Raw genomic sequence first — 138,997 nt, 5'->3', positions numbered from 1 at the left:
TTCAAGGTGCACTGCGCAGTGGGCTTGAGTGTAAGCTGGGCGGGAGAGCAGCTGGAAGTGCTTGGAGAGGTCAGAGGTCAGGGCCTGCGACCCATCCACACCTCCCAGGAAGACTCAGTGGGCAGGGAGGGAGCCTCCTGGACCCTGACGGGGGCTTATCCTGAGGGCTAAGGGCTGGCTGGGCCAGGGCTGTGCTCCAAGCCACAAGGTGGGCCCCCAGGCTCGGCTCCTTCCCCCCCTCCCCCAGGAGGAAGGCATGGCCACGTCCATTCGTTGGAAGGTGCAGGGCTGCGGGCAGGGTTGCTGGACCCTCACTCGTGGACGTCCCAGATCTCCGACAGCAGAGGCGGCAGCTTCTTGTCCTGGAGCCGCAGGGCGAAGACCTGCTCCGAGTGCACGGAGCTGAGCGTGCGCAGGCTCACCAGCTTCATCAGCATGCGGGGGAAGCGCAGCTGGTCCTGCCGGCGACAGGAGGACAGTGGGTGCCGGCCAGGCCCTGCGCTGTGAGGCTCTGGCCAGCCCGCCAGAGGGCCCCCTCCCCAGGCTGAGCCAGGAGAGCAAGCCAGTGTGGGCAGAGGCCAAGGAGAGCATGGGGACCCCGCCCCTGTGCTTGCACGAGGCGAGCTCCTGGGTGAGGGGACGGGGCCTGGGCACAGGCTCTGCTGAGAGGACATGGGCCAGAGCTCAGGGTGCTGCCGGGGGAGGCCGGACGCCGGCCCCAGCTGACCCCACGCGGGGCTGGACTTGCTGGGCCTCCCAGACCCCGGGAGCTGGTACCTGCGGCCTCTTGATGCGCGTGTAGGAGAGCAGCGCCTCCACGTAGGGCTGCTGCAGGGCCTCCACGCGGCTGGGCTCCTGCACGTTGGGGCGGTCGGCGGAGAAGATGTTGATGGCAATGAGGAGGGCGTACTCGGCGTCGTCCAGGCCCAGCCGCCGCATGGCCCGGGAGAACTCGAAGATGGGGTTGATGAACTCCACCTGCAGGCCTGCGGGGCGGGAGGCGGAGGCCCCCCCATAAACACGCCGCCCGAAACCGGCCCCCACGCCCGGCCTGACACTGCCCAGCGGGATGAGGAAGACGGCGGCCATGCTCGTGCTCCCGTCACCTCCGCTGGCCCGTGTCCCCGCTGCCTGGAGAGTGCCTGGCACGGAGAAGCTGTGCCATAAACCTGCCCCGAGTGAGGGAACGGGGTCTGAGAGCGGCCGTTTGGGCAGCAATTGCTACGCCATCACCACCTGCGCTTCTTCGGGCTTCCGGGGACCTCTCGGCAGGAAAAGGAGAGTCTGAAGCCCGGGTCACAGTGTGTCGCCCCCTGCGTGGGTTCCCCTGCCCTCAGTGGAACTCATCCCCAAGAGGGACTCATTCATTCATTCATTCATTCATTCGTTCATTCATTCGTTCGTTCATTCGTTCATTCATTCGTTCGTTCATTCATTTGTTCGTTCATTCATTCGTTCATTCGTTCATTCATTCGTTCGTTCATTCGTTCATTCATTCATTGATTCGTCAAACTTCCCTGGGCACCTACTACATGCCACTGGAGAGAGCCATTTACAAGCCAAAGTCCGTGCTCGGTGGAACTCACTTGGGAACGATGGATGTGTCTCTCTCCCTGCCTCTCCCTCTCAAATCAATTAGAACATATCCTCGGGTGAGGATTAAAAAAAAAAAAATGGGGGCCCTAGCTGGTTTTGCTCAATGGATAGAGCACCGGCCTGTGGACTGAAGGGTCCCAGGTTGGACTCCAGTCAAGGGCATGTACCTTGGTTGTGGGCTTGATCCCCAGTAGGGGGCATGCAGGAGGCAGCTGATCAATGATTCTCTCTCATCGCTGATGATTCTCTCTCTCTTTCCCTCTCCTTTCCTCTTTGAAATCAATAAAAATATATTTTTAAAAAATTGGGGGGAAAAAAAGAGAAACACACACACACACACAAAACAGGGGGGAAACATTGGGAAGGAAGTCAGGATAAGCTGGTACCCTAGTTCTGGGCAAAGGGACCAGCAAGTACAAAAGCTCTGAGGCAGGAGTACCTTTGATTATTCAAATAAGAAAGAGGAGACAGGAGGACAGGAGGAGAGTGAGTGAGGAGAAGGGCAGGAGATGAGGAAGGGGAAGGCATGGAGCCAGACCCTGCAGGCCCGTGGTAGCTTTCCTCCCAGGGGATGGGAGCCAGGGAGGGTTCTGATCAGAGGGACATGAGCCGATAGGGTGTTAATACTGGGCAGGGGTGGAGGCGGGAGACCAGTGAGGGACCCTGCCGTGGGCTAGGGAGACAATAGAGGCCTGGACTGTGGCAGTGGCAGAGGATGGGGGGGTGGGGGGAGCGGTGGGACCCCAACCTTTTCTCCAGCCTTATCTCTGCGCTCCAGCCGTCAAGGCTTCCTTGTAGTTCCTTAAAACTGCCCAGCTCTTCTCCACCTCAGGGCCTTTGCACATGCTGACACCCCGCCCGCTGTGCCCTGCTGACAACCTCCTACTTAAAGGGTGACTGACTGTCCTGGGTGATGGGAGGGCCGCGCGTTAAAGGGAAGAGGGGGTGAGAAGCAGACACCGGGGAGTACAGACAGGTGCCCCCGGGAGAGCAGGACTTCCTGAGAAAGACCAGAGGCCGAGAGAGAGGGGCCTCTGCACATGGGGTTCCCCCTGGGCAATGCTACTCCCCACCCCCCTTTTCCTTGGCGAGGCCTCTCAGCCCTCAGCTCGCCTGCACTTCCTCCACACGCCCACGCCCCCAAGTTAAGTGCTCTGAGAGAGGGCAGGGACTGGGGTTGCCCTACATAGCTGCGTAGGCTGCACACTTCACAATGGACTGCGAGCCAGCCGCCCTCGGGTGGGACCGGGCTGTGGGTGGACGGAGTGTCTTTCAAGCCCCACCAAGATGCCTTCTGGGATAGCAGGGCCCTCTGTCTCCTGCTGCACTGCGTCCCAGTGGGCAGCGTCAACCACCAATACACGTGCTCTTACCGCACTGCGGGGGGGCACTCAACCCTCACCCCACTTTTTTTTCTTTTTACGATTTTTTTTACTGAGAGAAGAAGGAAGAGGGAGAAAGAGAGAAACATCCATGTGATGTTTCTGTATGCCTCCTACGACCGGGGATCAAGGCTGCAACCTGGGCATGTGCCCGGACTGGGAACCGAACTGGCAACCTTTCGGTGCACGGGACGATGCCCGGCCAATTGAGCCACAGGCTCACCCCGCTTTAGAGATGGAAAAACGGAGGCTCGGCCAGGGACGAGGCAGCTGAGGCCTCCCAGGCAGGTCTCCCCACCCTGCCCCGACCCCCGCTGCTCTCAGCCGTACCTGCGCGATGGAAGTCGTCCTTGCTGTAGGTGAAGTCCTTCAGGAAAGTGATGCACTCCGTCTCGTGGTTGTAGCGTCTGGCCGTCTCCAGCAGCATGATCTGAGGGGGCAGCAGGGAGGGGGCAGGCAGGGGCGTGAGGAGCCCCTGGGACCCCTTTGGCCACCAGTCCCTCCTCTCCTGGCCTGGAAGGGGGCCCGATCTCACCAGGATCATCCCTGGTCCCTCTGCCACCCCCAACCCCCCCGTTCTCAGCCACAGCAGCCTGCAGTCAGCACGCTGGACGCCCCAAGCTCTCTCCCTCCTCGTTCAGCACCGTCCGCTCAGGACACGCTCCCCAGTGGTCAGCAGGCGCAGGGGAGGGCTGTGTGTGTTCTGTCCACTGACAGGTGCCCAGCACGTGGAAGGGAGCCTGGCACACACTAGGCACTCAGTCCTTATTTGTCACCGTTGCTTTGGCTCAAATGTCATCAACTCCGAACAGGCTTTGTGGCAAGTTCTCTCAAGTGTGTCCCTCCAGCCTCAGCCCATTTCCTTCCTCCCCTTGGCCCGTGGGAACCTCTGATGACCTTGTTTAGTATTTTGACATTCCTCCATAAGAGACAGGCCCACAGCCCCAGCTGGTTTGGCTCAGTGGATAGAGCATCAGCTTGCGGACTGAAGGGTCCCGGGTTCGATTCCAGTCAAGGGCACATGCCTGGGTGGTGGGCTCGATCCCCAGTAGGGAGCGTGCAGGAGGCAGCCAATCAATGGTTCTCTCTCATCATTGATGTTTCTCTCTCTCCCTCTCCCTTCCTCTCTGAAATCAATAAAAATATATTTAAAAAAACAAAAAAAAGATATAGGCCCACAATGGCAAGGACTAGGGGGGAATTGTGATTGTTCTAGGGCTTATCTCGCAGGCAGGAGGGAAGGGAGGGCCGGCTGTTACCTCAATGGTAGACGCCTTCAGGAGGGCGATCTGGTCCTCACGGCCCAGCTGCAGGAAGCCGGGCACCTGCTTGGCAAAGTCCACGATCTCCTGGACTGAGATGATGGCCAGCTCCGTGAAGTGGGCGAAACGCTGCTGGCGGGCATCGCGGGACTGGGGGTCTGCGCCCAGAGGCCAGGGCTGGGGCATGGGAGTGGGGTGGGGGTGGGGGGGAGGGGAGTTATTCTCTGGACTCTTCCCAAGAACCCAAGGCCCGGGGGGCACCTTGAGGCAAAGCCTGCACCCCGGGAGCTCGTCCTCTCCAAGCCCCTGCCCGCCGGAGCCTCATTCCCTTCCCATGCCAGGCCCACGGCCTCTCAAGGCTGCGCCAGGGGCAGTACCGTGACTTTGGGCTGGTCGGAGAAGGAGCGCTTGTTGCACTGCAGCTGGGCCGCCACCAACTGCTGGATCATCAGTTCCTGAGCGGCCGTTAACTGGACACCCTCGCCTTCCCCGGAGCCCTGGCCACCCCCATCGGACCCTCCAGGGGAGGCCCCAGGCCCAGAGGCTGAGCCGCTGCTGACTCCGGGCGCCGAGGGTGACTGCTGCTGCTGCTGCTGCTGCTTCCGAATCTTCTTCTTCCGGATCTGCTCCTCGGAGAGGACGCCTGTGGGGAGAGGCAGGCCTCAGCGGGAGGCCCCAGGGCTGGGCAGCGGCCAGGCTGGCACTGCTCCCTCGCGGGCACTCACACTGCTCCCTCATCCCGGCCTCCTTGCACTTGCGCAGGCGGCACTGCTGGCACTTGCGGCGCATGAAGGCGTCCATCTGGCAGGTCCCGCCGCCCCGGCAGGCGTAGCGCCCGGCGCCGCCTCGGACCACGCTGCGCCGGAAGAAGCCCTTGCAGCCTTCGCAACTGAGCACGTTGTAGTGGAAGCCGGAGGCCTTGTCCCCGCACACGCGGCACAGCTCGTGGCCCAGCATCTTTGGAGCCGGGCCCTTCTTGCGCTTGCGCTCTGGCTCCTCTGCGGGGTCTGGGATGACTGGGGTGGGTGGACGGAAGCCGGGAGAGAGTCACAAAAGCAAACCAGCCAGAGAGACAGGCCCGTGAGCGAGCAGAGGGGGTACAGAGGGGGGCCCAGGGAGATGGCGCTTCAGAGGGACAGATGTGTATGTCAGTGAACCCCAAGAATGAATCACATGGAGAGGTGTCCAGGAGGAGAAGAAAAAATATCAACAAGAAATCAGAGCCTCCTTGTCCTCATTTCCGACCTTTCTCTCTCCCTGGATCCCTCCCCCAGCCTCCCGTACCAAGTTCCAACCGGTTCCTGGACCCCGTTCTCACCCACGCTGCAGGCTGAGCCGACCCCATCACTGCCTGGGACATCGGGGTCCGGGCCCCCAGGCCACGGCTCAGGACGCTCCTCCTTTACCAAGGGTTTCGAAGAGGGGGCGCTGGGCTGAGGGGGGACATTTCCTGAGAGAGGGAAGCATAGTGAGTTTCTCCGGACAAGTGTGTGATGGAGCAGTGTGGGCTGGGCTGGGAAGGGGCTCACTCACCAGGCAAGGGGGTGTTCTGGGAACTCGAGGTCGGGGTGGACATGGTGGGGTCACGGAGCAGCCTGCAAAACACAGGGGGACGGAGAGGCTTGTGGGCCAGGGAAGTTCAGCCACAGGTCTTAAGGGGACACACCTTCCTTCCAAGGTTCCCAGATTCCTCCCTTAGGGCATACAGAGCCCAACCCCAGCCCCCCAATTCTAAGAGGGCCGCCCCTTCTACTTCAGGACAGCCCCCGGCTTGGCCTCAAGCCACGTCCTCAGCTAGATCCCGCCCCCTGCAGGCCCCCCCCTGCAGGCCCCCCCCTGCAGGCCCCCCCCAACTCCAGGCTCTGCCCACCCGCTCTGTCCAGGTCCTGTCCCTTCTTACCACTAAGTTTTTTTCTTTTTTTTAAATGTGTTGCTTATATTTTATTGACTTTTACAGAGAGAAAGGGAGAGGGATAGAGAGTTAAGAAACATCGATGAGAGAGAAACATCGATGAGCTGCCTCCTGCACACTCCCCACTGAGTATGTGCCCCCAACCAAGGTACATGCCCTTGACGGGAATCGAACCTGGGACCCTTCAGCTCGCAGGCCGACACTCTATCCACTGAGCCAAACCGGTTAGAGCTCATCCCACCTACTCTTACTCCATCCCACTCAGCCGAGGAAGAAAACCCATCTCTCCTTCTACCCCCGCCTCCTCCCATTATGCTCCGCCCCCATCCTTTCCACCGCCCAGGTTGCACCCTCACTCCTCCCATCAAGTGCCTGCCGATCACTTTGCCCCGCTCCATCGGTGCCCTTCCCCCCAGACCCCGACCCCTCCCCTCCCATGAAGCCCCGCCCCGCCCCGCCCATCAGGCCCCGCCCCCACACCTCTCTCCAGGTCCCGCCCCTCTCCAAACACCAGTGGGGGGCGGGGCTCATGGCTGCGCGCGAGGGTCTCGTGGGCGGTCTCTCGCGGGGTCTCCTGCTCCCGTTGCCCTGGAAACAGCCGGGGAGCGACGCGAGCTACGGAAAGGAGGGCGAGAAGGAGAGAAGGGCTGAGCAGAGAAGTGCGGGGAACTCCGGGAAGCCCCGGGCTTGGGGCGCTCCCCGCATCTCCCCACACTCGGATGCACCTGCGCCTGTCCCCTTACTCTGCTGCTCTTTCTCCTCTTCTGTGTCCCCTGTACGCCACCGCCGCTCCGGTCTTCTCAAAAGTAACTTCGCCACTTCTTCCGGCAACCCCACTGTGCATCACTTCCGGCAAGGGGAGGGGAGTCGGGGATGACGGACTTCCGGTCCGCCTAGAACTAGCCAAGTCAGTTGCCCCGCAGTGGAGTCGTGCAACCTTTGGAAGTTTACCCTCCCGGCAGGTGCACTAGAGGCAAAAGCGTTCCGGACTCATTCTGTCAGACGTGGCCAGTGCCAAACCTCCCCGGCCAGGCGCCGAGTGTCTCTCTGGGCTCCCGGGAAAAGACTTACTCGGCATATATCTCCCCAACCAGCGCTCCTTTTCGCACAGGACTGAGTTCAAGAACGTTTGTCCCTTTTTGGTTGTTTTAAGTTTTCCCAATTTGGAGATGCTCTGATTATTAGTTTTAAATAAGTTAAATTACAAACCTTGACCCAGAACAAAAACATTTTTTAAATAACAGTGATAGGAAGAATTAAAATACCATAGCCTTCTCCTAGTAAAAAAGATACAACTAATAGCTTTTAAAGAAAACTCAGAATACTTGACCAGGTAAAAGATGGAAGTTGTTCCAAAGTCTTTCCCCGCCCCCACCCCATGACAATCAGCTCTATATTGAGCATATATACATTTTGTAAAAAGGGAGTGTCTGACCCATGATTTTTGTAGCTTGTTTAGTCCATCTGGCATGGCCTTGAAGCTGTGACGTTTTTCATCTGAGGATGTTACCATTAAAACGAGTGGTTAAACCCAGCTGGTGTGGCTCCGTGGTTGAACATGGACCTATGAACCAGGAGGTCAGGGTTCGAGTCCGGTCAGGCCACATGCCCAGATTGCTTAATGGATCCCTTGTGGGGGCTGCGCAGGAGGCAGCCAATCAATGATTCTCTCTGGTCGATGTTTCTATCTCTCTCTCCCTCTCCCTTCCTCTCTAAAATTAATAATAAAATATATATATATTTTTTAAAAATACACACAAAAAAAGTGGTTAAGGTGGGCATCAGGGGGGCCGGCTGAACCCATGTCTGCTTTCTCGCTGTGTCATGTTAAGCCAAGCTGATTACCCTCCTTGTGCCTCTGTTTCTTCATCTGTAAATTGGGAACAAGACCTCACTGCACGGTCATTAGGGTTACGTGAAGTAAAAAGCACGAACCGGGCCAGGCTCCAATCAGGAGCCCAGGGTGTTGAGCTATGTTTATTCTTGCGGATGTTAAAGTTGTGTTTAGCTTTTCACCAGCAGAACAGTGCCAAGGGCTGAAATAGAATGCAGGTGAATTGCAACAGTTTTGGAGCAAGTCGCGTTCCTCTCGGTCTCGGGGAAAATTCTTTGTATTTCTCTTTGAGGCAGGGTAGCAAGAAGCTAGGAACATTCCTTGGCAAGTGGAATGAGGAGACTGAGGCAGATAGCGGAACACTTTACAGCCAGATTCAGCAGGTCGCCAGGGCCAAAAGCCTTGGGTGCCTACAAAGGGCAAAACTGGTGCCAAACCTGGCCCCCAGGGTGGCCTTTCCTCCCCTGACATGTCCTTGGCCGTGCGGTTTTGACGCCCTGAGCTTTCCTCCACGGAGATACCAGCTCCAAGCCCCTGCAAAGCAAAAAGCGGCAAAACCAGGCCAGCAACACCAGGACCAGCTAGATGACTCATCACCCCTGACACTGACCAATCAGTAGAGACCATGACTCTGAAACAATACACCTAGAGCCCTAGCTAGGTTGGCTCAGTGGATAGAGCATCGGCCTGCAGACTGAAGGGCCCTGGGTTCGATCCCGGTCAGGGGATGACTGGGTTGTGGGCTCAATCCCCAGTGGGGGGCATGCGGAGGCAGTTGATCAATGATCCTCTCATCATTGATGTTTTTATATCTTTCTCCCTCTCCATTCCTCTCTGAAATCAATAAAAAATAAAAAATAAACATATATTTTAAAAACACACACAACACACCTGGAAAATCTGATAATATTCTGTTGCAACCCTTCCCTAAGCCCTCTCCTAACTCCCAGCCTTTAAAACCCGCAAACCTAAGAACCCAGCCTGCACTTCCCCTCCAGGGAGCACGCCCAAGCCTTTCCCTTGCCCTCTTTCCCCACCACGGGTGTGCATCTCCTAAATTTTAAAGGACCGCCCCCCCCCATGTGACTTGCGACCAGAGGAGCGATGGGCAGCGGCAGCCTGCACACCCCCCACTGGGGATCGAGCCTGCAACACAGGCATGTGCCCTGACAGGGAATCGAACTGCCACCTCCTGGTTCACAGGTCAACGCTCAACCACTGAGCCATGCCAGCCAGGCCCAAGTGCTTCTTGGAGGACGTTTATGGAAGCTGCGGACAGTGAAACGAGGAAGGGCCTAAGGGTAGAAGAAGCAAGAGGGAGACGAGGCGGGGCTGCCGTCAGCTCCCTGGAGAGTCAGAGGAAAGGGTTCAGGGATTAGCTCAGGACAAGCTGCCGCTGCCCATTGCTCCTCTGGTGGCAAGTCTCATGGGTGGGTGGGGGGGGGGTCTCTTCCTCTTTGAATTTAATAAAAATATATTTAAAAAATAAAAAATAGCCCTGACTGGTTTGGCTCAGGGGATAGAGCGTCAGCCTGCGGACTGAAGGGTCCTGGGTTCGATTCCAGTCGGGGGCATGTGCCTTGGTTGCGGGCATATCCCTGGTGGGGGGTGTGCAGGAGGCAGCTGATCGATGTTCCTCTCTCATCGATGTTTCTGACTCTCTGTCCCTCTCCCTTCCTCGCTGTAAAAAATCAATAAAATATATTTAAAAAAATAAATAAATAAAGTGTTCAATTTTCCTGGCCAGCATGGCTCAGTGGTTGAGCGTCAACCCATGAACCAGGAGGTCACGGTTCGATTCCCGGTCAGGGCACAGGCCTGGGTTGTGGGCTCAATCCCCATTGCGGGGTGTGCAGGAAGCAACTGATCCCATGATTCTCTGTCATCATTGATGTTTCTAGCTCTCTCTTCCTCTCCTCTCTTCTCTAAAATCAATGAAAACATATTTTTTTTTAAATTAAGTGTACAATTTGGTGGTTTTTAGTATATACATGGACTTATTGCAACCATCACCACTATTTTTTTTAATATATTTTATTGATATTTTACAGAGAGGAAGGGAGAGGGATAGAGAGTTAGAAACACCAATGAGAGCCGAAACCAGTTTGGCTCAGTGGATAGAGCGTCAGCCTGCAGACTGAAAGGTCCCAGGTTCGATTCCGGTCAAGGGCATGTACCTGGGTTGCGGGCACATCCCCAGTAGGAGATGTGCAGGAGGCAGCTGATCAATGTTTCTCTCTCATCGATGTTTTTAACTCTCTATCTCTCTCCCTTCCTCTCTGTAAAAAATCAATAAAATATATTAAAAAAAAGAAAAAAAGAAACACCAATGAGAGAGAAACATCGATTAGCTGCCTCCTGCACACCCCCCACTGGGGATGTGCCCGCAACCAAGGTACATGCCCTTGACCGGAATCGAACCTGGGACCCTTCAGTCCACAGGACAAAGCTCTATCCACTGACCCACACCGGTTAGGGCCATCACCACTATTTATAACACATTTGTCACCACTGGAAAAGGAACCCCATACCCACTAAATCAGCTGTCGCCAATCAGTGGCCCGGGGACCACTGGTGGTCCGTGAGGTCCAAAGGGTTGGCTACCGCTGCACTAAATCACCCTCAATTATCCCATCCCAAGCCCTAGGCAAACATTAATCTACTTTCTGTCTCTATGGATTTGTTTATCCTGGCAAATTCCATTTCCTATAGATCAGCGGTTCTCAACCTGTGGGTCGAGACCCCTTTGGGGGTCGAACAGCCCTTTCACAGGGGTCGCCTAAGACCATCGGAAAACACACATATAATGACATATTGTTTTTGTGATGAATCACTAGGCTTTCATTATGTTCAATTTGTAACAATGAAAGTGGGGGTCACCACAGCATGAGGAGCTGTATTAAAGGGTCGGGGCATTAGGAAGGTTGAGAACCGCTGCTATAGATGGAACCTTAGCCTATATGCCCTTCAGTGCCTGGCTTCTTTCATTTAGCATAAAGTTTTCAAGGTTCACCCATGTTGTACCATGTACTCGTTTCTGTTGTGTCTGAATACTAACTCCCTGGACCACATTTTATTTACCCATTCATCTGCGGATGGGCATTTGGTTGTTTCCATTCTTGCATATAGTACTGCTATGAACATTCAAATGCAAGTGTTTGTGTAGATACGTTTCCATTTCTCTTGGGTACATACCTAGGAGTGGAATTGCTGGGTCATATTTACGGGGATTGTATAAATGTTCAACCTTTTGAGGGCTGCCACACCGCATGCACCATGTTATATTCCCACCAGTAACATGCGAGGATTTCAACTTCTCTACATCCCTACCAACACTTACCTATCTATCTTTTTTTATGATAGCCATTCTAGTGGGTGCCAAGTGATATTTCATTGTGGTTTTAATTTGCACTTCTCTGAGAGCCAATTCGATTTCTTTTATCACCAATAATTTGTAACGTGTAATTCTGCTTTTACTAGTGAAACCCAGGGATAGTATAGCGGATCTATGTCCCCAACAACAAAATATCATTTTACCTCACCAACTGCAATACAAAAGAGAAGTCATCAGAGCTGGTAATAAAGTGATTTGCACTTCACCAGAGGCACACGAGAGAGGTACGATGTGGTAGTCAGGTCTTACTTCGAAACCTAGAGTTACTGTGAATTTGAAAGCTGCAGTGCAGTCTGACCCAGGAGTGTTGTGTCGCCGACTCACATGCCTCAAATAGCACTGCCTGCGTGATGCGATTCTTCCAAAATTGTGGCCAAGTCTTTTTTTTTTTTTTTTAAATATATTTTTTATTGATTAAGATATTACATATGTGTCCTTGTCCCCACGTTACCCTCTACCCCCCACCCCCCCCACCCCCGCTCATGCCCTCACCCCCCCGTTGTCCATGTCCATTGATTAGGCCTATATGCTTGCATATAAGTCCTTTGGTTGATCTTTCCCCCTTACTCCCACCCTCCCCTACCTTCCCTCCAAGTCCCGAAAGTCCAATCAATGCCTCTCCGTCTCTGGATCAGTCCTTGTTCATCAGCTTATGTTGTTCATTATATTCCACAAATGAGTGAGATCATGTGGTATTTATCCGCTCTCCAGTTCCATCCATGCTGTGGCAAATGGTAAGAGTTCCTTTTTCTTCTTCCTCTTCTTAAAGAATACCTTTCAGCATTTCATATAATGCTGGTTTGGTGGTGATGAACTCCTTTAGCTTTTTCTTATCCGTGAAGCTCTTTATCTGACCTTCTATTCTGAATGATAGCTTTGCTGGATAAAGTAATCTTGGTTGCAGGTTCTTGCTATTCATCACTTTGAATATTTCTTGCCACTCTCTTCTGGCCTGCATGGTTTCTGTTGAGAAATCAGCTGACAGTCGTATGGGTACTCCCTTGTAGGTAACTGACTGTCTTTCTCTTGCTGCTTTTAAGATTCTCTCTTTATCTTTTGCTCTTGGCATTTTAATTATGATGTGTCTTGGTGTGGTCCTCCTTGGATTCCTTTTGTTTGGGGTTCTCTGCGCTTCCTGGACTTGTAAGTCCATTTCTTTCACCAGGTAGGGGAAGTTTTCTGTCATTATTTCTTCAAAAAGGTTTTCAATATCTTGCCCTCTCTCTCCTTCTGGTACCCCTATAATTCTGATGTTGGTACGCTTGAAGTTGTCCCAGAGGTTCCTTACACTATCTTCATATTTTTGGAATCTCTTTTCTTTTTTCTTTTTCGGTTGGGTATTTTTTGTTTCTTTGTATTTCAAATCTTTGACTTGATTCTTGAGATCCTCTTGTCTGCTGCTGGATCTCTGTAAATTATTCTTTATTTCAGTCAGTGTATGCTTAATTTCTAGTTGGTCCTTTTTCATGTCCTCCATGGTCTCACTATACTTATTGAGGGATTCATTAAATTTATCGGCGGTTTCCATAAAATTCTTGAAAAACCTTATAAACGTGGCCTTGAACTCTATATCCAATCGTTTGCTTTCCTCCATTTCTGCCATTTGTGACCTGTTTCTTTGTCTCCGCATTTTGGCAGCTTCCCTGTGTTGATAGAGTGGCCCTGTGCGCCAGGTGTCCTGTAGGGCCCAGTAGCTCAGCCTCCCCAGTTACCTGGGGTGGACACTCTTGGTGCACTCTTGGTGCCTTGGTTGTTGTAGAATCACTGGGAGGAATTGACCTCCAGGCCAATTGGCTGTGAGAATCAGCTGTGTCTAAAGTGGGAGAACTTCTGTGCTGAAGACACCCTTCTGGGGCAAGACTTGCTTCAGTGGGGCTTTGGTGCTCACTGAGTCTGCTCCCTGAGTGTGTCCCTTATGGATCTGAGGAGTTGCAGTCTGGATGGACCCCCTCTGACCACTGGTTACAGTGGCTCCTGGATCTAAGGAGGTGCTAATTCAGCCTCTGCCTGAGGCCACACAGCAGGAGCCACGAAGAGGCTCAGCTGTGAAGCAATGCAAGCCGCTGCGGGGCCTTGGGCCTTCTCTTGGAAGTTCCAGGTCTGCCTGGCTCGGCTGCAGTTAGGTACATTCACATGCAAAAGCCTCTGCCGCAGCCTGGGTGGGGCGGGGTCTCAGGGAGTCAAAGGGCGGAGAAAGCAGCTATGGCCGATTCTCCGCCCGGAGTCGCGTGTCTCAGTGTCCCCGTAACGGCTGCAAGCACCTCTGAGGGAAAGCCTCCCTCAAGTTCGCCCGCTGCCGGACAGACCAGCCTCTCCCCGTATGAGACCTGGGTCCCCAGAGACTTCCCAGAACCGGAGTTCAGAGCAGTCAGGAGCCTGTGATTCAAAAAGACAGCCGCGTCCTCAGGTGCTACCCCCTTTCCTCGCGCGCGCGCGCCGCCGTACCTCTGCACTTCACCTCCGCAGCGCCTCTGGCTCTCAGCGTGCTTTTCTTTCCTTCTAGTTGTAGAATTTACACTCAGCCAGCCTTCCTGTTGTTCTGGATGATGTTTGCTCAGTCCTTTGCGGTAATTTTCAATTGTTGTGTGAGGCGACAATTTCCCGGTGTTTACCTATGCCGCCATCTTAGTTGCTTCGTGGCCAAGTCTTAATGAAGTCATCAGTAAGACCAGGCAGGAACAATTCTGGCATATTTATTTTTATGTATATTTTAATATATTTTTATTGATTTCAGAGAGAAGGGAGAGGGAGAGAGAGATAGAAACATCAATGATGAGAGAGAAACATTGATCGGCTGCCTCCCGCACGCCCCCATCTGGGGATCAAGCCCCGGGAACCAGCGCATGTGCCCTGACCGGGAATGGAACTGTGACCTCCTGGTTCATAGGTCAATGCTCAACCGCTGAGCCACACCCACCTGTGTAAATTGGCATATTTATTTATTTATTTAATATTTTTTTATTGATTTCAGAGAGGAAGGGAGAGGGAGAGAGAGAGATAGAAACATCAATGATGAGAGAGAATCATCGATCGGCTGCCTCCTGCATGCCCCCCCACCGGGAACTGAGCCCGCCACCCAGGCATGTGCCCTTGACCAGAATGGAACCTGGGACTCTTCAGTCCACAGGCCAAGGCTCTATCCACTGAGCCAAACCTGCCAGGGCAATTTGGCATATTTAAAAAGGAAGCCAGGGTGGCTAGAGTTGAGTGGTCTGAGGAGGAGGGTGCAAGGTAAGACCCAAGTGGGATGGAGGTCCGATCATGAGGCCCTCTGGGCCGGACCTGTCCAACACGGGCTGAGCATTCACAGGAAAACAAAACAACAACAACAACAAAGAACTTTTTTGCCTTCCATGTCTACAAGTGGACTACACTTCCCAGACTCCCTTGCAGCTAGGTGAGTCCACGTGACTGTGTTCCAGCCAAGGGAACCTGGAGCGAAAGAGGCCTCTGCGAGGTTGAAAGCAAGGCTCTGGGCTGACTCAAAGGTGCCTGGAGCCTCAAGATCTGGGTTCAAATCCCCAGAGCACAGGCGGACTGTCCCCTCCCCCTTCCCTTCTAGGAAATGTGCACAATCATCCCTCTTTTACAAGGTTTCTGGGCCATTAAATAAAATGGTGGATTGAAAAATCTAGTAATTCCTTATCCAAGTTTGGGATCGTGCTGAGCAAGTCTGACGACTCAGAAAGGAGTCAGGTCTGAGCCTTACCTCATGGGTCACCCGGTCTGGTGGTGGAGGTCAACCTGGTCACAAACCATTATGTGACAAAATGGGGTAACCCAGGTCTCCTTTGCTGAGTGTGTTCAGAAGACATCTCCCAGTTTCCTTTGGCAGGGGCGGTGGGGGCCCCTTTTCCCACAGAGCAGGCAGTGGGAAGGGCAGGGGCAAAAGCAGGAAAGCTTTAAAAAGCCAGATATGTTCCAGGATTGCAGCTCAGGAACCTGGGGAGGTAACATTTTTAAAAAATTTTTTAATATTTTTAAATTGATTTCAGCAAGGAAGGGAGAGAGAGAGAGAAACATAAATGATGAGAGAGAATCATGGATCGGCTGCCTCCTGCACGCCCCCTAGTGGGGATCGAGCCCATAGCATTGGCATGTGCCCTTGACCAGGAATCGAACCTGTGACCTCTTGGTTCATAGGTCGATGCTCAACCACTGAGCCACACCAGCCAGCTGGGGAATTAACATTTAAAAATTAATTATTAAAAGGAAAAGTTACTACCTTGGGGAAGATGCTTAAAAAATACTTGGGCCCTGGCTGGTTTGGCTCAGTGGATAGAGCATCAGCCTGCGGACTGAAGGGTTCTAGGTTCGATTCTGGTCAGGGGCATATGCCCGGGTTGTGGGCTTGATCCCCATTAGCGGGGTGTGCAGGAGGCCGGCCAATCGGCGATTCTCTCTCATCATTGATGTTTCTGTCTCTCCCTCTCCCTTCCTCTCTGAAATCAATAAAAACATATTTTAAAAAAATGCTTGTTGGATGGCAGAGAATTAAGTTGAATTAAGAGACTGGTTCTTCATTGTTCCAGGAAAGCTCATCAGATACAAATGCCAATGTAAAAACATTGTGTGCAGAGTCAACCAGTTTTAGAGCGGGCATACTAATTTTTAACGGACTTTCAAAAGATGTGTGTTGAAATGTACGTGAAAAATACATGTAACCGTGTTACCGGAATCCATGTAAAAATAGTCTATCAGAAAACACTTTCCTTGTACTGATTAGGGAATAATCACAAATCTTTACATTTCTAGCTGTTAGGAATATGGCTCATAACGTTTGAAGAAGTCATAAACTAGGACCCTTAAAAGAAAAAAAACACACAAAAAACTCGTGTGTGTGTGTGTGTGTGTGTGTGTGTGTGTGTGTGTGTATGTGTGTAACTAGGACCACACCGCCACCATGTGGCCATCTGGGGAAATGCAGGCTGGGACTGGGCTAGTGCAGAGATCCTGAAGGATCAAGATAAAATATTCTGCCCTGGCCGGTGTGGCTCAATGGGCAGAGCGCTGGCCTATGGACTGAAGGGTCTCGGGTTCAATTCCGGTCAAGAGCATGTACCCTGGTTGCAGGCTTGATCCCCAGCCCTGGTCTGGTTGGGGCCGTGTGGGAGGCAACCCATTGATGTTTCTCTCTCTCTCTCTCTCTCTCTCTCTCTCTCTCTCTCTCTCTCTCTCTCTCTCTCTCTCTGTTTCTCCTCCTCCCTTTCACTCTCTCTCTCTTAAAAAAAAAAGGGGGGGGGAAACAGGCATTAAAGGTAATAAGTAAATTACCAACATAGACACTATCACTGATTCTAACATGCACATGGCTCACAATCTTAGAGTCAGTGACTTGTTAGAAAGCCTTGAGGCTATGAAAAATGGAGATCAGGGTACATGGTGGGGGAGATTGGCTGCCATGTTCCATAGGGTGGTCAGGGTTGACTTCCCTAAGAAGGTGACATTTAAGCAAAAATTTGAAGGAGGAGAGGGAGCAAGGCTTTCTGGAGGGAAAACTCTCAGGCAGATCAGCCTGTGCAAAGGTCCTGAGGCAGGAGCATGTCTCGGGTGTCTGAGGAATAGCAAGGAGGCCACTGTGGCTGAACTGGGGTGAGTGAGGCAGAGAGGGACGAGCTGACAGCAGGGAGGGAGTGGGACCAAATCAGGTAGGGCCTTTCCGTTCTGTAATGCCACTGGTACCTCTGCTCCTTTGACCCCACCCTTCTGTTTTCTGTTTCCTTCACCTCCACTTCCTTCTTCAAACGCATAGCTTCTACGGTGAGCCACCGTGATCGAGTCCTTGCGCACATAAGGCGAACCCCCTTGCTCTTTCTCCCCGGTTCGTCCTTGCCTGGTGAGCAGGAACTCCCTGCCTTCTCTGTGCCCGTTCGCTCCCAGCTGAGCTTGCGAGAGGAGAGGAGCACTTCAGACGGGCGACGGCAGAAATCAAGGGGACACTCAGAAGCAACCCACCGTTCTCTTCTCCCGTCGCCAAGAAATCATCTTTTCACTTTCTCTTTCTCAGCCTCCAGTGCCCCTTCCTCTCTTCATTCTCACTTCTTCTTTTGCTGCAAGAACAAAATAGAAGCGACCCCAGGGACATCCCCAGCCCATGCACAGAGGGCCTCACGCGGCTGCCCCTCCCATGGCCGTGTTGGGACAAGCGGTAAGAGGCCAACCCTCCACTCAGGCACCCACTCCCTCCCCCTGTCCCTACTCAAAGCATTCCCTCTTGCGGTATTTCCTCCTCTCTCTTGCATCATTATTTGCACAACCCTCGAGCCTTTGTTCCTTTAGGATCCCCCTGGATGTCCCCCCTTCCTCATGGTGCTGCTGAGGAAGCTTTCTGAAACTTGGGGGGATCTTAGACCCACCTCTTTGCCTGGGACACCCCCACCTTTGTAACTCCATCCTTAAGATCCCTTTCCTCCAGGGTCCACCTAAGGGACTTTCCTGCTACACCAACCTAAACACACACACACACACACACACACACACACACACACACACACAGAAAAACCCAAGTTCAAGAGTTGGGGTCCCCACCATCCCAAAAGCAGATCCTCCAGCCGTCAGATGACGGCAGCCTCGGCTGACATCTGTCTGCGACCCCGCGGCCAAGCTGCTTTCAAATTTCTAACTCAGGGAGGTCACAGAAGAGAACGTGGTTATTTCTGTCTTAAACCACTCCGTTTTGAGGTGATTTGTTACACAGCATTAGCTGACTAGTACACCCGCCCCAGTCTGCTTTTCTTTAGGGTTTTCCAAGTCTTGTAAATGAAAAGAGCATTTACAGGGTTGTAATAATGTAAACATTCTATTGTTTTTCTGGCAATCACCTCTGTATTTTTTTTTCCTTTTTTCAAAATATATTTTATTGATTTTTTACAGAGAGGAAGGGAGAGAGATAGAGAGTTAGAAACATCGATGAGAGAGAAACATCGACCAGCCGCCTCCTGCACACCCCCTACTGGGGATGTGCCGGCAACCCAGGTACATGCCCTTGACCGGAATCGAACCTGGGGCCCTTCAGTCCGCAGGCCGACGCTCTATCCACTGAGCCACACCGGTTTCGGCACCTCTGTATTTTTTTAAGCTCTTTTTCTGGCCCTGGTCAGGGTGGCTCAGTGGTTGGAGCATCAACCTGTAAACTGAAGGGTCTTGAGTTTGATTTCTGGTCAAGGGCACGTACCTGGGTTGCAGGTTTGATCCCCAGCCCCAGTTGGGGTCCATGCGGGAGGCAACCAATCGATGTGTCTCTCTCACATCAATGTTTCTCTCTCTCTCTCTCTCTCTCTCCCTCTCTCCTTCTCTCCCTTGCACTCACCCTAAAAATCAATGAAAATTAATAACAACAAAAAGGCAAAGACATAATATTGAGTGATAAAAATTGGACACCAAGGAAGCATTCATGTGATTCATTTTATGTGACATTCAAGAACCGGTGAAACTAATCTGTGGCCTTAGCCATCAGGGTACTCGTTGGGGGGGGACACTGACCGGGAGACAGGGACAGAGAGCTTTCTGGGGAGCAGGAAATGTGTTACATCTTGAGCCGGTATATACATAAAACCCCAGTAAGCTGATCACGTAAATGCTCCAACGTTAAAGGGTGAAGTATGTGAGGCTGGCAACTTTCTTGAAATATAGAAGGAGAGCAGACAGGTTGCTGGATGGATAGAGGGACGTCCGGATGGACATATAACGAAGGAAGTCAGGCATAGTACGTTAATCGCAGCAGCTAGGTGGTGAGTAAGGGGGTTCGCTGTGTGATTCTTTCAACTTTGCTTCAAAATCTTCATAACAGTATGTCAGGGAAAAGAAATAAAGCCATTGCCCTAGCCGGTCTGGCTCAGTGGATAGAGCGTCGACCTGCAGACTCAAGGGTCCCAGGTTCGATTCCGGTCAAGGGCACATGCCCAGGCTGTGGGCTCGACCCCCAGTGGGAAGCATGCAGGAGGCAGCCAATCAATGATTTTCTCTCACCATTGATGGTTCTATCTCTCTCCCTTTCCTTCCTCCCTGAAATTAATAAAAATGTATTTAAAAATAAAAAGAAATAAAGCCATAGTGCTGTGTACTTAAGATTTGTGCAGCCCTAACCGGTGTAGCTCAGTGGATAGAGCGTCGGTCTGCGGACTGAAGGGTCCCAGGTTCGATTCCGGTCGGGGGCATGTACCTCGGTTGCAGGCATATCCCCGGTGGGGGGTGTGCAGGAGGCAGCTGATCGATGTTTCTCTCTCATCGATGTTTCTAACTCTATCCCTCTCCCTTCCTCCCTGTAAAAAAAATCAATAAAAAATATATTTTAAAAAATCAATGGAAAAAATATGCTTGGGTGAGGATTAAAAAAAAAAAAAAAGTTTTGTGCATTTTAGCCCTGGCTGGGTAGCTCAGTTGGTTAGAGCGTCGCGGTGACTGATACACCAAGGTTGCAGGATGCTCTAACCAATGAGCTACCCGGCCAGGACTGTGCTTTGTCGGCTGGTGGTGGGGCTGTGGGCGACTTTTATTTGTGTTTCCGTTATTTTCCCAATAAAACAGAGGGGGGGGGGCGGTCCTGACCCTCTGGAGGGCCCACCTGGCAGGGGAAGGAGGATGTCTGGTCTGGTCCCCCCTCCCTTCCCCCGGCCCTTCCACCAACTCCTCACCCGCCGCTTCGCTTGCCCAAGAAAACCCTTGTGGTTAATGAGTCTCAGAAAAGGGAAGTGGAAGTGACACGCTAAAGCCGGAGGCGCTCACAGACGGGGGCTGGGGGTGCAGGAGACGACCCCCCCGCCCCCGCCCCGCCATCGCCGCCACCGAAGTTGGGAGTGGGGCACGACAGTGACACTGGATGATGCTTCTGCAAACCCCAAAAATACTCCGCACATCCGTCCAAAACACCCCCCGCCCGCTGCTTCCTCCTGTGCCACCCCCCCCCCGCCCCCCAGGGACTCAGGCCACTTTCACCTCCAAAACCCGAGGTGGGCGGTGAGCAGGGCGGAGTCTCGGGAGAGAGAAAAGGGAGCTGGGAGGTCGGGGGCCAGCACCCGTCCCCAGAGATGTCCCTGCCGCCACCGCCCCCGGTGCTGCTGCTGCTGCTGCCACTGCTGACGGCGGGGCCCGCCGGCGCCGCGCTGATCCGGTACTGGGGACCCCCACCCACACCCCCACCCCCAAACCTGGGGCGGACTCTCCCCTCCTTCCCCTTCAAGGGACTCTCCACCCTGGCGCCCCGACTCCTGCCTGCTTCCAGGGGCTCCACCCTGCCGTGTCCTAAGACCCCACTGATTATTTTATTTTTAGAGAGACTGGAAGGGAGGGAGGGGAGGGAGAGAGAGAGAAACATCGATGTGAGAGAGACACATCCACTGGTTGCCTCCTGCAGGCGCCCTGACTGGGGCCGGGATGAACCTGCAGAACCCAGGTACCTGCCCTTGACCGGGAATGGAACCCCCGACCCCACAGTGCACAGGCCACGCCCTAACCACTGAGCAACTCTCACCAGGGCAGACTCCAGCCCTTTATTTTATTTTTTTTAATATATTTTATTGACTTTTTACAGAGAGGAAGGGAGAGGGATAGAGAGTTAGAAACATCGATGAGAGAGAAACATGGATCAGCTGCCTCCTGCACACCCCCCACTGGGGATGTGCCCGCAACCCAGGTACATGCCCTTGACAGGAATCGAACCTGGGACCCTTCAGTCCGCAGGCCGACGCTCCATCCGCTGAGCCACACCGGTTAGGACAGACACAGCCCTTTTAGTCCACGATCCTCCAGCCCCGAAACCCTTGACTGGGGACCCTCCCCTCTTCTCCCTTCATGGTCTGGGGAGCTCTGATGAGCTGGTACTGGGGTCTCCAGGCGGTGAAACACCTCCCTGCAGGGACAGGGACCCAGGTCTGGGACCTATAGACGGACACTCCCTCTGATTCGCATCTTCCAAACTGTTCGGGTCTCAGTAAGCCCAGTTTTGGGGGACCCCGACGATCCCCCGCATCCGGCCAGTGCCACCTCAATCTCGCCCTTCCTCTCCCCACCCCCGGAAACTCCGGATGGGGGGGGAGGGGTGCACTGCTCCGGGAGCCCTTCTCCCCACTTCACATTCCTGAACCTCTCAAGGACCAGGGCAGGGAGTCACCGGGATGGGGGTGGGGTGGAGGGGAGCACGGCAGTGAGGGGGGGCAGGGCTCCGGGAGTGACTGCAGGCAGGCACAAGAGCTAGCACCGCACCGAGGCTGGCTAACCTGCATGTGTTGCCTAATAGGTCACGGCCCTGATTCCCCAAGTCCGGCCGTCGGTAGAGAGTGATTCTCTGAGTGTTGTCCAGCCAACAGCACCCCGAGCCGGGGGACTGGTTAGAAACGCCACTTCGCAGCCCCCTCCCAGATCTACTCCACCAGCAGCTAAGCGCTGGGAACTTTTAAAAGTGCTTGGACTGACTTTAGAGAGAGAGGACGGGAACGGAGAGAGGAAGAGAGAGAAACATCGATGTGAGAGCAGAACAGCAATCTGCTGCCTCCTGCACCCCCCCCCCCCAACCCCCTTCCCGCGCCAGGGATCAAGCCTGCAGCCCGGGCATGTGCCCCGACCGGGAATCGAACTGGCAACGTTCTGGCGCATGGGACGATGCTCAACCAATTGAGCCACACCGGCCGGGCTCTTTAAACATCTCGCTTCTTTCTAGTGCTCTGGCCATTTTACGTTTCACACCAGGTTGTTGATATGTCTGGAATGTGTCTATAATAATAATTGATAATGCGCTAACCGGTTTGGCTCAGTGGATAGAGCGTCGGCCTGCGGACTGAAAGGTCCCGGGTTCGATTCCGGTCAAGGGCATGTACCTTGGTTGCGGGCACATCCCCAGTGGGGGGTGTGCAAGAGGCAGCTGATCGATGTTTCTCTCTCATCGATGTTTCTACCTCTCTATCTCTCTCCCTTCCTCTCTGTAAAAAATCAATAAAATATATTAAAAATAATAATAATTGATAATAATAAAAATGTAATATGCTAATTAGACTGGACGACCTTCCGATGAAGCCCGGGTCCCGGTGCCAGAGGGAAGCCGGTGCCGGCAGCCGGGGGAAGGAAGGCCTGCTCTGGCACGAATTTCGTGCACCGGGCCTCTAGTTTTAGTATAAAGAGTGAAACTGGGATTTGGTGGTTATATCCCCCCCCCCCCCCCCCCCCCCGCCAATGGTGGGAAAACAGTCTCCAATGCCATCAACTAAAGCATGTGAGGATTTTTTTAATAAAGACTGGTTTTATGGAGGGTCTTTGGAAACCTTTGTGAGTGTTATTCTATGTTCATTGGAATGGGTCTCTTACGGAAAGCTTTTGGGGTTGGCCTGTCTCGGCTGGTTCGCTCTTGTGAAGTCTCGGGGAAATGTGCCATCATGGTCTGGTCGGTGTTTGGTAGCGTTTCTGGTAATGACTGTTCCTGCCCGTAGGGCCACGGAGATGTTTGCTTTGCATCATATTCTACGAGAGGCCTGGTGCATTCATGCACCAGTGGGTTCCCTCGGCCTGGCCTGCAGGATCGGGCCGAAATCAGCTCTCTGACATCCCCCAAGGGGCTCCAGATTGCAAGAGGGCGCAGGTCAGGCCAAGGGACCCCACCAGTGCACGATCCGGCCGAGGAGGGACGCAGGAGGGCTCCAGGGCATGTCCAGCCCATCTCACTCAGTCCCAATGGGCCGGACCCCAGCAGCAAGCTAACCTACCGGTGGGACTGTCTGCCCCTGGTGGTCAGTGCACATCATAGCAAGCAGTTGAGTGGCCTTAGCATATCATTAGCATATTACGCTTTGATTGGTTAACGGGCGACCAGACAACTGTCCACTTAGCATATTAGGCTTTTATTATAGAGGATCTGGGAGAGACTGTGATAGAAGGTCTATGGCAGCGGTTCTCAACCTGTGGGTCGCGAACCCTTTGGGGGTCGAACAACCCTTTCACAGGGGTCGCCTAAGACCATCGGAAAACACACACAGTGGGTCCTTGACTTACAAGTTTAATTCGTTCCTTGACGGAGCTCGTAACTCAAATTACTCATATGTCAAATCAAAAGTGAACGAGTGAGACATGTGATGCTGGGCTGATGCTGTGGCGTTCACTGTGACGTTTGCTGCGCCAGCTAGCGGTGGGGTATCTGAAGCTGGCTCGTAACCCGAACTTTAGCTCGCAACTCAAAGCAAAAAATCGGCCGAGAGACGGCTCATGTCTCGAAAAACTCGTTAGTCGGGACACTCTTAAGTCAAGGCCCCACTGTATATAATAACGTATTGTCTTTGTGATTAATCACTAGGCTTTCATTATGTTCAATTTGTAACAGTGAAATTGGGGGTCACCACAACATGAGGAACTGTATGAAAGGGTCGCGGCATTAGGAAGGTTGAGAACCGCTGGTCTATGGGAAGGGTACCTTCCTAGCTGTCCCTATCCTCCTCCCCACAGGATCCCTCTTCGCCGAGTCTACGCCGGGAGCAGGACCCCGAACCCACTGAGGGGATGGGGGAGCCCAGAAGAGCCCCTCGGGCTGGGGGCCCCACCCCCGGGGGGCAAGTCCGCCTTTGTGCCTCTCTCCAATTACATGAACGTGAGTGTCAGCCCCCCACAGCCCCGCTCTCTGGCCCTCAAGTCAGGTTCTTCACTCACCCTCCTCCTTTTCCTTGTTTTGCCCTCAGGCCCAGTACTATGGGAAGATCGGGCTGGGGACGCCCCCCCAGAACTTCTCTGTCGTCTTTGACACTGGCTCCTCCAACCTCTGGGTCCCGTCCAGGAGATGCAGCTTCTTCAGTCTGCCCTGCTGTGAGCTTCCGTGGGGGCGGAGAATAAGGATGAGTGGGGTTCCAGGGAGAAGGGGGCTAGGCCTCAGCTTCCCAAGGGATTTGGGGGCACCCTTCTCTTCTGACACGCCATTGCAAGGGAGACTCTGCTCCCCCAGTGACAGACCCCTGCCCTCCTGACCTAGGGTTCCACCACCGCTTCGACCCCAAAGCCTCCAGCACCTTCAAGCCCAACGGGACCAAGTTCGCCATTCAGTATGGATCCGGGCAGCTAAGCGGCATCCTGAGTGAGGACAAGCTGACCGTAAGCGACCTTGACCCCAGGAAGGCTTGAAGCTGGGAGAACCCCGATGTCTAAGATGGTCTGGCTTAGGGAGGGGCTTGAGGAGGCGGAGCTTCCTGGGGAGATGGGCAGGGCTTCCCGGGTAAAGGGGTGGGGATCCTTAGGGTGGGGGGCGGGGGAGTGAAGCTCCCCAGGCTGCTGGAGTTGTTTCCCGACATTCCCCAGATTCAGGCCTTCGTTGAGGACCCCTCGGGAATATAAGGGACATGTCCTCGCAGAAATAACTCCCCCCATTTGACTCTTCCCCCTAGATTGGGGGGATCATGAATGCATCCGTGGTTTTCGGGGAGGCGCTGTGGGAGCCGAGCCTGGTCTTCGTGTTTGCCCACTTTGATGGGATATTGGGCCTCGGTTTTCCCGTTCTGGCCGTGGGAGGGGTTCGGCCGCCACTGGACACAATGGTGGACCAAGGTCTGCTGGACAAGCCTGTGTTCTCCTTCTACCTCAACAGGTAATGTGGGCGGGCCTACCTTCCCAGCGTGGCTCTTCCGCAAAATACCGACTTCTGCGCACGGGCCACGAAGTTTCAATCGCACTGTACTGCGCGCCCGCAGGTGGTATTTTGTGGAAGAGCCACACTCAAGGGGCCAAAGAGCCGCATGTGGCTCGCGAGCCGCGGCTTGCCGACCACAGGTCTAGGATGTCGTCCACCCAGCACAGCAAGTTCACATACCCCATAAGAAACACCTGACCCCATAGATAAGTCCCACTCACTACGCAACACCCAAAAATATACTCAAGAAACTCACCATCAGTTAAAAAGCTCCGTGTTTCCAACTCAGACCGGGGAAGTCCACGCCCGACCCAGTCAAATACTCAAGTTAAGAGTCCTTCTTCACCATAAAGAAAGCCCGCCCTCCATTGGAGAACACTCCAGAAGTCAGGAACTGCCCATATTTTAAAAATACATTTTTCTTGATCTCAAAGAAGGAAGAAGGAGACAGAAACATCAATGATGAGAGAGAATCATTGACTGGCTGCCTCCTGCAGGCCCCCCACTGGGGATGGAGCCTGCAACCTGGGCATGTGCCCTTGGCGGGAATTGAACCCGGGACCCTTCAGTCCGCAGGCCAACGCTCTATCCACTGAGCCACACCAGCCAGGGCAGGAAGTGCCCGTTTTAATCCAGGAAGACCCACTCACCTCTTAGGAAGCTCAGCTTTATGCTCAGACAGCCCAGGGGGTCTCCACCTTCCTGCCCAGGCCCATCTCTCACAGACAGAAAATCCTACGCCCATTCAGTGATTCTGACCTTAGCCTACTCAGCAGTCACCCACCTCTTAGTGCCAGTGGTTCTCAACCTTCTGGCCCTTTAAATACAGTTCCTCATGCTGTGACCCCCAACCATAAAATTATTTTCGTTGCTACTTCATCACTGTCATGTTGCTGCTGTGATGAATCGTCATGTAAGTATCTGATATGCAGGATGGTCTTAGGCGACCCCTGTGAAAGGGTAGTTCGACCGCCAAAGGGGTCGCGACCCACAGGTTGAGAACCGCTGCCTTAGTCGATCCTGCCCTCCCACACCTCCAGGAAGACCCGCCCCCACCCCCATCACTCTCAGCCAACTCAGGAAAGCTGTGGCCTCTGAATTGCAAGACATGGGATTCGAATAGTCTCCCCACCCACTAGGAAGCCACGCCACTCTACCACAATCACATACACCTTCAGAGTCAGGCCGGAAACCCCAATGCTCCACTTAAATCCACGCCCCCCGCCCCCCCCCCCCCAAGAACATTTGAGATCTTGCTCCCTGGCCTATGGTGTCAGTTTTAGCTCAAATAAACTCATTAAAATTTACCCCCAAAGGTTCTACCTCCCCCAGCCAAATCAGGAAGTCCCACTTCCACCTCAGGCAGCCTGCAAGACCATAAAATCCTCAACACGCCCTGGTCGGTTTGCTCAGTGGATAGAGCATCGGCCTGCAGACCAAAGGGTCGTGCGTTCTATCCCCACTAGGGGGCGTGCCGGAGGGAGGCGGCTGATCCATGATTCTCTCTCATGGATGATGTTTCTATTTCTCTATCCCTCTCCCTTCCTCTCTGAAATCAATAACAATGTATTTTTTTTTAAATCCTCGTACCAAGATATGCTACACTTCTCACTTCCAGTTCCAACACGGAGGCCCTGCCTGCACCTCACTGCACAGCTAGAGCCCAGAAACCACCCCATTATCAGAAAGTCCCTCCCTTGGCCACTCGGGGGGTGGGGGGAGGGGGGGCTGGGGGCTGGCAGGGCAAACTGTGGTGACACTGCAGCACTCTTGTCTCTGCAGGGACCCTGAAGCAGCAGAAGGAGGAGAGCTGATTCTGGGTGGTTCGGACCCAGCACACTACATCCCACCCCTCACCTACGTGCCAGTCACGGTCCCTGCCTACTGGCAGGTCCACATGGAGCGGTGAGGGACCTGCCTGCTAGGTTGGCAGGGGTGGGTGTTGGGGGTGGTGGTGCTGAGATTGCTCTCCAGTGTCCTGGCAGGAAAGGAGCTGGTGGCTGGACTCCTGGGTCTGAGGGAGGAGGGGCTGGGGGCCTGGGCCCCTGGGTCCGAGGGAGGAGGGCTGGGGGCCTGGGCTCCTGGGTCCGAGGGAGGAGGGGCTGGGGGCCTGGACCCCTGGGTCCGAGGGAGGAGGGGCTGGGGGCCTGGACCCCTGGGTCCGAGGGAGGAGGGGCTGGGGGCCTGGGCCCCTGGGTCCGAGGGAGGAGGGGCTGGGGGCCTGGGCCCCTGGGTCCGAGGGAGGAGGGGCTGGGGGCCTGGGCTCCTGGGTCCGAGGGAGGAGGGGCTGGGGGCCTGGACTCCTGGGTCTGAGGGAGGAGGGGCTGGGGGCCTGGACTCCTGGGTCTGAGGGAGGAGGGGCTGGGGCCTGGACTCCTGGGTCTGAGGGAGGAGGGCTGGGGGCCTGGACTCCTGGGTCTGAGGGAGGAGGGGCTGGGGCCTGGACTCCTGGGTCTGAGGGAGGAGGGGCTGGGGCCTGGACTCCTGGGTCTGAGGGAGGAGGGGCTGGGGCCTGGACTCCTGGGTCCGAGGGAGGAGGGCTGGGGGCCTGGGCCCCTGGGTCTGAGGGAGGAGGGGCTGGGGCCTGGACTCCTGGGTCCGAGGGAGGAGGGGCTGGGGGCCTGGGCCCCTGGGTCTGAGGGAGGAGGGCTGGGGCCTGGACTCCTCGGACACTGGCTCTAATGACTGCCCCTTCTACATCACAGTGTGACGGTGGGCACAGGGCTGACCCTTTGTGCCCAGGGCTGCCCTGCCATTCTGGACACAGGCACATCTCTCATCACGGGACCCACTGAGGAGATCCGGGCCCTGCACAGAGCTATCGGGGGATTCCCCCTGTTGGGGAAGGTGAGGACCCGGTGTCTGCTGGGGGCGGTCTGGGGAGGCTGATAGGGGTTTAATGGCAGAACCTGAGCAGGATGCTGGGGCCCACAGGTGACAACTGGGTGGCGAGGAGGCATCCCAGGGCAGAAGGCACCGGGCAGTGAGACGGGCTGGGGGAAGTGGGAGGAAGCAGGACACCGCCCACCCGTCTGCACTGACTCAGTGGAAGGGAGGAGATGATGACAGGTCTGTGCAGGACTGGATGGGAGTGAGAAGGCTAGGGGTCCCAGTGATGTCGGGGAGACATGTGGAAGAAGCTCAGGCACCACATTTAGGGGCCACCAGCCCTCAGACAGTAATCACAGCCATGGAAAGGTGAGACAGAAGGGGTCCCAGGAACATCCTGGGGGAACAACCCCCTAGAGTGAAAGTGGGGACAGGACAGGTGCAGCCAGAGGCAGGAAGGAGCGCCTGGAGGGGATAGGCTCCTGGAAGCCACACAAAGGGTGTTTCCCGCATGGAGTGGGGCTCCGTGCAACCTAAGAGCTGCCCCCACCTCCACCTCCGGCCCTGCTGTGCCCGGGTCCTTCCAGGTCTGAATTTCTGTGACTCCATCCCTGTGCTCTTTGGCGCTTCTGAGGGTGGAGAAAACTCGGTTGCTGAGTTTCAAGTGAAACGCCTAGGACGTCTGTAGGCCTGTAATGAGCTAAAGCAGGGGTCCTCAAACTTTTTAAACAGGGGGCCAGTTCACTGTCCCTCAGACCGTTGGAGGGCCGGACTATAGTTTAAAAAAAAACTATGAACAAATTCCTATGCACACTGCATATATCTTATTTTGAAGTAAAGAAACAAAACGGGAACAAATACAATATTTGTATTTGCATGTGGCCCGCGGGCCGTAGTTTGAGGACCCCTGAGCTAAAGGAACCAAGAGGTGACAGGGGTTGTGGCTGTGCGTGGCCCCGGGTGGCTGTGTGATCTTGGACAGGCCACTTAACATTCCTTGGCCTCAGTTTCCCAATCTGTAAAATGGGGTTACTAATGCCCACTTCTCTGGTGTGCTGTGAGGACTGAATCGATACATCCACGTAAGGTGCTTGGAACAATGCCTGGATGCCTGTCTGTTGATGTTATCATCAGCCCTGTTCCCATCATTTCCTGTCTTCCCAACAAGGTCATTCCCATTGGTTTTTCAGGAAGATAAACGTCTAGGGTTGTTAATAATAGTCTAATACTGTATTATTCGGACCTTGGGAGTGGCGGAAATCGAGGTACACTGGAGGGGGCACATACCCCATCAATCTAAAAGGGTAGCTTTCAGCTACGCAGCTCCAGCCAAGTGTTGCTATCCGGGGAAAGCCAGATCGCTGGTTTTTTGAAAGCCCCTGGCTTGTAAATAATAATAGCACTCACTATGTGTCAGGCATTTTCCCAAGCTAACTCACTTCTTTGTCACACAAGGTGAGTGTTATCACCGTCTCCACGTTCAGATTGGGAACTGAGCAGAGAGAGGTTCAGGAACTTGTGTAAGGTTGCACAGCAGCAGGCTCCCCAGGATACAAACTGTACTGTGCTGGCATACAGGTGGTAATGAATTTTTAAATCATTTTAGCCTGGCCCATGTGGCTCAGTGGTTGAGCAAAGACCACAGTTCCATTCCTGGTCCCAGCTAGGGCTGGATCCTCAGTAGGGGGTGTGCAGGAGGCAGCCAATCAATGATTATCTCTCCTCATTGATGTTTCTATCTCTCTCTCCCTGTCCCTCTCCTTTCCTCTCTGAATCAATACAAATATTCCTTAAAAAAGTCTTTCAAAAAACATTTTAGACCCAGTGTAAGACAAATTAAATACACCTGGGCACTCCAAAACGGGCTACCAGGGGTGTTTTTTGTTTGTTTAATGTCTTTGTTTTTTTTAATTATTGACTTTAGAGCAGCGGTTCTCAACCTGTGGGTCGCGACCGCTTTGGGGGTCGAACGACCCTTTCACAGGGGTCACCTAAGACCATCGGAATACACATATATAATTACATATTGTTTTTGTGATGAATCACTATGCTTTCATTATGTCCAATTTGTAACAATGAAATTGGGGGTCACCACAACATGAGGAACTGTATTAAAGGGTCTCGGCTTTAGGAAGGTTGAGAACCGCTGCTTTAGAGCGTGGAAGGTTGAAGGAGAGAGAGAAACATCCATGAGGGCAACATCAACTGCCTCCCGCACACCCCCTACTGGGGAATGAGCGCGCACCCCAGGCATGTGCCCTGATGGGGAATAGAACTGGTGACCTCTCGATGAATGGGCTGACGCTCAACCACTGAGCCACACCGGCTGGGTAAGGGCTGCCCGGTCACCCACGGCCCTGGGGCGCCACGGGAGGACCTGGCGCGGAGCAGGAAGCCCGCACCTCCACTCGTTCCTCTCCCCCGCAGTACATCATCGAGTGCTCGGTCATCCCCGCGCTCCCTCCCGTGTCCTTCGGCCTCGCGGGTGTCTGGTTTAACCTCACCTCCCAGGACTACGTCATCCAGGTAGGCAGCGGTCAGAACGACGTCAGGGGGACGCGGTAAGTGGGGGGCGGGGGGGGTGTCTCAGAGGGTGGAGCTGGGAGTGAGACCTCACACTCACAAGGACTGAGTAGGGGCCAGAGGGACCTGGACCGAGCCCCGGGGTAGCGGGCGGGGCGGAGCTCTGGCTCCCAGGGCAGCAGCAGGCTCGGTGGGCGTGACGCCCAGTGGCCCGGCGTGTCACCTTGCAGATCGCTCGGGGTGGCGCCCGCGTCTGCCTGCTAGGCTTCCAGGCCCTGGACGTGCCCCCGCCGAGCGGGCCCCTCTGGATCCTCGGCGATGTCTTCCTGCGCAGCTACGTGGCGGTCTTCGACCGCGGGGACGTGAAGAAAGGCGCCCGAGTCGGGCTGGCGCGCGCTCGCCCTCGCCGCGCCGGACCGCTCGGCAGTGGGTTCACGCAGGCGCAGTTCTCCCGACGACGCCCCGGTTAGACGCATGCGCACTGGGTGACAGCCGAGGTCCCGCTACTCAATAAAAAATTTGCTATTTCCATTGAACCTACCCGAGTAGCTTTTATTTAAGTGCGTAATTTTGGGGGAGAAAAACTAGTGTCTGGCTCTCTGTAGTCGAGGAAAGGAAGGATAAAGGTATCGCTCTTCTTCAGGGCTCGCACTGGTGCGGGTGTCTTATACTACGAGTCCCATGAAGCCCTGCGCCTACACTGCCTCTCGTCAAAGGCTCCCGGCATCGCGGAGCATCACGGACGTTGTAGTTCGGGCGGTGTTCACGGCCTTGGGGGCGGGCGCAGACACAACATGCGTGGGAGGCGACAGGTCGCGGCGGCAGCGACAGGTGGCAATGGGGGTCGGATGAGATCGTAAAGAGTTTCCCGATTCTTATTCTAAGGGGAGGGGATATCGTTCCCGCAGACTTCATCTCCTGTTCCTCCTCTTCCCCTCTTGGGTTCTCGGACCCCATAAAGGCGGGACATGAAGCCCCTGGGTTGGGGGCGCTGTGCTGCCCCTCCTCCGGCGATGATGTCACTCCCCCTACGCAGCCTTTTGCTGCCCAGAGCTGGGTCACCCCTCCCCCATCGCCAGCCCCGGATTCCCCCATCCCCGCCCCGCCTCGACTTGGGGTGAGTACCGAGACGGGTAGAAGGCTCAGGAAACAGGGGCGGTGAGACAGTCCAAATCCTAGTTGTGGAAGCGGGGGACTCGGGAGACGGGGACTCAGAAATTACAGCGGAGAGATTCCCCCTCAGTAGCGATCTATTTTTGGGGGGGGCGGGGGCAAGGTATTTGGAGGGTCTCGGGGACCAAGGATCGTGGGCAGAGTCCCCACATTTTCAGCTTAGTATCCGGGAGACCTTCCTTCCTGGATTTCGAACCGACAGGAATGGGGAGAAGGAACAATATCCTAGAAGTCCCCCAATTCCAGGGCTTTGGGGAACGGGGAAGGGAGAGTTAGGAAGGGACGCAGAGGATGACAGGTGGGAGTTGGGAGCGTTCCGGAATTTTGTGCCTTGAGGACCTGGGAAAGGATGGTTTGGGAAGGAGAAGGGGATGGGAAACGATCTAAAGACGCGGACAAACATGGGCCTGCCCCAACCTGATGCCAGGGGCCAAAAATCAAGTCCACTTGCACTGATCTCCTAACCGAGCCCTCATTATACCTCCAGAAGTCTCCCACTCACTCCGGCCCTGCGTGGGTGGAGAATCCGAGCTCACAAATCCCCCACATACTCCGGTGGGGCCTGCGGACAGCCATGAGGGAGTGACGGCATCCAATTTCCCAGAGCCTGATGGAGCCTGGACCACCCGGTTACTCCTGGCCCAGGCCGCCTCCCGCCTCTCATGGTCTCTATTCCAGGGTCTCCTGCCATACTCTCCCCTCTCCAGCCCCCCACCCCCACCCCAGCCCGCACCTTCTCACACACCTGACCTTTGCAAAAAACGCTGATTTGGTAACTTGATCCCCTGCCTAGCTGCTGTCAAAAGCAGAAAATAAAAGTAGCATTGGGGGGTGGGGGGAGAAGGGAAGGATAAGGGTGGATAGCTGACTAAGGTCCTTACACTGGCCCCTACCCCCAGCTCCTAGTGCCTACCAAACCCCCTGACTCGCCCAGAGCCTCATTCAACTCAAGCCCAATCCCTCACGTCAGGATTCACTGCTTTTGCCCGGGGATACACCAGAATTCGGGGCAGAGAGGAGTCGGAAGCCCCGATGGTGTCTTTTCTCTGCCCTCCTGGGTCCTGGCGGGGTCTTCAAGACTCAAGGGTATGGAATCAGGGGCAGTGGGGAGCCCAGGGTCTGCGTGGTGAGGGGAACTACCTCTCTGGTCTGCAGGACAAGCCCCACTTCTGCAACTCCCTGCAGTGACTCAGCCCGGTGTCCTGGCCAGGATGGGGGTTAGAGGGGGTGATGGGGTGGGGGTGGGGGAGCCTGAAAGAAATGCCCAGAGGTCCAGAGACAGGGGCAGAGACTGAAGGACAGCGGGACTGAGTCCCAAAGAAATGCGGGCAAAGAGAGGGGGACAGAGACTGGGGGGGGGGGGTGGTGGTGGTGAAAAGACCTGGGAGGGGGGCAATAGAGACCAGTGGATGGGGACAGCCAGGAAGAGAAAGGGCGGAAAGAGAAAAGGCAGTGGGGGAGTGCGGAGACAGAGGAGGGGGAAAAGACACGGGGAGGGAGGCCAGATAGCAAGGGTGATGGGGACAGACCCAGATGAATGGGCAGAGATCCAGAGAGTGGGAGAAGAAAGCCTGGGGTGGGGGGCAGTGTAGGACAGAGAAACACAGAGGAGGGACAGAGGCCCGGGAGGGGGGGGGGGGGGGGCGGGACAGGGGCCCAGAGAGAAAGGCAAGTCCCGGAGGAAAAGGTATAAAGACCAAGAGAAAGAGACCGGGGTTGGGAATACCGAGACACGGCGGCGGGAGAGGACACTGAGGCTTAGAAGAGGGGCAAAGACTCAGAAGGAGGGGGACACATTCAAAAAGCAATGGGGCAGCAACCCAGAGGGAGGGAGACTTAGAAGTGTGAGTGCAAAAAAAAAAAAAAAAAAGAAGTAGGAGTGCAGAGACGGGAGGCAAATATTTAAAGAAAGGGGCTCAAAAGACACGCAGAAACGGGAGCGGGGGTAGGTGGCGGGGGAGGGGGTGGGGGCGATACGAACCAGCCGCCGCACCTGCAGAAGGAGGCGGCAGGCCAGGGACCCAGCAGCGGGAGGAACCCCGCAGCCCCTGACCCGCCCCCTCCGCTCCCACAGGCACCGCCTCCTCGCGCCGCAGCCCCGCCGCAGCCGCTGGCCCCGCCCCAGCCCTGCGCCTGCGCCCTGCCACCCGCCCCCCGCTAGGACCGCCTGGGGAGCCGATTGGCCCGCTCCGGGACAGTAGCCCTAGTTCTGGCCCCGCCCTCCACTAGCCACGCCCACTCCCCATCTCTCTCCTCCCACCAGGACTCACACCTCGCCCCGCCCATTGCTCGGCCACTGTGCTTCCTTGCGCTTGGGTTTCTCCCGTCTTCCTTCCTCGGGGCTCCTTCTTCACCAGTCCTTATCCAGCCTTTAGGCCTCTTCTCTGCAGTCGGCCCGTATCTAGACCTTGTCTTCTTTCCCTCACCAGTTGGAAGTTTTCGCCCCGCCCTCTAAGTCCCTGTTGACCCTTAGGACTCTCTCCCTGTTCCAGGTCCTCGCACCCCCTTGCAGCCTGGTAGCTTTGTACTCTTTTTTAAAAAATATATATTTTTATTGATTTCAGAGAGGAAGGGAGAAGGAGAGAGAATCATTGATCAGCTGCCTTCTGCACACCCCACACTGGGGATTGAGCCTGCAACCCAGGCATGTGCCCTTGACCAGAATCGAACCTGGAACCCTTCAGTCTGCAGACCGAAGGCTCTTTGCACTGAGCCAAACTGGCTAGGGCAGCTTTGTACTCTTTACAGGTTCCTTAGCATCCCCATCTCCCGTTCTTCCCCCCATCTCCCGTTCTTTACCCTCTCTTACCCTTGCCTCGCCCCAGACTAGCCTAGTTGCTTTCAAGCCCCTTAAAGCCTCGCTCCTCCCTTAGTCTCGTCTTCCCTCAGCTCATTCAAGAGGTTATCTGCCATTCTTAGACCCCGTCCACCTTCCTCAGTCCTGACACTAATTATCCCGGTCCAGCCCCATCTAATTAGGCCAAGTTTGCAGCCCCGGCCCCGACGGGTATTCCTAGCCAGACGCTCTCGGGTTTGCAGGGCTGCTCGCTCAGCTCCTCCCCTTCTCACTGGGTTTCAGTTCCTGTAACCCCTGCCCTGTCCCCTTTCAGTCCAGCAGCCTAGCGCCATTTCTCGAGACTGTACTCTCCACTCTCCATTTCCAGCTCCCGCCTTCGTTTAGTCCCGTCCTACCCTCACTCTCCAGACCAATCAAGAAGTTTCTACTACATTTTTCCCCCCCGACCCCGCCTCTTTTTAAGATCCGCCCTTTCCAGTCCAAGCAATGTTAGGAGCCCAACCCCACAGTCTCCATCTGTCTTTCCCCACCAGATTCTGCTTATCTACTCTTTAGGTTCGGGCCCCCTGCTCTGTCCAATCAGAATGGTCTCTCCGATTGTGGCCCCGCCCCCTAGCCCCGTCTGTCACGGCCAGTCCAGCCTCTTTAAATAGCTTGGACTTGTCCCTTTTCTCTGCTCCGCCCCATCCTTTTTTTCAGTTATATCTAGCCCCGCCCCCTTCGTGCTCGGTGCTGCCAAGCCCGCCCACATTAGCGGTGCGTTCCGCCTTCTTAGCACCTCGGCCCGCCCCTGTTTTCAGAAAGACCCAATCGGTGTGTTTCATTTGCCGCCCCGCCCCATTCAGCTGGGCCGGGTTAGTGTCTCAGCCCTTCTCTCTCTCTGCTTCAACTCCGCCCCATCCCCCTCCAGGCCAATCACTTTCGTTGCTACTCTATTTAGGCCCCGCCCCTCATTTATAGTTTTCCCCCACCCAATCACGTCTGTCGTCCCCCTGAGTCCCCGCCCACCAAGGACCCGCCCCTCCAGCCCCGCCCCCCGTCCAATGCTGAGCTCAGTCTGCGTCTCGTCCTTCCGCGGGCGCCAGGGGGCCGGCAAGCAGCAGACCGCACAACCGCCGCAGCCTCCCGACTCCCCTCCGCCGCCGCTGCCGCCGCCGCCGCTGCAGCAGCAGCAGCAGCTGCCTGCGCAGCCCGGCCCCGCCGCGTCCCCGGCGGGCGCCCCGGCATCCCGCGGGCCCGGGGACCGGCGCGCCGAGCCATGCCCCGGGCTGCCGGCGGCGGCCATGGGGCGGCACAGCGGCGGCGGTGGCGACAGCGGCAAGATCGTGATCAACGTGGGCGGCGTGCGCCATGAGACGTACCGCTCGACGCTGCGCACCCTCCCGGGGACGCGGCTGGCCTGCCTGACGGAGCCCGAGGCGGCGGCGCGCTTCGACTACGACCCCGGCACCGACGAGTTCTTCTTCGATCGGCACCCGGGCGTCTTCGCCTACGTGCTCAACTACTACCGCACCGGCAAGCTGCACTGCCCGTCCGACGTGTGCGGGCCGCTGTTCGAGGAGGAGCTCGGCTTCTGGGGCATCGACGAGACCGACGTGGAGGCCTGCTGCTGGATGACCTACCGGCAGCACCGCGATGCCGAGGAGGCGCTCGACTCCTTCGAGGCGCCCGACTCCGCGGGCGGCGCCAATGCTGCCAACGCCGCGGGCGCCCACGACGCGGGCCTGGACGACGAGGCGGGCGTGGGCGGCGGCGGCCTGGACGGCGCGGGCGGCGAACTCAAGCGCCTCTGCTTCCAGGAAGCGGGCGGCGGCGCCGGGGGACCGCCAGGGGGCGCGGGCGGCGCAGGCGGCACGTGGTGGCGCCGCTGGCAACCTCGCGTGTGGGCGCTCTTCGAGGACCCCTACTCGTCGCGGGCAGCCAGGGTGAGCAGCGCTGTCGGAGCCCCCGTCCCTCTCCCCTCCCCACGCGCTCCCAGGCCCTCAGGGGCGCCCCATCCAACCCTCAGACTCCCACGGGCCCTCCAGCCCCTCCTGGGTCTCCCGCACCCCTTGGAACACACCCCCTGTCCCGGCATCCTCAGATGCTCAGGGGACGTTTCTCCAACCTTCTGAACCCCCCAGATCCCTCCGACCCTCAGCCCGCTTCTCTAGGTCACCCTGCCTAGGCCCTTAGGAACTTCCTCCTGGGCTCCTCTGAACAGCCTCACCCCCACCTTTCCTGGACCCCCCCCCCCCCCAGACCTTCAGAAGACCTTTCCCAGCCCTCGGTCACCGGAACCCCTCTAAGCTCCTTCTCACTTTCCTTGGGCACCCTCAGACCCTCAGAAGACCCTTCCCCAGCGCCCAGTTTCTTGGACCTTCTCCAGACCCTCAGAAGACATCCTCTGCTACTCCTCCAAGTGTTCCAAGCGCTGTGAAAACTGCCTCCCTTCCTTTGCCCCCTGCAGATCCCCTCCTGCCCCCTCTACCCCCCAGCCTCCTCTCCAGCCTTCACTTCCTCAGGCTCTCCCAACAGCTCCCTGCTGCCTTTTCCCTTTGCCCCTCTCCCTGGCTCCCTCCAAGTTAGAGTCTCCTGGCTATTTTTGAAATCTCCTGCTTCTTCTGCCCTCAAAGTCTCAAAAGGCGCCCGCACCCCAGTTTCAGAGCCTCCTGGACTCCTCTGAACCTCCAAACCACTTGCTCTGGCTAGGACACCTCCCCCTCCCGGCAACAATCAATCTTAGGACATTTTTACTCCTGGGACCTTCGGGACCCCTCTGTTCAAGTCCCTTCCTGCATCCTCCACGCCAACTCCCATCCCAAGGGCTTTCCCATAAATTAGCTCAAGACTTCCCCAGAGCCTTCCCTACCCCTCAGTTTCTCCTGACCCCCCCCCCCAATAATATGCTGATCCCCTCCAGAATGCCTCCTCTTCACCCCCAGATCCTCCCAGCTTCTCCCTTCCATCATTTACTGCACAGCCCACTCCCTCTCTCTGGGACAACCCCCTTGCCCCCCACCCTCCCAGCCACTTTCCTAGTAGATAAATCACTTCTGCTGCTGCTGCAGAAATTTAAGCTTAATCCTCGGACCTCCCTCAAGTTATCAGCCCCAAAACTTTCTTCTCAAAATAGTTCCTACTTCTTTCTTCCCTGTCGTGGCATCTTTCCTCCTGACCCCAGCCCTGCTTGCTCCCCCTTTCCCAAGTCTCCCCCCTGAGTGAGATACCCTCAGTCCAAAGCCCTCAGCTTCTCCCCCATCCCCAAGGTGAACAGAGAGCGCACCCCTCCAGTCTTATCTCCCTTGAAATTCCAGATTTTACCCCCTCCAGCTCCCTTTACTTCCCCCCAAAACTTTCATAACTTTAAACATTCCCAACTTCCTAGGCTAAATAGCTACCCTTCCCCCTAGTTCTCCCTTTCTCGTCCTAACTTCCTCCCCGTGTTGGAAGAGAGGAGAGCAGTTCAAAATGGGGGGAATTAGAGGGAAAGAGTAGCGACTTCAGGGACCCCTCCTAGCCTCCTGGGGACCCAGACACCCCGAGGAGCCGGTTCGGCCCCCTCCCCCCACCGTGCCGCGTCCTGAGCTGGGAAGGACACGGAGCCGCAGTGCCGCATTCACGCTGGGGAGGGAACGAGGGGGAGGGGGGCCCGGAGGCACCGCATAAAGTTTGGTCCCCAGGAAGCGCTGAGTTGGCGAGATTTGGGGTTGGGTGGGGATAGGTGCGGAGGACGAGGTACAGGAGGGACATGGCCCTAGATGCCCCCTCGGGCTTCTGAGGGCTCCTTCCCCCCCATGGCCTGGGGTGCCCTTCCTTCTTACTACCCCATTGAAGGGTCCTGAGGTGAGGCTAGATGTCCGGGACAGCTATGGGGGGAGAGGGGGTCACTCATTTACTCTGCAAGTATTTTTTGAGTGCCACAGCGTGCCCCATTCCAGGCTCCAAGTAGATAGCTTGGTAGAGGTAGGAGCTGAGACCAATGAGAAGTGGAGGGTGTCTACTATCCCCTTCCCCCGCCCCCCATCACACACTACACTCCCTTCTTCGTCATCTCTCCCTTCCTTGCAGGGACTTCATGGCCCTCTCTGCTTTTGAACCATCTGGGGGCAGAGGGTTAAACCAGTGCCGACGCTGTGCAGCCTCTACAGCTGTGCACTGCGGGGCCCATCTTCCTTTCTGTGTCCCGGGAGGGAAGGAGTTAATCTAGCTCCGGGCCCGCGGCCTCCCGCGACGAAGCGGCCTCCCGCGACGAAGCGGCGGCACTGCGGCTGCGCACCGCCGGCTCGGTCGTGGCGCCGAAGGGGTTAAGGCGGCTCCCAGCGGCTGCGGCTGCGCACTGCGGCGGGGGAGCTGTCCGCGGTGCTGGCCGCCGCGCCCCGCCCCCCGGCCAGGCCGGCCCGCCCCCACTGCGGGTGCCGCAGCCTGCGCCGCGCCGGGCTCGGGGCGGGCGGGGGAGCGCCAGGCATGCGCTCTGCGGCGGCCTGTGGCCTCTTAAACCACTGCGGAGAAACGGAGGGGGGCGGGGCGGAGGGTCTCCGCAGCCTGACCCTGGCCCCCCTCTTTTCTCTGCACCCCAGGTCCTTCCGCCTCCTCTTCCTCGTCTGCTTAGAGCCTCCTCTTTGCCCCAACGCTCATCCCCTTCCCTCGCCGAGGACTAGCCTCCGTCCCCTCTACGCATTTGATGCAGCCCACTGTCACCTGCAGGGGCCTCATCCACCCCCTTCTCCCCTCCGCAGGGCTTTCATCAGATCCCACAGCACTGTCTGGCAGGGCTCTAGTCATCCCCCGCACGGAAGGGACCAGGCTCGCCTCCACTCGCAACTCTGCACCTCTGAACAGCCCCTCACCTTTCTTTGGCCCTAGTCCTGCCCTTTCCCCAAGGTCCAGGCCCCTGACCCTCCCTTCCTTTGGGAGCTTTAAACCCCACCTCTCCTCATCGGTACCGCCTCCCCTTTTGCAGACTTGACACTTCACTTCCTTCCACCTTCAGGGCCCTAACACCTCCCTCCACTTTGTGGTTCCGCCCCTGCCCTGTCCTCTTGGGTCAGGGCCTCACCCAGCCTTCTCGCTTTTCTGGGGCACAGACATTGGCACCCAGGTCCTTAAACCCTGGCTCCTTGCCCCCCTCGCTAACTGATGCCCGCATCCCCTCCTAAGAGCTCAGACCTGACGGAGTTCCAGACACTGGGCCAAGCACTGTTTTTTGCGGCTAGGCTTTCTGTCTACTCATCTAATGTAATCCTCACAATAATCCTGGAAAAACTTGAGGTTTGGGAAGCTTAATTGCTTTGCCCAAGTCAGGCAGAGGGAAAGCTGGATTCACACCCAAGACTTTACTGTTAGCCGCCTCATGATTCCGCCTCCCCACCCACCTTCCCCCCATCCCCTTCCCTCAGCTCCAGGCCCACCTGCAAACCCTCTGAGATACAGAGCGTGAGTGATCTCAGTTTCTCCTCTCCCACCTGAGGCCAGAGATTGACATGGGGAGCAGGAGGGGGGGTGGTTTAGACCCATGGTCGGCAAACCGCAGCTCGCGAGCCACATGCGGCTCTTTGGCCCCTTGAGTGTGGCTCTTCCACAAAATACCGACTTCTGTGCATGGGCCATGAAGTTTCAATCGCACTGTACCCGCGCGCCCACAGGTGGTATTTTGTGGAAGAGCCACACTCAAGGGGCCAAAGAGCCGCATGTGGCTTGCGGGCCGCGGTTTGCCAACCACTGGTCTAGGCGACAGCCTGAGGCCAGCAATTGCTGTTTCCAGGACAGAAGTTGCTCATGTGCTGCGGCTACTGGGGCCAGCTCCTCCTGCGAGCCGGGGGACAGCTGCCCCATCTTCTGCCTTCCCTTTTGCCGCGTTAGTGGGGAGAGGGAAGCATTTGGGCTGGGAAAGGAGCCACTGGGAGGGTCCTATGGAGGTGGCTGGCTGACCAGATGCCCGGGTCACCTTTTGCCTTCTCTCTCCCACCTGCCCCGCAGTATGTGGCCTTCGCCTCCCTCTTCTTCATCCTCATCTCCATCACCACCTTTTGCCTGGAGACCCACGAGGGCTTCATCCACATCATCAACAAGACGGTGACGCAGGCCTCCCCGATCCCTGGGGCGCCCCCGGAGAACATCACCAACATCGAGGTGGAGACGGAGCCCTTCCTGACCTACGTGGAGGGCGTGTGCGTGGTCTGGTTCACCTTCGAGTTCCTCATGCGCATCACCTTCTGCCCGGACAAGGTGGAATTTCTCAAGAGCAGCCTCAACATCATCGACTGCGTGGCCATCCTGCCCTTCTATCTCGAGGTGGGCCTGTCGGGCCTCAGCTCCAAGGCCGCCAAGGACGTGCTGGGCTTCCTGCGGGTCGTCCGCTTCGTGCGCATCCTGCGCATCTTCAAGCTCACGCGGCACTTCGTGGGGCTGCGCGTGCTGGGCCACACGCTGCGCGCCAGCACCAACGAGTTCCTGCTGCTCATCATCTTCCTGGCGCTGGGCGTGCTCATCTTCGCCACCATGATCTACTACGCGGAGCGCATTGGCGCCGACCCGGATGACATCCTGGGCTCCAACCACACCTACTTCAAGAACATCCCCATCGGCTTCTGGTGGGCCGTGGTTACCATGACAACCCTGGGCTACGGAGACATGTACCCCAAGACGTGGTCGGGGATGCTGGTCGGGGCGCTGTGTGCCCTGGCGGGGGTGCTCACCATCGCCATGCCCGTGCCCGTCATTGTCAACAACTTTGGCATGTACTACTCGCTGGCCATGGCCAAGCAGAAGCTGCCCAAGAAGAAGAATAAACATATCCCCCGGCCCCCGCTGCCCGGCTCACCCAATTACTGCAAGCCCGACCCGCCATTGCCGCCCCTGCCTCCCCCTCACCATGGCAGTGGTGGTATCAGCCCCCCGCCTCCCATCACCCCGCCCTCCATGGGGATGACGATGGCCGGGGCCTACCCTCCGGGGCCCCACTCGCACCCCGGGCTGCTCAGGGGGGGAGCGGGTGGGCTCGGGATCATGGGGCTGCCCCCTCTGCCAGCCCCTGGGGAGCCCTGCCCGTTGGCTCAGGAGGAAGTGATTGAGATCAACCGGGCAGGTGAGGAGCGGGCATGAGGGGCTGTGGGGGCACAGGCGGAGATGCGTGGGAGGAGGTGGGGAGGTTTTGAGGGGGGGCAGGAGGCGGGTGCCCGAGGTTCAGAGAGACGGGATGGTCAGCAGCAGAGAGGGGAGAGAAAAGCGAATAGCAATTGCTGGGGCCAGAGAAGTGGCACAGAGGTAGACAACGACAGAGAGAGAGATTTCCCGTGAAAGCCAGTTTTGGGGGGGAACAGACTTGCAGCCTAATATTCAGGGGGGCCCAGGGGAGAGGGTCTCGTACGTGAACCATGGGCTGGCCAGAGAGGAGACCAAGAGACGGTTTCAGCGTCTGAGCTTCCCGGAGGAGAGCCTGAGAAAATGGTCCCAAAGCCACGGAGTCTGAAACTAAGAGACTGTCCCTGAGAAGGGATGGGGGGCGGAGACGGAGGGAGCGGTGAGCGGTCGGCAGCAGGGAGTTCAGGCTGGAATAACAGCGAGACCAAGAGAGGAAGTAAGACTTAAAACTAAACACGAAGAGTCAGAGGGTGTCTAGGGGGGACCGGCCGGAGGGTGGAAAGGCCACGTGACAGGACAATGACTTGGGACCCAAGGCCCAGACTCGGGCTCTGCAGAAAGGGTCTGGGAGAGTCAGATGCTGCCAAGAGGAAGAGGTGAGACCAGGGCGCTAGCGGAGTGGACTGTGCCTGTGCCTGTGCCTGTCCCTCCCCCAGGGGAGCTGCCTCCGAGGCAGTGACTGGGGTGTCAGTCTGGGAGGAGGGAGAGGCCGGGGGGCCCCACCCCCATGTCTTAAGTAGGCCAAGAAAGGGAGCTGGGCCGCCCGGCCCCCATCTTGCTCCCTCAGCCACTGACCCAGTTTCACACCAATTAAAAATAGCCCGAGTCAGAGCCTGGGGACCCCCACTCCCCCCTCCCTCATCTGTCACCTCCTTAACCCTTCCCCACTGTGTCCTTTCCAGCGCCCAGCCATCTACCCCAACCCACACCCTACCCCAGTCCTGCCCGACCCAGTTCACCTGACCCAACGATCCCCCCAACACTCTGTCCCAGCCCCCTTCCCAGCCTCCTCTTACCCATGTCCTCCTCCACCCATCCCTCCAAATGCCCAGCATCCAACCCCAGCCTGCCCTTCCCAGCCCTGGCACCTGGCCTGGCTAGCACTTCCTAGCACTCAGCACCCTCCTCCACTCACCTTCATCCAACCCTGTCCCCTAACCACCTCTGCCTACCCTGTTGTCCTCAAAACGCAACACCCTTCCGCCCTGGCTGGTGTTTCCCAGTGGTTAGAGCGCCAGCCTGTGCTCGGGTTCGGGGTGTCGGGTTCAATTCTCAGTCAAGGGCAGGTACCTGGGTTGCAGCTTGATCCCCTGTGTGCGGGAGGCAAGCAGTTGGTATGTCTTTCTCACGTCGATGTTTCTCTCTCTGTCTCTCCCGCTCCCCTTTTCCCTTCCTCTCTCTCTAAAAATCAATGGAAAAATATCCTCAGGTGAGGGTTAACAAAAAGAAACTCAACATCCTTCCCCAGTGACCTGCTCCCCAAATCCACCAGCCATGCCCCCTAACACCCTGCTTCCAACTGAGCCCCTCCTGTCATCTCCTGGCACCTTGCCCTTGAGTCATCTTCCTGCACCTGAGTCCACCCGCACCCCATCCCTGTTGGTCTCACTCTGCCCTGCGTTTCCACACTCACCCCTTCCTTTGTGTCTCTGTCTGACCCTGGGACACAGATCCCCGCCCCAACGGGGACCCAGCAGCAGCTGCGCTCGCCCATGAGGACTGCCCAGCCATCGACCAGCCCGCCATGTCCCCGGAAGACAAGAGCCCCATCACCCCTGGGAGCCGGGGCCGCTACAGCCGGGACCGAGCCTGCTTCCTGCTCACGGACTACTCCCCTTCCCCTGATGGCTCCATCCGGAAAGGTGAGGTGCCCTCCACTGGCCCCCGGGACCCTCCCTCTCTCGCCTCCCCTAGGGGAGGGGGGAGAGGGGGAGAGGGGGGAGGTGATGGACTTCCCTTTCCCCATTCCATGGCCCCAAATCTCCTTCCCAGAAGCGCCCCCCCTGCCCCCGCTCCCCAAGTTTCCTCACCACTGATCCTTCACCTGTCTTTATTGCATCTCCATTTCCCCCGCCCCGACCCTCTGGCCTCTTCCCCCACCCCCAGCCACCGGTGCTCCCCCACTGCCCCCCCCAGACTGGCGTAAGCCAGGCCCCCCAAGCTTCTTGCCCGACCTCAACGCCAACGCTGCGGCCTGGATATCCCCCTAGTGGACGAACCCCCTCCCCCCGGGGTAAGTAGCTCCTGTCCTCTGAACCCCCCCTCTTGACTAACCCCCCTGAGAACATGCAGCCCCCACTGACCAAGACTCCCGCCCCTCACCATGAAGAGCTCCATCTAATTAACCTTCGGCCCTGACGCTGACCCCACACCCGCCCGCCCGGACTTGCCCGCCCCTCACTAACCCCCTGGAACTGACCCCAACCTTCCCACCATGTGCCTGACCTCCCAGCCCTCCTGACTGACCCATCCTCACTCCCATCAACGCCTCTCTCCCTGCCTCTCCTTCTGGGTTTTAAAAACTCCACCAAGAAAACGGGGTACATGCCCAGGATATTCTTGGGGTGCAAGATGGGATGAGAAAGACTCAGCCACCCAGTCAGTCACTTGTGAATTGGCCAGCTCACAAAGCACCCACAGGTCCCGCACAGACGTCAGTGAGCAAAGGGGCCTCCCCTCCCCGGGAGCCCCATGTGGGAGAGGCAGACGCAGTCGGAGAAAGTCGCTGTTGAGGTGACATGTGGAGGTGGCGGTGGCACAGGTCGCACGTACAGTCAGAGGGACAGGCAAAGCCCCGGGTGGGGGAGCCACAGGAAAGGCTTTCTGAAGGAATTGGTACTCGATGGGGACGTGGTCCCGTTAGACCCATGGTTCTCAACCTCTGTCCCTTTAAATACAGTTCCTCATGCTGTGACCCATTATTTTCGTTGCTACTTCATAACTGTAACGTTGCTACTGTGATGAATCGTCATGTAAATATCTGATATGCAGGATGGTTTTAGGCGACCCTGTGAAAGGGTCATTTGACCGTCAAAGGGGTCGCGACCCACAGGTTGAGAACCGCTGCGTTAGACTGTTGTGACCGGAGAGCACAGCAAAGCCAGGGACCGACCAGGCTAGGAGGTGGCCATGAGGCAGGAAGGCAGGGCTGGCTGAGGGCCGGGACCTTGTTCAGGGACCCAGGAGAGCAGCGCAGCTCTGGGCCCTTGGGGATTGGCGGTCAGGGCCGGGGAGGAGACCAGGACAAGGGTCCGCGGGGACAGGACACGTCCTGAACCTGGTCAGGGCTGTGGGGATAGAAGGGAAGGGAGGCAGAGAGAGGGAACGGGAGGAGAAGGGCTGGGGACTGGCCTGGGACCTCAGGGGACACAGTGAAGAGAGTTGTTCGTCAGTGAATCATTCAGCAAACACAGCCCAGCACTTACCACACGCCCAGAATTTAACATACCTTCTGTAACCCTCACACCACCCTCGAGAACCCCTAGCTCCACTCACCCACCCATTCATTCATGTCACAACTGACTCCTAGGACACCGTAACCTAGTACTGCACAAGGCAAGAACCTGCCCTCAGAGTTGATACTCTAGAGCCCAGGTTGGCACACTCCAGCCCAGGGGCCAGCTCTGTCAGCCAGCTGCTTTGTAAATAAAACTTTATTGGAACATAGCCACTGTTCTGCTCCAAGAGTGGACTAGAATAGTTAGGACGGAGACCGTGTGGCTCACAGAGCCGAAATGTTTACTACCTGGCCCTTTAAGGAAAAGCCTGATGCCCCCTGATTGGAGGAAGCAGAAATTAAACCCAGTAAAAAAAAAAAAAAGTCTCTGGTTTGTGGAAGGGCTTTTGGAGGCGACATGAAACCTAAAGGTGAAAAGGGCCGGCCAGGCAGAAGGAACAGCGAGTGCAAAGGTCCTGAGGTCCCCAGTGGGCGAGCTTGGTGCTGAAAGGGAAGTGAGGCCGGAGCTGAGCAGCTGAAGGGAGGGGGTGCGGACCGCCTGTGCAGAAGGAGCAGGAGGGTGTTGGCCAGGGTGAGGGGCTGGCCTGGCCTTAAGAGTGAGGAGGAGCCACCTGAAGGAATTTGACCCATCACTTCCTCGTTCCACAAACACCTGCAGACGCTTCCTTAGAAATAGAGACACATTCCAAATCCCCGCAGGCAGCCTAAGGAGAGGCTGGAGTGGGACTTGGGGAGCCTCCAGGACGGCCTTGGCTAAGCCCCCTTGTGTCACAGAAGTTCAGGGAGGGCCATGACCGACCCAGGCCACACAGCAGAGGGAGGGCAGCCCAGGCTTCTGGGTCAGACAGAACCGCGAGGGGGCTGTCTGCTCTTGTTCCGTCCCTCCACCTCCTTGTTGCACCCCCCGCCAATCTTCATTGTCATCTCATCACCAGCCCCTCCCGCTCCCATCTCACCCCTCTCCCTGCTTGCACCCAGTCCCCTTCCCACTCTTTGTCCCCCTCCTTCAGGTCTGGATGGGCCCCTTGGAACTGAGGGGGGGGGGGTAGGGGTGGGGGTGGGAATGTGGGTGAGGGAGGGCTGGGGTGGGCTGGGGGTGGGAGGTCTCTGCTTCTCTTGCCTCTGATGCCGAAATCCATTCATTGAACTCAAATAATGGCTGGAGCTGATGGGGCTGACTGGACCCTGGACCCCCCTTCCTCACCCTCCCCCCCCATGGCCCGCCCTCCACTGTGTCTCCCCTCCCCCGGAGACCCTTCCTCCTGGCCTGTCCCCCACCTGCCCCAGGATCGCCCCCTTCCTCATCTTCCCTCCCCAGCCACCGGAGTATAACCCTGGACACGTGCTCCCCTTCCTCCCCAGCCTTCTTCCCCCCCCCCCCCCCCCCCCCCGCCACCCCGGAAGCTCCTCCCATATTTGATGTCTCTGGCCGCCCCATTTCACTGCTCCCCTCCCCCCGGAAAACACTAGAGAGGAGGAAGAGATCCGGCTTTTCTCCAACCCCCAACAGTGAGACCATGTTGGGGGGGTTCCCGCGACCGCCCTCCCCCGCCATGACTCTGTGTATTTCTGTCCCCAGCTCTTGTCACCGCCTGAGGCCTCGAGAGACCCTCGGCCCCCCCTGCCCCTTCCCCCCAGGTTAGCAATGGGCAATGGCTGGGAAGGGGTGTCCCTGAGGCAGTGGGCTCCCGACCCCTCAGGCTCTGTCTCCTGTGGTCTAGACACGGCGCTCTGCCTGGAAAAGCCCCGGGCGCTGGCAGGCGCCCCCCAGCTCCGAGGACCCCCCACCCGCTCCCTGACCTTAGCACCCATCTCAGGTCCCGGCTGTCGGGACAGTTAGGACCTTCCAGGCAGAAGGTTCCCATTGAAACTCCCTGAGCCCCTACCGTCCCTGCCACGCCTCCAGGTGAGCCAGCCTCTGCCCCTCCGGCTGCTCTGCAGCGACTGCTCTGCAGCTGCGGGGCCCCAGGGGCGCTGCGGCCAGGTCCCCCCACTCAGCCCCTCACTCTCTGCAGTAGGTCAGCTCCCCCTGCAGCCCTGCCCGCTCCCTCCCCGGCTGCTCCCCTGTGGCTTCCACCGAGCTCCCGCCCATGCCCCTGCTGCCACCATCCGCCTTGCTGCCCCCCCTTTATGCCTCAGATGAGGGGGCCTACGGGGGGCGGGTTTTGGGGGGGCGGGCTGCGTGGGGAAGGGATGGGTGGGGGAGGCTCGGCGGGCGCCACCTGCCTCCTAACCCTGAGTCTCTCCCCCCTCCCCATGTCTGAACCTTTCTCCTCGATGCGACTGACTGTGCGATTTGTTCACTTCTCTCTCTCTCCATCTCCTTGGCCCGCCTCTGTCCGTCTCTGCCTCGCCCTGTCTCCTGTGTCCTGGTGCCTGCCGGCCTCTCTCTCTCCCATGTCTCTGCTCTCGCCTTCTCTGTCTCTTGCTTTCCCTGCCGCTGTCTCTCTCTCCATCTGGTATCCTCTCTATCTGATTCTCTCCTGCCTCCCTCCCTCTGTCTTGGGGTCTCTCTGTCTGTGGGACCCTCCCCCTGCACCCTTACTCCCTGCTTCCTCCCCGTGTTTCCGCCCCTCCCCCCAGGTTACGAGAAATCCCGCAGCCTGAGCAGCATCGCGGGCCTGAGCGGGGTGTCCCTGCGCCTCGCGCCCCTAGCCACTCCCCCCGGCTCTCCCAGGGCCGCCCGCCGCGCTCCCCCAACCTTGCCCTCCATCCTCTAGCGCTCCCCTCCCCCCTGTGGGGGGACTCGGGGGTGACAGGGAAGAAGGTCAAAGGAGCTGGGGGTGGGGGAAAGGGTTTTTTAAAAAAATCAAAAGTCATTATAATATGCAACGGAGACGACCACGCCAGCAGACACCCCCGGGCCCCTCACCCCGACCTGGGCCCCAGGATGGAGGGGGAGGGGCCAAAGCCCACGCCCTCCAACTCTCCCCCCACCCAAATAAAGCCTTCTCAGGTCTCCATGAGCCATAGGACACCCTCTCCCATCCACTCGTGTAAATACGTCCAAATTATGCCAATCACATTGGGGGCACCTCCCCCTACTGTGCATGCTCCAACCTGGACCCCTCCCCCGACTCCACCTCAGCAATAAGCGCCAGGGGCTGCATGCCACGCGGTTGAGGGCAGGGGCATTCTGGGAGGGGGCGGACCTCGAGGGGGTCGGGTGGGGCTGCAGGAGGGTCTCCTAGCCTCTTACCCTTCCCCGCTGGAGGGCAGCCCATCATCATGCATTGATTTAAAAAAAAAAAATTAGCGACAATATGGGGGAAGGAGGAACAGTCACCCAGCCCCAAACCCCAGCTGAGCTCAGATAGTAGAAGCGGGGCGCTGCGGCCAGCTGCTCCCTCTGCCTTTAGGAGGATCCCTCTGGTGAATTGCACCCTGTCATCCCCACCCCCACCCCCACCCCCACGGGATCTGCTCGCCTCTGATCTTGCTGCATGGACTCAGACCTCCCGCCCCAGACTCCTGGGATGTCTGGCCCTAGCACACGAAATTCCCCGGCGCCCCTCCGGGTCCCCGGGACATGAGCCCTGCACCCAGAATTCCTGGCACCCCGCATCCTCCAAACGCCCACGCACCCCTGGAACTTAACCCCTGCACACAGATGCTGCCCCAACCAAGCCCCGCCGCCAGCCACTCCCTGGAGTGCATCCCGGCGCCCCAGGCCTCCAAGGGGCGCCCCAGCCTGCAGCTCACTCTCAGCCTTTGGGATGCTCCAGAACCTCCTCCGACACCCCAAATCCTCAGGCCTCACTCCACCAGACACCCCCAGATCTCTGCCACCAGACATCCACCTCAGGTTCCCCTGCCGCTAGGATTTCCAAGACGGGCCCGGCCTGTCTGCAATTCCAGGGAACCTGATCTTTGCAGGGCACCCCGTTTCTTAGGCCCAACCCCGCCCCCCAACATGTCTTCCCTTGAATGGTACCCCCTTCACGGACACCAGTGCTTCCCAGAGGGTCGTGTTCGTGCCCTTGACGTGCTGAGGTCCAGGCAGTGCGAGGACAGACACCCGGGAGCTGTGTCTTCCCCGAGAGGGTCTGCCCTTTGGGGCGCTTGGCTCACAGGCCAGTAAGTCCAGGTTGTGCTGCGCGGCCGGCCCGGACGCCGTTTGTTTAGGTTGAGTGTCTCCATCCAGAGGCTGTGCCGGACGGACGGACACTGGGACATCGAAGCTTAGGAAACAGCCTACCCACCTGGGCGGGGACCCCAGCCCGCCGATCCCCGCGATCCCCGCCCCGCCCGCGGGTGGAAAAATCACTCCTCACACCCCATCCTGGCTCAAGGATGCGCTACCTCCCCCACGCCTGGAGGCCACACCGGTCCCAGAATCCTTAGAGAAACCCCCTTTCGGAGCTGGGGGCCCGCAGAATTAGCAACCTTCCTCCCTGTGCTCCCACAGCCTCAGGAACCCCACCCGAGGGTTGGGGGGGTGTCACTGAGCACGATTCTTGATGCAACGATTCCTATGCAAGGGGCACTTTGAGTCCCCCCCATCCTTCCCTCGGACCCTAAACCCTGGCGAATCTGGGGTGAGGGGTGGGGCAGGTTCTGCGGGGAGCGGGGCGGGGCAAAGGGCTAGGGGCCCCAGACACCAGGGTACGGGGGTGGGGACTGATTATATTGCCAAAGGGTTTAACTTCTTTAAAAAAAAAAAGTCCCCCCCCTCCCATTCCCCAGACCCTCACGGAAGACGAACGGTGCGGGGGGAGGGGGCGAGGGTCTTTTCCGAAGGGTACAGACCTCTTCCCTCCGTCTCCCCCCTGCTCGCCAACCTGCCACACGTACCCAGCTTTTTAGTTCAGCTTTTAAAAATAACTACGATCATGACAAGCCTCTACAAACACGTGATTCTCATCCCCCAAGTCAATAAACAGCGTGGGACTCGGGGAGGGAGGGCGAGCTAAAGGGACGACTTCCATGTCCCGCTCCCTCCTCCCCCTCCCCCCCACCTCCGCCCGGCCGCCAGGGTGCCCGCAACTGCACGCATGCGCTGCATGACGCTCCCCACTCGCATGAGGCGCCCTCCTGCGCTCGGGACGCACGGGCACGGGGCGGGGGGCGGGGCGGGGGGAGAGGATCGGATGGCGGGGGTCCCCCCGAGCTCAGCGGCTCCCCTCCCCAACACACACAGCAATAAGTTTCTCTCACTCCAACGTGGGCGGGGCGAGCCTGGCCTGTCCAGGTGGAGGGGGGGTGGCCAGGGGGCGCTCTCAGGGATGGGGGCGGGTGTCCGGAGTCAGTGTGGGGAGGGGAGGTCTGCAAATCGTCCAACTCTGGTGCTAATGGCGGGTCTTCTCAGCCCACCCCCAGGGCAGGGAGGGAGGGGTCGGCAGGCCCCTCCCCCAAGCCTCCCCCACGCCCACCCTGGGTGCATGAACCGCCCGATGCAGAAGCTGCCGCATGTGTCACCCCCCAAAAGAAAAAGTGTCATGCCCCCTTCCGCCCGCCCTCTCATTCCCCACCAAGATTAAAGTTTCCTTTTCATTTAAAAGCTGCGTCCTGTGTGTGTGTCCCGGGGAGGGTTGGGGAGCTTTTGGGGGTCCACAGAGGGATTGGGTCTTCAAGACATGGGGTCGGATGCAGCGGTTCTCAACCTGTGGGTCCCGACCCCTCTGGGGGGTCCAATGACCCTTTCACAGGCGTCGCCTAAGACCATCCTGCCTATCAGATATTTACATGACGATTCATAACAGTAGCAACATTACAGTTATGAAGTAGCAATGAAAATAATGTTATGGTTGGGGGTCACAGCATGAGGAACTGTATTTAAAGAGCCAGAAGGCTGAGAACCACTGGAAAGCAGCATGCATGGGTGTGCATTCTGGGGGCCCAGAAATCCCCTTGAACACAAAGCTCTCACTTTGTGGTTTGGGGGTGAGTGCCTGCCTACACCCTTAACTGGGAAGTCTGAGGGCCCCTGGATGATGGGAGCTCCTGAGTGAGGGCGACTAGTCCCCAGGAGAGGAGTGACCTGGGTCCCCAGTGTGTGCTCAGGGCGAAGGGCAGCATGCTCCGAATTGCTGACTATGAAGACAGTCTGTGTGGGTTCGACTTCGTAGCTGTGTGTCCTTGGGCAAGTCTCGACCTCTCTGGGCTTTTGCCACTCTAAAAGGACAAGAAGGGCCGTGGCCACTTTGGCTCAGTGGATAGAGCGGTGGCCTGGGGACTGAAGGGTCCCAGGTTCCATTCCGGTGGCACATGCCTGGGTTGTGGGCTTGATCCCCAGTAGGGGGCATGCAGGAGGCAGCCGATCAATGAGTCTCTCGTCATTGATGTTTCTATCTTTTCCTTCCTCTCTGAGATCGGTAAAAATATGTTTTAAAACAATAAAAGGCCAGGACGGCGTGATCTAGTCATTCAGCAACTATATTATGAAAGCCAACTAGGAGCCAGGCACTGTCCTAGGTGCTGGAAAGCAAGGCGATCCTCGCCTCTAGAGGTTGTGCTGAGAACTGAGACAAATGTCTGGTGTGTGTTCAGCACCGCTAAATAGCCGGTCAGGATCATGGTCACGGACTCAACAGTCATCAATGTCATTGTTTTGCAAAGACTGGAAGGTCAGCCAGAGACCAGAGTACAGCAAGCACCCCTCCTGCCTCTCCTGGTGTAGAGTGAGGGGCAGCGCAGCTCTGAGCCTCGGCCTCCTCCTCTGTATAATGGAGGCAATGCTTTGAAGGGAGGCTGGGGTGTGGGGCAATGTCCAGTACCAGGAGGTCCCCCACCACTGGCCAGCTGTGATCAGAGCCAGCAGGTGGAAGAAGTCAGTGCCCCTCTGGACCCACCAGAGACCCCCCCTGCAGGAACACACACCACCCGGGCGGGGTCCAGTTGGGGCTGGAGTTTATTTCTGCCACAGCTGGAGGCTGCAAAGTCAGGGAGACCCCTCCAGCCCCCACAGGGACTCTAACCAGAGCAGACTGTGATCACACAATAGCAACAGAAGGGAGGGCAGAGCACGGAAAGAGTGGGATGAGACAGGCCCCCTTATCCTGCTCCTCTGCAGGAATCAAAGGCTGGGAGTCCTGGGAGACGGGGCGGGGTGGGGGGGGGATGGGGGGAGGCCATGGCCCACCCTGGCTGAGGAGGGCAGGGGGGCCATGCTCCTTTCCTAATAAAGACCATTAACATCTGAAGTAAGTATGGGAGCTGTATGGGTCCACAGCGTGCAAACTACACCCGAATTTCCACTCCAGCGAGAGAGCCCCAGTCCTTTCCTCCTGCTCCCCACCTGGGCTCTCCAGTGTTCTGTGTTTACGGAGGTCTCAGGGGGCCCTCTGGGGTGCGGTTGATAAGTGGGTAGTGCCAGCAGGTGGCACCATTTCCAAAGTGCAAGAAGCCACAGGGTGGGTTCATGGGACCTGCACCCTCCAGGGCCAGGGAGGGAGGGGCTGATGGCTCGGAACAGGGAGGGGTCACTGGGGCTGCACTTCCTGGGGCCCATCAGACTCCGGGGGCTGCGGTCCAGAACCTGGCTCTGCCTCCTCAGCCTCCTCATCTGATGCCACACCCTCCTCCAGTCGGAACACCTGGCGCACTGTGCGGGTGGTGAAGGTGAGGGGCCCGCGTCTGTGGGCAAAAGGAGAGATAGGGAGAGGTGGAGAGAGATATCATAAAACGAGAGGGGAGAGATGAGATGGGAGGAATGGAGAGAGATGGGCAGAGGGCAAGGGTGGGGGCAGAGAGAAATGGGGGAACACAGGGACAGAGAGAGATGAGGACAGAGGGACTGAGAATGATGGGGACAGAAGACCAAAGAGATATAAAGGGACAGAGAGTGAGGGGAGGTCTGAGAAATGGGGGACAGGAGTTTATGGAGTGAGGGGAGGTCTGAGAAATGGGGGACAGGAGTTTATGGAGTGAGGGTGTATATGTGCAGGGCGGCCATACCGGAGCCGGTTCCTCAACGTGGTCACCTCGCGGTTCATGGACTCAGCAGACTCTGTGACATCCTCCAGCTCACGCTGCAGCCTCCGACGACCTGCCTGAGCCCTGGATGCCTCTTCCTCAGCCTCCTCCAGCTGCCGCTTCAGCTGCTTCACTCGAAGGTTCCCCTTCTCCAGCTTGGTGGGAGCAAGGAGGCCAGGTCATGCCTCTGGGTGTCGTCCTCGTCCTCAGGCATTGTTCTTATCACTCAATCTGCCCCACCACCCAGTTCTTCTCCGTAGCCACACTGGTAATCTTTTTGCCCCAAACTCACCAAGCTTATTTCCATACCCCAAGGCCTTTTCACCTGGCGTTCCCTCTGCCTGTCTCTTCCTCAGGCTCCAGGTATCAATTCACATGTCCCCTCCTAAGAGAGGATTCCCCAGTCCTCTGTGTCTCCCTTGCTCTTCGTTCTCTTTTTTCCTTCATAGCCTTTGTCACAATCTGTAATTATCTCTGCTTGTTTATTGATTCCTTGTGCCTTTCTTTTTCTATGCTGACAATGTGAGCTCTGTGAGGGCAGGGACCTTCTCTGTGTCATTCACAGCCATATTTCCAATGCCTAGCACAGTGCCCAACATGTAGTGGGTACTGTGGAATGAATGGTGAATACAGCTGAGCTTTTAAGGGCACAGTGATACTATATAGAGCAGTGGTCGCAACCTTTTGGACCTCATGGATCACCAGTGGTCTGTGGACCACCGGTTGGCAACTGCTGTATAGAGTCTGACACACCTGGAATCTGACCCAGGCTCTGCCTTTACTGACTGTGACTTTGATGAAAATTATATCCCCTTTAAAAGTTTGTTTCTTCACCTGGGAAATCAGGCTAGTGAGAGAACGCAAGCATGTATTTTTTAAAAAGCGGTATTTAAGTAGTGGTAGTGAAAACCTGGTGCGGGGAGGGTAGGGATTGGGAAGAGGGGGAAAAGGAGAAACGGCAGATATGTGTAATACTATCAACAATAAAAAATACACTAAAAATAAAGCAAGTGGCTCAGTGGTTGAACGTCAACTCATGAACCTTTTGGTCACTGGTTCGATTACCAGTCAGGGTTGTGGGCTGGATCCCCAGTGGAGGGTGTGCAGGAGGCAGCCGATCAATGATTCTCTCTCATCAATGTTTCTATCTCTCTATCTCTCCCCCTTCCTCCTTCTAAAACCAATAAAAACATCTTTTAAAAAAAGAACTTAAGCCCTGGCCAGTTTGGCTCAGTGGATAGAGTGTTGGCCTGCGGACTCAAGGGTCCCAGGTTCGATTACGGTCAGGGGCATATGCCTTGGTTGCAGGCACATCCCCGGTGGGGAGTGTGCAGGAGGCAGCTGGTCGATATTTCTCTCTGTCCCTCTCCCTTCCTCTCTGTAATGAATCAATAAGATATATTTTAAAAAAAAAGAACTTAAAAAGGAAAAGCAGGTAGCACAGAGCTTGGGACTCAGTAACTGCTCAGTATTTAAGAGCATGGGCTCTGCAGCCACTGTGCTGGGATCTGAACCCTCACTCAAGATCTTTCTAGCAAAATACTTCTGAGCAAAATACCTCTGAGCAAGTTGCTTCACCTTTCTGTGCCTCAGTTTCCTCATCTGGACACGAGGGGAAAAATAACAGTATACTACCACAGTGTTCTGATAAGAAATAAATGGACAACCTAGTACGTGTTTAGCAGAGTGCCTGGCTCATCGAAAGCACTCAATAAACAGTATGTGTTATTTTAGCCCTGGCCTACCCTCTCCTTGGCTGTCTCAGCTCCCAGAAATCTCAGCTTTCCTAGATTCAATATTTATGGATCACAAAGCCATGGACTCCAACCCTCTGCGATGGCTCCATGCCCCGGATGGTATCTGCATTAGTTCCAGTCCAGCAGCACCTGCACGCTGCCTCCTGTGATGGGAACTCGCTGCCTCCTGAGGTAGCGTGTGCTATTTCTCTGTCAGTGGTCCCCACCCCGACTGCTCCCGAGTGGGGTTAGCCGCTCACCTGGTCCCTGAGCTGGTCGGCCACCCTCCGTTCCTCCTCCACCTGCAGCACCACCTCTTTAAGCCGCTTCTCAGCTCTGCGCACCAGTTTGCCGGAGAGGATGCGCTCCCTGGAGAGAGGCGTGAGGGGAGAGTCAGGAGAGCCACACCCTGAGTTCTGTCCCCTGGCCTCATCCAGTGGCTGCTGTCTTGTTCTCCAACTGGCCTCTTCCTGCTTTCCCACCCCCAACCGACTCCCACAGTTCACTCAGCCATTAGCACCCAGGCTCCCCACATCCTTGGCTTCTACTAGGGTGCCTGGTGTTTTCTTTATTTACTAGAGGCCTGGTGCACAAATTCATGCACCAGTGGGATTCCCTCAGCCTGGCCTGTGGGACCAGGCCGAAACCAGCTCTCTGACATCCCCTGAGGGGTCCCAGATTGCGGGAGGGCGCAGGCCAGGCCGAGGGACCCCACTGGTGCATGATTGGGGCCTAAAAGGGACACAGGAGGTTGGCCAGCCGGGGAGGGACCGAGGGAGGACTCCAGGGCATGTCCAGCCCATCTCGCTCAGTCCCAATTGGCTGGAACCCAGCAGCAAGCTAACCTACCGGTTGGAGCATCTGCCCCCTGGTGGTCAGTGCACATCACAGTGAGCGGTTGAGCGGCCTTAGCATATCATTAGCATATTATGCTTTGATTGGTTGGACGGACAACCAGATGACTGGACATTTAGCATATTAGGCTTTTATTATATAGGATTTTTAATATATTTTTAAAATTAATTTCAGAGAGGAAAGGAGAGGAAGAGAGAGATAGAAACATCAACAATGAGAGAAAATCATTGATCAGCTGCCTCCTGCACATCCCCCACTGGGGATCGAGCCCCAAACCTGGGCATGTACCCTGATTGGGAATCGAACTCTGACCTCCTGGTTCATAGGTCGATGCTCAACCACTGAGCCAAGGCGGCTGGGTGCCTGATGTTCTTTAAAGCGTCTCCATCAGTTTTCTATAACCCACTAGGCCACCCCCCCTCAACTGTATGTCCCCTAATCCTCCACTCAGAAGCTGACCCACTGACCACTGTTCCCTGGTCAAACCATGGGCACTGTCCTGGCTCCTTGTGTCTCCTTTGCCTCGTGCCCCCCAGCCCCCAGCTTTTCAGTACCCAAACCCTGTCCCACTGCCCCCTGCACTCTGTCCTGACCCCTCCTCTCTGTCCTCACAGCCTTAACCCCCAGCTTAGACCTCATCCCACCCACCTGACCTTCCCTCCTGGGCCGGGAATTTTCTTTCTCCCTCTGTCTTTTCTTTCTCAATGTTCTTCTCTGACTAGGGCCCTGAGCGCCTTTAACACTTTCCCTCCCTCTTGGAGCTTTGACTCTGCCATGTGAGCAATCCTGGGCCAGCCTGGAGCAGAGACAAGTTAGCCTCGTTGTCCCAGGTGAGACCTTCAACATGGGAGAGCCAGCCAAGATCAGCAAACCAATCTAGCTGACCCTCAGGTGAGCAAAGGCGCATGAGTGAGACCCTGTAGGCTCAGAACAGCTGACCCAGCAGCCAGTCCAAAGACTCCTGAGCAATAATAAATGGTGGTGGTGGTTGTTGTTTAATGGGCAAAAGACTTAAACAGGCAGTCATTTCACAAAAGAGGTGATCCAAAATGCCAGTAAGCAAATGAAAACGTGTTCAATCTTATTACGCATGTGGCAAATGCTAATTTTTAATTGGATTTCATGGGGTGACATCTATACTAATAAAAGAGTAATATGCTAATTAGACCAGACATCTTCCGGACATCCTTCCGGACAAAGCCACGGTGGCAGGAGCCGAGGCAGAGGTGGTTAGGGGCGGTCAGGCCAGCAGGGGAGGGCAGTTAAGAGTGTCCAGGCTGGCAGGGGAGGGCAGTTAGGGGCGATCAGGCAGGCATGCAGAGGCGGTTAGGGGTGATTGGGCCAGCAGGGGAGCAGTTAGGGGAGATCAGGCAGGCATGCAGAGGCGGTTAGGGGTGATTGGGCCAGCAGGGGAGCAGATAGGGGAGATCAGGCAGGCAGGCAGAGGTGGTTAGGGGCATCAGGCAGGCAAGCAGGTGAGCGGTTAGGAGCCAGTGGTCCCGGATTGCGAGAGGGATGTCCGACTACTGGTTTAGGCTCAATCCTGCAGGGATCAGGCCTAAACCTGCAGATGGACATCCCCCGGGGGCCCCAATTTGGAGAGGGTGCAGGCTGGGCTGAGGGACCCCACCCACGCACGAATTTCGTGCACTGGGCCTCTACTTGGTTAATAAAATTATTTGGTTTTCAGGGGAAATGGTTGTTGTTTTAAGCCACTAAGTTTTAGGATATTTGTTATGCAGCTTTAGCTACCTGCTACATTACTGTTTAAATCATACTTGTAGTGGAAGTACAGGTTCTTGCAGCTCAAAGCCTCTTAAATGATACAGAAAGTCAGCAACCATTAATATTATGATGCCTTTGCAATGTTTCAGACCAGATGTTTGTAAAACAACTCCCCTTCATCTCATTGACCAGAATGTGAGGGTTGCACCCCCCACCCCCCCAGCCACACACCCCTCTCCCACCTACCTGCTTTCCTGCTCCAGCTGCTCCTCTGCCTGGGCCAGCTTCGACTCGAGGGCAGCGATGGTCATCTTCTGGCGGGCCCGGGCACCCGCGTCCTCCTCGCCCAGGCGTTCCCGGAGCTCCTGGATCTGCCGCTCCAGCTGCTGCCGTCCGCTCTCGGCCTTGGCTGAGAAGCTGCGCTCAGCGGACAGCTCTGTGGTCAGCGATTCCACCTGGAGCAGCGGGAGAGGCAGGGTGTCTCAGAGGAGAGGCGGTGGGTGAGCCCAGGCACCTCCCACAACTGAGTACGCGGATGACTGCCAAGTACAGAGCACAAAGCTGATACACACTAAACACTCAACACACACGAACGTGTGTTTTTTCCAGATCCACCTATCAGCAGACAGCATTACCTTTTGGATAGATTTGTGCTATTTTAGAAAAAGAAAGTTATTGATTGATTTTAGAGAGAGAGGGGAAGGGAGAGAGAGAAACATCAATTTGTTGTTCCACTCATTTATGCAGTCATTGGTTGCTTCTTGTAGGTGCCCTGACCGGGGATCGAATCCACAACCTTGGTGTATCGGGACGATGCTCTAACCAAAACCAGAACAGGTTGGTTTTTGCTATTTTAAAAAGCCCACAAGACTATCACAAACTTGCTTAAATGCTATAAATTCTACCTCTGACTGTGAATGAGTCTATTCCAAGGGTTATCACACTTTTTTTTTTTTTTTTGCAACAGGATCATCTGGGAAACTTATAAAAAAAAAAATGCGGACTGCATGGTCTCACCCTCCAGAGACTGTGATACAGCAGGTCTGAGTGGCCTCCATGAATGCGCTTTTTTTTAAAAAAGGGAAGTGACTACTTTAAAAAAAAGTTTTAATTGATTTTAGAGAGAGAAGAAGGGAGAGGGCGAGAGGTAGAAACATCAATGATGAGAGAATCATTGATCAGCTGCCTCCTGCACGCCCCACACTGCTCCACACCGGGGATCCAGCCTGCCACCCAAGCATGTGCCCTGACTGGAATAGAACCCGGAACCCTTCAGTCCGCATGGCCGACACTCTACCCATGAGCCAAGCCAGCCAGGGCTAGACCACAATTTAGAATGTAGGGGTGCTCAGTGCTACTAGATTGATGATTGTTTCTAGGCCTTTTGGACAAGGGTGAACACATCCAAGTCAAATTCAGGATTACGGGTTCCTTCCTTCCTTCCTTCCTTCCTTCCTTCCTTCCTTCCTTCCTTCCTTCCTTCCTTCCTTCCTTCCTTCCTTCCTTCCTTCCTTCCTTCCGACACTGGTGATACCCAGTCAGGGCAACCAATGAATGCATAAATAACTAGAGCAACAAATCCATGTTCTCTTGTGTTCTCTCTCTCTCTCTCTCTCTCTCTCTCTCTCTCTCTCTCTCTCTCTCTCTCTCTCTTTCTCTCTTCTTGTGACTCTTGCAGAGACCAATTCCCGCTATCTCCCCGCTGGGCCCAGGACACTCCTATTGCCGCACATGCCACCTGTAATGTGACAGTGTAGTTCATCTCTGGGCTCAGCCCTCAAGAAGCCTCAGAAATACAAGCGAATGAAGGCATCACTACCTCCCTTCCTGAGAACTCCTATTCAACCTTCAAAACCCAACCCAGGCGCTCCTTTTGTTATGTCTGTTGAATAAGAGGCCTGAGGTTCTGGTGGGTCGGTGGGGCCGGCGCGGGGCTGGGCGGCTCACCTGCAGCAGCAGCTTGCGGTAGCGGTCACCGAGCAGCTCCGCGTTGCTCTGCTCCTCCTCCAGCTCCTCTTCCATCTGCCCCAGGCGCCCCTCCAGCTGCCGCTTCTCGTCCAGAATGGCTGCCCTAGGAGAACGCGGCCAGGCGGGTGAGAGGGCAGGACGGCCGGAGGGGGGGCCCTCGCCCCGCGTGACCGTGGGCCACTCACTTGCTAAGGCTGCCGTTGGCCAGCTCGTCTGCCATCTCGTCCCGTTCCTGCTGGGCCTGCCGCCGGGCGCGGTCGGAAGCGGCCAGTTCCTGCGATGACCAGGGAGGGGTGGTCAGCGGGGTTGCGGGGGGCGGGCACCTGGGTACCAGCCTCGCTGCCTCTCACGCCTCAAGTCCTGTGGCCTTTTTCTCATTGCACACGAACATGGGGGATTTTGGTGTGAGCTTCAATCCACACACAGAATTCTCCGGGGCCCTGACCACTATCCACCTCTTGCTGTCCGTCCCCAGGCCCCTCACCCTCATCACCTCCTCACTGAGCTCAAGCGTCTCCTTTCAAACCTGCCCTCCTTTCAGGTTCCCCCAGTCTCCGGGCCAGACCCCCACCTCTCTTCTCACGTCCTCTGACCCCTTACCACCCATAGCCACGCCCATCCTGCCCCTTTGCTCTCTGCCTGGTTCCTCCCTCCGTGTCCCCAGAGCCCGGACTCAGGACTCATCCTCCCCCACCTCCCGCCTCCAGCCCCTCTCCTCCTGCTCATCCTCCCTCAGGCCCCAGACCAGGCCGCCCTCATGCTCAGAACCCTCCCCAGGGCTCCCCAATACCCCCAGGCCCAGTGTAGTTGGTATCACTCCCCACTTCCCAGCTTGGCCCACCCTCACCCCCCCTTCCCACCCCAGACCCCGTCCGTCTGTCCATCCATCCATCCATCCATCCGTCCATCCAGGCTTTACCTCCTGCAGCCGCAGCACCTCCGCCTCCAGCCCTTTCAGGCGCTTGTCACTCTCCCGGTTCTGGGCAAAGATCTCCTCCCGGGAGGTGCGTGTCTCCTCCACCTCCCGCCACAGCTCCTTCATCTGGGCCTGCGCAGAACAGAGGGGAGGTTTATGAGTGGCCAGGGTGTAAGTGGCGGGGCGGGACTCGAACCCAGGCCGTCTGGTTTCAGGGCTTACACTTCTAGCTGCTTTGCTACCTGGTTAATACGGCTTTGAGTGTGTAAGGGTTTTCTCTTCAAGGATGCTTAAAACAAAGGAAAATTAAACACAGCCCAGCCGGCGTGGCTCAGTGTTGGGTCGACTATGAACCAGGAGGTCACGGTTCAATTCCCAGTCAAGGGCACATGCCCGGGTTGCAGGCTCAATCCCCAGTAGGAGGCGTGCAGGAGGCAGCCAGTCGACGAGTCTCTCTCATCATTGATGTTTCTATCCCTCTCTCCCTCTCCCTTCTTCTCTCTGAAATCAATAATTTAAAAAAAAAATTAAAATTAAACACAAGCCACCATGAAAACCCTCACTCTATTTTTACAACAGAATAGTGCATAGCTGTTAGTAACTATAGTGAGGGCAGCAGCGGGCTTGAAGGTAGAAAACCATTGTCAATGTTATGAATATTATTTGCTTGGCCCTGGCTGGTTTGGCTCAGTGGATAGAGCATTGGCCTGTGGACTGAAGGGTCCCGGGTTTGATTCCAGTCAAGGGCACATGCCTGAGTTGCAGGCTCGGTCGCCAGTGGGGGGCGTGCAGGAGGCAGCCGATTAATGATTCTCTCTCATCATCAAAGTATCTCTCTCTCTCTCTCTCTCTCTACCTCTACCTTCCTCTCTGATATCAATGAACATGTTTTTAAAAAATATCATTTGCTTGATAATAATAGCTTCTCAGTGTAGGCGTTTTCTTTCGGGGACCACACTGTGGCAATTCTTACTTCTGGGGGGATCTTTCTGTCCCAGGGCTGCCCAGTGGAAACGCATGAGGACAGTGATGGCGAACCTTTTGAGCTCGGCGTGTCAGCATTTTGAAAAACCCTAACTTAACTCTGGTGCCGTGTCACATATAGACATTTTTTGATATTTGCAACCATAGTAAAACAAAGACTTATGTTGTTGATATTTATTTTATATATTTAAATGCCATTTAACAAAGAAAAATCAACCAAAAAAATGAGTTCGCATGTCACCTCTGACACGCATGTCATAGGTTCGCCATCACTGTATTAGGGGGATGTAAGCAGTTTCATGAGAGGTGAAATGAGTGTGAAGGGTAATAGCCTAATACACCCAAAAGGTTATTTCTGCTTCTAATAATGTAAAAATTATTGAGGCATTTCACCTTTTTTCTCTTTTTTTGTACTAAGTCTTCCGAATCCAGTAGGTAATCATAATTTTGGACCCACCACATTATATAGATGCCCAATAGCCACACGGGGCTGGTACCCACTGTGGATAGCCCAGTTCTATATGTAAGAAAAAAAGAGGCCGAAACCGGTTTGGCTCAGTGGATAGAGCGTCGGCCTGCGGACTGAAGGGTCCCAGGTTCGATTCCGGTCGGGGGCATGTACCTGGGTTGCGGGCACGTCCCCAGTAGGGGATGTGCAGGAGGCGGCTGGTCGATGTTTCTCTCTCATCGATGTTTCTAACTCTCTATCTCTCTCCCTTCCTCTCTGTGGAAAATCAATAAAATATATAAAAAAAAAAGAAAAAAAAAAAGAAAAAAAGAGACCTGGTGCCCTGGCCACCGGGCTCAGTTGGTTGGCGTGGTGTCCCGTGCACCAAAAGATTGTGGGTTCGAATCCCGGTCAGGGCACATACCTAGGTTTCGGGTTCGATCCCCAGTCAGGGCGCATACAGGAGGCAAGCGATCGATGTTTCTTTCTCATACTGATGTTTCTCTCTCTCCCTTCCTCTCTCTAAAAACCAATAAAGACATATCCTTGGGCAAGGATTAAAAACTTTTTAAAGAATAAAATAGACTTGGCTTTTTAGAGCAGTTTTAGGTTCACGGCAATATTGGGCAGAAGGCACAGAGGTTTCCATAGAGCCCTGTCCCCAGGCACCGCCTCCCCACCATGGACATCCCCCCCAGAGCGGGAATTGTTACAAATGATGAACCCACCTTGATACATCATTATAAAAAAAAAATCTTTTTTCCTAAACAACCAAATATAACGTTCACAATGTTATTTCCATTTCAAAAATTAAATAAAATGGGTGAATTGGCCTTAAAAATTAAGCATTTTAAATAAAGGCAATAAAAATATTAAAAGAACCAAGTGAGCCTTTGGGGCATGGATGTTATAAGGCCGGTGGGAAATCTGGGTGCTGCTGGGGGGGGGGAGGGGAGGGAGGGGCCCAAGCTGGCCTCGCAGGAGCGGAGGTGGGGCCACCCATCCCCGGGCGTTAGCCCCGCCCCTCCGGTTTAGGCCCCGCCCCTCACCTGCATCTTGCGCAGCTGCTTCACCGCCTCCTCCTTGCCCTGCCCGGCGGCCGAGGTCTGGGCCTTCAGCTCCTCCAGCTCCGCCTCCAGCTTCTTGCGCGCGGCCACCGCCAGGGCGCGCTGCTTGCGTTCCTCGTCCCGCTCCACCTCTGCATCCCGCAGCTGCGGGGGACGGGAGGGATGGCCTCAGGGCACAGGGGGCCCAGGCTCCCTCTACATGCCAGTGACAGAGACGTTCAACCCCTGCCCGGACCTGCAGCCCTGTTCCTCCTGCCCCGGCCTCCCCACCCAAGTCCTCCCCTCTGCGCCCATCCCCCCCCCCCTCCCCGCCGGTCCTGCGGGGCTCCAGAGGGTCTCTCTACACTCGGAGTTGACCCTGCCCCTTCCCTGCTCCTGGCCCTCGTGGGCTCCCCAGCGCCCTGGGGAACAAGTCTTGGGCCTTCACCCATGGCTGGATCAGGGGAGATAAAAAAAATACCCAGAGAGCCCAGCCCGCATGGCTCAGCGGTTGAGCATGACCCAGGAACCAAGCGGTCACTGGTTTATTCCCAGCCATTGCAGCTCAATCCCCAGTAGGGGGCGTGCAGGAGGCAGCTGATCTGTGATTCTCTCTCATCATTGATGTTTCTCTCTCTTTCTCCCTCTCCTTTCCCCTCTGAAATTAATAAAAATATATTTTTAAAAAATACTCAGATGCCGAAACTGGTTTGGCTCAGTGGATAGAGCGTCGGCCTGCGGACTGAAGGGTCCCAGGTTCGGTTCCGGTCAAGGGCATGTGCCTGGGTTGCGGGCACATCCCCAGTGGGAGATGTGCAGGAGGCAGCTGATCGATGTTTCTCTCTCATCGATGTTTCTAACTCTCTATCTCTCTCCCTTCCTCTCTGTAAAAAATCAATAAAATATATTTAAAAAAAAAAATACTCAGAGACCCCCCAGCCTGGGTCACGGTCTCCATTTCTTTCCAGGCCTCCCAGCTCCAGTTTCTCCCCCTCCAGTCTGCTGCCCACCAGCTCCTAGGGGTCATTCTGACACTCAGAGCTGCCCGCCCCCCATGCTCAGCACCCATCACATGGTACAGGCCCCGCCCAACACAGACCACAGGACTGAAGAGCAATGAATGAATGGTGCGGGGTGAATGGATGTGACACAGGAGGAAGCAGGTGGAAGAGGAAGTGAAGGAGGGAGTGAGGTTGTGGGTGAAGAGGGTGTGGACAAGCTGGTCAGTGAGCACGTGATGAGTGCGTGGGGGGGGGGAGGGGGGTGCTGCGGGCTAGGGCCGTGGTGGGGAATGAGTTGGGGAAGAGGAGGCTGGTGGGCTAGCAGATGGGACTTGGAGAGCAGGTGGGTAGGTGGGAGGGTGGGACTTCCGGCCTCTCGCCCTCTGGAAGCCCCAAGGCACAGCCAGCTGGACGCCACCCTGCAGCTCCCACGGGTACCTGCTTGGCCAGCTGCCGCCGCCTCTCCTCGCCAGCCTCGTCTCGGCCCTGCAGGTCTCGCTCATGCTGGGCCTTGAGCGCCTGCACGGTCACTTCCAGGCGCAGCTTGGCGTCCTCGGCGGCCGTCAGCTCGTCCTCCAGCTCCGTCACCTGCGTTCGCAGGTCACTGGCCGCCTGTTCGGCCGCCCGGCGGGCTCGCTCCAGCTCATGTACCTGGTGGGGGGAGAGGGAGTGAGCACGGGGCACCGGGGTCACTAGGAGGGGGCAGGCCAGGGCCCTGGGGGAGTGAGGGGACCCCAAACCATGTGCCCATCCTAGTTCGTTCACTCATTCACGCCTCCAGCATTTCCTGTACACAGACTTACTATGTCTCATTCTGAGCCATTCAAAAGCCTTTTATGAAGAGCCTGAGTATGATAATCCTATTATCTGAAAGCTCCTGAGTCCATTCAAGTGTCTGTTGGGTCAGCTGACTCACTCAGGGTGGGCTATTTTCTCACGGGTTTTGTGATTTTGGATTGTGAGTTCATTTCACTGGGACTTCATCTTTGGGAATCTCGTGTGGAAATGGGTTGAAGGTATGTATCTTCAGGCTCCCCAGGACAGTGGTCGGCAAACTGCGGCTCGGGAGCCACATGCGGCTCTTTGGCCCCTTGAGTGTGGCTCTTCCACAAAATACCACGTGCGGGCGCGCACGTGCAGTGCGATTGAAACTTCGTGGCCCATGCGCAGAAGTCGGTTGTCGGCCTGGGCGAGTCTATTTTGAAGAAGTGGTGTTAGAAGAAGTGGGGGGTGTCGGTAGGTCGGTCGGGACTGGGAGACAGGGCGCAGGTGGGGCCGCGGGATACGCAGCGCGAGGGAGGCACGCGCGATTCATGCACGAGTTGAGTGAGCCGTCAGTCAGCAGTCTCATTGTGCAGTGGTTAGCGCTAGTCGCGTCCGCAAATCGCGCGGGTGACAAAAGTACCTACTTGAAGCATAAAGTTACCTGTATTTTTCCAATCAGCTGCAAATCCTACAGGTATTTTTGTCATCAATTTAAGAATTGTAATTATTTTGTGTTGGTGGCTTTATTATTATAAAAGGAAACATTTTTAGCAAAGGCCAGCTTAGGAGTACCCTAATTAAGTTAATAACAATGTACCTACCTATATAGTTTAAGTTTAAAGAATTTGGCTCTCAAAAGAAATTTCAATCGTTGTGCTGTTGATATTTGGCTCTGTTGACTAATGAGTTTGCTGACCACTGCCCCAGGATATCTCAGCTTGGGGGGGGGGCCTCCCAAGACCTTTCAGAGAAGCGTAAATTATTTAAAAAACACACACACACAAATACACTGTGAAACAGATCTGGGCTTATGGATTCTTAGAGAGAAACCCTTCCCCCCTCTCTCTTTGTCGCGTCCTCAGAGAAGTGTCCTTTGACCCGTCAGGGCCTCCCTGTTACCCACACTCCTGGCCCTGAGCCCCTCTCTGACTCACCCCTCATCACATGGTCATTTAACACGTGCCTAACGGTCCTTTCGCAACACCCGCCTCCCACACTGCACTGCGGTTCCACGGGGCAGGGACTGTGCCTGGTGTGACCACGGCTCAGTGACCCCCATGGGAATGTGTCCGTGACAGTGTCTACTTTTAGCCCTTGGAGGGGGGCACGGGTCTCCCCTCCTATTTGGCACCTGCCAATCAACTTGGCTTACATGAAGGAGTCCAACTTTGTCACATCAATACCCTCTCTCCCAGAAAAGGCCCTTGGACTCACTCCACATAACCTGACAGTGTCCCCCAAGGATAGGCTTTAGTAGCTTGAGAATGAGTTGGATTTTGGCTCCAATCATGGGGGGTGCAGGCCAAAGGTCCATTTCAAGTTTGGGGGTTCTCTCCAGGCCTGGCTAAAAGCTCCATTGTATCGACGCCAAAGCCCAGGGACTCAACAAAACACGCATTCAGGCCCTAGCCGGTTTGGCTCACTGGGTAGAGCGTCGGCCTGCGGAAGGGTCCCAGGTTCGATTCCGGTCAAGGGCATGTGCCTTGGTTGCGGGCACGTCCCCAGTAGGGGGTGTGCAGGAGGCAGCTGATCAATGCTTCTCTCTCATCGATGTTTCTAACACTCTATCCCTCTCCCTCCCTCTCTGTAAAAAATCAATAAAACATATTTAACAATAATAATAAACACGCATTCAGTCAGTGCCTCCGTCATCAAGCAGGTGGCTCTGCCCCGGGCCTGGCATGGCTGGTGCCTCACAAACGTATGTATTGGGTGAAGGAAGGATGAAGGGGGGGGGTGGGCCTTTCAGAGGGCTGGGCACTGGCTGGGTGAGGGGCCTGGGAAAAGGCCTGGGGTGCCCCTCACAGGCCCTGGAGGGATGTATGAGTCGGGGGAAGACAGAGGCCTGAGGGGGAAGGCCTGTGTGGGCTTCGGGGTGACGAGGTGGGGACTCCTCACACTGTGGGTCTGTGTGTGTGTGTGCGCGCGCACATACTCATGTCTAGGGAGTGATTCTCAGCCTGTGTGTGTTGTAGTAAATTCTCTCCATGTTTTCTGTCTCAGAATATTCACACACACGTGTGACGAGTGATGGTCATGCTCTATGTGTACATGTGAATGTCTGTGCTTCATGGAAGATTCTCCTCACATGCCATGGACACACACACGGACAGGTATACCTTTGTGGGCAGCGCTCACGTGTTGTGTGTGAATATGTGTGTTCGACGGAAGATTCTCCACATGGTCTGTGTGTCTGTGAACACGTGGGTTTGGTCAGCAGCTCTGCTCCTGTTGTGTGCGTGTGTATGAACATGTGACATGTGATAGCACACGTGTGCATGCAGTTGTCCCAGGGGTGTCTGGGGAGAGGGCCCCACTCACGCTCTTGCCCACGTCATCCTTGCTGCTCAGCAGTGCCTCCAGCTCCGCCCGGAGGGCCCGGTTCTGCCGCTCCAGCTCCTCACGCGCTTCCTGCTCCTCCTCCAGCGCCCGGGTCAGCGACAGGGTCCGGGCCTCACGCTCCCGGCCCTCGGCCTCCACCCGCTCGCGCTCCTCCACCGCCCGCAGCACAGCGGCCTTCTCCTCTGCCAGGAGCTTGGGGGTTGCGGGAGACAGGGTGGGGGAAATAGATTAGCTGAAAGGAGTGTACAAGGGGGTGGGGAATAGGGAGCAGCCAGGGATAGAGACAGACAGACAGACAGGCAGACGGGCAGAGGCAGAGACACAAGAGGGAGGTAGAGGGATTAAGATTGCAAACTAGCTCCGCTCTTCAATGGGTCAAACTCATCAGCTGCTCACTGTGGACACTGAACAGAGGAAAGGGTTGCTTCCTTTTGGGGAAGTGATAGAAGAAAACATATACCTATATTTCAAAAATGTACTTGAACCTTTACTGTTTTCTTTGCAGGCACAGTGATTTAAAACAATAACATTTACAATAGAGGCAAAGCAAGGAAGAGGGTGGACTCAGTCAAGAGAAAAATCAGTCCATGAAAATAGATCCACAGATGACCTTGATATCATCACACAAGGGCTATGATAAGTAAGTTTCAGGACAAGACGGATACAATGGATGAAGAGATGGTTATTTCAGGAGGGATTAGAAATGGTGAAACAGAACCAATCAGAACTAAAAACTATAATTTCCAAACTCAAAATGTCCATGGAAGAGACTGAGGGCAGATTAGACACAGAAGAATTAGTGCACTAGAAAACAGGTCAACAGAAATGATCCAAATAGAGTGAAGAAAAAAAAAAAGTGTAAAAAAATTAACAGTCCTAGGTGGTTTGGCTCAGTGGATAGAGCATCAGCTTGCGGACTGAAGGGTCCTGGGTTCAATTCCGGTCAAGGGCACATGCCAGGGTTGTGGGCTCGATCCCCAGGAGGGGGCCTCCAGGAGGCAGCCAATCAATGATTCTTTCTCATCATTGATGTTTCCATCTCTCTCTCCTTCTCCCTTCCTCTCTGAAATCAATAAAAATATATTTTAAAAAAATTAACAGAGGTTTAATAACCCACAAGCCAGCACCAGGCAGTCAAACATACATGTGTTTGGAACTGGAAGAAGCCCAATGGGATCTAGAAAAAAAAAAATCTACCAGCACTAATGAGCGACTATAGCTAGATTGTAGGAAACAATATCAAAATATACAAAAATTGCTTGTATTTCTATACACTAGCAGTCAGAAACTGAAACAAAAACAATACCATTAAAATAGCATCAAAAATATAAAATGCTTAGAAATAAATCTGAAAAAAGATGTGAAAGATATACACTGAAAATTACAAAATATTCCGGAGCTAAATTAAAAGTCTAAGCCCCCATTCCACTCTCCCCCAAAAAGATCTAAGCCGGCTAGCGTAGCTCCGTGGTTGAGCATTGACCAGGGAATCAGGAGATCATGGTTCCATTCCGGGTTGGGGCCCCGCTAGGGCACATGCCCTGGTTGTAGGCTTGATCCCCAGCAGGGGGTGTGCAGGAGGCAGCTGGTCAATGATTCTCTCTTATCATTGATGTTTCTATCCCTCTCCTTCTCCCTTCCTCTCTGAAATCAATAAAAAATATATTTACAAAAAATAAAGATCTAAATAAATGGACCATGTTCCTGGGCCGGAAAACTCAATATTATTAAGATGTCAGTTCCTTCCAAATTGACCTAGAGATTCAACGCAATCTCAAATCAGGAGGATTTTTGTGGTGCAGAAACTGACAAACTGATTCCGAAATACATATGAAAATGTGTAGGACCTAGAAGAGGTACATATTGTCAAATACCAACGATAAAGAGAACAAACTGAAACCAGCTAGAAAAAACATATCACGTGACCCTCAGGGAAACCATGATTTCAATGTCTGCTAACTTTTCACTTGAGACGATGGAAGCCAGAGATCATGGGATGATCTCTCCCAAGTGCTGAAAGAACAAAACTGTTTACCTAGAATTCTCTATCCAGCGAAAATAGCTTTCAAAAGTGAAGGCACAATAGTGATGCCTCCATTTTCTAGATGAAAAAAAACACCAGGCTCAGAGAGGGTGGAGCAGTTTGCCCAGCCACACAGCCTGGAAGGGACTGAGCTGAGATCCAAAACTCCAGGCTGGCTGATCTTAATGCGCTGGGGTTGTGTGATATTTATTTCATCTTCAGATCGCCCCATGCTTGTTATTATCCCCATTTCCTAGATGGGCACACTGAGGCTGAAATGGGGAAAGCCGCTTCCCCAAGGCACACGGAGAGCCGGCAGGAGCAGTGAGATGTATTTCATTTAATCCTCGCCAGCACCCTTTGGTGCACCTTCAGGACATGTTTGGGAGGAAAAGGAAGGGCTGCCAATGGGTGTCTTATTTTATAGACTCAGAGGGAAGAAGCATCTTGCCCTAGGATCCCCGCCCCCCCAAGTTCACAGTGGAGCTGTGACATCACACATTCCTCACTGCCCACAGTGACCCTGGGAGGCAGGATTAGCATCCTGCCGGCCCAGCAGAGTAACGGGGTACGGGGTACCGAGGGGGCCCACCTGGTCGAATTTGCGCTGCTTCTTCTCCAGCGTGCTCACGAGCTGCCGCTGTTGCTCCAGGTCCATGGTGGCGTCGTCCAGCTCCTGCTGCAGCCGCCGGCGGCCCCGCTCCAGCCGCTCCACCGCCTCCGTCTTTTCTGTCAGGCGCTGCATCAGGGCCTCGGCCTCGCGGGCAGCCCGGCGCCGAGCCTCCTCGCCTGCCTCCAGTGCCCCTGCCTCCTCCTCCTGGCGCCGCCGCCACTCTGAGAGCTGGGGGGTGGGGGGTGGGGGGGGAGAGAGAGGGTGGTGGCAGTCATGGCTGTGACCAAGGTGTGAGCTGGTAGCGCCCCAGTTCCCAGATGAGGAGACTGAGGCCTGAAGAGGGAAATGGCTCACTGCACTGGAGAAGGGTTGAGGCTGTGAGTTCTACGACCCTCAGCTTTCCCAGGAGATTAAAACTATTCCCTCTGGGACCAAGACGGTGAGTCAGACCTGGGCTCTGGGGAACCCCCAGTCTGATGGAGAGAACTGAGTGTCGCAGCCAGGGTGACGGCGGCTAAGGTATGGGAGCCAGGGGAGTCCTCAGGAGGGGCTTAGCATCTGTTTAGAACATTTAAGGGAGACTTCCTGGAGGAGGGGGCATTTGCAATGGATCTTAAAGTATACACAGGGGTTTGCCAGTTGAAGGAGGACATTTGCAGGCATGCACTCCATGCTCATTCATTCAGCAGGCATTGCTCAAGGCCTCCCATAAACCAGGCTCTCTGTTGGCCCATGTTGGGGACCAGATCTAACTCAGGGTCCCCCTTTAAAGGAGCTCCCCATTTGGTGGTGGGGGGACTCATGGGCAGAGAGTGTTCCAGCCCAGGGTGATTGGCGTGGGAATGGGGAGAAAGAGGGTTGTGGGAGCTCAGAGGAGGGTGGCCAGGGACTTCCCACGATAGGGGGTGCTGACGCTGAGTCCTGAAGAATGAAACGGGTTTCCCAAGCGAAGTGGGGAAGGAGAGGAGAGAGGAATGCAGCCGAAGACAAAGGGGAGGACCAGAGAATGCAAGGCCTCCGACGCCTGGCGGAGAGGCATGCGCTTGGCCAGGGGAGCCGGGAGCCATGGCCGGGCTGTCAGCAAGGGGAGGGCAGGGCCAGCTCTGGGGCAGGAAGACCGCGCGGAGAATGAGCCGGAAGAGAGAGGAGAGACTGGAGGCAGGGGGGCGTGAAGGGAGGCTGAGAGGAGGATCCGGGGGCCTCAGCGGGGCTGGGCGGTGTAGACGGAAAGTGGGCGATAAAACAGAAAGTCCGGGCTCTGCACCGACGGGTTGTGGGGCTGAGTGACAGTCAGAGGCGGGATGGGCACCCAGAAGTCTGGGCTCTGACTGGTCGGATAATGGGGCCGTCTCTGAGCCAGGGAACCAGCAGGAGCAGGTTGGGGGACTAAGTGTCCCCTGGTCTCCCCCCAGGACTTCTCACCTGGACCTGGGCGGTCTGCAGCTCACGGCCGGCCCGCTCCCTGGCGGCCGCCTCCTCCTCCAGCTGCTCCCGTAGCCCGGACACGTCAGCCTCCAAGGCTCGCACCCGGGACCCCAAGGCCAGCTTTGCCCTGGTCTCCTCCTGCAGAAGCTCCTGTAGGTGGGGGGGAGAATGGAGGTCAGGTGTGGGCAGAAAGGTGGGAGGGGCTGGGCACAGGGGCGGGGCCGGGGGGGGGGGAGGTCACCTGGGCATCGTGCAGCTGGGCCTCTGTGCTGCTCAGCTCCTTGCTCAGCCTGATGGCTCTGGACTCGGCCTCACTCAGTGCCCCAGACACGTTCTCGAGTTCAGCCTGTGGGAAAGGGGCACCTTCCAATGGCGGCTTCCACCCAGCCGACCCCAGCGGCTCCTCCACCTCCAATCCCTACCACACGGCTGGTGGGAATGTGACTGGCACAGCCACTGTGGAAAACAGTCTGGCAGTTCCTCCAACGGTTAAACATAGAGTCTGCCTATTGCCTAGCAATTCCGCTCTGAGGTGTGAACCCAAGAGAAATGAAAACATATGTCCAAGCAAACACATGTACAGGGACGTTCATAGCAGCATTAGTCACAACATCACAATAGAGAAAGGTAGAAACAACTCAAATATTCATCAACTGGTGAGTGGATAAACGGAATGTGCCCAGGAACTATTCTAAGGGCTTTACAACTTTTGGCTCACTGGATTCACACACCAACCCTCAGAGGCAGATACCACTATTATTCCCAGTTTTCATAAAGGAAAGCTGAGGCACAGAGAGGTCAGGAAAGGTGCCTGGGAGCACACAGCTATAGCTGGTGGAACTGAGATTTGAGCCCAGGCAGAATGGCTCTGGAGCTGAGCTGTCCGAGATGGCAGCCACCAGCCAGATGCAGCCATTTACACTAAAACGAAATAAAAGCAAAAATCCAGTTCCTCACTGTACTTGGCCACATTTCAAGGGCTCACTAGCCAAGTGGATAGCACAAATACAGAAAATCCCCAACACTAAAGAAACTTCCGGATAGAAGTTCTGCCCTCAGCCACCAAACTGGACTCTTGGTGCCACTTTTACTCCTGCAATATGCCAAGTGCTTGGCACAGTGGTGGCTGCATAGCATGGGTCCATTTGGGATGGACCCTTGTGGTCCCCCCAGATCCATTCTCCCTTGGTCTCACTTTGACCGGCTATTAACCAGGCCCATGACTGTCAGCTAGAAACTACATTTCCCAGCCTCCCTTGCAGTGAGCTGTGGTCATGTGATTATGGTATGGCCAATGACATGCAAGCAAGTGATGTATGCAAATTCTGTCCCTTCCTCAGCTGGAGCACAGATGTGCCCACAACCCAGATTCCACTCTGAAGATGGCGAGGTCAACGCCCTCGGGAATAGTGACCGGGCTCTTGAGTGACCGCATGGAGCATAGGGTCCCGCCAGCCTCAAATGCTTACCTTGAGCCTTTTTCTTTTTAAAATATTTTTATTGATTTCAGAGAGGAAGAAAGAGGGAGAGAGAGAAACATCAATGATGAGAGAGAATCATTGATTGGCTGCCTCCTGCACGCCCCCCACTGGGGATCGAGCCCACAACCCGGGCATGTGCCCTTGACTGGAATCAAACCTGGGACCCTTTCAGCCGCAGGCTGACACTCTATCCACTAAGCTAAACCAGCTAGGGTTTGAGCCTGTTTCTGGAGAGGGAAAGACGTGTATTTTATTCAAGATGATGATTTCTGGGGTCTCTTTGTTATAGCAGCCTAACCTTTACTCTAATGAACACACACTTTTCATCTGGAAATTAAGAAGTGTAGCGGTGGGGTGTTTTCCCCTGGGCAGGGGGGCCGGGGGGGGGGGTATTGGGGAATTAAGGTCAGTCTTCCCTCTGTTCTTTTTGCTGTCTGTGTCCTCAGTAACGAACAGGTATTGGTCGTTTAGTTAAAAAGCCCAGAGCCCGCTGCTCGCCTCGTAGTCACAGAATGGTATTGTCCTCACACGGTTCCAGGCATTCACAGTGGCCTCTTCTAATCAGACCACGGATCATTTAAGGCCCAAAGAGAAGAGTGGAGGCTGGGCTGTGGCAGGGTTAAGAGCTACAGGGTCAGGCAGGCCTGGGCTCAAGTCTCAGCTCTGAATGACTTTAGACCAGCGGTTCTCAACCTGTGGGTCCCGACCCCTTTGGCGGTCGAACGACCCTTTCCCAGGGGTCGCCTAAGACCATCCTGCATATCAGATATTTACATGACGATTCACAACAGTAGCAACATGACAGGTACGAAGTAGCAACGAAAATAATTTTATGGTTGGGTCACCACATGAGGAACTGTATTTAAAGGGCCAGAAGGTTGAGAACCACTGCTTTAGACAATCAAGCTCACCTCCCTGGGCCTCAGTTTCCTCGTACGTAAAGTGGGAACAGGATTAGCACTGCCACCAAAGAGGAGTCGGGAGGATGCCGTGAAATACACAGGATGTTTGGTACGTAGTAACCTCTCTCCAAATACTAGCCACGCGCGCGTGATGATGTTGGAAAAGTTGGAAGGGACGGACAACAGGGCCGACGTGGACCGAACAGAAGCCCAGAGAGGTGGTCTCACTCAAGGTCACAGAGCAGAGACCACCGCGGCCCCGCTCACCTGGGCTCGCTGCAGCTTCTCCGCAGCCTCTGCGCGTGCCCGCTCCCCGTCGCCGGCCCGGCCCTGCACCTCCTGAAGCTGTGACTCCAGGCGGCGCCTCCGCTGCTCACCCTCCTGCCGCGAGGCCTGCAGGTTACTCAGCTCTGCCCGCAGCTCAGACACCTCGGTCTCCAGAGCCAGCCGGGTCTTGTCCCAGACACCTTTGCCCTGGCAGGGGGAGAGAAACAAGCAAAGGTTTAAGGTTCCCCCACCAACCAGGCCGGGCACATTCCTGCCTCAGGGCCTTTGCACTGGCTCTTCCCGCTACCTGGAACTCACTTCCCTCTGATGCCGGGATGGCTCAACTCACCTCCCTCAGTTTTAAAATATATATATTTAAATATATTTTTATGGATTTCAGAGAGGAAGGGAAAAGGAGAGAGAGAGATGGAAACATCAATGATGAGTGCAGCTGGCATGGCTCAGTGGTTGAGCATCGACCTATGAACAAGAAGGTCATGATTCGATTCCTGGTCAGGGCACATGCCCAGGTTGCGGGCTCGATCCCCAGTGTGGGGCATGCAGGAGGCAGTCGATCCATGATTCTCTCTCATCACTGATGTTTCTATCTTTCTCTCCCTCTCCCTTCCTCTCTGAAATCAATAAAAATGTATTAAAAAAAGAAAAGAAACATCAATGATGAGAGAGTATCATGGATGGGCTGCCTCCTGCAAGTCCCACACTGGGGATTGAGCCCGCAGCCTGGGCATGTGCCCTGACCGAGAATCGAACCGTGACCTACTGGGTCATAGGTCAACCACTGAGCCACCGTGGCCAGGCACCTCCCTCAGTTTCTTAATTCGATGTCTCCTTCTCACCCAGTCCCTCCAAGGTTCTGCTTAAAATCACAAACCGCCCACCTCGCCCCTGATCCCCTCTTCCGGGCCCTCGTTTTCCCACAGCACTTAGAACCCCAACAGCTATTATGAAAGTTTATATTGTCTGCTCTCTGCCGCTCCTGCCAGAACGCGCACCCCACAGGGGAGGGAGCGTTGGTTGTTTTGTTCACTGCTGGGTGCCTAGTACCATCCCTGGAACACAGTGTGCGCTCAGTGAATGCTGAATGAAGGGGAAGTGAGGACATGAATACGTAAGGAAAGAACCCTAAACAGATGGGCCAGCCTAGAACCAGCCAGCGGTACCTCCTCCAACCCAGCACCATGGCCCCCAGAACTGCCCTCACCCTCTACCTCCCAACCCCCCCTCCTGCCCTAACTCACCCTCCGGGCCTGCTCCAGCTGTTCCGCCAGCTCTCCCAGCGCCTGGCCGTGGCGCTGCCTCAGCTCCTGCACCGCCATCTCATGAATGCGGGTCTCCTCCTCCAGAGCCTTCTTCAACTCCGTCACCTCCTGTTCCCTCTTGGACCTTCGGGGCAGGGAGAGGGGACAGAATTTCAGAACAGAGGAAGGCAAGGACTTTGGGGGAGCCCCTGATAGCGAGTTGTGCTTGTTTTTATTCTTTCTCTCCAAGGATGGGGACCTCATGCTACATTCCTTAAAGAATCTAGGCAATGATGCTGTGCAAGGAATGTGGCTTTAAGGGTGAACTCCTACTCATCCTTCAAAACCCTGTTCAAAAGGCCCCTTCTCAGGGAAGTCTTCCTGAACTCCCTCCCACAGATGTGCCTTAGGGGCACATGCAATGGTACTCCATTAAAGCAGGCTTTGTCCTGGATTGGGTCTGTTCTGTGCCCAAATCTGCCTCCCCCTAGACTGGAAGTTCCAGGGGGCAATGCCTGGGTGTGACTCATCTCTAACCCCAGGTTGGCCAGAGCTGGTACTCAATAACCAATTGCTGAATTACTAAATCTCTGTGTAGATGGAGAATTCTCACCGAGTCCTTCTCCCCTCCCCCGCCCCGCACGTGCCCAGGCTGTGCCGGCCGAGGGCAGCCCGCCTCACCGGAGCTCCTGCTGGGCATTGGTGGAGTCCAGCGTGTCCTCCAGCTCGCCCCGCAGGGCCTCCAGCTCCTCGCCCAGGTCCCGCCGCTGCTTCTCGGCCTTGGCCCTGGCCAAACGCTCAGCCTCCAGGTCTTCCTGGGCCTCGGACAGTCCTGCTTGCGCCTCCCGCAGGGATTTGAGCAGCAGGGCGCGGGCCCCGCCCTCCTCCTCCACCCTGGGGGCAGACGAGGACCAAGGAGTTAGCCACAGGAGCAGGCAGGGGGCAGGATGACTTCTCGGGGCGAAGAGGCCAGATGAGGACTTTGGGGCGATTCGTCTTGAGGTTCAAATTTAGCTCTGCCCCTGGGCATGTGCCTCCAGTACTCAGCCTCAGTTTACCTAGCTGTAAAATGGGAACGACGCTGATAGTAATCCCAGGGACATTTATGAAGCTCCTACCACACGCAAGCCCTTTACTCCATGGTCTCATTCAGTGCTTATGACAAATGAGGAAACTGAGGCACAGGGCAGGGAAAGGCCTAGCCCAGGTCACACGGTCAGTGAGTGGCAGAGCTGACCGCACAGACCCACCTCATGAGCCCTAAGGGACACAGCCTCTTGCAGAGAGAACTGAATGGAGGGCCAGCGCAGGCCGGGGCTGTGCAGATGGGTTTGCATCCCCTGCCGGGCCACCATCTGCCTGGCAAGTGACAGCCTCTCTGAACGGCAGGTCCTGGCCTGTGAGAGGACGTGAACAGCCACCTCCCAGGGTTGCTGCGGGGAATGGTGACAAAATCGACGGGAGTGCAAAAGGCGACCTGCTGTATGATCCCCTCTTGATAAGAACAGGAAAGTCTGCCTGGCCGGTGTGGCTCAGTGGGTTGGGCATCGTCCTGTGCACTGAATGGGAGCTGGCTGAATTCGATTCCAGGCCAGGGCACATGCCTGGGTCTCGGGTTCCATCCCTGGTCAGGATGTGTGCTGGAGGCAACCGATCAATGTTTCTCTCTCACATCAATGTTTCTCCCTCTCTGTCTCTCTCTCCCTCTCCCTTTCTCTCTCTCTCAAAATCAATAAAAACACATTAAAAAAAAAAGAATAGGAAAGTCCTATGTGGACAGTAAGCGGGTTGGTGGTGCCAGGGGCTGGGGGGGCGGGGAATGGGAGTGACAGCTTAGTGGACACCGGGCCTCCTTTTGGGGGCGATGAAAACATTCTGGAGCCCTAGCCAGTTTGGCTCAGTGGATAGAGCGTCGGCCTGCAAACTGAAGGGTCCCGGGTTCGATTCTGGCCAAGGGCACATGCCCGGGTTGTGGGCTCGATCCCCAGTGGGGGGTGTGCAGTAGGCAGCCGATCAATGATTCTCTCTCATCATTGGTGTTTTTCTCTCTCCCTCTCCCTTCCTCCCTGAAATCAATAAAAATATAATTTTAAAAAGGAGAAAATAATAAGACCACAGGAATAAAATAATGAAAAGTGGTTAACAGACACACCCAGCCTTTACCGAGGGCCCAGGGTGTGCCAAGCGTTCAATGAGCACCTTCTTATTTAATTCTACACTAACCCCCATTTTACAGATGAAGAATCTGAGGCCACAGAGGTAATGTCTCTTGGGTGAGGTCACATGGCCAGGAACGGAACCCAGAAGTCAGACTCCAGTTCTGTGTTCTTAACCACACACACACCGTGTACCAGCGATTCTAAGAAGCACATCTTTCCTATAATCAAGGCGTCTCAGTTTGCATGAAGCACAGTGGGTCAAAAGCATCTAAAAAACCCACTGCCCTATCCGGCACACAGTAGGCGCTCAATAATCGTGAATGGCTGTCGTAATGATTATGATTCCTCAGATGGTCAGACCTCTTATCAAGTCACTGACTCTGGGCTGCTCGGGGTTGGGAGGGGAGTAGGGGGAGAAGAAAACGCATTTTCTGGCCTCTATTCTGACCCAGAACCATGCAAGTTACTAGACACCAGGGGCCTCTGTTCACTTTTCCCTTAAGCAGGCGGGGCTGGAGCCCCCCGGGCCGTTTTACACAAGGGGACACTGAGGCTCAGAGGGGGCGGCGTGCGCACGGCTGTGCGTGGTTCTCCGCTGGGCTCTGCACCGGGAGGATCTCACCGGCAGGCTGTGCTTTGTGCCTGGCGCCCTGCCAAGCGCTCCTCCCCCTTCCCCAGGGCACCTGGCCAAGGCGGCCTGCAGCTCCTCCTCCTTGCGGCCCAGCTGGGCCCGCAGCTCCTCCACCCGCTGCTGCTGCTCCACCATCTGCTCCTGCAGCTCCGAGCTCTCGCCATCCAGCCGCCGCTTCAGCTTCTCCAGCTCCTGGCGGCCCTTCTCCTCCTTCCGCAGGCGGTCTGGGGGCGGGAGGGGACCATGTGCGAGGGCTCCACACCCACAGCCGCAGCTCCCACGGAGACCCACGGTCCCGCCCTCCCTTGCCGGGTGTGTGAGGCTCAGCTCAGCCTCCTCTTTCCAGCTTCCGCCTCTCGGGGAGCGCCCCAGACCCTGGGCCAGACCCCAGACTGTCCTCCCCGCAGAAAGGACAGCCCCTGCTCCTGCTCACTGCCTCTCTCTGCCCTGCCCTCTCCCCTGTCTCCCCAGCCACCTCCTGCACTTGGTCCCTTTGGCTTCTGATTCCGAGTGCATTGCAAGGGACAGAGACAAAAATATGTCTGAAACAGTGGGTGGGACAGTCAGAGAGAGTGTGACCCAGGACACCAAAGAGAATGGCCCTGAGCGAGACAGAAACTCAGCGCTGAGAAGACACCCAACCTGTCTCCAGCCTCCTTTCCTGCCCCATTTAGCAGATAGAACCACTGAGGCCCCGCGGCACAGGCGGCTGGCCCGAGGTCCCCCAGGCGCATGCACAGCCCCCACTGCGGACGGGCGACGCTCACCCTCCATGTCCGCAATCGTCGCCTCGTATTTCAGTCGCAGCTTATTGAGGCTCTTGACCTTCTCCTCCTCCTCGGCGGCCTGGGAGGAGAACTCGGCCAGCCGTTCCTCCAGCAGCCTCCGCTCCTGAGGGCGGGGGAGGCGGGGGCATCAGCGGGTCTGCCGCCTCCATTCTGCCCTGTCCTCCTGCCCCAACCCCTTCCCCCCTTCCATTCTCTAAGGCAAACATGTCAGACTCGCGGCCCGCGGGCCACATGCCTCGTGTATTTGGCCCGTGTTAGCCTTTGAGTTGGACATGCTTGCTAAGGTCTGTTCTCTGGCCCGATCCACACGGTGAGTGTAGGCGTCCATTACTGGAAACACAGCACCATTCACTGACCGCCAGCCCCTGATGGGCCCTGAGGGAGATTCTAATCATTTGCTCTTTTTTATTTTATTTTATTTTTTTTTAAGTTTTCACCTGAGGATACTTTTCCACTGATTTCCAGAGAGAGTGGGAGGGAGGGGGGGAGACAGAGAGAAACATCGATGTGAGAGGGACACAGCGATTGGTTGCCTCCGCCAGGGCCAGGGATTGAGCCTGCAACCGAGGTCCGAGCCCCTGACAGGAATCGAACCTGGGCCTGTCAGTCTGCAGGCGGGCCCTCTATCCATGGAGCCAAACCGGCTGGGGGTCTAATCACTTGCTCTTATAAACGATACTGTGGCCAACGTCCTTTGCGCCTGACCCATCCCTGTGTGAGCGCCGGACCCTTGCTGCGGCCCGAAGCAGGGATCACGGACCCACAGCGTCAGCCTCCGAAGCTGACTCTCGCCCCACCCAGACCTGCTCCATCAGTCTGCTTCCACCAGCTCCCCACGGGGTTCCGGGGCACACGGGGTTTGAGAAGCACAGGCCGGAGCAGTACTTTTCCAACCGTGAGCAGTTTCCGAAATCTATACAGGCATGTTCCAGAAAGCCCCCGTGCACCATGGAGCTCCCAGGTCACCCTGATGCCGGGAACAGACTATGCCCCCCCTCCCCCCCCCCGCAGTTTTCTGTCCTGTTCCGACACAGCTTATAATTAAGTTACAAAGTGCGATCACATCGATTTCCTCTGGGGACGCAGCCCCCTCTCCCCTGTGAGGGCGCCGATGGCTTTCCAGTTAGTTCCATGCCATATCCCCCGTGCCCAGCGCAGCCCAGGCTGTGGCTGGTTACAGACGGTGGCAGATTCTTCCCCGTGTGCCTTTCTGACATGGAGTCTAACTCCCCACCTCTTGAATCTGTGGCTGCTTTAAGCTCAGGGGTCTGCAAACCAGTGTGCAGGCCAAATGCAGCCTGGCGCCTGCTTTTATACCTAAAGTTCCACTGGGACACAGACACCCCCATTCGGTGATGCATGGTCTGTGGCCGCTCTCTCGCTACAATAATGGGATTAAGTGGCTGTGCCCCGGCCGGGTAGCTCAGTGGGTTACCATGTCGTCCTGGCACGCCAAGGTGGCGGGTTTGATTCCCAGTCGGGGCACGTACAGGAATCAACCAATGGATGCACAAAGAAGTGGCACAACAAATCGATGTCTCTCTCTCTCTCAAATCAACAAATTTTAAAATAAAATAAAAAAGAATTGGCCGAGCTGGTGTGGCTCAGTGGTTGAGCATTGGCCTATGAACCAGGAGGTCACAGTTTGATTCCCAGTCAGGGCACATGCCCAGGTTGCAGGCTTGGTCCCCAGTGTGGGGCGTGCAGGAGGCAGTCAATCAGTGATTCTCTCTCATTGATATTTCTATCTCTCTCTCTCTCTCCTTCTCCCTGAAATCAATAAAAATATATATTTTTAAAAATAAGATAAAATAACGGAGTGGTTGTGGCAGAAGCGGAATGGCCCACAGATGTTCACCATCTGGAAACGTTTGCCGACACCTGCGCGGCAGACAGGATTCAATGGGAGGGAGGCCACTGCTCCTGCCTCCCTCTCCCGGAGCCCCGCGCTGCTGTGTCAGACACTCCGGCTCCGCCGGGGGGACAGAGGCCACACAGGAGCACGGAGACACCAGACATCCAGTCCAGCCACCCTGTGACGGTGACCGTCGCGAGGGCCACAGGCGGACAGGGGGCCCTGGCAGCCGACCCCCAGGACGATGGGACGCAATGAAACGGTGTTGTTGCCCAGTCATGGCTGCCTGGGTGACCGTGTGACAAAGGGAGACGAGGAGAGAGAAAGGGCTCCAGGAAACACAGCCCAGACGGAGAGTGAGCAAGACCCTGGAGGCAGGGCCGGCTGGGGGCAGAGGCAGACAGGAGCCCAGGCGCCACCAGCGCTCCCCCTCCCCCCGTGGGGGCTCCGGGCCACCGACCTTGCTCAGCTTGGTGTTCTGGTCCTCCAGGAGCAGCAGATCCTCCTCAAATTTCTTCAGCTTTGCCTCCGTCGTCACCTTCTCCAGCTGCAGCTTCTGCCGGGCCCCCTCCTCGGCCTCCAGGTGGGTCTCCAGCTCCTGGGGTGGGAGGAGGGCAGTGAGGACCCAGGGGCCGGGGGCTGGTGTGATGGGGAGGGTGGGGAGGGGATGGTCCATGGACCCCCGGGCTGGCGGCTCAGACAGGTCCACACTCCGCACGACGCTGGGAAGGATAAAACCCTTCCTGGTCTGTTTCATTCATCAGCTCAGCAAGCATTTACTGAGTGCCTCGTGTGTGCCAGGCACTGTTCTAGGCACCGAGGAGAGATAGAAAGCCTTTGTCCTGGCCCTGGCCGGGTGGCTCAGTTGGTTGGAGCAACATCCCGTGCACCGAAAGGTTGTGGGTTCGATTCCCAGTGAAGTTGGGTACAGAAGGCAACTGATGGATGTCCCTCTACCGCTCTCGCTCTCGCCTTTACTCTCTCTAAAAAAAATATTTGGCCCTGAATAAAGAAGTCTTTGTTCTAAATCTTGGTCTCTCACCTAAAAACCTCCTGTCCTTCCCTGGCTGTTCCTCACTTCTGTACAATCCCAAATATTCTCTCAAGGCCCAGGAGTAAACATTTATTATAAGTCGCTAAATAAAGAAAAACTTTTCAATTGAATTAAAAAATAATTGGCCCTGGCCAGTGTCGCTCAATGGTAGATCATCAGCCCGTGTACCAGAGGGTCACAGGTTCGATTTCCAGCCAAGAGTGGGTACCCGGGTTGTGGATTCATCCCCCAGACCCCAGGTCGGGGCACGTGCTGGAGGCAACCAATCGATGTGTCTCTCTCACATAAATGCTTCTCTCTCTGTGTCTCTCCTCTTCCCTTCCGCTCTCTCTAAAGATCAATGAGAAAATTGCCCTCGGGTGAGGATCAACAAAACACTTCTCCGTCCTGTGGAAGCTGCATTGTTGTGTGTGTGAAGATCTTGATCAATAAATAATAAATGAACAGATCGCGTCGGTGGGCACCGTCCCCTACGGCGGTGACTGGCACATGTGGAGGCCTTGGTGTGAAACCAGAAACTATGATGCAATATTATGAGCTGCCTTGACAGCTGGTAAAATTGGGGGGGACCTACAGCGGCCCAACCGCCTGCCCGCTCTGCTCCTGGGATCAGCGCCCCTAGCAGGGAGCCCGCTGTAAGACAGGGGCCAGGCACAGGCCTGCTGGTCCCCACAGACTGGCTCTCAGGCGCCTGCCAGCTGGAATTAGTCAAACAAACCAATCCCTGCTTCCTGCAGGAACAGGGCCACCTCGCCCTCTTGTTGGTACAAAGCCTGCCTCCCACGGCCACGGCTCATTCATCCTCCCCAGTGCGCCCCCACGCGGCTCTCTGTGGCGTGGTCTCCGCTCACTCAGCTGTGAGTATTCTCGACTAATAACCTGCTGCCTGCCTCGCCTGTTAGGCCAAATCCGTAACCAAAGGGCAGGATCCCACCCTCACCAACCAGGTAAGGAGGAGGCAATTCAAACACTCCTGCCCTGACCGGTTTGGCTCAGTGGATAGAGCATCGGCCTGTGGACTAGAGGGTCCCGGGTTCGGTTCCGGGCACGTGCCTGGATTGCAGGCTCACTCCCCAGTGGGGGGCGTGCAGGAGGCAGCCGATCCATGATTCTCTCTCATCATGGATATTTCTATCCCTCCCTCTCCCTTCCTCTGTGAAATCAATAAAAATATATTTAAAAAAAGCAAAACACTCCAGTTTGCCCAGCCCTTGTGGCTCAGTGGTTGAGCGTCGACCAAGGACCAGGAGGTCCCCATGCCCAGGCTGTGGGCTTGATTCCCAGTGGGGGGCATGGGGACATGCAGGAGGCAGCTAATCAATGATGCTCCCTCTCCCTTCCACTCTAAAATCGGTAAAATAAAAAAATAAATAAAATCGATAAAAGTATTTTTTAAAAACAAACCCACTCCCTAGCTCTTAGCGTGGCCAGTGTGAACGAGCAACTGAATCTCCCTTTTTATTTCATTGTGTTTATTTTAAATTTAAAGTCAGACGCCCAATCAATCCCTGGAAAACTTTTTTAAGTATGTTTGGAACAACCTGGGTATGTAAATCAACTTCTCCAACTGAACAAATGATGAGATGTAAATGCACTTGAAGTATTGCCCATGCAAACGTGGCCCCTGAACTGAGATGTGCCTTAAGCGTAAACTACGCGCTGGGCTTTGAAGGCCAACCACGGGAGGGCGCCTGCCTGGGAATGCAGTGGCACGTAGGCCCATGGAGCCGGATGGACAGAGGCCGAGTACGGAGGAGCTGACTTCAGCACCTGGATCCAGCCATGCCTGAAGCTTATTCTTTCTGGAGTCTCCCAGTATTTAAACCCAAAAAAGAGTTCTTTCTGCTTGATCCACTTTGAGGTTTTTTTCCTGCAAATGTATGGCCAAAAGAGACACTGCAGAAACAAAGGGAGGCAGGGTGGACAGACGGGAGGAGGAGGGGGAGGGGGCCTGTGGGGACCAGACCTGTATGTGCTGCTGCAGCCTCTTCTTCTCGTGCTGCAGCTGGCGGCTGCACTCCTCCTCCTCCCCCACGCGGGCCTCCAGCTCCGACACCACCAGCTCCAGCTCCTGCTTGCGGGCTGCCAGCCGCCCCCGGGTCTCCTCGGCCTCAGCGCACAGCTCTGCCTCTGCTCGGAGCTGCTCTGCCAGGCGGGTGCGCTCCTCTTCCAGCTGGGGGTGGGGTGGGAGGTCAGAGGTCAGCAGGCAGCGCCCCCAGGACGGCCCTCAGTGGAGCACCAGGTCCCTCCTGCCCCCTGATTTGTTCTTTGAGGTACAGCCCCCAACCCCATTCCTCCCCCAGGTCCTCATCTCAGGATGACCCCATGGGTCCCCAGGCCTGTCCCTTCTGGGCCCCCCCCCCGACTCCCTTTGCTTTGTCCCTCCTCTCTGTCCCTGTAGCCCCAACACACTCAGGCCTCGTCCTCTCCCAATGGACATTCCCCCCAGCCTCCCCGCCTCCAGTCCCCCCGCGAGACAGCCCCAGGAAAGCCTTTCCACCACCTCACATTTCATTTAATACTCCCACGCCCAGCAATTTAGCCAAGGGAAGTAGTGCAGGAAAAGCAAACAGGCAAATGCTCCAGAGGTTTGCTTCAGCCTTATTTTAAGATACCAGAAATCCTGGAGAGGAAGAGAAGCCCACCGCCTGCCTACCAGCATCCTGCTACCCGGCTGGTCCCCTGCCCCGCCCTCTGAGCATCTTAGCCCAGGGAACCAGCCCCCCACCCAATACCCTGGCTACACCCCCCGCACATCCCACTCAGCCACAAGCCCCGCCCCCTGTAACCTGGTCCCGCCCACAACCCCGCCCCTCCAGCAAGCCCCGCCCGCCCCACGGCCCCGCCCCCTCACCTGTGTCAGCCGGCTCTGGAGCTCGCCCACCTCGCGGGCGCTCTGCTGCTGGAGCTCCTGCACTTTCTGCAGCTCCTGCGCCCGCGCCTGCAGCACCTCATCCTGCCGGGTCACCTGCAGCAGCGGCTTCACCTACGGGGAGGTCAAGGTGGCGGAGTGTCTGGGAGGCCGCTTGGCCCGGGAGCCAAGAGCTCACGCTCTGAATAAGGGCCGGACTCCTGGGCTGCAAGGCCAGCTCCTCCACCGGCCAGTGAGGGACCTGGCAGGCACGGCAGGGTCCCATCTATACAGGGGGCGGGGGTGGGGGTGGGGGGCGGCCATAGCAGGGTTTCCGGGTACGGGAACAGGGCGAGCAGCCCTGTCCGTGTTTCCTTTTTGCTAAGTGAACCCTTTGTACACAAGCGACACTGGTACCCAGCAGCAGGCGTTTCTCAGAGTCCTCGGCCCCGGGTCCAAGGAGAGAAACGCACCTTACACGGTGCGCACCCATCACCCAAATGACGTTTCACAAACCGCCCTCCCCTGGCCACATTTCTGCTCCATCGCCTCCGATTCGGTTCTTAGCGGTTCTTAGCAGTTCCTGGTTCTTCTCTGCTCGAGTCTTTTCTAGCCTATTATTTTCTCTTCCATAGCACTTATCACAGCTACAGCTTTGTATTTATTTGTGGGATTCACTCACTGACGCCGGTCAAGCCTACCCCTAGCCCCCATCCTCGGGTAGGCAAACGTTTTCTTAAAGGGCCAGTTAATGCCCGGCCGGTGTGGCTCGGTGGTTGAGCGTCAACCTATGAACCAGGAGGTCACGGTTCGATTTCCCGTCAGGGCACAAGCCCAGGTTGTGGGCTCGATCCCAACTGAGGCACGTGTAAGAGGCAGCTGATGGATGCTTCTCTTTCACCAATGTTTCTATCTCTCTACCCTCTCCCTTCCTTTCTCTCTCTAAAAAAATAAATAAAATAAATCAATAAAAACATGTAAAATAAATAAAGGGCCAGCGAGGGAAATATCTGAGGCTCTGCAGGCCACTCTGTCTCTGCTTTAACGACTCCACTCTGCTGCTGTAACACAAAAGCAGCCCCAGACAGTACACCATCCAGCAGGCATTTACAAAAACAGGCGTCTGGCTTGTGGGTTTGCCAGCCCCTGCCCTGAACTAAGGGCTCCATAGAGCATGGCTTTGTCTATTTTTATTCACCATTTTATCACGGTCCCCTAAAATGTTACTGGCGCACAGTAGGTGCTCAGTTAACACTGGCTGAGGGCACGTAGGCTGATAGCTCAAACGTCTTATCGAGAATTATACTGAAGAGCTGCGTTTTCTCCTCCAAATCTCCAACCTCCTGCCTCCTCTCCGTTCCCCTCTGGGGGAACACCCTGCTCGAAGCTCACAGGGGCCCGGATGGCCTGGCTCTGCCCCTCGGCTTTGGGTGGGCACGGGCAGTCGGCCTGGCTCGTCTGATGTGTGGTGAGTGGTCTGGATGGTCACAGGACTGCAGCCGGGCCAGTGGGAACGAAACCCAGACTCTGAGCTCTGAGGTAGGACAAGCCCACACCGGCCTCGCTGGGGGCCAGTCTGAGTCGGCGGGTGGCTCCCTGGCGGGTAAGTCTGCAGGTGACCATCACAGAGGACAGTCAAGCAGGCGACAGAAGGCTGGGGAGCTGACATCCCTGTGTGGGCCCTGTCTGTGAGGGGTCACTCACCAGGCCTGTGGTGTCCAAACCCCAAAGGAAGGACTGGCCCTTGCCCGGCTCCTCGAGAAAACCTCTAAGAACTTAGAGCAGCGGTTCTCAACCTGTGGGTCGCGACCCCTTTGGCGGTCGAACGACCCTTTCACAGGGGTCGCCTAAGACCATCCTGCAGATCAGATATTGACATGACGATTCATCACAGTAGCAACATTGCAGTTATGAAGTAGCAACGGAAATAATGTTATGGTTGGGTCACAACATGAGGAACTGTATTTAAAGGGCCAGAGGGTTGAGAACCACTGCCTTAGAGTATCGCTCTGATATGTGACTTGGTTTATCTGGTGGTTGGGGCCACGTGGTATCAACTTGACTTCTGCAAGGGCTGGAGGCTGTCACAGAGGTCAATTACGTGGGCGGTCAGCCATGCCTATGTGAGTGACCACAATCAAAACCCTGGACACTGCCCGGCCAGCGTGGCTCAGTGGTTGAGCACTGGCCTATGAACCAGGAGGGTCACGGTTCGATTCCCGGTCAAGGGCACATGCCTGGGTTGCAGGCTCGATCCCCAGCGGGGGTGTGCAGGAGGCAGCCGATCCATGGTTCTCTCTCATCATTGATGTTTCTATCTCTCTCTCCCTCTCCCTTCCTCTCTGAAATCAATCAAAATATATTAAACAAAACAAAACAAAAAAAACTCTGGATACTGAGGCTCAATGAGCTTTCCCATGTGCATTGTCACGCATCGTTTCTGGAAGGTCCGGAGCTGTCTATATGACGCCACTGGGAGACACCTGAAAGCTGGCACCCGGTCTCTCCTGAGCTCGGCCCTGTGCGCCTTTCCTCTTTACTGACTTTAGTCTGTATCCTTAACCTGAATAAAGGGTGAGCAGGCGTATCACCAGCAGTCATTTCCCTGAGTTCTCCCAGTGCATCGTTGGATCTGAGGAGTCTTCAGGACCCCCTAGTCCAGCCCTGGATCCAGCTGCACCTGAAGCTGTCCTGTACCTTTTACCCACGTTGGTCGAGTCAGGGTTTTGGGTCACTTGCTACCCACAGATCCTGCTAAGCAAAGGTCAGGCTGATGGGTCCCATTTTCCAGATGCAGCCAACTGAGGCCCAGCAGCCCTGCCCCCGCAGGCCTGCCTCCTTGCCGCTCAGGCCACCTCCCGGGTGCCCTCCTCACCTTGGTGAAGAGCCGCCACCACTGCCAGTGTCGCAGCTTGAGGTAAGCCGCGCAGTTCCGCTGCATCACCCGCAGCGCGCTCTGCTGCTGCTGCCGCTTCTGGAAGGCCCTGTGCGGGGAGACGGACGGACGGATGGGCACATGGGAGGGGGCTCGGCCCCTCCAGGCCCTGAGAGCTCCCTTCGGCTCATCAACCATGATTAAATGCCTACTGTGGGCAAGCACCATTCTATCATTGGCCCTCCTGCCCTTGACCCTCTCTGCCCTGTCCCCTCTGCCCCCGTAGCCCCAGCCCCAATGCAGGCCTCACCTTCACCCACCGGGACCCTCACCCAGCCTCCTCCTCAGCCTCCCGGCCTCCACTCCATCCTAATGCGCCTCCAGGGGGTCTTTCTACACCCTCCCCCCTTCTCACAGCCCTCCAGTGGCTCCCAGCACCCTAAACAGGGTCCCCGCCCCTCAGCCTGGGGTTTGGGGGCCCTGTATTTGCTGATCCTTCCTCTGGGCCAGGTCTGAAAGGGAAGGAGACGCTCCTGCAGACTTCCTGCTCGCTCCTGAGCCTGGAACACCTTTCCCACCGCCTCGGTCTACCTGGTTGTCAAGTGTGACCTGGGACGCCCTGGTGGTCAGGGCACAGCATCAAAGCACAGCCACGACGCTTGTGCCTGCGTTGTCTGCCCCTCCAGATGGCAGCCCCTCACCCTTGAGGCCGGTAGGGTGACCACCTTGACCTAGTTTCCCTGGTGCTTTCTCTGTGTTAGCACTGGAACCCGTGCCCCCGGGGCCCCGCCAGCACCAGGCTGGTCACCGACGACAGAGTCTAGCTCTTCGTGGTGCCTCCAGCATCGCTCAGCACTGGCCTGGCCCGCAGGGCCCAAGAGGCCACAGGACCTGGTGGCTCCCTCCCTCTGTCTCTCAGCCCCTCCACCATCTCGGAGGCCTTGACACCGGGGGCCACCTGGTCAACCCCTCCCTGCCAGCCTCAGCCAAGGGGACCGCGGCAGACAGCCTGGTGCCCCACCTGCGAGCCAGGTATCCCCGGGCAGCCGCCTGGAAGGACACGATGATGTCCGTGACCTTCAGGTCCCGCTCCTCCTCCAGCTGGGCCAGGACCCCCGCCCGGAAGAAAATCTTACTCTGTCCCACGCGATAGAGGTTGGGGTCCAGTTCTAGGGCTTGGATCTGTGGCGGGTGGGGGTGATACGGAGAAGATGCAATGACAGGGGAGGTCTGGCCCCCCCACACCCAGACTATGTGCACCCCCCCACACACACACACACATCTCCCCTCACTCACCATCTTCTCACAGGCCTGCTTCCCATCCATGAAGCCCTTGGGGATGGCATTGGGCGTCAGGATCTCATACCTGCAGGGACAAAGTGGGCAGAGGGGTGGGGCGGGGGGGAGTTACAGCAACTGTCACCATGGAGGGCTCAGAGTGACAAATAGCAATAACCAATGACAAGAACAGAAAGAAAAATGGACGCTCGCTCTCAGCCACACACTGGGCTGAGCATTCATGCCGCCGCCCACAGCAACAATAAAAGCCCCCAGTCCTTGGACAGCTGCCGTGTGCGGACTAGGAGTGTTTATTTTTTAAATATATTTTATTGATTGTTTACAGAGAGGAAGGGAGAGGGATAGAGAGCCAGAAACATCGATGAGAGAGAAACATCAATCAGCTGCCTCCTGCACACCCCCCACTGGGGATGTGCCCGCAACCAAGGTACCTGCCCCTGACTGGAATCAAACCCGGGACCCCTGAGTCTGCAGGCCGACGCTCTATCCACTGAGCCAAACCGGTTAGGGCACTAGGAGGATTTATTACATCACCACATAGTTCACCGAGATGGAAACAGCGGCAGGTCTCAGAATGGGAAGATGAGAATAACAAAAAACAGCGGCGGATGCTTTAAAAATGCGTTTTTGTTGATTTCAGAGAGGAAGGGAGAAGGAGAGAGAGAGAGAAACGTCAATGATGAGAGAAAACCATTGATCGACTGCCTCCTGCACACCCCCACCACTGGGTATCGAGCCTGGAACCCGGGCACGTGCCCTGACTGGGAATCGAACAGTGACCTCCTGGTTCATAGGTCGATGCTCAACCCCTGAGCCACGCCGGCCGGGCACAGCTGATATTTTTACACTTTTTATGTGCCAGGCCCTGGGCTAAGTGATTTACAGCAATTTCTTTCAAATTTCTGAGTGAACTCTGAATTTTAAAAATACATTTTATAAACATATACGTGTCTGTTCTCAGTGCCTCTCCCCTGCCGTGCTCTCATTTCCTATAAAATAATGTATATTATATATACAATATGTATACAAGTATGTTCACATTTATATGTCGTATATAATGTACATTATCTTGCCCTGGCCGGTGTGGCTCAGTTGACTGAGTGTCATCCTGTGCACTGAGAGGTCGCTGGTTCGATTCCCGGTCAGAGCACATGCCCGGGTTGTGGGCTTGATTCCTGACAGGAGGAGTGCAGGAGGCAGCCCATCGATGTTTCTCTCTCCCTCTCCCTCTCCTTTCCTCTCACGCTAAAATCAATTTTAAAAACACATTTTTTTTTTTAAAAAAGAATCCTTTAAAAATAACTATATACATTATTTTATGGTTGGTGATTGAGAAACTTGTATGTGCGTGCCTAGGCATGTGCCCTGGCGGGAATCGAACCCACAACCTTTGGGTGTACGGGACGATGCTCCAACCAGCCTAGCCACCGCCCAGGGCCAATTGAGCTAGATTTTTAACTGCATTTAACTTTCTTTTTTTGTTTTGTTATAAGAGACATTTATTTAAAGTAATATAGTGGAAACCCAGATGGTTCTAAATTGTACATTTCAGGTTTAACCAACAAAATTAACATTCTGACGACAGACGCGCCCACAGATTTCGACTGCATGATTGCTGCCTCGCCCATTCTCCTCTTTCTCTCCTTTCCTGAACAACCTCTTTCAGGTACGGTGCGAGGCAGGGTGCACCCTCCTCACGTCCTGTCCACTTTAGGCAGATCTGTGGGCAGGCCCAATGCTCGCTTAACACGAAACACCCTGTCGCCACATACGTTCTCAGGAAGCCTGCCTATGGCTTCTTTCACATCCTCATACACATGTAGTGTATCTCTCTCATTAACCTCAGTTTATGGGATCCCGCAGCACTGTAATACCATTTTCCAGGCCCCTCCAGCCACCGGCTTGATGCTAGCTGGCCATTTTGACCCAATAACTGTATTTAATTTTCACGAACTGAAATTTAAATTTAAAAACTGAAGCAGCCCGACCGGCATGGCTCAGTGGTTGAGCATCATCCTATGAACCCGGAGGTCACAGTTCCGCTTCCGATCAGGGCACATGCCCGGGTTGTGGGCTCGATCCCCAGGGTGGGGCATGCAGGAGGCAGCCGATCAATGATTCTTTTCATCATAGATGTTTCTTTTTCTTTTTTCTTTTTTTCTTTTCTTTTTTTTAATATATTTTATTGATTTTTTACAGAGAGGAAGGGAGAGAGATAGAGAGTTAGAAACATCGATGAGAGAGAAACATCGATCAGCTGCCTCCTGCACATCTCCCACTGGGGATATGCCCGCAACCCAGGTACATGCCCCTGACCGGAATCGAACCTGGGACCTTTCAGTCCGCAGGCCAACGCTCTATCCACTGAGCCAAACCGGTTTCGGCCATCATAGATGTTTCTATCTCTCTCCCTCTCCCTTCTCTGAAATCAATAAAAATATATTTAAAAAATAAAAAATAGCCCTAGCTGATTTGGCTCAGCAGATAAAGCATCGACAGGCAGACCGAAGGGTCCCGGGTTTGATTCCGGCCAAGGGCACGCACCTCGGTTGCAGGATCCTCCCTGGCCCGGGCGTGTGCAGGAGGCAACCAATGAATGTGTTTCTCCCACACTGACATTTCTCTCTGTCTTTCCCTCTCTCTTCCACTCTCTCTAAAAGATCAATGGAAAAATATCCTCGGGTGAGGGTTAACAAAACAAACAAACAAATAAAAAAATAAAGAAATGCCAATTACAACACATTGATCGCCATGTGACACTCTATGCCCCTTTTCTCTGGGAGCGCACTGAGTGGGTACTGCTTGCCCACACCACAGAGGAGAAGGCTGAAGCTCAGCAAACCTAAGGAGCTTCCCCGGGGTCCAGGCTCAGAAGTAGCCGTGGGCTTTAGCTGGTTTGGCTCAGTGGATAGAGCATCTGCCTGTGGGCTGAAGGGTCCTGGGTTTGATTCTGGTCAAGGGCACATGACCAGGTTGTGGGCTCGATCCCCAGTAGGGGGCGTGCAGGAGGCAGCAGATCAATGATTCTCTCTTATCACTGATGTTTATATCTCTCTCCCTCTCCCTTCCTCTCTGAAATCAAAGAAGAAGGAGAAGGAAAAGAAAGAGGAGGAGGAGGAGGAGAAAGAGGAGGAGGAGGAGGAGGAGGAAGAGGAGGAGGAGGAGGAGGAGGAGGAGGAGGAGGAGGAGGAGGAGGAGGAGAGGGGGAGGAGGAAGTGGAGGAGGAGAAGGAGGAAGAAGAAGAAGGGGAGGAGGAGGAGGAGGGGGAGGAGGAAGTGGAGGAGGAGAAGGAGGAAGAAGAAGAAGGGGAGGAAGAGGAGGAGGAGGAGTGGTGGGAGGTTTTGGATGCAGGGATGGTGGCTTCCAGACCTGAGCCCCCTCACCCCACCCTCACTCGCTCACCGCTGCCGGAACTCCTGGAAGAGGATGCGGTTGGGGAAGCCCTGGCGACAGATGCGGATGCCTTCCAGGACGCCGTTACAGCGCAGCTGGTCCAGCACCAGCCGCGGCTCCAGCTTCCCGGCCTGTGGAGAGCAAGGCGGGCACGCAGGGTCAGCAGCGGCCGCACGGGGGCGCCACTCCATGGACGGCCGCACGGGGGCGCCATTCATTGGCCGACAGCCTGGTCAACAATGGTTGGCAATTTCGTGTAGTTTGATCTATAATTTACTGAGCACCTACTACGTGCCAGGCGGAAATCCCTGCCCTGCGGGAGCTCACAGTCCCGTGGGAGAGACTGGCGGGAAATGTGGTGGCAAAATCCCTAATAAATGAAATACACAAATAGCAATAAGTATTAAGTAGAACAGAACAGGAGGGGGGAGAGTAGGGAGGGCTGAATTAGCACATAGGATAGTCAGCCAAGGTGCTGTGTGAACAAAGCTCATACATCATTATTTTTGGTAAAAATGGTAAAAATCTAAACAGTATGTTGCCCGGCCGGCGTGTCCTGGGAGTGACATCCTGACACCATTGAGCACACCTAGCACCCAGATCTTCGGTTCTGAGCACCATTCTCCACTAAAAGGCACCAGGGCTTCTTGAAGAAATGGCTGTGTCTGTTACATTTCATCAAATATAAGCCACCACCAATAGTAAGACACACTGTTATTTTATATACCGCCAAGAAAGCAATTAAACTCTGACGAGCAACAATAAAAATTAAAAACAAAAACCACACAACACTCTGACAAGCTATTGATGACTAGCCACATCCCCACTTCAGAGACGCTAAAGTGTCAGAAATAAATGCATCTTAGATTTGATAAAATATAGTGTCTGCAGACCTGAGAATGGACACCCACCTGCCCAGTAACCACAGCTGCCTTTTAAGGACAGTGTAAGCCTCAAGCACCTAACTTTGTGGCCTCATTTTCCCTTCTCTGTGGGCCTGCTCTTTGGTTTTCCCAATTGAACAACAATAAAAAGTTCAGTGCCCTGGGAGGCCAGAGATGATCTCCCCAAACCTATATATCATCCCCAGCCCCAACGGCCATCTTTCCATCCCTTGTACCTTACATACTCTGACCTACCACTGGACCTTTGCACAAGCTATTCTCTGCTCAGAATACCACTTATCCTTCAGAGCTCAATTGTCACCTTCTCCAGGGAGCCCTCCCTGAATTCACTGAGCAGAACAAGCCTTATGCGGTGCTTACCACCCTTACAAATTCAACCAGACATTCACTGTGGGTGGTTAGTTGCACATCTGTGTTCTGCATTAGATTGTGAGAATAGGGGTTGACTGGGCTTCTCTCCAGTGTACCCCTAGTACCTGGCACGTAATAGGTGCTCAATAAAATTTAAGTCCCATGAACCAATGAAATTTCCTGAACAGGGCACTCATTCTGGGAGGGGAGCAAGTCCTTCAAGGTCACACAACTGGTCAGAGGTGAGCCTGGCACAGATGTGGCTCCAGCAGCCAGGCCTTTACCCACTGCCAGAGCCTCCCCGGTCCCGGCCCAGGTCACTCACCCTCTTCTCGTGGTTGGGGACAATGCAGCGGACGAAGCTGGGGTTGGTGTTGCTGAGTGTGGCCATGAGGCGGCTCAGGGACTCCTTGTAGAGCTGTCCCACGGTCCGGAACATGCCCCGGCGGGGGCGGCCACCCGGGGGGCCATCCCCCAGGCTGCTCACCTGCTCCAGCCCCACGATTCCCTCCACTGTGGGAAGAGGAAATCAGATGCAGAGTGAGGAGGGGACCGGGGGCCAGTTTGGGGGCACCGGGCTGGCCAAAGGTGAAGGGTCTTATTATTTATAGGGCATGGCACTTTACATATGAAACACCTCACACAGCCTGGTAGGGTAGGGAGTCCCAGCCCCACTGGACTGGCGGGCAAACTGAGGCTCAGAAAAAGGGGGAAATTGCGCCCCAGGCCACACAGCTTAGAAACTGCAGGTCCAGGACTTAAACCCAGGCAGTGTGAGTCCTCTCAAACCCTGACCTCTGACACCTCTTCTCCTCAAGGACAAAGCTCTCCGTTTTTCCTATGGGCAGATATGACGAGGACAGCAAATGCTTACTTAGCACGAATCCTCTGCCGGGCACTGTTCAAAAAGACTTTACCTCCTCTGGCTTTTTCATAAGACAGAGAGAGTCGCTCCCATTTACAGATGAGGGAACCAAGTCACAGAGAAGGAAAAGGGTAGCCACAAACACAGCACCGCTGCATTGTTAGGAACACCAAACAGAGTCACATTAAACATGGAATAGAGCCCTGGCTGCTTTGGCTCAGTGGATAGAGCATCGGCCTGCGGACTGAAGGGTCCTGGGTTCAATTCCAGTCAAGGGCACATGCCTGCGTTGTGGGCTCTATCCCCAGCAGGGGGTGTGCAGGAGGCAGCCGATCAATGATTCTCTCTCATCATTGATGTTTCTCTCTCCCTTCCTCTCTGAAATCAATAAAAAAATATATTTTTTAAAAAAATGGAATAGAGCCCTGGTGGGTGTGGCACAGTTGGTTGAGCGTTGTCCCAGGCCACCGAGAGGTTGCCGGTTCGATTCCCTGGTCAGGACACATGCTCAGGTTGCAGGTTTGATCTCTAGGGGGGAACATGTGGGAGGGAGGCAGTTAATCAATGCTTCTCTCTCTCTATCTCTCTCGCCTCCTCTCCCTCTTAAAAAAAAAAAAAATCAATAAAACATTTCTAAAAAATGGAATGGAGTCCGGCTTTCCTGTGCAATGTGTGAGATAAGGCAATCTGCCTTCACATGAAGCATGCTTTTAGAAAGGCCTGATTTCACGGCAACTCTGTTTCTCTATTGTCACTTGATGGTGTCACTTCAGCAAGTGAGAAACACCCACTCAACTTCGGTGATCGCATCACGCCCGGTTTCTCAGGACCCTGCAGCCGGGGCCCATCTGCTGCCCTGCTGTCCCCGGCGATGAGGGTCACTGGGGTCCACCGGATCGTCTGCATTCAGGCGGGACCTGGCGTGTGGTGGGGGCTCAGATACAGCATTATTCTACCCAGGTTTTAACGCTCCCTCCCACACTTACAGTTATCATCAAAAGGATAATGATCACGTATTAAGCTCTTACAGCACAGCTAAGAGCTGAGGCTCGGGGACTCGATATCCTGGGTTCAAATCCCGGCTCCGCCACGTACTGGCTGTGTGATCTCGGGCTGGTGACTTGACCTCTCTGTGCTTGAATTCCTCATCTGTGTAAGGGCGGGTCATAGTGCTAACACCTGCCTCTGGGCCGCTCAGAGGACTCCATGTGTTAAAAATCGTAGAAGGGCTTTGCACAGAGCGAGGCACACAGTCGGTGCCATTAAACGCCAGCTGATCTGAGCAATTTGGTTAGACTTAGAGGAAGGCACTGGGTCTGGACACCGCTGAGGGAGCTGACGGGGAGGAAGAGGATGCATGCGAGGCCTCCTTGTGGAGAGAAAAGGGACGGGTGTTCAAACCAGGTCCCCGGTCCAACAGGCCCACCCTCCTCGCCTGGCAAATCTCACCCATCCACGCAGAGCAACACCCACCCCCTGGCGGAGAGATGGCAGAGCCGTGCCTCCCTGAAGATCCTGGGGGCGCCGGTGGGAAGGAGCCAAGGAAAGAGAATTGCTGGAAGCCCCCCTGTTCTGGGGGAGGGGGCAGAGGGCAGATGGCAGAGAGATGGGGGGGATGCGAAGGGAGCAGTATGGACGGGACGAGGGAGAGAAGGTGGCACAGAGAGAGAGAGAGGAGACGATGGTTAGTCAGCAGCGCGAGGCGGAGCAGGAGGGAAGCCTGAACCCCGACCATAGACCTTCACAGCCAGGGAGGCGCCCCGGTCACCGCTGTGTCCACCTGCCAGGCGTCAGCGTGGCTGCGGGACGCGTGTCCTCTGGGAGGAACCCGTGCCGGAGGGAAAAAGGTCTCTCTCCCCGGAGGTTCCTTCTGTGTCTGTTTTGTTAGTGTCTCTTTGCCCCCCGACCGCCTGGAAACTCACGGACTCGCTCCACGCTTCCGCCCAGGCTCCTGCCTTTGTCTCTCATTTCATCTGCTCCCGCCCCCCCCCCCCCCCCGGGGCTTCTAGGACGCTGGGCACCCAGCTGTGGGCTCAGGGCAGCTGTAAGAGGGATTCATGCCCCAGTAGCCCCGTTTCCCACCCCTCATGTGACTTGCAGCTCCTTGAGCCTGGGCTGGCCTGTGGCTGCTGTGTTCAGGGGACCCGGGGGGACCCTGTGCCATGTTCCAGGCTGGGACTCGGGGAGCGCTTTGCTGCTCCCACTTTCCCTCTTGGAACCCTCAGAGTCGGCCACAGATGGGGCGGGACGTGGGAGGGGTCGCCGGGGACATCGTGTGTCCGTGAACGAGGCACAGACGTTAAAGACGTGGGGCAGGGCGTGACTTTCGGTCTGAAGGCGCTGCCTCTCCTAGCAGGACCTGGTTTTGTTGCTGAATGTCTAACGCTGCGTGGCAATCCCTCTTGTGTAAACCAGATGAGACCCAGGTGTCAAAGCTTCCCTCCTCGAGTCAGCTCACAAGATCGAGGCGCCACACCCGTGTGCCCTGTGGGTTTGCTCCGGGAACCACTCATCCTGCTCATTTTGTTCTCTTGTCTGGTTGCGTGGGCTGGCGCCTCTACAACTACGCTTTTCACTTCCATCAGAGACTAAGGCACATCGACACTTTCAGGAAACCTGGGATCGGAAAAAACTAAGGTGCTGGTGCTGCCAGTTGTAGCCAATCAGCTCTCAAACCTCCTCTCAGGACGGGGGGCCACGGACGAGGCTGGGGAAAGCCCCGGGGCCCACCTCACGGGCAATCGGCCCTTCTGCCCGGGCCTCTTAGAAGTGACATTCCGAGAAGACTAACGGCAAATTCCCACCGGCCTTTTTGGAGCAAGAAAGCTCCAACACTGTATCTCAGCCTGTTGCTACCTTCCTTCTTCCCAGGGGTCCCGAAGGGAACTTTGTGAGAAAGCAAATCAATAAAGGTCGAGCCCAGCCCGTGTGGCTCAGTGGTTGAGCATCGACCTAGGAACCAGGACGTCATGGTTCGATTCCCGGTCAAGGCACATGCCCGGGTTTCAGGCTTGATTCCCAGGGTGAGGTGTGCAGGAGGCAGCTGATCAATGATTCCCTCTCATCATTGATGTTTTCTCTCTCTCTCCCCATCTCCCTTCCTCTCTGAAATCAATACAAACATATAAAAATAAATAAAAGTCTAAAAGTTGATCTACCTGTAAAGTACTCCCTTCTGAGTTCTCATTATTAATTCTTTTTAAAAATATATATATATATTTTATTGATTTTTCACAGAGAGGAAGGGAGAGGGATAGAGTTAGAAACATCAATGGGAGAGAAACATCGATCAGCTGCCTCCTGCACGCCCCCTACTGGGGATGTGTCCGCAACCAAGGTACATGCTTTTGACTGGAATTGAACCTGGGACCCTTCAGTCCGCAGGCCGACACTCTATCCACTGAGCCAAACTGGCTAGGGCTTGTTATTGTTATTAATTTTTTTCCAGTCAAATCTCATTGTGTGTGTGTGTGTGTTTTAGGGGAGGCAGGGTGGTCATATGCCATCTACAAATAATGTTATCTCTTTCTTTACAATGCGCACACACTTATTTCTTTTTCTCATCTGATTGCATAGGCTAGTATCGCCAAAAAAGTGTTTCACAGCAGTGTTGACCGTGGGCATCCTTGTCTTGTTTAAGGAGCAGTGTTTTATCACTGAACTAGAGGCCTGGTGCACAAAAATCGTGCACTGGAGGGGGGTGTCCCTCAGCCTAGCCTGCACCTTCTCACAGTCTGGGAGCCCTCGGGGGATGTCCGCCTGCCAGCTTAGGCCCGCTCCCTCCGGGGATCAGGCCTAAGGCAGCAGTCAGACATCCCTCTCACAGTCTCAGGCCCCCCTTGCTCCTTACTGCCTGCCTGCAGCGGAGGCGGGAGAGGTTCCTGCCATCGCCGCTGCCCTCGCCAGCCTGAGCCTGGCTTCTGGCTGAGCAGTGCGCCCCCTGTGGGAATGTACTGACCACCAGGGGGCAGCTCCTGCGTTGAGTGTCTGCCCCCTGGTGGTCAGTATGCGTCATAGCGGCCTGTGTTCTGCCGCTTCATCGATTTGCATTTTACCCTTTTATTATACAGGACAGGATGCTGGCTTGAGACATCAACCAACCACTCATTGCAAACACTACTGTGAGACCGACTGGCTTGCCTGCGTAAGTTCTGCACCTGAGCAGACAACTCAGCCCCGGAAACAAGGTGCTCACACTGTGGGCTGGGGAAGGGACGCCCAGAACTGCAGGGCCGGGGAAGCGGGTCCTCACCGTCTTTCCAGATCTCCGCCGTCAGCCGGTCTGTGCTCTGGTGCAGCAGGGCTGCGACATTGTCATTCAGAGGGTCCATGTTTTTCATCAGCCACTCATTGGCCTTGTAGTCGACCTGAGTGGAGTCGGGCACGGGAGGGGTGAACTTGCAGGTTCAGGGGCTCTCCTGAGTTCTCCAGGAGCCCCCCCAGAAGTTCTGAGGCTCCGGCTCTGGGACTCACCACCGGAGAGCACTGGTGCCACCTTGTGTCCATATCTGGAACTGCACCCTCCGCCAGCATGACCCCTCTCCCTGTGCTTCCCCGTCCACCTCTGCCCTCGTCCACTTTCTTCCTTATTCATTCCACTCCAGACACACGGCTTCCACGCTGTTCCTCAAACGTGCACCTCACTTCCTCCTCAAGATTTTACCCCTGCCGCACCCCGCCCCCCCTCCCGCCCCTGCCTGGGAGTCCCTCGCTGTGGCATTTCCCACGGATAGTTGCTTGGGAGAGTTCAGGGTTTTGTTTTGAGGCTCCCACAGAGTCATGGTCTTGACCACAACACCCTGCATATGTCCCTGTCCCCGCCCCCGCGCCCCCCCACCCCCCACCATACAGGGGCTCCCTGAGGCCAGAGCCCGGGCCTATTCCAGCCCAGCACAGAGCTAGGCACATAGATCTTAGAAAATGTTTGGGAAACTTGGTGCCCTACACAGGACACACAGGGCCCTGCCTCCCAGTCGCCGTACATGCTGTTCCCCCCGCCTGCAGAGCCCTTCCTGCCCTTTACCCGTCCTTTCTGGCCCCTGTCACACACCATTTAGGCCAGACAGCCCACAGGCCAGATAGGGCCTGCCACATGTTTTTGTAAATAAAGTTTTATTGGAATACAGCCTTCATTTAGGTCTTCATTTATGAGTTACCAGTGGCTTCCGTCACACTGCAGTGGCAGAAGCCAGTGGTTGTGACAGAGTGGCCCATGAAGCTGAAGCTATTTACAGAAACTGTTCGCTGGCCCTTAGTTTAGGTTTCAGATCAAGCACTGCTCTTCTCTGTGAAACCGTCCCTGGGGCTCCCCCTCTGGGCTTTGGCTTTGACACTGCCCTTAGGCGCCCCGACCAAAGCACCCGCCAGCCTTACATGCCAATAGTTTGTATTTGTCTTTCTTCCAGATAAGGAACTCAGAGAGGACAGAAACCATGTCTGACTTGGGCCCCCAACTTTGCTCAGCACAGGGCTGGGTGCACAAGGACGCCTGTTTGCTGAGTGAGTAGATAAAAGGCACATGATTCTCCTCTTGGCGAACTCCTACCCACCCCTCAAAACCTACTGTGAAAATCCCCTCCTCCAGGAAGCCATTGTTGACATCACCAGACAGAGTCCTCACTCCTCCCGGGGCTTTCCTCGCCCCTGGCCTGGCTGTGTCCTGTCCCAGTGGACCTCCGGTGGTTGGCACCCTCCCCCCCATCTGTAGCCAAGTGGCCCCCACTCCCACCCACAAGCCCCAACCCCCTACCTTGCCCGCGTAGTGCAAGACGCTGAAGTCGGCCTGGTCCCGCAGCTGCCGCGGCCGCTGGAACTTGGGGTGGCCGCCCTGCTCCTGCGCCACCTTCTCCACGAAGGACTTGTCCGTGGCCTTGGGGAACCAGCACTCCTCGTCCAGCAGGGCCAGGAGCCCAGGCGGGTTGGCCTGACCATTGACAGGAAGGGAGAGCGAGTCAGGTCCCCAGATACTGGGCACTTAGGTGGTGGCTGGTTTTTAGCTCTTATAACTGACACGTGGATGTCGGACGGAACGTGAGGACAACAGTTGCAGTGACAGCCATGATGAGCCCGTGGTTGGAGCCGGGCCTGTGGCAGCTCGTCCCAGGGTCACACAGATCTGGGCTGTTTTGTCCATTTAACTGATGGGGAGGCCCGAGGCCGGCGGGGGAGGGCCTGGCCTGGGCCACAGGAGGTGGGGAGGCGCTGTGGGCGGCGGGCAGAGCTGTGGGCGGCGGGCAGAGCTGTGGGCGGGCTCACCGGCCGCTCGATGAGGTCGATGCAGGGCTGCAGGTCGAGGCCGAAGTCCAGGAAGGTCCAGGGGATGCCCTCGCGCTGGTACTCCTCCTGCTCCAGCACGAACATGGTGTGGTTGAACAGCTGCTGCAGCTTCTCGTTCGTGTAGTTGATGCACAGCTGCTCGAAGGAGTTCAGCTGCGGGGAGGAGGGGGAGCGTGAGAAGGGACGGGGGCCCAGAGGGAGGGGGACGGGGGCTCAGAGGGAGGGGGACGGGGACCCAGAGGACGGGGGACGGGGACCCGGAGGGAGGGGGACAGGGGTCCAGAGGGAGGGGGCGGGGACCCAGAGGGAGGGGGACAGGGGACCAGAGGGAGGGGGACAGGGAACCAGAGAGAGGGGGCGGGGACCCAGAGGACGGGGGACGGGGACCCAGAGGGAGGGGGACAGGGGTCCAGAGGGAGGGGGACAGGGATCCAGAGAGAGGGGGCGGGGACCCAGAGGACGGGGGACGGGGACCCAGAGGGAGGGGGACGGGACCAGAGGGAGGGGGACAGGGGTCCAGAGGGAGGGGGACAGGGACCCAGAGAGAGGTGGGCGGGGACCCAGAGGGAGGTGGACGGGGACCCAGAGGGAGGGGGACGGGGACCCAGAGGGAGGGGGACAGGGACCCAGAGAGAGGGGGCGGGGACCCAGAGGGAGGGGGACGGGGACCCAGAGGGTGGGGGACAGGGGTCCAGAAGGAGGGGGACAGGGGTCCAGAGGGAGGGTGAGGGGCAGCGTGATGGGGCCCTCAGGCCTCGGCCGGCACCGAGTGCAGACCTGGAAGATCTCGAAGCCGGCGATGTCCAGGATGCCCAGGAAGGAGGCGCCCTGCCGGGGGCTGCGGTCCAGGGCCCGGTTGAGGCGCAGGACCAGCCAGCGGAAGAGGCGCTCATAGGTGGCCTTGGCCAGGGCTTCCAGCGCGAAGTCAGCCTGCGTGCGGGACAGGATGCACAGTGAGGGCCCGGCCCGCACACCCAGCCCGTCCTCGGCCCCGTCCCCACCCCCCATGGTTTAAGAACGAGGTCATGAACAGCAGCCGACCATTCCTCGAGCCCTGGGGTGTGAAGCACTCGGGGCTCATCAGTCCGTTCGTCCTCCCCCTACTCCCTGAACCAACTAGACAGCATCACAGTCAAGTGGGGTAGACTCTGGGGCCTGCCAACCTGGGTTTGAATCCTGGCTCTGCCATGAGGCTGTGTTACCGCGGACATGTGAATAAACCTCTCTGTGCCTCAATGTCCTCATCTGTGAAATGGATCCTAACCGTACCTCAGCAGAGAGCGGAATCCTGGTCAGTGTGACCTCCGACCTCTGGTCCCCGTCTCCCCCGGTGTGTCTTCACCCTAGCACCTCGAGTGCCCAGCCTGGGGCAGGCAGATGCCTCTGCCCAAGAGCTGGACCCTGCAAACCTCTAGCCCATGTTGACTCCTTTCCTCCCCCGCCATTGTGAGCCCTGGCTCAGCCTCATGGTCATTTGCTCGGATTATGGCAGCAGCCTCGTCATGACTCGCTGCTTCCACCGTGCCCCCCTGCACTCCGTTCTCCACACAGGAGATAAGGAGACCTTGCCCGGCCAGCGTGGCTCAGTGGTTAGGCGTCCACCCATGAACCAGGAGGTCAGGGTTTGATCCCCAGTCAGGGCACATGCCCGGGTTGCAGGCTCGATCCCCAGTGGGGGGCGTGCAGGAGGCAGTCGATCCATGATTCTCTCTCATTGATGTTTCTATCTCTCTCTCCTCTCCTGTCCTCTCTGAAACCAATAAAAACATTTTTTTATAAGAAGGTAAGGAGCCCCAGGTGGTTTGGCTCAGTGCATACCATTGGCCTATGGGCCAAAGGGTCCCAGGTTCGATTCTGGTCAAGGGCATGTACCTCGGTTGCAGGCTCTTCCCTGGCCTGGGCTCTGGTCAGGGCTCATGCAGGAGGCAACCGATCGATGTGTTTCTCTCACACTCTCCCTAAATATCAATGGAAAAATATCCTCGAGTGAAAATTAACCAAAAAAAAAAGAAGAAAAGGAGATTTTTTTTTTTACAAAAAACAAACGGAGTCATCTTGCTCCCTGGCTTAAACCCTCGCTGGCTTCCTGCTGCACTTTTAATAAAACTCACCTCCTTACTGTGGCCTCTAAGACCCTCTATGATCTATCCCCTCCCAACCTCTGGCTGCAGCTTCAACCACCCTCTTCCCCACTCTCTAGCCTCACTGACCTCCTTAATGTTCCCAACTCGCCAGGCTTGTTCCAACCCCAGGGCCTTTGCACGTCCAGGTCTCAACTTGAACATCACCTCCCGGGAGAGGACCTTCCTGACCACCTGGCCCTCTCCTTCATGGAAGGCATCCCCGCCTCGAAGCATCCTGTTTATCTTGTATTATCTGTGTTCCTACCACTGCTTTTATCCCCGGCACCCAGACCAGAGCCGTAACTGGGCCAACACCCAGCAAAAGTTGGTTGAGTGAGCGAGGAAAAACGGCATAAGCCACTGAGACCCGGGACCTTGGCTGGGGTTCTCCCCATGCCCGTCCCCCCGACCCCCTCCCAGCACCACCTACCTGCTCTTTGGTCTGCGCTTTCTGCACGTAGTCCCGGCCAACTTTGATGCGGGGGGTGAGCAGGGCGCGGGAGAAGTCCGTCACCCCCAGTCCCAGCAGGCGGCAAAGCTTCTGGGCAGCTGAGGACAGATGGGCACATGGACCCCTCAGCACCGGGAAGGGGCACCGCCCCCCTCTGTGGGGAACAGAAGCCCCGCCTTTCCCACCACAGGCATCTCTGGTTCTAAAAGTGAGTACCCCTTGCCGGAGCCGGTTTGGCTCAGTGGGTAGAGCATAGGCCTGTGGACTGAAGGGTCCCAGGTTCCATTCCGGCCAAGGGCACATGCCCGGTTGCTGCTCGATGCCCACTAGGGGGTGTGCAGGGGGCAGCCGATCCATGATTCTCTCTCATCGTTGATGTTTCTCTCTCTCTCCCTCTCCCTTCCTCTCTGAAATCAATAAGGATATATTAAAATAGCCCTGACTGGTTTGGCTCAGTGGATAGAGCATTGGCCTGCGGACTGAAGGGTCCCAGGTTCGATTCTGGTCAAGGGCATGTACCTTGGCTGCAGGTACATCCCCAGTAGGAGATGTGCAGGAAGGAGCTGATCGATGTCTCTCTCATCGATGTTTCTAACTCTCTATCCCTCTCCCTTCCTCTCTGTAAAAAAAATCAATAAAATATATATTTTTTAAAAAAGAGACCAAGATCTTGGCACTAGGTATGCTAAAAAAAAAAAAAAAAAAAAAAAAAAAAAAAAGAATATATTAAAATAATAATAATAAAGCAGAGCTATTTCCAGTTGGATAGAAAAAAGAATATCAACTATAATTCTGCTTCTGAAAGGCAAAAAAATATATATATGCAAGCCCAGAGGCCAGGAGGAGACATGCCCAATGCTGAAGGCAGGTGTCTGAGGGGCGGGGATGCCCGGGGACCCTGCTCCTCCCCTGCCACCCCCATGCCCTCTCCCCCAACCCCACTCCCCGTTGGCACGCTGGTGCCGGTCAGACTTTGAGTGGGGATCGCACTTATAACCAGGAAGACGGTGGGAAATGCTATTTTGGAAAAGACTCAGCCAAGGGCGGGATCTGAGAGCGCCCGGCTGGGCAGGGGTGCTCTGTGGGTGGGCGGCAGGCAGGGGGCGTCACCTGTGTTGTCAGGCATGGAGGCCTGGTCGTTGTTCCGTTCTCGCTTCAGGACGATGTTGCCAAACTGGAGCACGGCCGAGACCATCCGCAGCATGGCTGGGGGGGGGGGGGGGGCAGAGAGAGAGGTCACTGCGGCTCCAGATTAGCTACCCCTTAGACACGGAGCTTCAAAACCCTGCCAGCCCGGCCGGCGTGGCTCAGTGGTTGAGCGTCCACCCAGGAACCAAAGGTCACCTGTTCAATTCCCATTCAGGGCACATGCCCAGTTGCGGGCTGGACCCCCAGTAGGGGATGTGCAGGAGGCAGCTGATCAATGATTCTCTCTCATCATTGATGTTTCTCTCTCTCTCTCTCTCTCTCTCTCCCTTCCTCTCTGAAATCAATAAAAATATATTTTAAAAATAAAAACATCTTATTCATACACAGGGTAGATCAAAAGTAGGTTTACAGCTGTTCACATGGAAAATAACACACTAATTAATAAGTGATGATGCAAGAACAAACTCCGTGCGTCCGTGCTCACAGCTGTCAAGCTGCGTTTGCCCCACCCTGTGTATTGTCACTTCATTCACACGGAGCTCCCAGCCAACAGCACTGTAACGGCGCCTGAAGGAAGCTCGTCTAACACAGATTCTCTCTCCGAAAGGCACATCCAGCCGCGTGCTCAGGAATGCGGCCAGCGCTCCAGCGCTACGCCTGGAAGGCGTTACAGACACACTCGACACCATCAACAAAAGCACAAAAATGCTAAAAACCCAACAGAACACCAAAGGACACTGGTTCATGGGAGGAGAGCTGACCTCAGTGGTATGCACCGCGCAACTCAAAACGTTCACCCCTCGGTGAATGACCACAAACACACCAGGAGTGCCGGTTATAACGCACCAGGAGTGCGGGTCATAACGCACAGGAGTACTGGTTATAACGCACAGGAGTGCTGGTTATAACGCACCAGGAGTACTGGTTATAACGCACCAGGAGTACTGGTTATAATGTAGCAGGAGTGCTGGTTATAACGCACAGGAGTACTGGTTATAACGCACAGGAGTGCTGGTTATAATGCACCAGGAGTGCTGGTTATAACGCACAGGAGTGCTGGTTATAACGCACAGGAGTGCTGGTTATAACGCACAGGAGTGCTGGTTATAATGTAGCAGGAGTGCTGGTTATAACGCACAGGAGTACTGGTTATAACGCACAGGAGTGCTGGTTATAATGCACCAGGAGTGCTGGTTATAACGCACAGGAGTGCTGGTTATAATGTAGCAGGAGTGCTGGTTATAACACACAGGAGTACTGGTTATAACGCACAGGAGTGCTGGTTATAATGTAGCAGGAGTGCTGGTTATAACGCACAGGAGTACTGGTTATAACGCACAGGAGTGCTGGTTATAATGCACCAGGAGTGCTGGTTATAACGCACAGGAGTGCTGGTTATAACGCACAGGAGTGCTGGTTATAACGCACCAGGAGTGCTGGTTATAACGCACAGGAGTACTGGTTATAACGCACAGGAGTGCTGGTTATAATGCACCAGGAGTGCTGGTTATAACGCACAGGAGTGCTGGTTATAACGCACAGGAGTGCTGGTTATAACGCACAGGAGTGCTGGTTATAACGCACGAGGAGTGCTGGTTATAACGCACAGGAGTGCTGGTTATAACGCACAGGAGTGCTGGTTATAACGCACAGGAGTGCTGGTTATAACGCACCAGGAGTGCTGGTTATAACGCACAGGAGTGCTGGTTATAACGCACAGGAGTGCTGGTTATAACGCACAGGAGTGCTGGTTATAACGCACAGGAGTGCTGGTTATAACGCACCAGGAGTGCTGGTTATAACGCACCAGGAGTGCTGGTTATAACGCACCAGGAGTGCTGGTTATAACGCACCAGGAGTGCTGGTTCTAACGCACAGGAGTGCTGGTTCTAACGCACCAGGAGTGCTGGTTCTAACGCACAGGAGTGCTGGTTCTAACGCACCAGGAGTGCTGGTTCTAACGCACCAGGAGTGCTGGTTATAACGCACAGGAGTGCTGGTTATAACGCACCAGGAGTGCTGGTTATAACGCACAGGAGTGCTGGTTATAACGCACAGGAGTGCTGGTTATAACGCACAGGAGTGCTGGTTATAACGCACAGGAGTGCTGGTTATAACGCACAGGAGTGCTGGTTATAACGCACAGGAGTGCTGGTTATAACGCACGAGGAGTGCTGGTTATAACGCACAGGAGTGCTGGTTATAACGCACAGGAGTGCTGGTTATAACGCACAGGAGTGCTGGTTATAACGCACCAGGAGTGCTGGTTATAACGCACAGGAGTACTGGTTATAACGCACAGGAGTGCTGGTTATAATGCACCAGGAGTGCTGGTTATAACGCACAGGAGTGCTGGTTATAACGCACCAGGAGTGCTGGTTATAACGCACCAGGAGTGCTGGTTCTAACGCACCAGGAGTGCTGGTTCTAACGCACGGGAGTGCTGGTTCTAACGCACCAGGAGTGCTGGTTCTAACGCACCAGGAGTGCTGGTTCTAACGCACAGGAGTGCTGGTTATAACGCACCAGGAGTGCTGGTTATAACGCACAGGAGTGCTGGTTATAACGCACCAGGAGTGCTGGTTATAACGCACAGGAGTGCTGGTTATAACGCACCAGGAGTGCTGGTTATAACGCACAGGAGTGCTGGTTATAACGCACAGGAGTGCTGGTTATAACGCACCAGGAGTGCTGGTTATAACGCACCAGGAGTGCTGGTTATAACGCACAGGAGTGCTGGTTATAACGCACCAGGAGTGCTGGTTATAACGCACAGGAGTGCTGGTTATAACGCACCAGGAGTACTGGTTATAACGCACAGGAGTACTGGTTATAACGCACCAGGAGTGCTGGTTATAACGCACAGGAGTGCTGGTTATAACGCACAGGAGTGCTGGTTATAACGCACCAGGAGTGCTGGTTCTAACGCACCAGGAGTGCTGGTTATAACGCACCGGAGTGCTGGTTATAACGCACCAGGAGTGCTGGTTATAACGCACAGGAGTGCTGGTTATAACGCACAGGAGTGCTGGTTATAACGCACCAGGAGTGCTGGTTATAACGCACAGGAGTGCTGGTTATAACGCACCAGGAGTGCTGGTTATAACGCACCAGGAGTGCTGGTTATAACGCACAGGAGTGCTGGTTATAACGCACCAGGGGTGCTGGTTATAACGCACCAGGGGTGCTGGTTATAACGCACCAGGGGTGCTGGTTATAACGCACCAGGGGTGCTGGTTATAACACACAGGAGTACTGGTTATAACGCACCAGGAGTGCTGGTTATAACACACAGGAGTACTGGTTATAACGCACGGGAGTATGTTAGGGTGGCAATCACTCTTGAGATGAAACTCAACATCGTTGCCCAGCATGAAGGCCACAGCCATAATCACATAAGTTCCAGGAGATATTTGACACTTTAGCATAAAAGCTTTGTGTTAGCCCTGGCCGGTTTGGCTCAGCGGATAGAGCGTCGGCTGGCAGACCGAAGGGTCCCAGGTTCGATTCCGGTCAGGGCACAGGCCTGGGTTGCGGGCTCGATCCCCAGTAGGGGGCGTGCAGGAGGCAGCCGATCAATGATTCTCTCTCATCATTGATGTTTCTCTCTCCCTCTTCCTTCTTCTCTGAAACCAATAAAAAAATATTAAAAAAAAAAAAGCTTTGTGTGAGGTGGTTTTGCCCAGCTGTGGGTTGGCAAGGCTAAGCTGTGATGTTCAGTAGGTGTGTTAGATGCATTTTCGATTTATGACATTTTCAACTTCCCATGGGTTTATTGAGAGGCAACCGCAGCGTAAGTCTAAGAGCGTCTGTATTTGCCAGTCTGTGCGGAGCTCCAAAAGCCGGCAATGCTGCCCCGGCCGGTGCGGCTCAGTTGGTTGGAGCATCGTCCCGTGCACTGAAAACTGGTGGTTCAATTCCCGGCCAGGGCACATGCCCAGGTTCTGGGTTCGATCCCTGGCTGGATCACATGCTGGAGGCAACTGATAGATGTTTCCCTCTCACATCAAATGTTTCGCAAATCAATTTTTAAAAATTTAAAGTGGGCAATGCTGCCCCCTAGTGTACATCTCAGGAATGTGTAGGACTTAGCTGATGTAAAGTTGAGGGCCATTGAGGCAAGGAGTGGAGTGTTTCTGGGTGTCCCAGGGTGTGGGCAGGTGGGGGCAAGGCAGACGCCCCTCTGTACTGCAAAGAATCGTCCACATCAGCCCCAGCCGGTTTGGCTCAGTGGATAGAGCGTCGGCCGGCAGACCGAAGGGTCCCAGGTTTGACTCTGGTCAAGGGCACATGACCGGGTTGCGGGCTCGATCCCCAGTAGGGGGCAGCTGATCCATGATTCTCTCTCATCATTGATGTTTCTATCTCTCTTTCTCCCTTCCTGTTTGAAATCAATAAGAACATATTAAAAAAAAATTGCCCACATCCCGTGTGACTCCTAAATGTCCCATTGGGCAGTCACATCTGTGAAGTAATGGTTTGCAGTGATCTGACAAGAATCCCTCCTGTTTTACGTATACACACATAAGCGTCTGGTTTGAATGCACAGTGAATTTTCCAGGATGGGGGGGCACCGTGTAATCGGAGGAAAGACTGTTGTTACTTTCGTTCAGAATTTTATGTGGATTTGGCCAGCATTTCAGAACCCTCTGGCTTCCCACAGCAAAGCTGCGCCCGGCATTTGAGTCGACCACATAGCACACCTACAGCAGGCTGCCCTGGGCGTCCGGAGGGCGACCCAGAGGTACCCACCTACTTCTCTGGGAAGGACCCGGGGCTGTCCTTGCAGCCACAATGGGGTGAGTCCCGGGCAGATGCCCCACCTCCCTGGACCTCTGTCTCCTTTTGTCAAAAGAACAGTCTATGAAAAGGTGACCGGCTGGCTCCACTCCTTATAAGTGAAACACAAAATCTACCAACAAACTCACAAAGGTGTGCGAGCGAGAGAGCCAGCAAGCAGGCACGGGGAGTGGGAACTAGCGCCACCTACTGGCCAGCGATGAGGTTGATTCTCTACAATTAAAATTAACAGAAGGGGGGGGGAGGTCAGAGGTGAAACCCACAAACCCGCAAGTGGGTACTTGTTGGTCCTGATGCCAGGTGCCCAGGGGTCATTACCCGCTGCTCTACTTGCACACGTGTTTGAAATTTCCCATAATAAAAAGATAATCAAAAATATCCAGCAATAAAAAGGAGCGACGCTGACACAGGCTACCTCATGGGAGCGCGGGAACTCATGCTGAGTGACAAGCCAGCCACAGGGGCCTCTATGATCCCACTGACAGGACCGGCCCAGGATAAGCAAATCCGCAGTCGGGAAGCCGGTGAGTGGCTGCCGGGGGCTGGCGGAGGCAACGGGAGGGTGACGGCAAAGGGCGCAAGCTACCGCCTTGGGCCATGGAAAATGTCTCACATCGTCGGTGGTGATGGACGCACACCTCTGCGAACGCACTGAAAGCCACGGGCTTGTGCCCTTGAACTAGGTCAGTGATCAGTAAACTGCGGCTCGCGAGCCACATGCGGCTCTTTGGCCCCTTGAGTGTGGCTCTTCCACAAAATACTGACTTCTGCGCATGGGCCACGAAGTTTCAATCTCACTGTACTTGCGCGCCCGCATGTGGTATTTTGTGGAAGAGCCACACTCAAGGGGCCAAAGAGCCGCATGTGGCTCACGAGCCGCAGTTTGCCGACCACTGAACTAGGTGAACGGCTGGGTAGGTTAATCACATCTCACTAAGGCTGGTAAACATGTAAACAGGATAAAAACAAAGCCTGCACCTCTCCCTGAGTCCCCCCTATCTCCTCTAAGAACTGAGCCTACAGGCCTGTTCACACATGAGCAGGAAGACGAGGGACAAGGATATTCAGGGCATTCTTTTTGGTCGTCCAATAGCAGTGGGAGGTAGTCACCCCAAGGGTCTACCTCCCAGGAACAGGGTTTGGAAAAAAGACTCATAGTTCATCTAAACAGTGAAAGCTGCCCTGGCCCAGTGGCTCGGTTGGTTGGAGCATTATCCCATAAACCAAAAGGTTGCCGGTTCAATCCCCAGGCAGAGCGGGTATGGGAGGCAACTAACCAATGTTTCTCCCGCACATGGATGTTTCTCTCTCTCTCTCTCTCTCTCTCTCTCTCTCTCTCTCTCTCTCTCTAAAAATCAGTAAACACATATCCTCAGGTGAGGGTTAAAAAATATCCTATATAATAAAATCCTAATAGGCAAATAGACCGACCGGTGGAATGACCGGTCGCTATGACATACACTCACCACCAGGGGGCAGATGCTCAACGCAGGAGCTGCCCCCAGCCCGCATGCCCCAGGCCAGCCAAGGCAGGTGCCACCGGGGGCCCTCGACTGCCCCGCCAGTCGCCCCACAGATCGGCCCTGATCGCCGGCCAGGCCTAGGGACCCTAACTGTGCACGGATTTCATGCACCGGGCCTCTAGTATATTTATAAACAATGAAAACTTACGCAGCCACAAAAACGAACTGGAGTTCGCCTACAGGGACTAAAACACAATGATGGCCAAAACGCATCGTTTGGTGGGAAAAGTGGGGAGCAAAGCCCCCAGCACTGGGTGATGAGCTGACTGACCCTGCACCGCCTGGGACCCGACGTGGGGCTGACCTGCCAGATGGTTTTCACCTGCTGGTCGGGCATCTCAGGTGTCTTGGGAGGAAGGTCAGGGGGCAGGGCCCACCTGGAGCGAGGCTGTGGGGGACATTTTAAATCGGTGGAGAAACATCTTAACAGTTGAATCACCAGCTCAGCTGAGCATCAGCCCTCGGCTAGAGAATGCCTGTCATCATGGGAAAAATATGTGCATCTTTTCTAAGTTATCTGAAATATTTCTACAAGGAGAAGCAGGAAGCTTAATGGTGCGAAATTCAGGTGGCAGGGGGGTGGAGGTGGGGGGGTTAGGAGACTTGGTTTTCCCAGGGCGACCTTTGGCCTATTCACCTGTCGCTGCATGCCATTCGTTGGGCTGGGAGGGTTATTTGAGGTGACATGTGTCAAGAGGTCAGGCGGAACCTGAGGGGCCAGGCAGGCGGCCCAGGCCCCCACCATCTGAATCTGTTTGCCAGCTGCCCAGGGAGGAGAGCGGAGACGGGCAGGCGGGCGTTGTGCAACCGCGATTGGGAAACGCGGCAGGGGAGGCCAGCGACCTGTGTCAATGGGCCCCGGGAGGCGGCCAAGCTGGCTCTTGGTCCGCAGCCCTCCCAGTTGGGCCCTGGAGCCACCAACCCTGGCTCCCAGGGCCTCCTGCAGCACCAGGGACCAGAGGAGAGCGAGGCCGGCCCGGCCCTGCCCTGCCCTGGAAATCAGGGTCTTTCCTCGGTGAAAAAAACCACACGCCACCCAAACCACAGAACCTCAGGCGCCGCCAGAACAAGGCGGAGGTCAACCTCTATGTGCTTGCTATGGGAGGAATCATGCCCTCCCCCCAAAAGGTATGCTGAAGCCCTAACCCCAGGGCCCCTCAGAATGTGGCCGCATCTGGGTGTGGGGTCATGGCAGGTGACATCACTACAGCTAAGACGAGGTCGCACTGGGCCCCTAATCCACTGGGATGGGGTGGGCGTCCTTACACCAGGCGGAAGTTGCACACACAGGTGTGCGCACAGGGAGAGTGCCATGTGAACACAGAGGCAGATCAGGTGACGCTCCTACAGGTGCAGGAACTGGGTAGGTTGCCAGGAAACCACCAGAAGCGAGGGGAGGGGCAGGGGACAGATTCTCCCAGGACCAGCCGACCCTGCCCAAGCCTGGTCTCCCTGCGGCCACAACGCGACACGACCCATTCCTGCCGTTTGAGGGGCTCGGGGTGGGGTCCTTTGTTATGGTGGCCTAGTGAGCGAATATAGCACTGCAGCTGGACTAGGGTCAAAACACACTGTTAGGTGACAAGCTCAGGGGCAAAGCAGCATCACACAAGGTGACATCTGAGTATCCCACACCCGGAACAACACCATTTTCCCTGCACCCTTGCCTCCGCCTCCTCCCGACCTCCGTCCATCTTCCGCACGGCCCAGAGCTGCCCTGGCCTGCCCCGAGCTCTCCCAGGCTCCCCAGGGCCCCCAGGACAAGCCCCAGCCCCTCCTCAGGCTGGAATTTGAGGCCCTGCCTGCCTCTGCAGCTCCATCCCTCACTCCCTTCTATCACACAGTAGACGGAAGTCTCATCCCTCAAACATGCCATGCCTTCCCTGCCCCAGGGCCTTTGCACAGGCGGCTCCCCTGCCTGAAACGCTCTTCCCTGATATCACCAATGCTCACCCCCTGAGCTCCCCCAGGCCTTTGCTCACCATCTCCGTGGGTCCCTCCTGATTCCCCACTTAAAGCTGTCCCCTCCTCCCCCCTCCATCCCTGGTTCTATTTTCCTCCCTGGCATTCATCGCCTTCTGGGAGAGCACAGAGTTCCTGATTTATCTGGACTGTAGTTCTCATTTAGCCAGTCTCCCGGAGGCAGGAATGCTTATCGGTCTCATACCCAGTGTGCACACAGTACTTGCTCAATAAACGCTCGAGCGAATAATCCAAGGAATGAATGACCAGCCCTCCCCCTACCCCACCTGCCCATGCAGAGCCCCCCCCCCCTCGCGGGCCCAGGGCACACTCACAGGTGATCTCCTCGTGGGTGAATCCCAGGACACGCAGGGACTCCAGCGTCTCCTGGAAAAGCTCGCGCTCCTGGCCGGGGGAGGACGCGGGCCCGTTGGTGAGGAAGCGGTAGTGGGAGCGAGGCTCCAGGAGGAGGTCGGCTGCAGGGGAAGGAGTGGGGGCCGAGGTCAAGGGCGAACGGTGGAGGTCGACTCACATCCCAGCTTCCTCGGAAGCCACCCCAGGCAGGCCCTTCCCCACTGGGACCCTCGGTCTCCTCCTCGGTGAAACGAGGGCGGAGCCTTTCCTCACGGGCCCGGTTTGGATGGGGGGTGGAGTGGGTGCTTACTTAGCACGTCTTAGACCATTAGTCTTCCCTCCTCCCATAGGGATTCTCCTGTGCCGGGGTTGCCCAGAGCAGGCAGGAGCCGCTGGTCGGCAGAAGCAACGGGGCCGGAGGGGCCCCAAGTGAGCGGAAGCCACGGCAGGGGCAGCAGCAGCGGGCGTGTGGCTCAGAAGCCACCGTGAGCGGGAGCCTGGGTGAGGGGGTCCAGGTGGGGGGCAGGAGCCAGAATGAGAGGAGCCTCGGACAGCAGGCAGCGGGGACAGTGGGGGCTTCTGTCGTAGCCACCAGCAGGAGGAGCGGGAGCGGGAGGAGTGGCGGGAGGAGCGTGAGCGAGAGGCAGGAGAACCTCAGGCAGCGGCAGAGCGAGGAGAGCCGGGAAGCCGCCCAGGCCAGGACCACGGGAGGAGAGGCCACAGCAAAGCTGGAGTCACACCCGCTGGAGTGAGCAGAGAGACATGAGCGTGAGCAGGAGCCACGTGGCCACCGGGCCAGTGTGATCAAGACCCGGGAGGCAGCAGGGCCAGAGGGCAGCGGGGGCCAGGGCGGGTGGCGGGACTCTGTGGGCACAAGTCGTGAGGCCACAGGAACCAGGGGCCGCGGGATCCAGGAGGCGGCAGCATCCACTGCCGGGCAGGAGCGGAACAGGCATCAGGGGCCCCCCTTCCTCCTCCCACGTCTCCTGCGGGGGCCCAGCAGCAACACGGACCCTTGAGCTGCTCGCCGGCGCCGCCCAGCAGCTGGTAGAAGATGTGGAAGCTGCACTCGTCCTTGGCCTGGCGGATGGCCCGCGACTTCTCCAGCAGATCTGGGTGGAGGAGTCAAGGTGCCGCAGAAGAGGGTTGAGGGGACCCTGCCCGGCCCCCTCGATCCCCTCGGCCCCCCTGCTATCCCGTAAGGCGGTGGAGCCCTTCCCAGCCCTGCCCGGGGGCCCTGCCACTGACTGGCTGAGCGGCCTTGAGCACGACGTCACTGAAACCCTGTGCCTCAGTTTCCTCATCTGTGAAAGGGGCTTGATCACAACACCCACCAACGAGTCGCTGGGAGGGTAAACGAGTTACAGTAAGAACATCTCCTGCCATCAGTACCCTCCCAGCCTCAGTTTCCCTGCATGGATATCAGGGCTACTGGCTCCTCCCCTCTAGGAAAGCCATGTGACTCATTCACATACTAACAATCGGCGACACACCTCAGGGTAAATAAAACGCCCAACAACTCGTTCGCCCCTCTGTATCCCCTGTGCGTGGCCCATGGACACGTATGTTGCGTGACAGTCGTTAACACAGGCTGTCCTTTGACTTAAACCCTGGGGTCACCAACCCCTGGGAAACGGGGAGCCGCAGGGGGGAGGGTCGCACAGGGCAGGGAGGGTGGGGGAAGCGTACACGACCCATGTGACCCTGGGTGCAGAGAGCCCCAGCCTCAGTTCCCTCCTGTTACACGGGGTGATGACGGCACCCGACTCGCGGGCTCAGAGAGGAGGGGCTGAGAGACAGACATGGTGAAATCACTGGGGATCAAGCCCAAAACCCAGACTGGGAATCGAACCGTGACCTCCTGGTTCATAGGTTGACGCTCAACCACGGAGCCACGCCAGCCGGGCAGGGATGCGGTTTCTTATTAATGTCGTTAAAATGATGATGAATGATTATGAATCAGGAATATTAACATCAAGTCCTGGCTGGGTGGCTCAATTAGTTGGAGTGTCGTCTCACGAACCAAAAGGTTTTGGGTTCGATTCCTGGTCAGGGCACATGACTAGGTTGTGGGTTTCATTCCCGGATGGGGCTTTTCCTGTCCAGGTGGCAACCGATCAATGTTTCTCTCTCTCTCTCTCAAAATCAACAAAAACATATCCTCAGGTGAGGATTAAAATAATATTAATTTACTTTTAATAACTAGAGCTCATTATTGACTGTTTACTATGTGGTGGGCGCAGTGCTGAGAATCTGACCCACGCTGTTCTCTAAACCCTTCTGGGGCAGGTTCTGTGATCCTTCCCCTTCTACGGAGGGGAAACTGAGGCACAGAGAGGTCTCATCACGTGCCCAGGGTCCCAACAGCCTCAAAACAGCAGAGCTGGACTGGAGCCCAGCTCGGCGCCTTGTTCCATCTGCACTCGGGGCCCCTGTTTTAGCTTGTAAATTCCCGCGGCGCGTGCAGGCCTGACACAGAGCCGGGCGGACACAGCAGGCCTGAGGCCCCTGCGCGCCTGCGGCTGCCCCTGGCTGGTGTGCCTGGTGTGCGGGAGCCTGGGTTTCGGGCGGGGCTCCCTGAGCCGGCCCTAAACTCTCCGAAACAACGGGGCTTCTGCTGGCATCTGCTTTCCCTTAGGAGCTGGGACGGGCATGTTCCGGGCAGGGGGTGCTGACTGGGGACCTGCCCCCAATAAAACCCTGGGCGCCGCGCCTCTGACGAGCTTCCTGGCCCCTCTCTCTGCTGGGGGATGCGCGTGCCCCTGTGGCTGCCCGGGGAGAGGGGTCTGGAAGGCGGGCTGATTCCCTGGCTAACTGTGCGGTGTCCTTCCGCCGTGATGAACCAGGGCGTGAGCGTGACTGTGTGCCCAGGCCTGTGAGTCCTCCGAGTGGGTCACCGAACCCGGAGATGGTGCTGGGGACCCCGACCCACCGCCCCCCAGCGGGGCTGTGCCCGCCGCCGTCCCCTAAACGCAGCGGGAGCCCCTCCCCTCCTCCCTCCACGTGGAGATGCCCTCTCTGTCCTTTCCTGAGGTTCTGTGATCCTTCCCTTTCCACTGAGGGGGAGACTGAGGCACGGTTTCTGCGCAGCGGGGAGCCAGGGCTTCCTGTGCGTGTAGACAGATGCCAGTTCCCTGGAAGCGGTGAGATCCCCAGTGCCTCCCTCCGGGCCGCCCGCCCGCAGCCCCCAGGCCCCCAGGCCGGGAAGGATACAGGTCTCGATGTTGGCGCCCACGATGTACCCGGCGACGTCGAAGTTGATGCGGATGAACTTGCCCTGGGAGGTAAGCACGTGGGGGCTTAGCTGAGGGTCTGAAGAGCAGCCCTCGCGCACACTCACCCCTCCCGGAGCCAGGCCTGCCTCTTGTCCTTCTCTCCCTGCACCTGAACCCCGCCCCAATCATGGGGTCTCAGTGGGGGCTCCCTGGGGAATCCAAGGTCCAGGCCCCTTGACTTCTTTCCTCGGGACCCAGGCCCCCAGCCCCTCCCCCTTCGGCCGACTCACACATCTTGCCCCCCCACCCCTGCCCCCCCTCTTCATGCCCAGCTGCTGTTTGGCGCCAGGCATCCAGGCAGCGCGCTCCCTGCACTCACAAATCGGGAGGAGTTGTCATTCTTCACCGTCTTGGCGTTGCCGAAGGCCTCCAGGATGGGGTTGGCCTGAAGAAGCTGCCGCTCCAGCTCACCCTGGGAGGGGGGCACCTCAGTGAGAAGGGGGCAGGAGATGGGGGTCTGTGCTGCAGCTGACCGAATTGGGGGGGGGGGGGGCGGCCTTTTGTGTGTCTGGGTGTGTGCCCACCTCCCTGCATCCGGGTGGTGCTGTCAGTCTACCGTGAAGGGAACTAGCAACCATCTCCAAGACATATTGTTGAGTGGAAACAAAGCAAACAAAACAAAACAAAACCCTGCAGGACAGTACCTACAATGTAATCCCACTGATAAAAAAACAACCACACAACAAATTGAGCCCTAGCTGGTTTGGCTCAGTGGATAGAGTGTCGGCCTGTGGACTAAAGGGTCCCAGGTTCGATTCCGGCCAAGGACACATGCCTGGGTTGCCGGCTCGATCCCGCCCCAAGTAGGGGGCAGGCAGGAGGCAGCCAATGAATGATTCTCTCTCATCATTGGTGTTTCTATCTCTCTATCCCTCTCCCTTCCTCTCTGAAATCAATAAAATAAAAAAAAGAATAAATAAATAAATTGAGGGGAAAAAACCCCACCCAAAACAAGACTCCTGATTCTACAGGTATGTATATATGTTTGTAAACATTTAGAGAAAGGTCTGCAAGGATACACACCAAACTGTCAACAGTGTAAGCCACTCCAAGGAAGAGGCACTGACAGGAAGAAAGGAATTCTACTTGATCTGCTTTTGCTGTTGTTACAGGGAATATGTACGCATGCATTACTTGTGAAATGATTGAGGAAAAATCTATACCATCTGTACATAAAGTGCCTCCAACTGGCACATTGTAGGCATTCAAGAAACGGCAGTTTCCTTCCCTGTGGGTGGGGGCTCTGACTCTGAACTTCCCCACAGCCATCTTGGTGTCAGAGCCAGGAACATAGTAGGTGCTCAATAAATGGCAATTTTCTTTTCCTCCTTCCTAGCCAGGCTCTCTAGGGCGTGGCCTATTCCTTTAATTTCCCTGAGAGCCCTCAGAGACCAGCCTGAGCCGAGGGCCTGTACATGGCAGTGTGTGTCTCTGGGTTGTGTGAATTCATGGTGTCGAAGGGCCCCATCTACAAACATTTAGCAGATCAGCAATAAATGGTACTTTTGGTCTCTGAGTTATTTCATGTTGATATTTGTGGCCAGTCTGCACACACCGTAGAGCTAATATAAGTAGCAATTCAGACTGGGTCTGTACACACAGTAGGACCACATTAAATGACAGCACGGGCCCTAGATGTGTGTACACAGTGGGAGCGGGGGGCGGTGTGTACATAGCAGGGTTGCATTAAGTGACAGTGCAGGGCCTGGTGTGCACCTAGTAGGACCACCATAAGCAGCAGTGTGACTCCCTGGCAGGTATAACCGTCAATGCCTTGGGCCCTGTGTGTCAGGAAGACTGTAGTTTGGGGTGACCTGGGTGGCATTAGGACTCGAGGTGATTCCCTGCTACTCACATAAGACATGGTGCCGGTGGAGGCCTGAGGAAGTCACGGGACACGAGACACGGACCGGGACATGGATCAGGACACGGCACATGAAACGTGGACAGACACACAAGTGAGCTGGTGGTCTCAGGCAGTGGGCAGGGCAGGAGAGCGACAAGGGGAAACTGGGCGTGTGGAGCCGGGTGGCCTGGGGGGACCACATGCCTGGGTCTGAATCCACTGTAGCCCTTGCTGGGTGTGTGACCTCCGAAAGCCACTCCTCCAGCCCTTTCTTCGGTTTCTCATTTTGACACAGGGAAACAACACCCGACCCACGTCCCTGGAGCGTTAAATTAATGTGAGCACAGGGACAAGCGCTATATAAATGCCCGCTTATAAAGCCAACAAGGGCACTGCAGGTATCTAAATTAGGCCTGACACATAGTGGGTGCTCAGGAATGTAAGCACCTACTATGTGCCCGATACTGTTCCAAAGGCCAGCAACTGGCCCTTGCATTTCTTTTCCACCTGCATGGCTCCCAGCAATCTATTAGGCACACAGGAGGTGCTCAAGCAGCATGGGAAGCCAGGAGAAGACCCACAACGATGGCCCCCCTGAGGAAGATAGGGAATTATGGGAGAAGCCGAGCCTGAGATGGAGGGGGCACTGCAGGTGGCAGGCCCTAGAGCAGGGCACTTACCGGTACGCCCGGCTCCTTCCTGCCCTTTGGTGACGATGCCACGTGGGCGAGGTACTGGATGACCTTCTTGGTGTTTTCTGTCTTCCCGGCTCCGGACTCCCCACTGTGGGGGGAACAAGGGGAAGCAAGAGGGGTCCGCAATGAGTCCACTCCAAGGAGAGCCACACCCAGCTGGGACCACCTCCACCAGGAAGCCCTCAGGACTACTCACGTGCAGAGAATGGACTGATCCTCACGATCTATAGGGGAGAGAGGAGAACATGTCACTTGGGAGGGTCTCTCCTGCAGGAACCCGGCCCCTTATGCTGGCCACTCCCTATTCAAAATAATTCCTGGAGGATAAGGGAAGGCTTGGGTTTTGATGTGGGACACCCTGGATTCTAATACCACACCCAACTCTTGCTTTCTGTGTGTCCCTGGAAAAGCAGCTGTCCCTCTCTGAGCCTCAGTTTTCTCACCTGAGGAGACAATAAACTCCAACTGAATAGCGTGGCATTCATCCATCAAACATCAATTTGAGCCCCTACCCTGTGCCATGTGAGATCCAAAGACATGAGAGGGGCATCCTGGACCCCAGGGAGGCTAGAGTCGGGGAGCTTGGGTTCAAATCCTATCTCAGCCACCAGTGGGGGCAAGGACTGTGCCTCATTTTCCCCACCTGGAAGCCAGGGAGATGAGCTCACCTGCTTCATGGGGTTGCTATGAGGTTAAACGTGCTAATCCATGAAAAGTGCTTGGCGTGAAGTAGGCACTCACCCTTACTTTATTGTACATTTATCCCTAAGGTATAATAATAAGTGGGATATAATAAGAGCTGAAAATTATACAAATAAATGTATAACAAATTAGACTATGGAAACAAGTGTCACCAAGGGTGAAGGATGAATGTATAATGTGAATATAAAAACGTGACATCTAAACACGTTCTACTGCATGAAACAGGCGCATTCTAGATCGTCCATTACACCCGCCGCCTGCTTCAGGGTCTGCAGAAGGAGCCTGGGGGGTCTCATTCAACACTGTCTGCTGAGCCTCCCCCCGGTTTCTGACTCAGCAGGTGCTGCTGCTGCTGCTGCTGGTGACACGGCACGCTGAGAGCCGCTGCGTGCTACGACATAAATATATCATTATAATACACCCTAGACACATAGCATTTATTAAATGATATAAGTATAATACATACAATACACATATACTGCTGCATACTCTTCTATGTCATATGATTGAAAGGTATACATTTTAAAATATTTAATATGTATCTTAATACATACAAAATATTTATTAAAATACTGGTAGATGATAGCTCTGGCTGGTGTTGCTCAATAGTTAGAGCGTCAGCCCACGCACCAAAGCGTTGTAGGTTCAATTCCTGGATAAGGCCTTGTATCTGGGTTACAGGTTTGATCCTGGCCCTGGTCAGGGTGCATGGGAAGCACCAGTCAATGTGCCTCTCTCACATCAATGTCTCTCTCTCTCTCTCCCTCCCTCCCTCCCTTCCACTCTCTCTCTCAAAATCAATGGAAAAAGAATCCTCGAGTGAGGATTAACAAAAAATAAAATAAAATAGGTGATGTATAGTAAATAAGGAATGAGCACATTGTGTGTGGGCCGTGTAATTTCGCCAGGACTGATTCACACTGTCGTGGGACGAACGGCGGCCCCTTTAACAGACACCCCCGTGCAGTGCACAACCTGCCCAGCGGTCCGGCAACCCCATCTGCCCATCACGTAAGGGGCTGCTCTCCACCCATGTCCATGCAGATCCCACCAGCAGCAGAGACGGTGAGCGGAGGAGCGCTCTGAGAATCACTGTCTCAAGAGACATTTTGGCAGAACCCTGGCCCACGTGACTCCCAAACGGTGCTTGTTGCGAGAAGGGGTGGCCACGGAGGCCGGTGAAAACGGGGCCTGTCGGCGGGACTCGGAGGCCCGCCCCCCGCTGTGTCTCCTCCTGCCCCCCAAGAAGCCGCAGAGGCTGAGATCCCGCGCCCGGCCCACACTCACCCTGGAGCATGCTGCGGTAGGCCCCCTCCGTCACCGCGTACACGTGGGGCGGCACTTCGTGGCGCTTCTTGCCCCGGTACATCTCCACAATCGCCTCCGTGTAGATGGGGAGCTGCTTGTACGGGTTGATGACCACACAGAACAGGCCCGAGTACGTCTGCAGCGGACGAGAAGGAAGAGGACTCAGCTTCTGCCCGCCGCCCGGCCCGGGGGCAGCGCGGGGCCGCACGGACAGCCGGGGGGCGTGCTGCACACTGCAGGACATCTGTCAAAGGGGCTGCCATTCACAGTGACAATGTCAATTTTTTAAAAAAATATATTTTATTGATTTTTTTACAGAGAGGAAGGGAGAGGGATAGAAAGTTAGAAACATCGATGAGAGAGAAACATCGATCAGCTGCCTCCTGCATACCCGCTACTGGGATGTGCCCCGCAACCCAGGCACATGCCCTTGACCGGAATCGAACCTGGGACCCTTCAGTCCGCAGGCCGACGCTCTATCCACTGAGCCAAACCAGCCAGGGAAATGTCAAATTTTTTAAAAATATTTTTTATTGCCCTAACCGGTTTGGCTCAGTGGATAGAGCGTCAGCCTGCGGACTGAAGGGTCCCAGGTTCGATTCCGGTCAAGGGCGTGTACCTTGGTTGCGGGCATATCCCAGTAGCAGGTGTGCAGGAGGCAGCTGATTGATGTTTCTCTCTCTTCGATGTTTCTAACTCTCTATGCCTCACCCTTCTTCTCTGTAAAAATCAATAAAATATATAAAAAAAATATTTTTTTTATTGATTTATTAATTTTTTTGAGAGAGAGAAGGAAGGGGAGGGAGAGAGAGATAGAAACATCAATGAGAGAGAACCATCCATCGGCTGCCTCCTGCACGCCCCTGACTGGGGACCGAGCCCACCACCCTGGCATGTGCCCTGACGGGGAATCGAACCAGTGACCTCTGGGCGCATGAGCTGATGCTCAACTACCGAGCCACACCCGCCGGGCAATGCCGGCTTTGAACATCTGTTACAAACATCGTCAGGCGGCCGGTGGGAAAGAATCTTTCCAAATTGCACGGAGGGGCTGCATGGGCAAGGATTCCCCCAGAGAGGAGGTGGGCTTTGCAGCCGGCCAGCCGTGGGCCACAGCCTGTCGCTGCCTGGACTCACGCCTGAAAGGGCCCCGTGCAGACTCCTCTGCCGCAGCATTCTTCGCACGGCAACGACCTGGGTACGTGTCCGTACATGGCTCTATGACGCTCTCGGCGAACGGGGATGGAGTGATCTCGGAAACATTATCAAGGGACAGGAAAACAGGCGGGAGTGTTAGCATGGCACGGGGGGGGGGGGGGGGGGGGGGGGGCAGGATGTTTGTGTGTATGTGCCTGAATACACACATATCTGGGAAAGGGTGATCACAATCTCAGCCTCGACTGAAACGTATTCTGCGGTTTCTATTAATACAGACTCATGGGTCTTGCTTACACGAATTAGATTATATAACCAAAGAAGTGTTACCTATGATTAAATGCAAATTTATAATGTGAACATGAAAACGTGACCTCTCAATATGTTGCTGCCTAGCCCGGCCAGCGTGGCTCAGTGGTTAAGCATCGACCTATGAACCAGGAGGTCACGGTTCAATTCCCGGTCAGGGCACAAGCCGGGGTTGAAGACTCGATCCCCAATGTGGGGCGTGCACGAGGCAGCCGATCAATGATTCTCATCACTGATGTTTCTCTCCCTCCCTCTCCCTTCCTCTCTGAAATCAATAAAAAAAAATTTTAAAAATAATAAGTATGTTGCTGCATAAAACAGGTATAGTGTAGATTGTCTATTATACTCAAACTTGGGGTTCACTCTTATTGGAGGAAATGCTAGAATTCAGGATCCAGGTGCATGGAAATTAAGATGTAATCTTTTTTAATTTTTTTTTTTTTTTTTGGCATTCATGTTCACAGATTTCCTGAATTCGTGCGCACACCCATTGGGCCTGGATTCGGGACCCTGGGGTGGTTTGAGAACTGCTTCAGCTCCCTCTGGGCACCGGGTAGACAACAGGCACTCAGGACTGATAGAGGTAGTTAGACAACGAGAGAGCTAGCTAGTTACCTGGCTACACCAACCCAGAGAGCTAACTAGCTGAGTTAGCCAGAAAATTAGCTGCTTAGTGGCTTAGCTAGTTAACTACTAAACCAGTTAGCCACTTAGCCAGCTAAGCAGCTAGTTAGCTGGCTGGCCGGTTACTTAGTTGGTTAGTAACAGGGCTGCTTTCAACTCCCTGACAGCTTGTGCTGCTCCAGCAGCGCAGGGTGTGGCCACCACAAGCTGCCCGGCTCCCAGGTGCCAGGCTTTTCACGGGCAGAGGGTGGGTGGCCAGCCAGGAGCAGAGCAACCGGTTTGCTGGGTGCTCGGGAGCTCCGGGCTCTCCGAGGGCGGGGCGGCCGGACCACATTCCCTGGGAGGGTATCTCATGGCTGCTGGCGCCCCGGCCCCCACTCCTGGCTGGCGGACGAACCCACTCCCCACGCCACCCTCCCACCCCAGCCCCATCCTGCCAGCCACACCTTGTCGCCTGGGTGACACCTCAACAGGAACCTGAGCCGGCTGCCAAGGCCAGGGCTAAAGGGCAGAGGCTGCTGCGCCCAGAGAGCACGAGGGGAAAGCTGTCCGGAAGGGTCTGGAGTGGCTGTCCCAGCACTGGGGGCCCTGAAGGCAGCCCCGAGGGGGCCCAACTCCCGCCTCCACCTCTTCTCAGCCTGAGACTCTCCCCAGTCTCGGTTTCCTCCTTGAGAAACCGGGGGTGACACTCCCCACTTCATTACAGAGTCTGCAGGGATTAAGGGAGATAATGAATAAAAACCAGCCAGCCCAAGGCGGGGCCCATAAAGGCACTCACACTATTACCCTGGGACGCTCTTACCCATCCACCTGGGAGCTAGGAGCTCCCTCGGCCCCGGGGGTGTCTAGCTGTGTGACTTCACACAAGGGGTGTGCCCTCGCTGAGCCTCAGTCTCCACTCCTGGAAAATGGGGCTTTTCACACCACCACCTAGTCCTAGAAGGACTCTAAAAGTAAAGGCCCAGCCCTAGCTGGTGTGGGTCAGTGGATAAAGCATAGGCCTGCGGACTGAAGGGTCCCGGGTTCCATTCCGGTCAAGGTTGCGGGCTGGATCCCCGGTAGGGGGTGTGCAGGAGGCAGCCGATCAATGATTCTCTCACATCATTGATGTTTCTATCTCTTTCTCCCTCTCCCTTCCTCTCTGAAATCCATAAAAATATATTAAATAAATACATACATAAAAGTGAAGGCCCACAATGCACCTCCCGGTGTCCCACAGAGCAGGGAGCACCAGGAGTGTTCAACAGACAGGTGCCCTCCCTGCCCCAAGCGTCCCAGTCAAGGACAGTGACCCTGAGTGACTCTTAGAGGCAGAAACCGGATTTCTGGGGCCCCAGAAGCCCTACTTTCCACTGGGAAACACTACCTCCCCATCACCAGTGGCCTGTCAGCAGATATGTATTAAGCAAGGCCTGGGCTTAACAAGCAGGCCACAGTTTGCACTGCACTTCTTTTTTTTAATTAAAAAAATTTTTTTTAAACTGATTTCAGAGAGGTAAGGAGAGGGAGAGAGAGATAGAAACATGAATGATGAAAGAGAATCATTGATCAGCTGCCTCCTGCACGCCCCACACGGGGGATAGAGCCTGCAACCCGGGCATGTGCCCTGACCGGGAATTGAACCGTGACCTCCAGGTTCATAGGACGACGCTCAACCACTGAGCCACGCCGGCCGGGCACACCGCACTGCTGACATCCAGCTAACATCCACCTTGCCCTTACTGAGTCTCATTTTCTCCTCAAATGGGGCCGGGAACAGTGCTCCCGTATAGGGATGCTGGGAGCCACCCACGAATTCATGTTGCACACACAGAGCCGAGGATGGGCCCCAGAACACCAAATGTGCATGATACGTTAGCTGTTAACTTCTGCTGGGCCAAGGGCTTCTCCTCCAAGCTGTGGGAGGAGGAGGGAGAATCCCTACCTCACAGCCTTATGTAGAGAGGGGTCAACAAGAGCATACGGGAAGGAAGTTTACAACAGCACCCAATGGGAAACCAGGCGCTCACGAAGTGTGAGTGATACGATTAAGGCTCAATTCACTTCCCATCTGGGCTTCTGGAACCTTTCGCTTCACTTCCCCTCGTCAGGCCCCAGCTCTCTGGTTCCTGGGCCACAATCGTAGCTCAGGCCTCACCATTTGTTTTCCCCTGAACTTCCCCAATGGTCTTCCTACTGCAGTAGACAGGACGTGGTGTTTGGAGTCAGATGACCTGGGTTCAAGTCCCAGTTTAGCCCGTTACTAGCTCTGGGGCTTCGTCCACGTCCTGGCCCCTCTCTAAAGCTCAATTTCCCCACCGGAAGAATGGGGGTGCCAGCAGATACCTTACCAGGCTACTGAGAGAGTTCAGAGTATTAAGAGGCAAAGGTGGCCCAGGCCGGTGCCTCTAAGTGGTTAGGACGTTGGCCTGAGCACCGAAGGGTCCAGGGTCCAATTCCCAGTCAGGGGCATGTACCTGGGTTGCAGGTTAGATCCCCAGCCCTGGTCTGGCATGTGCAGGAGGCAACCAATCGCAATGTGTCTCTCACATCCGTGTATCTCCCTCCCTCCCTCCTTCCACTCTATCTAAAATCAATGGAAAAATATCCTCGGGTGAGGATTAACAACAAAAAGAGGCAAAGGGTGGCTGGGTGTTGTGGGTGTCTCTCCGATCTCCCTGCCTTTGGTGAGCAGGGCAGTGGCTGGGGCAGAGGCCCCCTTCCCAGGGCCTACAAAGGCGCGTGAGGAATCGGAAGAGGCCAGTGCAGCCTGGGGAAGGTGCCAACCCCATCCAGGGTCAGAGAGCCCCCAATTCAAATCCACATCTGCCACCACAAGCTGAGGGGCCCTGAGCCAACCACTGGCCCCTCCCAGCCTCGGTCTCCTCCTTCCCAATCAGGAGTCAAAACTCATAAAAATATCTAATCTTGCCCGGCTGGCATGGCTCAGTGATTGAGCATTGACCTATGAACCAAGAGACCACGGTTCGATTCCCGGTCAGGGCACATGCCCAGGTTGTGGGCTCAATCCCTAGTGCGGGGTTTGCAGGAGGCAGCTGATCAATGATTCTCTCTCATCATTGATGTTTCTGTCTCTCTCTCCTTCTCCCTTCCTCTCTGAAATCGATAAAAATATATATAATTTTAAAAAATCAAATCTTGTGCTTTGTGACCTTAATAGGGTGGATATTGGAGCCGGTTTATTCATTTTCATATTTTTATATAACGCATCATTTATTGAAAAAAATGTATTATTCTCATTGAGTTTTTGTAGCTTTTTAAAAATATAAAACCAGCACTTTGCCTTTTAGGCTTTTAGCTAGGCATTTTTTAAAAATATATTTTTATTGATTTCAGAGAGGAAGAGAGGGAAGAGAGAGATAGAAACATCAATGATGAAAGGGAATCATTGATCGGCTGCCTCCTGCACACCCCCCACTGGAGACCGAGCTCGCGACCTGGGCATGTGCCCTTGACCAGAATCGAACCTGGGACCCTTGAGTCTGCAGGCTGACGCTCTATCCACTGAGCCAAACTGGCTAGGGCAGTGGTTCTCAACCTTCTGGCCCTTTAAATACAGTTCCTCATGTTGTGACCCAACCATAACATTATTTTCGTTGCTACTTCATAACTGTCATGTTGCTACTGTTCTGAATCGTCATGTAAACATCTGATACGCAGGATGGTCTTAGGTGACCCCTGTGAAAGGGTCATTCGACCGCCAAAGGGGTCGCGACCCACAGGCTGAGAACCGCTGGGCTAGGGCTTAGCTAGGCATTTTGATGATTTCTTCGGTGTGGCCACTTTAAATGAGCAAAGCAGTGAGACCCCAGCCCTCCAAGCTGGTGTTTGGAGAATTAACTCCGGGGCCAGCTGTCCGGGTTCAAATCCTGGCAGGACCCCATCATGTCTGTGTGACCCGGGACCCGAGACACTCAACATTCCTGAACATCAGGCGACAGAGGCGAGCTGATAACCCCCACACAGCCCTGGGAACAGTCCTCGGCACCGCGTAAGTGCTCGGTCAATATTTGCTAGCCACCCACCATGATTATTCTTCACTATTATTCTCGACATTCCTTGTCAGTCTCTCTAATCCTGTTTGCTCTGAACAACGCTCTGGCTGCCCTTTAAAACCGCCCTGGAAGCTTATTAAAAATGCCAAATACCCCGACACACCCCCCGAGAGCCTGGGTGTAATGGGTTGGAGCAGGACTCGGGTGTGGGTATGTAAAAAAATAAAAAATTCCCCAGGTGATCCTAATGTGAAGGCAGGGCTAGGAACCGCTGCCCTCGTTCGTCTGTTTGCTGTGAAGATTACATAACGTGAGACATGAAATGCTTTGTTAACAGAGACTGCCCTGACACAGTCCTCCTCGCTATGGCCGACCCTGTCTTTCAGTTTGTTTGTTTGTTTGCTAATCCTCATCTGAGGATAGTTTTTCCATTGATTTTTAAAAAAATATATTTTTAGCCCTAGACGGTTTGGCTCAGTGGATGACTCAAGGGTCCCAGGTTCGATTCCTCATCAAAGGCATGTACCTCTATTTCGGGCACACCCCCAGTAGGAGGTGTGCAGGAGGCAGCTGATCGATGTTTCTCTCTCATTGATGTTTCTAACTCTCTATCCCTCTCCCTTCCTCTCTGAAATCAATAAAATATATTTTTAAAAATATATATATATTATTGATTTCAGAGAGGAAGGGAGAGGAAGAGAGAGATAGAAACATCAATGATGAGAGAGAATCATTGATCGGCTGCCTCCCGCACACCCCCTATTGGGGATCGAGCCCGCAACCCCGGGCATGTGCCCTGACTGGGAATCGAACCCTGACCTCTTGGCTCATAGGTTGACACTCAAACACTGAGCCACGCCAGCTGGGCTCCATTGAATTTTAGAGAGAGTTGAAGGGAGAGAGAGGAAACATCGATGTGAGAGAGACACATCAGTGCATTGCTTCTTGCACGCACCCCAACAGGGGATCGAACCTACCACCCAGGTACGCCCCCTTGACTGGGAATCAAACCCTGGGCCTTTTGGTGCGCCAGGTGAGGCTCTAACCACTGAGCCACCTTGGGCAGGGCTCCTCGATCCCGTCTTCATCTCAGAGGCAACCTGGCAACATGGTAGAGCCTGGAACTGGACCACTCAGGTCCACCGTGTCCAACTGGGTAACCTTGGTCAAGGAACTTGATCTTTCTGTGCTTCAGTTTCTTTATCTATAAATGCTTTATAACTGTGAAGACGTATTAAGACAATATGCATGTTTTCATGTAAGCTGTGTGTGTTCATCAGTTTTTATCTCCTCAAAGTAATGTATTATGTCATTACAATCTGCTACCCTAATTTTTTTTCAGCTACCCCCATGCGATAATATATTTAGGGGGCCTCATAGATGCTTAATAAATGATAGTTTATGCCCAGCCAGTGATGCTTAGTGGTTGAGTGTCGACCCATGAACCTAGGGATTCTGGTTCCATTCCCCGGCGTGGGCTTGCAGGAGGCAGCCAATCGACAATTCTCTCTCATCATTGATATTTTATTTTATTTTTTTTAAAAAATGTATTTTATTGACTTTAGAGAGGAAGGGAGAGGGGGAGAGAGATAGAAACATCAATGATGAGAGAGAATCATCGACTGGCTGTCTCCTGCATACCCCCTCCTGGGGATCAAGCCTGCAACCCAGGCATGTGCCCTTGGCCGGAATCGAACCTGGGACCCTTCAGTCCACAGGCCAACGCTCTATCCATTGAGCCAAACCAGTTAGGGCTCATCATTGATATTTCTATCACTCCCTCTCTCTTCCTAAATAAATAAATAAATAAATTTTAGCTGTATTGTATTAAATTTCTCTGGGCCTCGGTCTCCTTTTAGATAAAATGGGGACGATAACAGACTCTATCCGTGTGAGGAAAAGGAGATGAATTCATGTATGGCAGGCACTTAGTATTTTTCCATACTCAGTGGTTCTCCTTATCATTACAGACCCACTTCCCTTTCTCGGAGCACACTGGGTGCCCACTCCAGGGGAGAATTCAGAATTCTTTCTACTTTAGGGAAATATCCCGGGGCAATATCCCGGGGCACCCCCACTGGGGTCCGAGGCAGTCCTGGTAACCCCAATAATTTATAATTTGGCAACTAAGGTTGGGCATGGTCACAGGGCGTGGCATAAAGATTATGAACAGCCAGCCCCACGTTCATTCACGGCAGGGCGCTGCCGCCAGCTCCCGCCCCAGCCATGCGCCGCGGGGCAGGGGCACTCACGTAGATGAGGCCGGAGTAGTAGCGCTCGCGGAGGTTGTGCAGCACCGAGGCCTCGTTGAGGCAGGTCAGCTCGGCCATGTCCTCGGCTTTGCTGAACTTGGGCGGGTTCATGCGCTGGACCTGGTCCCGCGGCAGCCGCAGCCGCCGGCCGCTCTCCGCCAGCTCCACCTCGGCCTCTTCCTCGCCCTCATCTCGCAGCACCGCCGCCTCGAACCCGTGCAGCTCCGAAGGCACCCACACCAGGCGCCGCGCGGTCCACTCCGGGGAGGTGGCCAAGCCCCCAGACCCGACACCCAAGCTTGGCCCCTGGGCTGTGAACAGGTAGGGCTGGGCCGCCTCGGGCACCGGGCCCGTCCTGGGGGGCGCCTTCCGCCCGGGCACCGTCATGGTCACTGCTGCCATGGTCTGCAGGGGAAGAGAAGAGGATGGAGGTCATATGGGGCTCCAACCCCCCTTAAGTCTCCCCCCAGGCAGTCCCCACTGTCTTTCTTCACCGGACCTCTTTTTATACTTCCGTAAAATGGGTCCACAGAACTCTTAGTTCATTTATTCACCTCTTCATTCATTCATTCATTCATTCATTCATTCATTCATTCATTCATTCATTCATTCATTCATTCATTCATGTATTCAATAACTATAGAATAAGTCAGCCTGTGAGCCAGACACTGTTCAAGACTCTGGTCATGTGGCAACGAACATGCCAGAAAAAGACCCCTGACTTTACATTCTAGCCCTGAGCTGTCCAATACGAAGCCACCGCACCATGTGGCCACTGGGCACATGAAATGCGGCAAGTGGGACTGAGGAAATAAATTTTTAATTGTATTCAACTTTAATTAAATTTAAATATAAATAGCCCCATGTGGCTACAGGGCACTTGAAAGGGAGAATCCAAACGGAGATGGGGTTATAAGAATATACCATATACACCAGAGTCCTAGCTGATGACACACTGCAATAATATTCTGGACATATTGAGCTTTAAAAAATATATCTTTAACATTAGTTTTTACTTAAAAAAAAATTCCTCACCCAAGCCCTGGCCCATGTGACTCAGTGGTTACCAGAGGGTCCTGGGTTCGATTCCCAGTCAAGGGCACGTACTTGGGTTGCAGGTCCAATCCCCACCCCCAGTCGAGGTGGGATTGGAACTCAACCAATCGGTGTGTCTCAGTCACATTGATGCTTCTCTCTCTCCCTCTCTCTCCCCCTCCCGGCTCCCTTCCACTCTCTCTAAAAATCAGTGGGGGGGGGGGGATCCTCCCCCAAGATATGTTTATTGATTTTAGAGAGAGGAAAGGAGATAGGAAGAGAAAGACAGAGAGAGAGAGAGAGAGAGAGAGAGAGAGAGAGAGAGAGAGAGAGAGAGAGAAACATTGATCGGTTGAACCCCAAACCTGGGTATGTCTTCTGACCGGGAATAGAACCTGCCACTTCTCAGTGTACAGGACAATACCTCAACCAACTGAACCGCCTGGTCAGGGCTAACATTAATTTTTAGTTTTAAAAAAAGTTTAATGATGCTACTAGAAAATTTTAAATTATACATTTGGCTTGCATTATGTTTCTATTGAATGATGCTGCTGCAATCCCAGGAGACAGATAAAAAGATAAATAATTATATAGTATGTTAAATAATGAGAAATGCCCAGGGGGAAATAAGGCAGGGAACGGTGGATGCTAGGATTGAGAGGTGCTGCAGTTTTTAATTGGAAGAGAGGCCGGGGCAGGTCTCTCTGATGTGGCATTTGAACATAGACCTCAAGGGGAATGAAGGGAGCAAGTCATGGGAATGTCAGGAGGAAAGCATGCCAGGCTGGGAGAGCAGCCCATGCAAAGGCCCTGGGGCAGGAGTGGACCTGTATGTCTGGCATTGCGAGAGGCCAAGGAGGCTGGAGTCTAGTGATGGAGGGGGAGAGGGTGGTAGGTGAGGTAAGACTGGGGGAGAAGCGGGCCAGGGCAGGTCACGACGAAGAACTTGACCTCTTAGCTGGGAGCCCTGGAAGAGTGTCAATCTGATGTCTGTGTCTCAGGTACCCAGGCTACACCTCTGGTCTGCCCCATGCCTGCATAACAGACTCGAAACTCCACCTCAGTTAACAGCGCCTTCCTTCTCTGTACAATGGGGAGACCGGCCCCATTCATTCCCTAGGCCAGTGGCCGGCAAACTGCGGCTCGCGAGCCACACGCGGCTCTTTGGCCCCTTGAGTGTGGCTCTTCCACAAAATACCAGGCGCGGGCACGCACGTACAGTGCAGTTGAAACTTCGTGGCCCATGTGCAGAAGTCGGTATTTTGTGGAAGAGCCACACTCAAGGGGCCAAAGAGCCGCATGTGGCTCGCGAGCCGCAGTTTGCCGGCCACTGCCCTAGGCCAAGGAGTCTGGGGGCCCTGAGACCAGTCGGTGAAGCCTTGAGGAGCTCCTGGTGATCCGGGTCTAGTCTCAGACGGTCACAACCCAACTGAGCAATAAGGGAGGCACTGGACGCGCCAAAACGAGCTAGGTCCCTCGGCGCCCTCAGAGGGGCCACAGACCAGTAGTGAACAGAACACAACATTCGGGAACTAAGCACCATCAGCAAAAACACGCTCCCGTCACTCGATGCGCCCTCCTCCTGAAGAAGGAGCCTCTATTCCAATGGTTCTCAACCTTCCTAACGCCGCGACCCTTTCATACAGTTCCTCATGCTGTGGTGACCCCCAATGTCATTTGTTACAAATTGAACATAATTACAGCCTAGTGATTCATCACAAAAACAATATGTCATTATATATGTGTTTTCCGATGGTCTTAGGCGACCCCTGTGAAAGGGTCGTTCGACCCCCCAAGGGGTCGCGACCCACAGGTTGAGAACCGCTGCAGTCTATTCTTTTCCGCTGCCTCAGGCATCTGCATCGCCCTACCCCCCCCAGTCACAGGAACATTTGTCTCCCCCACCTTGGTGCTTCTGCCTCCGCCCTCCGGGGCACCGCCTCCAACATACCCCCGGAGAAGTCCCTTCGAACACCCAGCGCCTCTGGAGGCACCCCCAGATCTGGTCCCCCGTCAGGCTCTCTCCTCTTTCCTGCAGAGCCTTTGCCCCTGGCCCACTGCCTCCCAGGCCCTCGCCTCTCCTGCCCGCTCAGCACCCGCAGTCCCCGCCCACGGCTATGCTTGCTCCCGGAGCTCTGGGGCCTCAAACCCGGGCCCCCCCCCCACTCAAACAGGGTCCCACCACCAGCGGATGGCGTTTCTCCACCTCCCAGGCCCCAAATAGCAAAGGCTCAGCCCAGGCCTCCAGGGTGGCCCCGTTCCACCCGTGGCCCAGCCCATCCCTGGGACTTTACCCCCACCTTCACGCCACCCCGCCTCACCCACTTCCTCTCCAGCCCTCGGCCTTTGACCAGGAAGGGTTTGGGAGTTTTTGCAATGACCCAGGCCTGTATTTTCCGTCCCTAGAGCCAGAAGTCCAGGCTCCCGGCACCCTCGTCACCCAGGACCAAGAAATCTAAACCCTCAGCCCCCTCCTCCCTTAGCCCCAGGAGTCCAGGGCCCCTCACCTCACTACGGGGGGGGGGGGGCGGGCGGGAGGGGGGACAGAGGTGAGGATGCCTGGGGCTGATTCTGACAGCCTGGCCAGGCGTGGCTGCAGGCCTCAGCCCGAGCCCCTCTGGCAGCCCCACCTTCTTTTGCCAGCAGGAACGCCTCTGCCCGGGCTCATTACTGTCACCAGGGCAGGTGAAAGCACCTGCAACTGGGAGGGGCAGAGACTGCTGGGCTAGAAAAGGAAAAGGAGCCAGGGATCCGCCCCTGGGGCAAGGGTTGGGGCCCTTGGCATCCAGCCCTCTGACCTCAGCAGAATGCTAGTATTCAGGAGCCCCTCTTCCCCCAGACCCAGAAATCTGGGATCTCAGCCCCTCCTCCCTCAGACCCAGGGGTCCAGGCCGCCAGCCCCTCCTCCCTCAGACCCAGGGGTCCAGGCCCCCAGCACCTCCTCCCTCAGACCCAGGGTCCAGGCCCCCAGCCCCTCCTCCCTCAGACCCAGGGGTCCAGGCCCCCAGCCCCTCCTCCCTCAGACCCAGGGGTCCAGGCCCCCAGCCCCTCCTCCCTCAGCCCCAGGGGTCCAGGCCCCCAGCCCCTTCTCCCTCAGACCCAGGGGTCCAGGCCCCCAGCCCCTCCTCCCTCAGACCCAGGGGTCCAGGCCCCCAGCCCCTCCTCCCTCAGACCCAGGGGTCCAGGCCCCCAGCCCCTCCTCCCTCAGACCCAGGGGTCCAGGCCCCCAGCCCCACCTCCCTCAGACCCAGGAGTCCAGGCCCCCCACCCCCTTCCTCAAACCCAGGAGTCTAGGCCCCCAGCCCCCTTCTCCTTCAGACCCAGGAGTCCAGGCCCCCCACCCCCCTCCTCCGAACCAGGATTCCGGCACCCAACCCACATTTCCCTGAGACCCAAGCGTGCGATCGCCGCCCCCGCTTACCCCGCGGATCCTCGGCACTACCTGGGGGCGCCGGCCGGCCGGTGCGGGAAGCGGGAAGCGGGAAGATGGGGCGGGGGCGCGGGAATCCCGAGTCCCTTTCAGAGCTCTCAGGTGAGGCTCCCTCCGCGGTCCAGCGCGGGGCGGGGCCACGTCGCGTCACCAGGAGGGAGCCCGGCTCTGATGTCACCGGCACCTGCCCGGCTGGGGAAGGGGGCGGGTCCTGGAGCAGGGCCCAGGACCGGGGGTGGGGGGTGGGGGGGTGGGCGGCCGGGCGGCAGCGACGGCGCCAGCGGCCCCCTCCTTCCCGCGGGTAAAGGTCAGGCGCCCGCGGCGGAGAGGGCTGGCGACTCCAGGGTTCGAATCCCGCTCCAGCTTTTTGGGCCTCGACGTTCCTCTCAGTCAATTACGGCCAGAGAAATACATAAAAACGCTATGGGAGAAAGAGCCCAGCCCGGGGCTTCCATAAGCAATGCCTCGGGACCTCGCTTAATCTCTCTGAGCCTCGGTGTCCCCGGCCCTGGAAATGTGTCTGCAGAGGAGAAGCAGACGACAAAACCCAAGAAGACGACAAAACGTGGCTCCCTGTCCTGCGGAGCGGGTCTCCTCATGGGTGAAATGAGGGCTCCATAGGGGCCAGCGCACCTACTATGTGCCTGGTGCTTTCTGCTCTTAGAACAGCTCTCCGAGTTTCAACTCCGAGAATGATCTCAAAAAAAATTCTTTTTTAAATGAGATGGGGACCATGACCATCTCTACTTCTCCGATGGGGAAACCGAGGTAACGCGCTCAAGGTCAGACCGACAGGAGGAAGGAGAGTTGGGTTCAAGCCCAGGTCGTTTTCTGCCATTTTAATCTAAAGGGTTTGGGGAGGGGGGGGGGGGACGTGTAGTATTGGGTCCTCAAAGAGGCTCATTTTCTCCTCTCATTTGGTAACCCCCTCCAGCCGGCTCCCCGCGCCGCCCCCCCCCCTCCCGCAAGCCATAGGGCCCGCAGGCTTCCTCAGGGGACTACTGCGGGGTGGCGAAGGCTAAGGCACCCAGCACACGGTCGGCCTCCCAAGTGTTACCCTCAACGCCGGCCCCTTGCAGTCACCACCTCTGTCCAGCCTCGGTTTGCCCCTCTGTGAAATGGGTACACTCTAGCCCACTTGGAGTTATAACTAAGGGGCGTTATTTAGTTACAAGAAAATAAAAGCCAGCCCCCGTGCATGGTAGGTGCTTTTACAGATGTCTTTCCCCACCGCTCTGCCTCGGCCAGCCCCGACCCCGGTTTCGGGTCCGCAGTTTTTACAAGTGAAAACGGAGACACTGTCTTCTGGGGGCGGGCACTGCCGGCGATGACTCAGGTATTCAAGGGTTCCAGGTCCCAAAGCGAGCCTCAGTTTCCCCGTCTACGGAACAGGCCCGGGGCCGCCGGCGAGGACCCCCACCCGGCCGTGCACACAGTAGGAACTCGCGTTGGGGGGGAGGGAGGGGCGGGGAGAAGAGTCGCCCCGCGCCGCCGTCCCCCCCACCCCCCGCCGCAGTCCCGCAGAGCACAAGGTGAGTGTCCCCGTCGCCGCTCCTGCCCCGCCACTTGCCCAGGCCTCCGGGGCCCGTTCGCAGCCCCGAGGCCCAGCCTCCCGGGTCCAGCCCGACTCCGCCGCCGCCGGCGGGCAGTGAACCCCGGCCACTCACCGGCTTCCAGGGCCGTCCCGAGGCTTCGGCCTGAGGAGAAAGAGGGGCGGGCCCGTCAGGAAAGCCCCGCCCACACGAGCGCAGAAGAGGCCAATCGGAGCCCGCTGCGGCAGGCTACGGCCCCGCCCATGGGGGCGCCGCGCCACCCAATCAAGAGAAGCAGCTGGCGAGCGAAGCCAATCAGAAGTTTCCGGAGTGTGCCAGCCGTGGGAAAAGAACCGCGCCGGAGTTCGGAGTCTGGCGGCGCGGTTGTGGGCGGGACGCGAGGCCTGACGGGCAGCGCGTTAGACCAATGGCGAGGCGCGGGGGGCGGCTGGGGGCGGTAGGCCCAAGGGACCCGGGTGAATGGGTCGCTTTGTAAGGGAAGATGAATGGGGGCCTTTGTGAGGGCCCGCGTGGGGGGGCCGACTGGAGGCCGGAATGCCTGGGTCCCCGGGGAGCTGGCGGGCAGCAGAGACCGGAGAGAGAATTCACTTTTGTCGAACGCCGACCGCGTACCAGGCACTCTCCCAGGCTCTCACCCACCGGGGAGGTGTGGGCAGTACGGTCCGTAATAATGATCATTCACTGAGTGCCCGGTGTATGCCAGGAGCTGTGCTAAGCGCTTTACCGGCATGATCTCATGTGATTCCTTACAACTCCCCTTTGGAATTGATGCTATTAAGATCTTCATCTTGCCGGTGAGGTAAACCGAAGCTTAGAAAGAGGGTTGTTAGTTGCAGAAAGTGACGGAGCCGGCAAGTGCCAAAGCAAGAGCTCGGATCCCACTAAACCTAACTTCAAAAATTCTGCTTTTTTAAAATTATTATTTCAGCAGGAAGCTATTCATTCATTTATTCATTCATTCATTGTTAATCCTCACCGGAGGATACTGGAGTCGAACCTCCTCCGGCCCACGCTCTATCCACTGAGCCAAACCAGCGAGGGCCAGAACTTCTGCCCTTAACTGCCATGCTACACCCAAACGTTGGTTAATGCTTCCCAATTGACAGATGGGGAAACAAGCTCAAGAGAAGTCAGGCGACTTCTCAAAGTCACAAAGAAAAGGCTCTGCTGAACCCTGAGGCGGTAACCGCGAGTGCAGCTAACCTGTGGCTGGTGAGCCCTGCACCCCTGGTCTTTGAGCTGTGTCCCCATTTTACAGGTGGTCACTGAGGCTCCAGTCTGCCAGCCTGGCCCTGCTGTTCACCAGCTGTGTGGGCTTGGGCCAGCTGCTGGCCTCTTTTGAGGTTCCATTTATTCCTGCATCTGTAGAACGGGGGTGATGGCTCTCTGCCTCCACTCTGACAACCCCCCAAACACAGAGACTGTCTACTGCCAATGGGATCCTGGTAAACTTTATTCTGACAGCTCCCCTCCTCTGTTTAGACCAGTGGTTCTCAACCTTCCTAATGCCGTGACCCTTTAATACAGTTCCTCATGTTGTGGTGGCCCCCAACCATAAAACTATTTTCGTTGCTACTTCATCACTGTAATGTTGCTACCGTTATGAATCGTCATGTAAATATCTGATATGCAGGATGTATTTTCATTGTTACAAATTGAACATAATGAAAGCATAGTGATTAATGACAAAAACAATATGTCATTATATATGTGTTTTCCGATGGTTTTAGGCGACCCCTGTGAAAGGGTCGTTCGACCCCCAAAGGGGTCGCGACCCACAGGTTGAGAACCGCTGGTTTAGAACCTTTCATGGCTCCATCTCAAGTAAACGCCGATGTGCACACCGTGGCCCACAGGCCCTGCATGACACCTACCCCATACCCACCCCTGTCTGATCTCATCGCCTTTTCTTTTCTTTTTTTGTTAATCCTCACCCGAAGTTATTTTTTCCATTGATTTTTAGAGAGAATGGAAGGAAGGAGGGAGAGAGAGAGAGAGAGAGAGAGAGAGAGAGAGAGAGAGAGAGAGAGAAATGTGAGAGGGACACATCAATTGGTTGCCTCCCGCACTCGTCCTGACAGGGGCCAAGGATCAAACCTGCAACCCAAGTGCGCAACCCTGACCAGGAATCTAACCTGAGACCCTTTGGTGCTCAGGCCCATGGTCTAATCCAGCCGTGGGCAAACTACAGCCCGCGGGCCGGATCCTGCCCGTTTGAAATGAATAAAACTAAAAAAAAAAAAGACTGTACCCTTTTCCCTTTTATGTAATGATGTTTACTTTGAATTTATATTAGTTCACACAAACACTCCATCCATGCTTTTGTTCCGGCCCTCCGGTCCAGTTTAAGAACCCTTTGTGGCCCTCGAGTCAGAAAGTTTGCCCACCCCTGGTCTAATCACTGAGTCACATGGGCCAGGGCTCATCTCCTTCTCATTTGCCTCCAGCCACACTGGCCTCTGGCCCTTCCTCAATTCCTGAAATACTTCCCAGGCCTGGTCCTGCCCCAGGGCCTTTGCATTTACTTTTCCTCTTCCTGCTGCATCCCTCTCACAGCCTCAGGTCTGCTCCAATGTCACCTCCTGCAGGAGGCCTTCCCTGACCCTTCTATATAAAGCAGCGCCCCTCCTCACTCTCTCCCCAGGACCCTGCTTGGCTTCAGCTCGTGGCTCTGGCAGAGTTTATTTCTTTACCCTCTACCTCCCCACTAGAATGCAAGTCCCACAAGGGCAAGGATCTTCGTTTTGTTCAGTGATGGCTCTTCAGGGCCTGGCACACAGCAGGCACTCAGTAAGTGTGGAGTCGATACTGATAAGTCTTTGCATTGTGTGAATTCAATGAATCAGTGCATGCAAAGAGAAGAGTCGATGCATGCAAAGAGCTGATGCATTGGGAAAAGACTAAATAAACAGATAATGACGATTAGCACCATCCTTATTTATTTCCCTACAAACAGCCTTCTGATCGCATGTGGGAGAGAAATGAGAGGGAGAAAGTCCAGAACAAGGGAAAGAGCCAGAGAAGGGAAGAGGTTGAGAGGTAAGAGGGGGGGAACGAAGAGACAGCAGGGGAGGCTGGAGTTGGGGGGAGGGCAGATATTGATGCAAGCATCCAACCCCCAATGCATGGGCTTGGCAAGTCCTTGTGGGTAAGAAGCATTGACATGGCCAGGGCACTGCCCACTTCCATGCACTTGGGGACAGTGGTTTCGGGTCCGCAGTTTCGGGTCCATCATCGAGGGAGGGAGGGACCTTTCTGAGGGCGTCTGCAGCTTGATTATGTGCTGGGAACATGACTGTCATGATCTCCATGCACCCTCGTGCCAGCCCTATAAGGTTAGCACTGTCATTTCCACACCTTATAAGCCAACCATGTGCCCAGGGTCTCCTGGCTGCCACTGATAGCAGATCTGGGCTCAGACTGCACTAGGTCAGACCCCAGAGTGTGTGCGCTTAACCAAGACTGAGCTGAGGGCCCTTGACCCGAATTGAACCTGGGACCCTTGAGTCCGCAGTCCAACGCTCTATCCACTGAGCCAAACCGGTTAGGGCCATTGTGTCTTTTGTATGTATGAACTCACGCATTGGATTCTCCGGACAATCTTATGAGAGCGGTGCTTTTATTATCCCCATTTGACCGATAGAAAACCGAGGCTCAGACCCATAAAAATTCCATGTGCCTGAGGGCACCAGGGGAAGAGTGTGTGGACTGGGACACAACGGACATTTCAACAGGAAAGCAAGCCCGGGCACCTACATTCTAGCCATATTCTGCCTGGTAACCGGTGATGTCATCAGCCCTAGTTAGGGCTAACTCTACCTGGCAACTAACGATGTCATCATCCCCACCAAGGATCTAAACTGGAGATGTCATGAATTCTGCTCCATCTCTGGGGTCAAAGATGACATCACTGAATAATAACAATAAGCTTCCTTCCGTTGAGGGTGGTCTATGAACTGGACGCCTGTACAAAGCACTTTAATAGTTTCTGATATTTATTTTCCTTTTTTCTGCATTTTTCATGCTCATTTTATATATTTTTATTGACTTCAGAGAGCAAGGGAGAGGAAGAGAGAGATAGAAACCTCAGTAATGAGAGAGAACCATTGATCGGCTGCCTCCTGCACGCCCCCTACTGGGGACCAAGCCTGCAACCTGGGCATGTGCCCTTGACCAGAATAGAACCCGGCACCGTTCAGCCTGCAGGCCGACGCTCTATCCACTGAGCCAAACCAGCCAGAGCCAACGTTTTATTCTGAAAAATGAACTTGGCTCCCCACTGGCTTTGCCCCCACACCTGTGCTGCCCATTACTCAGATTAGGCTCAACAAGGTGCTTATGACTTTAGAATGATGAGGGCTGTGCCAGCTGGTGGGAATCCCTCTCTCTGGG

The 138,997-nt window shown here is 55.6% G+C and overlaps 4 protein-coding genes and 1 pseudogene across 7 annotated transcripts in view; 2 read left to right on the top strand and 3 right to left on the bottom strand.

Moving 5' to 3' along the window:
* NR1H2 (nuclear receptor subfamily 1 group H member 2) overlaps window positions 1–7,038 on the bottom strand; it is a 7,173-nt gene extending 135 nt beyond the window's left edge. Inside the window, exons 1-10 of one of the 2 annotated variants that reach the window (XM_036307176.1) lie at window positions 6,896–7,038; window positions 6,633–6,767; window positions 5,774–5,835; window positions 5,559–5,690; window positions 4,966–5,256; window positions 4,618–4,883; window positions 4,238–4,417; window positions 3,309–3,408; window positions 778–986; window positions 1–458 (exon numbers count right to left, since the gene is read on the bottom strand). The exon at window positions 1–458 is cut by the window's left edge and continues 135 nt beyond it. In XM_036307176.1, coding sequence (XP_036163069.1) covers window positions 312–458; window positions 778–986; window positions 3,309–3,408; window positions 4,238–4,417; window positions 4,618–4,883; window positions 4,966–5,256; window positions 5,559–5,690; window positions 5,774–5,816 — 1,368 coding nt within the window. In that variant the 5' untranslated portion in view covers window positions 5,817–5,835; window positions 6,633–6,767; window positions 6,896–7,038 and the 3' untranslated portion in view covers window positions 1–311. Of the gene's footprint in view, window positions 459–777; window positions 987–3,308; window positions 3,409–4,237; window positions 4,418–4,617; window positions 4,884–4,965; window positions 5,257–5,558; window positions 5,691–5,773; window positions 5,836–6,632; window positions 6,768–6,877 lie in introns of both variants that reach the window. The other variant, XM_036307177.1, reaches the window with a different exon arrangement.
* A 13,322-nt stretch (window positions 7,039–20,360) lies between these two features.
* Window positions 20,361–30,859, top strand: NAPSA (napsin A aspartic peptidase). The gene is made up of 9 exons (XM_036307264.1): window positions 20,361–20,489; window positions 23,804–23,945; window positions 24,034–24,157; window positions 24,321–24,439; window positions 24,730–24,929; window positions 26,754–26,876; window positions 27,677–27,818; window positions 30,228–30,326; window positions 30,554–30,859. The coding sequence occupies exons 1-9, from the start codon at window positions 20,407–20,409 to the stop codon at window positions 30,791–30,793; spliced, it is 1,272 nt and encodes a 423-aa protein (XP_036163157.1). The 5' UTR covers window positions 20,361–20,406; the 3' UTR covers window positions 30,794–30,859.
* Window positions 30,860–35,321: 4,462 nt separating this feature from the next.
* KCNC3 (potassium voltage-gated channel subfamily C member 3) lies at window positions 35,322–47,580 on the top strand. Its single transcript, XM_036307175.1, is given in 7 exon segments — window positions 35,322–36,218; window positions 40,252–41,359; window positions 43,086–43,277; window positions 43,522–43,541; window positions 43,543–43,648; window positions 46,452–46,510; window positions 47,456–47,580. Coding segments are annotated over 6 exon segments (2,325 nt in total). The 5' UTR covers window positions 35,322–35,336; the 3' UTR covers window positions 46,469–46,510; window positions 47,456–47,580.
* Window positions 47,581–51,704: 4,124 nt separating this feature from the next.
* MYH14 (myosin heavy chain 14) lies at window positions 51,705–134,768 on the bottom strand. Of its 3 annotated transcripts, none has more exons than XM_036307095.1 (42): window positions 133,044–133,201; window positions 128,588–128,992; window positions 120,232–120,388; window positions 118,439–118,466; window positions 118,228–118,330; window positions 117,557–117,580; window positions 116,021–116,113; window positions 115,640–115,703; window positions 113,440–113,538; window positions 112,408–112,548; window positions 103,749–103,844; window positions 102,618–102,736; window positions 100,842–100,994; window positions 100,044–100,217; window positions 99,538–99,711; window positions 98,041–98,155; window positions 93,249–93,436; window positions 91,677–91,798; window positions 88,272–88,341; window positions 87,997–88,157; window positions 86,976–87,084; window positions 84,104–84,235; window positions 83,216–83,422; window positions 80,656–80,793; window positions 78,320–78,443; window positions 77,605–77,776; window positions 75,444–75,656; window positions 74,763–74,907; window positions 73,504–73,710; window positions 71,095–71,199; window positions 70,851–71,003; window positions 69,408–69,656; window positions 66,772–66,984; window positions 63,904–64,116; window positions 62,468–62,629; window positions 59,990–60,118; window positions 59,256–59,344; window positions 59,050–59,173; window positions 57,349–57,557; window positions 54,783–54,891; window positions 52,769–52,941; window positions 51,705–52,447 (listed from the first exon to the last, which is right to left on the bottom strand). In XM_036307095.1, exons 2-42 carry the CDS (start codon window positions 128,987–128,989, stop codon window positions 52,294–52,296), a joined length of 6,012 nt encoding a protein of 2,003 aa, XP_036162988.1. In that variant the 5' UTR covers window positions 128,990–128,992; window positions 133,044–133,201; the 3' UTR covers window positions 51,705–52,293. The 3 variants fall into 3 exon arrangements, with proteins under 3 accessions (XP_036162988.1, XP_036162989.1, XP_036162987.1); XM_036307096.1 differs by lacking the exon at window positions 133,044–133,201 and adding an exon at window positions 134,720–134,768 and having other exon boundaries at window positions 52,294–52,447; XM_036307094.1 differs by having other exon boundaries at window positions 52,294–52,447; window positions 133,065–133,211.
* On the bottom strand, window positions 89,586–91,027 carry LOC118655426 (annotated as a pseudogene).
* Window positions 134,769–138,997: the final 4,229 nt, after the last annotated feature.

The sequence above is a fragment of the Myotis myotis genome, unplaced genomic scaffold (assembly GCF_014108235.1).
Source record: "Myotis myotis isolate mMyoMyo1 unplaced genomic scaffold, mMyoMyo1.p scaffold_m19_p_45, whole genome shotgun sequence".
NCBI classification, from domain to species: domain Eukaryota; kingdom Metazoa; phylum Chordata; class Mammalia; order Chiroptera; family Vespertilionidae; genus Myotis; species Myotis myotis.
This window is presented reverse-complemented; position numbering and strand designations above follow the sequence as displayed.

Excerpts from the sequence above, each read along its gene's own strand:
- NAPSA (XM_036307264.1), top strand. The coding sequence starts at position 20,407 with ATGTCCCTGCCGCCACCGCCCCCGGTGCTGCTGCTGCTGCTGCCACTG. Across the intron at positions 24,930-26,753 it reads TTCTCCTTCTACCTCAACAG|GGACCCTGAAGCAGCAGAAG; the intron begins GTAATGTGGGCG and ends TTGTCTCTGCAG. Across the intron at positions 26,877-27,676 it reads TGGCAGGTCCACATGGAGCG|TGTGACGGTGGGCACAGGGC; the intron begins GTGAGGGACCTG and ends TCTACATCACAG.
- MYH14 (XM_036307096.1), bottom strand. The coding sequence starts at position 128,989 with ATGGCAGCAGTGACCATGACGGTGCCCGGGCGGAAGGCGCCCCCCAGG. Across the intron at positions 80,794-83,215 it reads GGCTGCAGCAGCACATACAG|GAGCTGGAGACCCACCTGGA; the intron begins GTCTGGTCCCCA and ends CTCCCACCCCAG. Across the intron at positions 64,117-66,771 it reads AGGATGACGTGGGCAAGAGC|GTACATGAGCTGGAGCGAGC; the intron begins GTGAGTGGGGCC and ends TCCCCCCACCAG.